Source organism: Callorhinchus milii, unplaced genomic scaffold (genome assembly GCF_018977255.1).
Source record: "Callorhinchus milii isolate IMCB2004 unplaced genomic scaffold, IMCB_Cmil_1.0 Scaffold5, whole genome shotgun sequence".
Lineage (NCBI taxonomy): Eukaryota > Metazoa > Chordata > Chondrichthyes > Chimaeriformes > Callorhinchidae > Callorhinchus > Callorhinchus milii.
This window is the reverse complement of record NW_024704746.1, coordinates 19,169,411-19,313,589: the sequence shown is the minus strand read 5'-3', so window position 1 is coordinate 19,313,589 and position 144,179 is coordinate 19,169,411. Positions and strand designations below refer to the sequence as shown.

At 39.7% G+C, this 144,179-nt stretch overlaps 4 protein-coding genes across 9 annotated transcripts; 1 reads left to right on the top strand and 3 right to left on the bottom strand.

Annotated features, from left to right (window-relative positions):
• Window positions 1-75,928: 75,928 nt before the first annotated feature.
• rwdd3 (RWD domain containing 3) lies at window positions 75,929-79,244 on the bottom strand. Its single transcript, XM_042334991.1, has 4 exons — window positions 79,091-79,244; window positions 76,833-77,296; window positions 76,397-76,512; window positions 75,929-76,288 (listed from the first exon to the last, which is right to left on the bottom strand). Exons 1-4 carry the CDS (start codon window positions 79,242-79,244, stop codon window positions 76,186-76,188), a joined length of 837 nt encoding a protein of 278 aa, XP_042190925.1. The 3' UTR covers window positions 75,929-76,185.
• Window positions 79,245-80,914: 1,670 nt separating this feature from the next.
• LOC103174637 (cytochrome c-type heme lyase) lies at window positions 80,915-86,101 on the bottom strand. Of its 5 annotated transcripts, none has more exons than XM_007887113.2 (7): window positions 86,025-86,101; window positions 84,445-84,596; window positions 83,941-84,104; window positions 83,466-83,614; window positions 82,932-83,051; window positions 82,539-82,625; window positions 80,915-81,996 (listed from the first exon to the last, which is right to left on the bottom strand). In XM_007887113.2, exons 2-7 carry the CDS (start codon window positions 84,557-84,559, stop codon window positions 81,795-81,797), a joined length of 837 nt encoding a protein of 278 aa, XP_007885304.1. In that variant the 5' UTR covers window positions 84,560-84,596; window positions 86,025-86,101; the 3' UTR covers window positions 80,915-81,794.
• A 989-nt stretch (window positions 86,102-87,090) lies between these two features.
• On the bottom strand, window positions 87,091-116,400 carry tlcd4a (TLC domain containing 4a). Of its 2 annotated transcripts, XM_007887115.2 has the most exons (8): window positions 115,759-116,400; window positions 115,551-115,640; window positions 103,974-104,149; window positions 102,570-102,659; window positions 102,226-102,284; window positions 100,846-100,940; window positions 93,213-93,286; window positions 87,091-91,221 (listed from the first exon to the last, which is right to left on the bottom strand). In XM_007887115.2, the coding sequence occupies exons 3-8, from the start codon at window positions 104,120-104,122 to the stop codon at window positions 90,915-90,917; spliced, it is 774 nt and encodes a 257-aa protein (XP_007885306.1). In that variant the 5' UTR covers window positions 104,123-104,149; window positions 115,551-115,640; window positions 115,759-116,400; the 3' UTR covers window positions 87,091-90,914. The 2 variants fall into 2 exon arrangements, with proteins under 2 accessions (XP_007885306.1, XP_007885305.1); XM_007887114.2 differs by lacking the exons at window positions 115,551-115,640; window positions 115,759-116,400 and adding an exon at window positions 113,748-113,924.
• A 1,660-nt stretch (window positions 116,401-118,060) lies between these two features.
• alg14 (ALG14 UDP-N-acetylglucosaminyltransferase subunit) lies at window positions 118,061-139,457 on the top strand. The gene is made up of 4 exons (XM_042335767.1): window positions 118,061-118,246; window positions 120,047-120,198; window positions 124,303-124,425; window positions 135,992-139,457. Exons 1-4 carry the CDS (start codon window positions 118,096-118,098, stop codon window positions 136,220-136,222), a joined length of 657 nt encoding a protein of 218 aa, XP_042191701.1. The 5' UTR covers window positions 118,061-118,095; the 3' UTR covers window positions 136,223-139,457.
• Window positions 139,458-144,179: the final 4,722 nt, after the last annotated feature.

The window sequence follows — 144,179 nt, the reverse complement described above, 5'->3', positions numbered from 1 at the left end:
CAATTCTAGTTTGATGTATATCTATTTTTCAGTGCTATCGAGAAACAATTGTGGATTTTCCTGAATATTTGCATAACCATTGCTATTCCTGATAACTATAATAAAGTCTCCTTCATTTACCTTTTTATTTTATTGTAGCTGTGCAGATTCCATTTCATTGAATAATTTGATCCTCAGTGAATCATTTTCAGCCATTTTGTACTTCTGTAGTGTTTAATAAATTTTGCGAGATGAATACCTGATTAGATCCATAATCAAATGTGACAGATTTTCATATTTCTGAATCTGTGTGCCATGATTTTTTGCAGTGGGCCTAAATAAATATACATAATCCAAGTTTGTTACTGTCACTTACAACTGAATAAGTATTGCAATTTAAGAGGGTCTGTATTTGCACCATACAAACGACCAAGGCTCTGTTTGCATACCAGGGAAATGTGTGGTGGTGCCTCAAGCTTCACAACAGGGATAAATTCAAAGTCAAACAGGAACATGATCCAATGTTTTGTCAGCTATTTAGTTCACATGCAACTTCTTTTAAAACACACAATCCACATAACTTGTGCTATAAACAACTTTAATGCTGCACAATGTTATCTCCCTTGTTATCTTGATTTGATGGGGCTTTTTGCCACAAACTGTATACATTATTATATCCTTTACATTTCATAGAATGCCTTTGAGATCAGGGGAGACATCTCAAAGTGCCTCACGGAATGTACTGTAAGGTGTTTTTAACTATGTATTTTGTAGCCAAACAAACTGTCAGCAATGCATTCAAGAAAATATACCAGAGAGAAAAAATACCAAACCCCCCCCCCCCCCCACACACACACACACGAGAAATGAAGTCTCTCTCAGTCTGGATGTAAAAAGGTAATCAAACAGACGAAGGGGAAAGAAGGAGAGGATATCCTGCTGTATGTTTTAAAGCCTACTTTCTGATCGACTGTCTGAGGGCACAGTCCTGCTGGAGACTCCACCACTCGGATTCCCCCAATTTTCACACTAAGGGTGACTGTAATTGTAAAACACAAGGCAAACAGCTCAGGCATAGGGAGCGGACAATGCACAAGTGGGAAGGATTCTAAGGTGGGTAATCAACTCAAGGGTTTTACATAATATAACGCACTATGAGAGTTGACAGTAAAGCGGGTTGTTAAAAATCACCTGTACATATTTTCATTTAAAATGAGTTTCACTGAAACCTCTGTGTCCAGCTGTTGAAACCCGGCACCAATCTAATAGATGTTGTACGAGGCAGAGTTCTCTTTACCCCCACTGATTTTTTCTGCTGCTGTGTTTGGGCGATAAGGTGATGTCATGATGCAGGGTCTCACCAAATGGCAGCTTCTTTCTGATGGCGGATTAGAGGTGAATGCCTGCCCTGCTATTCAATGCTAACTAACTGGTCGGTTTTGTAGCAATGCAGCAGCTTGGCAAAGAATAACCGTGGCCAGAGACAACAGACGGGAGCATCCAAATGAAGTATTCCAGATGAAGGTTGGCAGCTCACTTTAACAATGACATGTTCGTTTAGTAATAATATATTCAAACTTTTAAAAAAAAAGCAACGGATACAATCGTTTTTTGATGAAACGAATTGCCGTACGCAGCGCTAATCACATGTGGTCTGATTTAAGTATAATCAAATTTACATTGTGAACGTTGAATGATGTATAATTAGGGATTATTTTTAGACCTCAGAATGAAAAGAGGAAGAAATTCACGAATGTTGGTTCCACAGAGCTGCCACCCTGAGATTTGAATGAAGTAATTCTCAGTTGTATTCCAGTCTTGACCCTGTTGATTAGAATAAGAATTAGAGACAGGTGACATTTCATTTGATCTTTTCCCTTTTCTCCCTCTAGTTACTGGAGATGAGCCAGTTATAAACTACACACAGAAAGGCAGGGAAGTAAAAGTGCCACTGACATTTCAGTGATCATACAATGCTACAAAATCAGATCAGGTACTTTCACCCACACAGTAAAAGAAAATGTCCACATAATTACATCACTCTGCAGGGATTAGCTCAATGTGCTTGGACAAAGAGTCTACATTATTGAAGAGACTAACTGCAGCTCACCAAAGAAATAACAAAAAAAAATCACTTTCGCTCAAAAGCTTATGGAAAAAGAATTATGTGGCACAACACAAATGTGTCTAAAAGTGAAATTGTTTTGCATTATGTGACTTTAACATTAGATGTCTATGTGTGGGAGTGCAGTGTGCATTTTCATTTAAACCCGCTTAACTACAGCTGTGACCTTATCATTTTACCCAGGTCTGACAGTACATGTATTGCAAGTCAGGTTGAAAATCACGTACTGGTACAATCAGCTCCTGCTTTTCCAGAATAGTTTGTACATTTATCTGGTTGTCCACGTAAAGTAGTCAATAGAAATTAGAATGTGTGTCCACGTTTCGGAATTAAGTTATGAATAATTCTGTGAATCTTCCAATTTTTTTTCTTTCACATTTAATCGGTGGTGTAAATAAACTTGCCTTTTAAAGTGTTACCTTTTAGTCACCGTGGTATTAAGACGTTTAAAGCAGAGGTAAATTTCAGTCATGTGCGCTTTGTGTACTCACTGTGCTCTTTGACCGTTGGTTTCTCTTCTTTGTAGGAACCCAAAGGTGAACAGTAGAGGTCAGTGCTGTATGCACATAAACCACTCTGTCCTGAAATTGACCTCTACTGCTTTGTAAATTTGCATAGAGAACAATACCTTGAAGAACATCTTTCAAGAAGCTGCCTTCTGTTTTACTTAAATACAATTATCTGGGAACAACTATGGGTGGAGCTTTGATCTGAATCATTTCCAAAGATAGCTAAAGGCCTGGTCATCTCAGAAAGTTAACACGCACACAAGAAAGATTACAAGTTCAATCCCTGTTATTTACGATGATCTCAGCCAAGGCAGCATTGAAAAGGCCACAGTTATCCTCTGTGCCAAAGTGCTTGTTAAGGATCTTTCTCCTGAATGCTACCCAATAAATCTATGAAATGTGCACACCCATGGATTTCAGATGAACAGCAAAAGCTCAGTGTTGGTACCTGCCAGTGTCAAACAATCACTGTCTGCCCATTCACACATAAAAATCACCACCTCATTGTGTAAGTTTGCTTGTATTAAGGAGGAAGAAACCTTTACTATTCTGTAGGATTCATTTAACTTCATCGGCTAGAGAGAGTGCGAGAGAGAGAGAAAAGGAACTGGGGTTAAACTTCTCCAAAATGGGGAGGTTGGAAACCAAATGTAGAAGCCTCTAAAGAAGGAGTAGTGGGATTAGCAACACCAGAGCTCTGGAGTTTTTGCTGAAGAATCAAGGAAATTGGATGTGAAACAGTACTGATGGTGAACTGATGAGAGAAAGAGGGTGGCACGAGATGCTGAAGGAGTGGCGGAGGAGAATTAGTGGCAAAGGCTTGGAAAAGGAGTCAAAGGAGAGAGAAAACAAAGTCACAAGTAAAGGCTGGCAAAGAAATGGAGGAGTGGGGGGTTGGGGGGGTGAGCGGAGAATTAATTCTGTGCGTTTCTTTTTTGTAAAAAAAAAAGATACTATGACAAATCCTGGAATAATCCTATTACATACTTTTCAAAAATGCCTGTGGCAACAGCAAACCCAGTCTCATTCGAGAAAGTGCAAAGGTCAGACACAATACAGGCACATAGAGTCTGAGCCTCAAATCTAATTTGCAGGCGTCAGCACAGTCAGTGTAAGCGCAGGATTTTCGGTGGTTGATAATGCGAGTGCGTACTTTAAGTGTGATCCAAATTCAAAGGATAAACTTCCAGTGACACTTGAGAAACATGAACAAATCCCATTTTGATAATAAATTTAAATGTATACACACACAGGCACACTGTGGAATTGAACCCCCCCCGGTAGTTTAGGTGAATTGTTGCAATGATCAATCTCTAGTCAAATACTCTAATGACTGCAATCTATCTGCATTGTGGAACGAACCAGGTCCTATGCATTGAAAAAAAACATGCTTCTGGTTCTTGTTGCATTAAAGTGTGTAAATATTTCAGCATTGGACAGAGATTCTCTGTGAAATTCAGACCTCGCTTGCAAGAAGCCAAAACGTTTTCAATATCTAGTCGCTTCGAAGTTTTCAACCTTACTTTTTTAAAAAAAATCACATGCATCGGACACCTAGAGTTTTCCACCATAGACTATGTTTAGAGGAGGCTTCCGCTTTCATTTTATAACCCTGCAGCCCTTTCTCACTTATAGGTACGTTAATATACTCGGTTTGCTAACAGCTATTTATTTCATAAGTCTTGGAACTTTAACCTGTTTGCCCACAAAATATGCAGTCAATTCACTTTACAGTATATTCTCTGAAGCGCTTTGAGATGTCTCGAAGAAGTGATCAGGCGCTGTATCAAAGGATGATTATATTATATATTATATTCTCATTTAGGGTGCTACACTGATGCTTCTATTGTTGGAAAATTGCCAAGTACACAGTATATAGTATATAGATCACAAATAGCATCAATTAATCCGGCGATATTCTAAAATAGATTAAAGTGAATTTCAGATGAAGACCTTCGGATGACAGTGCAGGCATTGCGAAAGAGCATTTTACTGCAATTGTAAGAACTAGAATTGAAGATTCAATATTCTCAGTCTGTTCATCTGCCATTAGATGGAAGCGACTTGAGCTGCAATCCTGAGCTGCAATATACGGCTCTTGATTTAATTTTACTGACTGCTTTATCTGACAGAGAACTGATGTGCAGAGTTGCAGGGACAGCAGTTCTGCACTAACAACAATTCAGCTGTGGTTTACAACAGGATCCTTGGCACCCTCTGCGCATCCCTGGGTCTAACCTACAAGTTCCTCAATTCTTTGTACTGTTAATTTTGATGGACTTGGAATCTATTGCTCACAGTACTTTGTACTTATTGCATTCTAGTTGATTAAAATAACATAATAGATTTTATCGGACTTTTCCTTGAAAGATGAATACAGTCTGTCTAACCTATGTCTTTGGCAGAACATTAGTTTTGTCGTTGGAAGAGATTTCTGCAGCCACAGTTTACAAACTGTGAGTTTCCAGTGATCCGCAGTTTGAGCACCAATAACACTCAAACTTGCAAATTGCTGAAATTGAAATATTTCATATATTTATAGATTTTATATTTAAATTGTAAAATATTTGTTGCCACCCCAATGTGGTGATTAATCACTGAACTCGCTTTTTCGCAAAAGGTGCCACAAATCTGTAAATGTACGACAGCTGTAAAAATTACAATCCGCCTTCAGGAACCAGCTCATCGCTGCTGAGGTATTGGCAGGTTCCAAAAGACGGCAGCGAATGCCATTTGGTTTTGCCATATTACAGCATTCTGTGTAAACCGTTAATAGAGGCCTAGCAGTTAACAAGTTGAGGCTTTCTTTGAACAAATGGCGGTGTCTGTAGAACCTTTGTGCAAATTAGTCTCCTTTGAATGCGCAGCCAAACTCATTAAACTACTGCTGCTGCAGAAACACTTCAGGCAGAATAACTGGATGGCACTAACAGCTTAGCATCAATTATTATGGAATGTCGGAAGTATAATTTCCCCTGTGGTTTTGTTAGCCGAACAAAATTCATAATACTGATGTGTGGCAGGTACTTATTACTCAGCACAGGTGGGATATGCAAATATTATTCCAGCACTGCCAAGGAAAGGAGGGCCCAAGTTCCTCTGCTCGACAACAAAACACATATTCGTGCTTGGGACTCTCCCATGCATTTGCTGCCACGGGTGGTATCTGGAAGGGATTCAGCTTTGGAGCACTTCTTTTTTACAGCGTTGAGATATTGAAAGAAATATTCAATTTGCCCATTTACTAGGCGTTAATTTCCTCCCTTTCGCACAGCTGAATTCTGCCTGGCACCAGTCCGGTCCATACCTGCACACCTGATATACCTACCAACGCCACGTGTCCAGCATTACCCGTGGCTTCGTGAAGCACAGATGGATTTTTGGAAATACCGTTCCTCTGTCACCGCTTCTCCTCTAAGCCAAAATCTTCTATTAAAATAAAACATAAATAGGACAGGAAGTGGGCCAATTGAGGCAGAGAGACACAAGAGAGAGTGGGGAAATTAGTGGCCAAATAGTGCCTTTGGTTGTTTGCTGTTAATCTACAGTGGCAAAGAGTATTCAAACCAAGTTGCTTTGGCCAAATTCTTTAATCTGAATAGCTGCGGTTATACTGAGCCGCATAGCGCCAGCAGCCTGGGTTATACTGTCTCCTCCACATGACAGTTATTTAAACCTACAAAGAACAAACACTTTATTTTGTTGTCTGTATATTAGGACCTTAGACGTCTGGAGAGCTTTGAAACGAGAATGGGTAAACGAGCAGAGTGCAATTTGCATCCCACCGCGTTTATACCTGTTCTAGAAGTACATCGCACATGGGTACTTGGCTCCAAATGTAGATTGTATGGGAGGGGGGCAATCATTGGCCTGACATACTTCTGGATTCCTTAATTAACAAATTCCAATTGAAATTGCTGCATTTTCGAACTAAATACAATTTGAGTTTAAAAGTACAAGTTCCCAAAGCTTCAAAGGAGTTTTGTAATTATATTCTGGGTTGCCTGCAGTTCACACGATTCATAAATGGCTTAGAGGAGACTACTTGTAATATTTAAGATAGCACCTGATGGGCCAAATGAGTTTCCTCATTGCAATTTTTATTATTCCATTATTTCTCATTCTTTATTATCTCCTGGCCAGACAATAGATCATCACTCAGCTTTTCATTATAAATGGGCAATAAATTCACGTGCCGGAGGAGCTTTTCTGAAGCCATTCTTCACCATTCAGTCCGCTCAACACTCCCGTTCAAGAATGCAAAATGCAATGGAAACCATTCAATGAAAGTACATCTGAATGGATTTGTTGCTTTTAGTTTCCGTACAACCGAATTGCCGGTCGTTAGGTACAAAAGGATAGTGAGACCACTACTAGGGTAAAATGGATCCATGTATCTCCATAAACTACTACCAAGCTGGCGATTGGGCCATGGTGGCATTTCACCACGTTCACATTGGCAGAACTGTATGTCTTTTCAAATGTATTTTTCCTTGAAATACGTCAATAAGGATATAAATTAATGTACGAGTAGAATGCATACCAGCCACGTCAACAACAACTTGCATTTACATAGCGCATTTCACGCGGGGTAGCGTCCTGGAGCGCTTAAAGTGCCAGGAACATGTGGAGCCTTTGTCCACCTCCCAAACTTAGCCCACACTAAGATAAGCGTCCATATTTTCCTGTAGCTCGCAGAGAACAAAATAGGTTTCTCAGTGACCGATACAATAAATCCTTATGTTTTATGGTTAACCCGAGTGCATTAAAAATAAATATCTGAATTTGGATAACAAAGAACATATCTAATCTGGGAGCTGGGAATACTGATCTCCTTTAAGTTTCCAGGCTCTTTGTGCTTCGCTTGGTCTTATTTTTTTTTAGTGCTGTACAATATTGAACAGTGTTCTCAAGATGAATCCCACTTGTCCCCATGCTGTGGAAAGCACGCAGCCCTTTGCTATGTGCTAGCAGTTGCACATCACAATTCACTTCAAAGAGACAGTATTTTAATTCCAAATGTGTTCATCAATCATAAACCTGTCTCTGAAGAACTATCAGATCAAATATTTCCCATGTGTTACGCTGCTTTTTTTTTGTGTGCAACAGTGTTGGGTATTTCTGATATGAAAAGTTATTAATGCTGAAAATGTCCTCTAACCATCCCCGATGTCTCTGTGATAGAACAATGTAGGTTTTGTACATCTTTTCAAGATGGGTTTGTCTTGCAAGAGTAATTTTAAATTGAAAATGATCAGTGCCGGGGTTCTACGTTGTTTCATATCTTTTGGAAAGAATCAAAGCTAGGGAAATGATCAGAAAGTGGCTAATTAAAGCAAGTAATCTATTTTAATATGGGAAGAGCAGTCCCCTGCACTATTGCTGTGAAGGAATCAATGTTTCTCAGGTGCTAGAGAGAGAGCTATGCAGGATAATGCAACTGGCAACACCCCAGCCTCTGAAATATCTTATGCAACAACTGAACAAAGACTGGAAATTAATCATACACCATTCTCAAATGTGCTCTCCTCTCTCCAGATAGAAATACTTAAAGCAGTCTAAACCCTTCATTTAGGCTGAACTCACAGCCTGAGCAAGGTGTTGGTAGGAGCACTGCATTGTCGGAGATGGCCTTCAGATGAGACATTAATCCAAGGTCCCATCTGCCTGTTTAGGTGGACGTTAAAGATTTCATTACATTATTTAAAAAGAGAAGGGAATTTCTTCCAGTCTCCCAGCCAATAATCCCCAGATAAAAATTGCTTGTTTAGTTCACGGCTGCTTGTAGGCACATTGCTGTGCCCAAATTGTCTGCCGTGTTTTTGCCTACAAATACACATTCACTACACTTTATAGTAAATCTTGTGAAGCACTTTGAGATTTACGCTTGGTAAAAGGATTCTTTGACAACAAATAACACAAGGGTTTCTTTTGACTGCAATCGACTTCACGGAAGCCCAAAACGATTTGAATTCCAGCGTTTCATCACGAAGCACATCCGGTTATAGACACGACTTGCTAGTTGCCGATCGCTTTTCAAATCCCATAAATTGGACTTCATTGGCAGCACAACGACAAAACAATACACGGATTGCGGAGTTGGTTGCTACTGGAAACAGAAACCGTTCTATCTGATTTACTGAAATAAAAACGGTGATTGAAAATGATCTGCTGCTGAGGCAGAGAGGAAACAGGAACAGGAGCTGCAGAAGCAGAAAGGTTCAGAAGAGGTGAAGGCAAACATGGATATTAAAAATAAAAGCACATGTAATTATGGGGCTTACACGGTTAATCTTCTGATATATATATATATATAAGACTCTCTATTTCAGTGCTGCTGGCTAGGTGTGAAGATTGGACAAGGCTTTTCTTTCACAAGCTTAAAAGCTCATCGTGCACAAGGAATCACCCAGAGCTATCTTTCAAAGCAAAATATGAAATTCATAAATCATAATTGAATACTGTAATATCAAGGCTCACTCTTCACATATTCAATTTGCTATTTAAATGATGTTGCTTCTTAGTCAGAAGAGACACAGATGAATCTGCAGAGGTTGGTTAAAAATAGTTGGAAAAGTGACACAGGTAACAAACCTTTGAAGTGTCTTCACCTGTGAATGACTTCAAATCACAGTGTGGTATATTAATCGGGGATTAACGTGTGATGTTTTACAGCAGGTATTCTTTCAGCTCACACCACACTACTCTAGAAGGATATGCCACAGACACATATGCACATTCAAATATTACCTTGAGAGAGTGTTTGCAATTAATTATATGTAGTGGTTAAAACCGAATGCTTACGGTACTAACGTCATATTTACTGGTGGTGGGGGGAGTGGGGGTTGATTCTGAAGAAAAATCATCTCCATCAATAACAATCTCGATCAGTGCTAAGAAACTTCTGCCGAGGTGTAAAAATAAGAGATTCTAGAAACCTTTTAAGGGGAGTTTTTTTCTATCTTAATGCTTTTGTCATGTATATGAGGGCCATTATGTGGTTCAAATACACAAAGAACAGGGACCACAGATGTATAAATATTCAACAGCGTCAAGGATATTTCTCCAGAGGCCATTCTAGAGGCTATGCTACTATTACTGATGTTGCCCATTATCTTGTCCTGTACTTGATATTAAGACAATAAATGGAAAGAAATGGATTGTGTACTTATGTGCCAAAAGTGAAAGTAATTCTGCAAATAGGAAATGAACGAAGGCCGTCTTCTTTCATTTGGTGTTTGCTTATATAGCACAATTCACAAAGGCAATGACAGATTTTTTNAATAAAGATGTAACTGTATTTGGGGAGAGGTTAATTCATTAATTCAACCTATATTTTCCTTTGCTCAACCCTTCCGGTGTAAATGTCTTTTAAGAGTCTGCATCTTACAACAGGGATGAGCACAAATCCAGGCCAGAATCTGAGGCGACCACGAAACTATGGAGCTCTCTGCCTCAATCCCTCTGCCTTGCCCAGTCCTTCCACATTCTCAGATCGTGCCTGAAGAAGACCTTCCTCTTTGATAATGCTTGCGGTCACCTTCCCCCTCCCCTCGACTCAGGGTCAGGCTCCGCCACTGTTATGCGCTCCAAGAAACTACCCCATGTGAAGGAATGCTACATAAATAGTTGTTCTACCTGTTTTGTTACACCAGATGTACAACAGAACTAATAAACTCGGATGTTCGGCTGGAATCTCAGTTCATTCCTGGTCATGAAAAAGATACACCAAAAGAGCATTAAAATAATAAACCAGGGTTAGAAGGTCACATTTGAGACAGCTGTAACCTTGTGAGATATTAAATGCTTGTTGTCTCAGTAGAGCCTTGATGGAGAGTGTATCATACGCAGGGTTCTGTGCACTCGCAGGCCATCTCCCCTTAGCTCTCAAGAGCAAATGGTAAATCATTTCAGCCTAATCAGCCAATGACCTGCACTTTCCTAATCACAAAGTATCTTTTAAAATGCAGGAGAGTAATCAATGGCCACTTCCAGATTGCCTGACCTGGCTTGCACTCACTGCCCTATCCTTAATGATCTGCTATTGAGAATGAGGACAGAGAGAGGAAAAGACATTTGCAGTAACAATGGAAGAAAAATAATAATAATAATAATCCTTGCATTTGATATAGCGCCTTATCACATTTTCGAGATGTCTCAAAGCGCTTCACAGGATAAACTGTAAAGTGAATTGACTATGTATTTTGCAGGTTTAAACACGGCAGCCAATTGCGCACATCAGGACAACTGTATATGCACAAGCTGTCTTAAATTACAGTTAAAAAAAACATTTCTCAGCGTTTTCCATTGTCTAGATTTTTAAGAAAAGATGCAGAAATGAATTTTGATGCATTTAGAAACTACAGCTGCTTTCTGGCTGGTAATTATAGTGGCGGTATTCAGAATTCTATTGTGCTGAAGAGAACTGCTTGACTTTATCTTGCGGCTTTACAATAGAAGTTATCGCACCTCCAGTATAATCACCAGGGAGAAGCTACAAATCAAATTTAGAAACGTATAATAATCTCAATTACAAACGGTCATCTCCAGAAACCTTTCAAAATCAGATGTGTGTGGGGGGGAAAACTTCAATCCTACCGCTGGTTATCAAAGAAAATTAAAACTCCTACAACGTTTCTCCTCCTCGAGTGTCAGCCTGGCTCAGTTGGTAGCACTCTTGCCTCTGATTCAGAGGATTACTGGGTTCGAGCCCCATATTGTGAGTTCACAGTCTAGGCTGGCATTTCAGGCTGATTCTGGGGAAACAAGGCATTGTAGGAGATCATGTCTGGAGATTAATAAACTAAGGTCACATCTGCCTGTTCAGGTGAACAATCAATATTCCCACAGCACTACTCGAAAACAGAAGCAGATTCCTTTTGGCCTGGTCCACATCCTACAGCTTAAGTAGTCAGTTCTTGGCTGTTTGTGGATCCTTATTGCTGTGTTCGCCTACAGTCACTATACTTCACAGCCATTCTCTGTGAGTCACTATTGAATGATTTGATTTTTTAGGCCCTGTATCAAAAGTAAGTATTATTATTATCATGTCTTTTATTCCGTCCTGGTCTTTCTCAAAGTTACTATTCTTAGTGTTGCCTCACTTAAAACCACTACTTAGTTTAGTGGTTTAGTTCAATAGGCAGCATTGGATTATCATTTTATAGCATTATTTTCAATAACTGGAGGTCGCAAGTGAGGATAGAACATTGCTATTGAAATTTTGTAACTTTTCACCTCAATATGTGCGGTTCATTTTCCTTGGATCTTTAACCTCACTAGTCAGGTAAGTGAGCAGAACCATAGACTTCTCCAGGGAGGCTGTGTCAGGTCTGATTTGTTTATTTCAGCCTCAAACCTGACCTGGCCCAACCCAACTGATCGTCATAATCTTTGCGGCATTGTCTGACCTGCAATAATCCATCTGGAAAACTCGTGTCAGAACCAGACCGACATGAACGCAGAGGTGGTGGTGTTGGGGGTGAGGAGGGAGTAGGGGGGCGTTGGCACTGGGACAGTTCTGCAGTTGAAATATTGCCTACGTAAGATAAAAATGTTGTAATCTTATGTTTTGATATTATACAGTTAAATTAATTACTTCACACCTCTACAGTCTTAGGTTCAAGGCCTGATGGGAGTGACCGAATGTCCAATTTGTTTTCCCCAAGTCAGGAGTAGGCTGTTAAGGTCAGGAATTCTAACTCGAGAGCAACCTGACAGCTCTGTTTGTTTTGTTGAAACGGTGTTGCATTGACACACGCTCAGCTAAGGGACGCTGGCATGACAAAATAGCAAAGCTGGACTCGTGCCAGGTCATAGCTAGACTTGTTGCTGAGCTAACAATGTCATAACAGGTCATCCCCTGATGCTAAACTAATGAAGCCGCGAAGAGTCTCTCTGTTAATTTGTTCGGCTGCTGTTATCTTTGATGTATAGGCCAGCAAACTGGGATAAAGTAAACGTAAACACTTTGAAAATGAGAAGCCTCACTCACGGTCACAAACGCACAGCCAGACATTCAGGAGACATTCATAAACACTTTAAGGACTGCTGCAAATATGACCCCATATTTTTCATGTTGCTAATTTCCTAAGAGTTGGTCTCATTTACTCATAGTACTCATAGTACTTTTGAACAGCTTCATTTAAAAACAATCCAGCTGGTAGTTTGCGAATTATAGCATTTGATCCGCATTCAGGAGCTCTATAGATCTGCTAAATTATCATCTCTCTGAGGAAAAGGATTTGACCTGGAGAACGACCCTCCCAGAAATTCATTATTAACAGCGATATTTTATTCTGTGACACTTGCGCATTATTTTGGTCTGATAGGCCTATCCACTTTCAGCCGCATTTGTTTTGCAGCTGGAACCATTAATATGCATCTCAAAGAACTTTATAGATTATCACGATCAACTGGAACCTAACTATTTTGTAGGCAAATGACCAATTAATCTGGGCTATTGTTGGCCAGTATGCCGGGAGAAACTCCCTTTTTCAAGGAATGTAATGGTATTGTTATAAAAATCACTGAACATGCAGACAGGACCTTAGCTTAACATTTCATGTGAAAGACAGCTTCTCTGACAATGCACTCTTCTTATACTGTACTATGTAAATCAAGTCTGTGTTTTGAATGAAAAGGGTGAGGGCTGGGTGAAAACGTGAACAGAATTGAAGGCCATTATTATTAGACATAGATGATCAAACCCCCCGTGGGATACAATGGTCGCTATGCAGTTGAAACTATGAAAGTGTCATTTTTGGAGTGCAACTGATCATGGTTGAATAATGGAGGCTGTAATATGGGATTGATATCCTGGTGTTTCACTAGATTAGTCTAGCGGGGTCAGAAAGAAATTTACAGTGCTTTATCTTCTTAGAAGTTTTGCATGTGGTTTGTTACCTCCCTCAAGAGATTGAATAGATTAGGTAAAGTCCACGACAATGCAGACTGCACGTGACCTGTGGAAGGAATAGATTTCATGGTCAGGCTACGGCCTTTTCTAGCTCCATATTTTCTTAACTCTTGCTGAAGCGTTTGGAAAAGGAAACTGCTATTGAAGTCAATGACATCGCTTCCCAAATCCATTTTTTCCATTGTTGCCGTAAAAAAAAACCTTAAAAAGATAAACTGCATCTTTTTTTTAATTAAAAAAAATGGAATTGAATCCTTGTAAAGAATTCACGGTGGAATGGGGCAGTTGTGGGCTTCATTCACAGCTCTCTGATGCCAGGACGGATGCCAGTCACTTACTGAAAACACTGAGATAGATCAATCAGCGGGCAAGAAATAAGAATTACTTTTAAGATTAAGTCCATGGGGCAGCTCCAGGACGTCACTAATCAGATCTCCCGTAAGTCCACTGGAAGCCAATACTCAGCATGTAATCACAGCACCACTGTGTGGTCCTCAGGCTGACATTCCCCAGTTCCACAGCACCACCTTTCCTTTGGAGAATCGTATGAGTAATTAGTCTTTTCAAGTGCAGCAGTCAGATCACAGGTATCTATCTCATTATTATCAGAACCAATGAACAAAATTGCTATGTAAAAAAAATACTTGCAATGCATCAAACACAACTGACAATACCTCTTGCGATTTAAAAGTCTTTTTCGGACATAGTTTGCAAGGATATGGGGGTGGAGGAAGAGCTAAATGGAAATAAATCGATTGCTCGAGCCAACACAGACACGGCAGGATGAATAGCTTCCTCTTGTGCCGTGAATGTCTGTGCTTCTGTGGCTCAGGCCTCCAATCTCTTAACAGCAGATCGGAGTATGGAATTATTATGCTTTAGGAATACTTTTTTTTCAAATTCCCATAGATTTTTATTCCGAATGTTGCTGCAATCGGTACCACAAAACCAATTAAAAATCTTTCATCAGTGACTCAAAAATAATTGAAACTAGTACAATAGCGTTTTCTTCCACTTTCTCTTCAGAATCTGGCCTCTTTTATTCCATTATTACTAGCCTAAATACTGACACATTCAATAAAGTATTGTAAAATGTCGGACTGTTGGGAAAGCTTAAGCACTAGGGATCAATATCTATTGTAACTCTTCATTTAAGCTATTATTGTATCTCATCTTTTTTTTACAATATTAAGTTAAACACTGGAGATAGAATAAAAACTTGCAGGTCTGAATGAAGCCCCAGTGACACATAAAATACACTACTTTATTTCTGTGCACTACTGAAGAGCTGGGCTGCAGCTGTTCCCAGTGAATTGTTGTCTTTATTGCACTGTCCAAAACAACCAGAGACGTTCACAATCTGTCCTCCCATACACAATGATAAACCTGTTAGAGCAGAACTCACATTGATGTACTTCATCAATATCTGCTTTGCTTAATAGCAGGAGAACCCTGAAAATGAATATTGCTCCATTCAGCTAAATTAGCTCCTCGCCTGACATGTTTACAATCAGCGATGGGGAATCAGCGGATTTGCTCAACTTCAACCATCTTTGAACAGCAAAGAATTTTAGGTGCTCCGTCATTGCTAACATAGGAAAACTGGGGTCTCAACAATATTTGCATTACATTTGGGTACTAAATGATTAGCATTCTGCTACAGTGATATCTCAGCAGGATTTTATTCTTTCCAACATTGCAATTGTTGAAAGGCCCACCCGAATCAATATATTTCGCTTACTTTAGAATATGGACTAAAGTTCTTTAATAATGGTCTCATTATTTTGGATTGAAACATTGGCTTCGTAACCATTAAATGGGAGAAATAACACCATTGAAACCATTGTCAAATGTCATCATGTTATTTTTAGATCAAATCGCTTTGATTTCTATACACAATAAATTAAAAAAACTTCACAATGTATCAAATATAATTGACGTAACAATACCTCATCTGGTTTACCCTGTATTCTGTTTTGGACTCCCCACCCACCCCATCAAAGGAACCAACGTTGCTTTCTTACTAAAACAAACAAACACTAGGCTTCTAGCTTAGTATTTGGCAGTAATCCTGCAAAATGCAAGTACCACCAGCAAATTCTAATGTTGGACATTACTGGAGAAGACAATTTTAATAGGTGGTTCCTATTATTACTTCTCAGAAACAAAATATTTCCCCCCCACCCTCACCCCACTTCGCTCTACATCTCTGAATCCGTGCAGTTTTGAAATATCAAAACATGACAAATTAGTAGAAATGTTAGTCACACATCATGAAAACGATAGAGGAAATCAGTATTTGTAGGGTGTGGTCTTTTGCATGTATACTAGCCTAAATTAACACAGAAAGTCACAGCGATTTTTATTATTTTCTCAAAGGACATGTAAATATTGCAAGCCCAGGACTGAAAGCTAAGTTTTGCAGGCATTTTGTAGAGCAACATTTTACACAATAACCTAACCCTAATATGTGTCTCTTAAAAATAAAATCCCGAGAACCCGTTCAAAGGAGTATTTTAGTTGCAGTAAATTGTTCTATTAGATTTTGGTTGTATTTTGTTTGACTTCAAACCACGATTTTTATTTCAGTCTTATTGATGAATTTTGCCCTGGCTTCTCATTTCCCATCTCCAAACACATGCAAAGGGTGTCTTCAGAATAAGCCCCATTCAAAAATGAAAAATATATAGAGTTATCCATACATTTATAGGTTCATGGATTTCTCCTTCAAAGAGTCTTCTCCTGCGCTGTGTGCAAATGTCTATGTGAGTGTGAGTCAGTCCCATTGCTCACAAGCAAGAAGAGAGGGCAAGGAACAAATAATCAAATCAGTTGCGTCATTTCAGAATTGTATGTTTTGACTGAATTTATGTCACTGGTCATGCACTTGCAAAAAAAAGGTTGCCTAAAGGACAAAGGCCCTTTAATCCGTCCACCAATATGAGCAAATAAGTTTAAAAGCTCACAAACATTATGAATTTTTGACTTATATTGCAATTACAACAGCTGGTGACAGTTATAATTATCAATTAAGGCCTTATTGCCTTCCTTCACAGCACAACTTTATGTAAAGGCTTAAATAAATGCTTCCCAGATGATAAAATTGCATTGCTATTTGCATTAATTCACAGTAAATCAATTTATATGTACAACTACATTCTGCAAATGGTATAAGGCAAGTGAAAGATGACAAAAATACAGAAATGCAAGGTTTAAACATTACTTTACATCGAATGCAGCTGAGTATCCTAATAACAAGCTTAAGAGGTGCGATGAAGATATTAGAAATTCTTTGGAAAATTCTTTACTTTGAATCTGATTGTTGAGTCCTTTCAAAAAAGAAATCTGTAGACTTTAAATTTGCAACAGTCTACACAGTGTTGTGTCATGTTTCGAACATAAGTGCATTGTGGCTTCCCGCGAAAAAAAAAGTGTTTTCGTTTATTGACAGATGCTAAAAGGACTGAAGTATTGGATCTGGTCTTAACGTCTTATCGCACACCATCTTATAAATTCGATCTGAAGTAGACATTCACCTCCAAGAATCAGCTGTCAATTGTGTAGAAAATAGGAAATGACAGTGCAGTGGCTTCTGCATGGTGAATTAGATCGCTTTCCAACATCTTACAATGTCATTATTAGCACTCAAACACATTGTGTCAAAACATGTCTGTGTGGGCATATAGGCCAGAGAACATCAAATTTGTCACTCAGTCAATATGACATAATATGTTCAACGTGAGCTGTACTGAATACAGAAGACCGTCAGTGACTCTAATCAGCCTAAAACTGGTTGATATATTGAACTCAGTAGCTCTCTGCTGTACAATCAGATCGCTGGCCTGGAATCCAGTAGATGAAAATGTTTGCTATTAAAATTCTGGGGTCAGACAGTAGTGATGCGGCTAAGGTCATTATTGAAGAGATAGAAGGGTTTGGAAATGCTTTGATAATGTACAAAATGACTCTTCAGATCTGCATGCTTTGTCTCAGCTGCCTTCTGCATGTTATCGTTGAAAACTGTCAAAATCCTGCTGTAAACAGCCTAGGGTTAAAGTGCTACCCACCAGGGGCTAATGTAAGATTGATATTTAATCTTAGGAGGGAATTCTAGAAAAAAATGCCGCAGGCGTCATCAACCTATTAAAGTAAGAGTGTAGAGCCATTGATAAAATTAGATTGTAATTCTCTGTCAAGCGACAAAGGCAGACTTCACTGGCAAAGTTATGAGGACATAAAGCCACTGTTCTCAGAGTCTTAGAAAGCCATAAAAAAAAATTTATGTTGCAAACTGTTCTTCAAATTCAACTGATATGTTCTCCTTCATTTATACTTAAGGACCAATAAAGTCAGCATTAAAATTATTGGGGGTTTTTTGAAAAAATGTGCCTAAGAAATACCCGCTTTCTTTTTAGTGAAAGTCAGTCGATAAATATTTTTGTCCCCAATTTGACTCATATTAAAGACAAATACCACTATTCAAAAAGATGAGGGAGTTTCTCCTGGCCAACAATTTCCCAAATAAAACTGGTGATTCAATTCATGGCTGTTTATTTGCCATTGCTTTGCACAAATTTAGCTGCTGCATTTGACTACAGAACACACAGTAAATCCTGTGAAATGCTTTGAGATGTCCTCCCAACATAAAGTCACTATGTCAAATGCAAGGCTTATCCTCATCGTAATAATGACATTCACCCACAAAATATACAGTCAATTCACTTTACGGTATATTCTGTGAAGCGCTTTGAGACGTCTCAAAGATGTGATAAGGTGCAAATCAAATGCAAGGATTATTATTATTATTAAAGACATGATGGATCAAATGGAGGTTAAATGGAATCCTTCTGTATATACTCTCTGTGAATTTATAACGACTTAGTCGATCATCAATAGTGTCCTGGCTCACTGCAGACCTCCCTGACTCAGGTATTAAGTCATCCTATTTCATTTCTTCATCCATGATATCAACTATATGCCAAAATGCTTTGAAACTACTGATGGCAGATATTGTGTAGTTTCTGTCACATGGCCATTATACACATTTCCTAGTTATACAGTGCTATTATTGACACACTCCAGCAGATCCAGCTTTTTAGTTATTCATCCTTCCCGCAGTCCTCCCAAACCACGTCATTTCAAAGATATTACAGTAACCCCATGCCAGTCATTTTCATAATTCGTTTCACAAACGTACATGCAAGAATCATTCAGATTATACGAATGAAGGCAGCGTGCCTAATTCATCTCCATGGCACTATCCAATATTCACTCTCCAATAATCTCTCTTTAGTCTTCACTCTCCTTCTTGTCAGAAGTCTCCTGTCTTATTCCATGCAGTGAGGTGACATTACCTGAGAAGATGTACGTTTGGGGCCATCCACAATCTGCCTCTCTCATTATCATAACAAGTATGGCCACTCTAAAAACAAAGAGTGACAGCACAATCCCCATGGGAGACAGTTTTCTTCGATTCAAAACCTTCCTGAGTAGACTCTGTCAATGGGTAGACAATGCTGAATTCCCTTGTTCTTATAAATAATTAAATTCAAGGGTTTTTTCCTTCTGGGAACCTTATTGCTGCAAACTCAACTACTGTATATGTGTAGATATCAATCATGGATATTCAGAATAGATCAAATGATGACAACAGTCTTATTGATTTGTTGCTAGTCAATTTGATCAATACGTTTTTAACAGTAATAAGATTTCATCCTTTCCATTTGGTTCACTGTGAAGTGAAGCCAGTCTACACACATCAGCAGGTCTGTCTCCCTTCCCCCACCCTCTCAGCATTCGCTATAAAGAACAGCCAAGATCATGATGTGAACACATGTATCTAGTCGCTGCACTTTCACAATATACACATTCACAAATGTTTCCGATAGTGTATGCATTTAAGAATGGCTGTAAAAAAGAACTAGAAGGAAATGTGCTCACTCTGTTTTTCTTGAGGTTTCGTTAACAACTTGGAGACAAGCATGGAGCACACACACAAGGTACAAATGGCTACGGTTGGCAAAGGCAATGAGACTCCGCAAACATGTTAGGGGGTACAGAGCAGCAATGGGCTGGCCAAGACATGCCTACCTACCCACCCTGAATACCTATACCACTGAAATGCTGTTAAAAAGAAACATTTGACAAAAGTGAAGATTTCCAGTTGGCAAAATAAAAATTATTAATGCATCTGTCATGCAATTGCATTGAAAGCCAGATTCCTGGCACTGACCCACTCAAGTATTTAACTAGAATTTTAAACAAAGTTAATGGATGATCCAAACTCTTTCATACACTATTAATGCAGTTGGAGACAATAGCTGTATTAATGCTGTATATGATTATTGTTACTTTTATCAATGTAGCTTTGGGTGACTTAGTCTTTAACAAACAGTGGAGAGAAAATATTTTGGGGGGGTTTTATTTATGCTTCGGTTCAAAGAATTAAAGTTAAATTGTTCATCTATCACTTTGTTAAAAAGCAAACGAGACCTTACTTCCTCACTTTCTTATATTAGTGCTTCTGGATTTTATCATTTATACAATAAATTAGTAGCAGTTTGCTGAATACATTGAGTTTGAATTATGCCACAGTTCAATAATGTGAATTTTCCATATATTTTTCTCTATCTAATGTTTTTTTCTAACAACTACAGTCCAAATCTTGTTCAGGCAATGCCCAGTGTTATCCCTATGGCAATCTTAGCAATGATTTATATTGTAGTTATATGACCACATTGAAACAAATTGAACCTCTAATGACTGCCTATGGCAACATTTGCAAATCGACTTGAATGATTTAGTACATATATTCCAGTCTGTGAGAATGAACACCTTGCTCTTTTAAAAAATGTATAACATTCATTACACAACATAGCACATGGTTAAAAGAGATCAGCATGTAGACAGACTGGGCTATGTTATGTGCAATTACTGTATTACAATTTCAATTATAAAAAGCTTCTGTATAGCAAAGTGGAGCAGTATCAAGCCTTCATTTAATAGCTACTGCAATGTCGGGAAAAGGCAGCAAATAGACAAAGCCTCCTTTACAAAATACCTATAAACTATGCTGGTCGACTATCGATTGTGCCAGTGGCAGTGGCAGAATATTAGTGTAACAGATCCTGAAAAAAAATTACTACTAGAAAGCTAGCTCCCAGATAACACAGGGACTGGGAATCCACACACCCTGGTTGAGAAACACCAATTAATTAGAAAGGTGACACTTTCTTTTCAGAACAGCATCTCGACTCCCAGACCTCGTTTGGTGGGTGGCATGGCAGCTATAAAAGCGACTGCTGTTGAAAATTTTTGTAAGACACTTGCGCGTTTTCTGCTGAAAATCTATTCCCGAGGATGAAAGCCAGATAAAAACTCAGAACTGTAACAAATCTTGAAAGAGCGAGGAATCTTGAATGATCTTTACAGTTTAAGAAGCGATGCCAAACCAGGATGTGTAAAGAATTTGAGATTTTGTTGGGAGAAAATTGGACTTGTGTTAATACTCCTCCCATCACATGACCAAGTCCCTAATCTGAACATAATTGTATTCTTTGGAAGCTCTTGTGACAAAATGAGAAAATACATGCATCCTGAGACTTGGCAAAAGGCTTGAACCTAATACTATAAGCAGGATATCACAAGAGTAAAGCAATGAGGTTTATAAGTAGTCCGACAAGCCGTATGGCTTGAAGGGCGCTATACAAATGCAAGTTGTTGTTCTTGCAGTCGCTCCATTTCATAATTAATCCTGTGAAGCGCTTTGGGACATCCTCGCGGCGTGAAAGGCGCCATACCGAAAGCAAGAATTATAGTGGAGAAAGACCATGATGTACATGAGGCTAACACCACAAGCGAATATAACTTATTTGAGAGAGGGGGGGGGGGGACAAAACACACTTTGCAGACAAAACACAACCATTTCTGCAGCCTTCATGCGACTGAATGTAACAGTCTGAAAAATCGATAGCTGCTGCACAATTAGGAGACTTTGGCACTCTTTTTCCAGCCATTGATTTTTGCAAATATTACTTAATTATTTTAATGCACCGCTTTTAAAGCCCTGTTGCAGACACTGGGCATTGATTTCAGAAGAAAATCCTTCAGTTTTCAACAGTAAATGTTAACCCTGACTTCACTGCAACACTAACTTCCTAAGTGTGTGTAGGCTTTTTTTAACACATCAGGGCACATTGTAAACTGAAGGTTGATGAAGTTCGAAGATGGATTGCAATTAATGTATGCACAGAATATCTTGTTAATCATTGGTTGACTTTTCAAAACGTCCTTTAAAACAAGTTTTCATCCAAAGACATTCCTATAAATTAAAGTTGCCCCAAACCAAATGGAAGAAGTGAAAGGAAGGCGGGTAAGAAAATGGTTTGACATCAGAATTTTAGAAAATAAATGATAGAAATGTGATGTCAGCTTTTTTTTAAAAAAAATACACCAGAAAGAGAAAGGGTGAAAACCAGAGATTAGTAAGGTGAAAGGGGATAACAATGCAAGCAGGAATAATGTGTATTTATTTGTAAATGATTCAAAATTAAATTATTTCATTTTCAATTACTTTGAAATGCTATTGCAATATTTGGGGGAAATATAGAAATCTATCCCTGATATTTGGACAGCTTTCATATTGAAATATTAGTTTGTTTCAACATGAAGTGAAAAGTGTACAAAGCCAATGGATCCAGAATAGGAAATCCTGTGGACCTGGTTTCTAAGAGTTCAATATAATATTGTCGGTTCCTATTAAAGCTGAAACTAATGCCTTTCAATTCTTCATAAGGTAAAGCGCAATTAAATAAAATATTCAGTGCATTATTGTAGAATGCCTCAGGTTATTACTTTGAAAATGTTATAAAATGTGCAATATTGTACAGAAATTGCAGAATAATTATGTTTAGATTGACAGATGGTGACACTTGTGTTGATTTTTTTTGCTTTAAAAACATTTGCCTGCCCTATTTGGGTTAAGACCTTCTTAACTTGATGTATTCTTACATGACACATCAATTCATATATATATCAATTCAATGTAACTGAATTGCAGTGAAGACTTACCATTATCTGACTATCCAGAATATGTACAGGTCCAGACAAATGTAATAACATATGTTGCAATTGGATCCTTTCACATTGCTTCGAAATGTATAAACCTCTTTACAAAAACAATCTGAGTATAACTGTGGTTTCCAGAAAGGCAATTCTCAAATTAGTAGATCCACTTGATAACATATGTTTCATACACCAAAATGTGGAACTTGAGATATTACCTCCAGAAATAGACGATTACACAGCACTGTGAATGGACCTCACTGCCAACTATATTTCGATGATAAGTAAACCGTCAATTCTACAAGATGTTCCAGGTGCACCAGGTGCTGGAACAATAGTCACCAGCAAAGTCTCATTCACCTCAGACTCACTAAAGTGGGAAACTATCCATTCCTTGATTGCTAACATTGCTTCTGTGCACATCTTATCAGGAGACACTGAACCACAGCACTAAGAAATGTTCTTCCTCTGGAACAACATTAAAGATGGTCCCATATGGCTTTTACCCACGGACAGATTCTACTACTAGACCTTGTAATAATTCCATCTTAAAATAACTAGACATAGGCTATAAAACCTAAATGTATCTCTCTAACTCAAGAAAGAGAAAGTGTGAACAATCAAGAAACACGAGAAGAAAATTGTACAATCCTTGGTAGCTCAGCTTATGAATGCATCACCTAAATATACATTCTATTACAATGTAGGGAAAAAGAAACAACCTTGAACTTGACCGACTATGAAAGCTGCCTGTGACTTCATGTACCATATCTTGTACTGCCTCAAGTAGTTTGAGGATTATGGTTGTAAGTGCCAGCTTCTGTTAGAAATCCGGGCATAGGACGACAGCATGACCTAAACTGTAAGTTGCCTGAATGAATTTTACAGTGAAAACCATGGCTAATCCATGGTCAGCATTTCATCCCAGTGACTTTTTTGTAACAGTGATTAATGGACTTGACATCCTCTTCCCAAGCTTTTTTCTGGACCTCCGGCAATCATCCCAGCACTAAATACCACAGAGACCCTGGAAAAGTAAATTCATGTGACATTGGCCACTGCACAGTGTGCCTCCATCAGTAGCTTAATTAATGCAAAATAAATCACAACAGATGATGCAACTTCAAAGCCAGCATAGGTTTGGATTTGACAATTGTAGATCAAATATGAAAGTATGTGGACAAGTCGTTATTTCATTTAATAACGATGAGATATCAATAGAATAGGTTTAACGTATTTTGTATAACAACCTAAGGTCAGGACAGTACAGCAAATTGGAAAGTCAGTGAAGATACCAAACCATATTAATAAATCACATACAAAAAGGACTGTTTGCCAAGGTGAACCGATGAGGATTGAAATAAATGTATTTATTGATAAATAAATGTAAAGTCAATTCACTTTACAGTATATTCTGTGCAGCGCTTTGAGACATCTAGAAGACGTGATAAGGCGCTATATCAATGCAAGAATTATTATTATTTATTATTAAATGCATTAATATTTCAGTGTTGTCCAATTTTTGTATTGAAAATCTCCAAAATGGATTTTGAATAGCTGTGGTTAACCAACGAATGATAAACTGTGCTAGTTGTTGCTGAAATGTAATGCGGGTTATGGCATCTATATTCTATCTACAAGATTTGTAAATTGTAAACCTTGAGAAATGTAACTGATCTCCAAGACTCAAAGAATAAATGTCCCGCTTCTTGAATTCATTTCCGGATGCAAATAGTAGGACGTGCAGCAGGCCCAAGAATAGTAAAAATGTTTTAATATAAATGACACTATTGTGGTGTCATGGTCAAGAATCTTCCAGATAAATTGATCATTCACCTCCTAAACATTTGCGGCACTTCTTTGGTATTAATGGCTGCCACTTAGCCTACAAAAACAGTCACTACACTTGACAGCAATTACCCATGAAGTTCTTTGAGCCATTTCAATGTGATAGAAAAATAGAAAGTCCTCCTTCCTTAAATCAAAAGCAAAACTATCATGAAGAGCCTGCCTATCTCATGGCAGGAATGTGACCTCTTCTCGTCCCTCCGCAACATTTTGAACCAATGCTAGTGAAAACTGAAACAGATTTGCAGGTGAAGGGTGGAGATTGTAAACAGCATTATTGAGACGTTACCTTTTTATCATGTTAGGAAGCGCCTTGGCTCATGAGAAGCATTGTACGCTTTTGTCCTGAAGCAAAAGTGATTCTGGTGTTGTAGCTTCTACAAGGTAATCACGGGCACAAGTCAACACCATCTCGATTTCCCAGCAGCCCAGAACAAGTAACGCAGTAAGCTGAACAAGAGGAGATCCTACATCTTACCAGATGTCTATATGAAAAGGTACCCGCAGGAAGCGTTCATTGAAGGTGTACAGAACAAGGAGATAGACCACAGAGACAAATTCTTCCAACGTTAAATCATTCTGCGCTTTCACCCTATTCTATTGCATCTTGCTGAGCTCAAATAACTGGGAATGATTTATTCAGGCAGCAATTGACTGTTAAATTAAACTTACAGATAAATCATACGTTGATGAATTTGTCATTCTCGTAATTCAGGGCAGCAGAATCATGGCCATCATAGCGGAATAATAAATTTTATTGAATATTCACCAGTCTTGACAACAATCTCGAATAAATGAATTAATCACCGTGTAAAACGAGGAGTCATAGAAAACCTTTGCTACCCTTTTCGGGGAATTTGGGAACCGGTACGGGGCTAAAACTCACATGCAAATGATTCATACCTTGTGTTCTGAGCAAGAGGTAAGAGTGGCGGAAATGCAGATTTTGTAACTTTCCTGTCCTATTTGGCTCCCTTATCCACCGCCTTGTGTTTTCAGTTATTGAGGCAGTGTCTGCTCCATGTGACATCACAGCCTTTAAGAAATGTGTGCCTCAGCTCCAGCTGGCACAGCCCTATCACTGATCTGACATCTGTCCCTGTTCAGCAGGGCAGAGACACAGGACGATTGTTTTAGCTCACTGCTCCCGACTATGGTGATGACTGATATAAATGACAGACAGCACGTCAATAGAAAAAAGCCTGTTTGAGCTCAATGTTGTCTGGGTCTGTAAATCTCTGGGCCTTATCAGCAGTGTGCAAGTGGCTCATTAAGGGCAGATCAGCAACAGTCCATCTCCCGGTAGCCTCTTGTCAGTGACATCTTTCAGATGCCTTAGCGCATTGGCTTTAAAATGTCTCTAAACCCAATGTGAACAGAGATTAACCTATCAGATTGTGCAAGGCCGTGATTGAATGTCTACCCTGCAGGCAGTGGACAATGTTACCTCGGTTTAATTTATCCATAGCTGAGAAGAGCGCAGGGGGGGGGAGAAAAAATTAAATCCTTTTATCACAGCATCAGTTGGTAGAACTAATAGGAAGATCGCACTGAATAAAATGCTAATAATATGCATATATCATTTTAGTGGTTCTGCCGAACAGTAAGGGGCCTAGAGGATGCTCAAACTATGGTAATTAGATGGAGCTGTGTTTAGAAGCAGTATCAGAGGCTGACAATTCACAGTTACAGTTCAATAGGTAAGTTGTCACAATTGCTTGTTCATGGCAGACCTGGATGTCAATGCAAATAGTTAGTGTGGAGGCAGTAAAATAAATTGGTCTCCTGAGTAAATAAATTGCAAAAAGCTGCACACCAGTGAAGCAGATCGATAATAATATAAAGCATTTCTAATTATATCCTTATAGATCCTGATGTTTTTTTTGCTTCAAATCTTCAAGACAGACATTTGAGTTGGGTTGACTTGCTGCTCTGCAATTATATGCCAGTGGTTAATTTAAGAGCTATTTGCTCTCACCAAAACACATCTATCCCAAATAGTTTGACGTTTGTATCTTCGGTGTCATCATAAGTTTATGATCCACTGCAATCAAATAAGATAAGTTTAGGTCCCACTGCAATCAAATAAGATCTGTGTGTGTTTGTTAAAAAAAAAAATTCTAAATAAATCGTGAACTTGCTTTCAAAATGAATCTCTGTGTTGTCCTGGCCCAGATCCTTAAACTGCTGCAATCACTTTAAGGATAAGCAGTCATTGCACATTTAAGAGAACAAAATGAAGATGGGTGCACTGTGACTAATAGCTTTGTAAAATGCATCTCAGCCACAGGGATAGCTGGAACCTCATAACATTTCAAGAACTTATTGTGCGGTTGCACGCTGGAATATAGCGCCTTTGAGCATTATTGTCCAAAGGAATTCTGGCATTAACCTATCAACTGTACATCAAGATGACATCTAGATTCGCTCACAATCCATAAACCCACATTTTCACAAAAATGCAGAGAAATGTTCAACAGAATGCAGCTATGAATGTTATAATCAACATAAAGTTCATCTGAACATTACATAAAAAGCCTACAGCAATAGCTTTGCAATATGCACCGATGTACGATAAATTTGAAACTTCTCAAACCTATCTCTCTTACATATTTTATTGCTTGGGCTCTGAAGTCCTCCTCTGCGTCCGTTTCATCCTGAAAGCGTAAAGGCAGTGTCTCTAGGCCTATTTAACACTGATAACAAGCTTTGTAGATTGTCTGCTCAATAACAATCACAACCACAGATTCAGATTTTGATGAGTCACCATGAGAAGAGGGTTAGAATGCAGGTCTTTCTGCTTCTCTCTGTCTCACTTTGCCTTGCTGCTTCTCTTTCTTCCTCTTACTCCTTTCTTGTTCTCAGTTCTGGCTTTATAATTTGCGTAGATTCTGTAGAACACCCGTGGCTAAAGCAAGGGTTTCCATGAGACTTGCACACTCCTGATTTCAGCTGTGGGCGTAAGACATTTCTCTCCATTGGCTACACTCGAGGGAGGCAGTTTTGCTAAGCAATGCACGATTCTGCTTTGCATTGCGAATAAAAACATATAGTGAGTGCATAGGTACGTTTCTCAAAATCAAGTCTTTAAGTGACTGCTCAGCTCGAGCTGTTCGCTCGAGAAATGGTTTCAGATTTATTTCTTCCGGGTTCCTATTTATTTACTCTGCTCCTCTTTTTAGGATAAATTGCACTGTGATGGGCTGGATTCTGGATGGATAGGCAGGTGATCTGATCCCATCTGACTGCCAGGATGACTCTTAAGCATCCCCCGGCCCCACCCCATTAGGAAACACCTGTGGATTTTCTCTTCCTCTGATACCTCCATTGCACAGCTGCGTTTTACAACTCAGTATGTAGGGATCACCACATGACCCACATCCTATCCCTCTGTGCCATGCTGTGCCCCCGACACATTTGCAGTACTGGTGCGTCCTGGCGCTATCTTGATAATTTTTTAGTAACAACACATCAGTTAGATTCAAGAGGAAACGCTGAGCTGGAGCAACAGTCATCCGTGCTAAAGAAATGTAGAGCGCTGACTGTGTTAAACGCACCTGTGGTTTCCGCGCAGAGACTGAGTGATTTAGATATAGTGGATGAATAGCTGACCACAACCAGCGGAGCGATAGGTCTATGACAACACACCCTTTCGGTAATGTTCAACAGGGGTGAAAGTGATAGAGCAAGACCGAGCAAAGGGCAGCACGGCAATTCCAAACTCACCACCAACATTTAATACCTCTGCTGCACATCAATCACGTTTTTTTGTTTCTTTGGTCAGCCGACGAACAAAATGATCACCATCGATGTCACTTCCGGTGCACGGGAAGCACCGTGATGTCACTTCTTGCCCACTCTGCACTCACGCTATGTGCAGGAACGATCGCGAATGTCACTTCCTGCTCCTGGTACTTGTCCTAAGGAACTGATGTCAGCAGCGTTTCTTGTGCATAGTGCACATCATAGAAGAATTAATGTCAGTGTGACCTGGTGACCAAGAAGTCCACATTTTCTGAAACCTCGTTATCATATGGCCTCTGAAATAATGGACCCTATATGGCCACATTATATCGGGGTTGCCCTCTACATATTGTTTCCATCTATCTGATATGAATATTAATAAATATTAAATATTACTGCTATTGATTGGTGTATTACCAGTTTATAATAGACACAGAAATGTTTTGATGTGTTCCGCCAGCTGGTCCTATTATAACCCCATCTCCCTTGCTTATGATGCAAAACTGACCATCTTTCTCTAACATGACATATAGTCAGGCAGTAAAATAGGACAAACAAAATCACAGCAGTAAAAAAAAACACAACCTCCCAGCTCAGAGAAATCCGAACTGCACATTAATGCAACTAACAAACAGGAGAATGTAAAAAAGTCTCCGTATTCGGGAGACTGCATAAAGTATTGTAGCTTTGCACTCGACACATAATAAATCTCCACACATCCATCCTCATGCATAAACGTGTTTTTTTAAAGATATTTTCTCCTAGTCACTTCTTCAACCTATTAAAAAGAGCGAAAAAAAAATTCCCTTCACATTTGGTGACAGGAAGGACAAACTGTTTTGATAATGTTGCACGTTTATGTCTTACAGGAGACACAGTGGCGCAATCTGATTAGCTGGTGTTCCCACTTTGATTTATAATCTAATAGAACAGATTCTGTGCAGCATCACCCACCTGAATCCGTAGGGAACAGCTACTAGAACTAGAATCTGCCGGTAGCAGACTGAACGTTGAACTCGCAGCACAAACGACGGGACTAGTCGCAGATAATTTATGTCTTGAACATTGAATTCAGAGAATTGCGTAAATGTTGCCAGTGCGTTTGGATCACACAGAAGCATCTCAATCAAACTTTCTATGTGCTGCGACCAAAATGAAAGGGAATGGTAAACTGGAATCTCAAGCCACCAGTGGCTGTGTGAAAAAATAACTTGTGTAATGACAAACCAAAGCCTGAACATTAGCAGCGGATGAAATCTACTGTATATAGGAACACATATTGCACCATTTTGTCAAACATATAAAACCCATTTTTACAGTCCTTCTTAAGAACGTTGTTGATTTAATATTAGAATGGAGTGGTGTCAACTCACTGGCAAATTGCACTTTCGAGATCAGTTGGTGCTTAAATCGGTGTGGGGTGAGGGGAGATGGAGGAGGTCAAAGTTAGCTCATTAAAATCTCCATACATGGTATTTAAAGCTGCTTTCTACAGCGGTCAGTTAGGAGAGAGTCTTACCACCCTTCTTCCTCCACTAAACACAGATCTCCCCTCTTTAGAACATCATAACTATTGATTCCAAAGGTTACCAGAGCACCACGTTTAAAGTTTTTACTTGTCTGGTGATCTACAGCCCAATCTTTCTTTCGTAGCTGTATGACATTAGGGGAAATCTATCTCCCACGTACATGCCCAGGATTTTCATTGCTTTGTGAAGAGGATGTAGAGCTGAATGCCTCACTGCAAACTCAACTCAGTCAATGTTGCAGAATCTCATCATTTCTATCATTTCTTGAGTCAGCTGCTGTGAAATCTTACTACGCAAATGCAGTGCGCAATTACTGCCTCTAGTAAAGTCCCAGTGTCCCAAACAGTCACTCAGAGAATCCCCTTCATCCATGCATTCACTTTACTGCAACAGTACAGTGCACAGAATCAGCCATTTGCGCCACAAACACAATGATTTCTTCTTACCTCATGCAGGAATCTACTTCTCCGCTTAATAACAACTTGCATTTATATAGTAACCCTCACGTAGGGTAGCGTCCCAGAGCACTTACAGTGGTGGAGCACGACAACAAGCTTCTACCAGACAGGAGGAACAACGCTTGAACCCAATAAAGTGACAAAACAAACTTCAAATCCATTGCAACTCCAACTCTCCCTTTTGGAGAACGGAAATTGAAAGGCAGCTTAAAATTCATCTCAGTCACAAAATCATGACCATCAGACCACTCCTTCCTCAAGCAACCTGAATAAGTGCACATAGGAGGGCTGAGCAATGAGGCAGAACCAGGAATAAACAGCACAATGAACTCCTATCAAACCATTCAGCCAAGGGAGTGGGTTAATACAATACCATGTCATTTAAAATATAAAGAAAAGCAATAAAAGTACCATTTTATTAAGATAAACAAACTAAAGATTGGTCGGGAGGAGGTTCCAAGCAGGACTGAACTGGTCGGGTGGTTTAGAATGTAAACTAATGAGACAGAAAAGGTAAAGAAGAAACGTTCAGCTGAGGAAATCTGTGACGAGTTAATTGGACAATTAAATGGTCCAAATCAGAAACTTGTAAAATTCCTTTCTTCAATTGTTCACCATCTAATTTACATCAGCAAGCAACCATTTGGCTCCTGAACATTCGAACTAAAGTGCAAGCCATAAAAAATTGCACCCTTTAATGTCATCCGGAGATAGTCTCTTACTTGTTATCTAGTGTCTCTTTCAGGGGGTTACGTTAAGAACAAATTGATGCTTTGCTGCTCAGGCTCATCAAAACGAATAATGGACTAAACTAGAACACGAACATCAAAAGGAGGCATGACATTTTTCTTAAAAAATGTGCTCAAGAATCAAAACCGTTCAACACCAAATTCTTAAAGAAGCAACAACAACAACAAGATTCCATTTATAAAGCGCCTTTCACGTCAGGAGGACGTCCCAAGGCGCTGCACAGTTGGGTCAGGACCCGAGCAGGGGGGAAATGGTCAGGGGGAGGGAAGGGAGGGAGCGAGGAGGGGGGAAAATGGTCAGGGTGAGGGGAGGGAAGGGAGGGAGCGAGGAGAGGGAAGAGAGTCGAGAGGGGAGCTGAAGGCTCGGTCAAAGAGAAGCAACATCTCTCTGAGGAGTTTGCAGCCAGGTGTCATTCCAAGATGTTGCAAAACCTCAGTTGCCTCCCTATCCTCCATGTCCAATTGCAGAGTTAAACCATCACCTGAAAAATAGTGCATTTTTAATGTCACTAAAGAGCTTTTCGCTTAGATTAACAATCTGAAGGGCATTCCCCCTTTTTAAACTCGACTTTGTTTTGATACTCTCGCCCCTAACTTGTCAACCCAAGTCAACTATGGGGCTCAATTATATTGCATTGGTTTGATGTGTAAAGCTCGTTGAGTTGGTGTAATCTACAGAGTGACCAAAAACGCTATGATACCATTTATTTTAATAAAAATTACTACTAAAATAAACAAAAATATCATTATTTCTTTAAGACGTATTAGACATTGTAATGGTATCAACGACTTTTTGGTCACCCTGTCTATACTGTAGTCGAACCGGACTACAAGTGTGCAGTTTGCAACACTCGCTGAGTTTTATGACGTTTTGAAAGAGATTTTCCAGCAAAATCCACTGTGAACCATCAGCTGCTGCAAGTCACTGTGACACAGCCACTGTGGAAGGATGGAACCAATTTCCTGTGTTACCAGCACACCTGGCTTTGATAAATAGTTATAATCTTGGACGTCATCATAATGGAGCTGTAGGCATGGAGGCCTGATAAGCATCTTGCCCTACAGCACGGGGTAATGTACTGCTGGATATAACTGGACTAGATACACTAGCATCGCTCCCGCAGTATTGAATAGAGGCATCTGTAAGGCTCTGGCGATTGGCCCAGTTTGGACTCAGCCCAGGCTTATTGACCCGGCATGATATCTCTGTCTCGGTGGATAAAATTGACACTAAATACCTAAAGGGAAGAAGCCAGGGACTTATACTTTGCAATGCATAGGTTAAAAGGCAGGATACTGTCTGTTCGTAATAGTGATGGAGTTAAATGCAGGGTGATTAAGAGGTAAATGAATGGAAGGATGCACAGGGCTGTTTAAAAGATCCATGTCTGCAATGTATAATACTTGCATTTCTGTTCTCAAATGCAACATTCAGTATAAATTGAAATGGTGGGAGAGGAGCAGTTTGGAAATGTGGATTCCCTTTTTGAATTTCAACAGGGAAAGAAGCAATTTTATTTGTTGATGGTTTCATCTCTTCCAGTGATCCATTCAGCAATATCTCAAACGTTTGAAATTGCCACGACTAGTAAAATAGCTTTTTTTTATTTACTTACAGTTTATCTGCACTCAGTTTAGTGTTTAATGCTCGATTTACACAGTTGATTTAATGCAAACGGAACATTGAATCAATGCTGAAATCACTGTGTATGTCAGTATCACAGTCTGCAATCGAGAAGCCATTTGTGTTTGAGCACGACTGAAGAAAATCACCTGGAGCACATGGTTTCAGAAGAAAAGCAGAATCGCAGCTCTGCAGTACAAAGATCAGACTGTGCTTCATGCTTTATTCTCGTTCTTAGAACATATTCAGTGCATGGTCTGGTTTGGAGTTGCTGTCAGAACCACCCAGAATCCTTTCGAACTCTGAAATAGCTGCAGACATTGGAGTGATGCTGTTCCCTGCAGCTCATGCTTTAGTGGAGGTTTTACAGTCAACCTTTGCAGAAAGCAAGCCTTTGGCTGTATGAGACATGACAACGATTGTTATCTATTTTTAATTCAACAGCGTTTTGTTCAATATCTTGAGGACTGAAAGTAGAGACTGAGACACATAAATATTACCTAAGATTTAATTTTTTGGGGGGTGAGTGGAAAGTTAAAATATTAATAATAATAATCCTTGAATTTGGTATAGCGCCTTATCACGTCGTTGAGATGTCTCCAAGCGCTTCACAAGATATATTTTGATGTGGATTGACTGTGTATTTTGGGGGTGAAATTCTGCAGCCAATTGCGTGCAGCAGAATGACGAAATGTGAAATGAAATGTGGTTCTAAATGGGTCTCAAAACCACAATTTAACAATGTAGCAAATGAAAAATTTACACAAAGTGTTTTGGAAAATATTACGTCTGTAAAATATTCATTTGAGTCATTCATTTAAAAAAATAAATAGGAGTTAAGGAAGGTTTAAGACTTTGCTCATTTCCTGGAATCCTTGTGACAAAGTTATCTATTTGTTTCATTCCTTTTCATTCCTTACAATTTCTTTACATTATTTTTTGGGTAGCCTTCCTGCATCATTTAAATATCACAGGTTGGTAATTTTGTTAAAATGCCCAATAGATTGTACTTTCATGATCACTTTTACTGTTATTCACAGAATGCACTGTTGAATCTTTATTACAGTAAAACTCCATGAAGTCTTATCTTTATCAATCGTATAATCGCTTAAGTTGTACATGCACCAGTTCCATTCAGTTTCCTACCAAAACCCACTTAGATTTCTTTGTACTAGTCATATTTTATAAAGCAAATCACCTCCTATTGTGTAACTCCGCGAATGCACTTATGGGCTGCATTCAACAACAACAAAATTACATTTCGATAGCGCCTTTCACATCAGAAGGACGTCCCAAGCTGCTGGAAGTATACAAGCAGAGTGTAGATTATTGATTAATTCAGATTTTATATATTTATGCAAGTTTGCCTTTAACTTATACTTCAAATAAGTCATATTAAATGTTCTGGTCCCGACTGATACAACTTATGTGAGCTTTACCTTATAACCATACGGAGCTTTGAAGCCAGCTCTCCAAACAGAACTATTACCCACCTAATAGAATCCAAAGTCCATTCAATTTGAAATCAAATATAGAATTCTGGTGTTAAAAATGGGCCATTTGCACAGGAATTACATAAAATAGCATTAAAGAAATCTTGTGTCTTAACCAGACGAGATATGTTATTTGCTTTGCTCTCCTGCGCTGTTTGCTCAGTGTAATTTGATGAGATAAGAAAGATCACGATTGCTGAGGAGAAGATGAAACACACACAAATTCCGATCTTCCTTTAATGAAATAGGTGTTAGTGACAGTGCTGAGAACAATAGTGTAGTGTCACCTCTTCCTCGTGCTCAAGCGAGGAGTGGAGATGGAGGCTGCGTGAGATTAGTCCTGTGATTTTGTCTTTCTCCCACCAAGGCATAACTCAACACATTTGTACACCAACAGACTGTGTCTCTGTTGGGCAGGACACTGGATGAAACTCCCTTCTCTTTTGAATCGTCTCATGGGATCTCTAACCTACAAACTGATCAGGCAGACGGGACCTCTGTTTGACGCCTCACCCGAACGAGACACTTCCAACAACACAGCACTCCCCCAGTGCTGCACAGGAGGATCAGTCTGAACGATGAGCTCAAATCTCAATGTGGGCCGCAAAACCCACCACCTTCTGACCGATTGCATCCACAGAAAATTCCAAAGAATTTCAATGTTTAGTGTCCCTCTCAATGTAGATTCAATCAAAAGCCAACAAAATACATTCATTCTTCAAAAAACACTCAATTAGAACAATATCAATCACCTATTACAGAACGTTGCTCTATTCACACATGCTCTTATTAAGTACACACTTCAATCTAAATGAGGGTTTGCGTGATGCATTATTATACAGGTCACATCAGACTTTATCATTATCTATGTTCTACAGCTTGATAGCTCCCAGAAATCCTGTTAAGACTCCAGACTGACTGTGGCATGTAGATTTTAATGAACAATATTAAAAATGGAAACATCTGAAGGCAAGCTTGCTGGAGTGAAGCTTGTCAGGAGACTGACTGTGCCACCGTAATTACTGAACCAAGGGTCTGTGTCTTAAAAAGGATTTAAACAGAGGTAGCAGCCACTAGCAGGACATCATTTAATAGCGCACAAAAAATAAAGCTAATCAAAAGGAGCTTTCGGTGTTCATAGACACACAAATAACTCACCAAAGTAATCATTCTTACATTTGCAGTTTTAAGTGAAATAATAATCCTTGTGTTTGATTTATATGATTCAAGCCAACAATTTTAGGAAGCAAATTACAGTAAAAATTGAACAAGCGAAGCACTGTTATATTTTATATTCTACATACCTGGGAATACGATAGTAACTGCTAATGAATCTGGGTTTCATCAAAGGCAAAATAAGCAGTGGTGCGTTTGTTTGTTACAAAATAATAGGGGTAAGATATTGTAGCATTGTGCAGTAAGTAACTTTTTTTACAACCATCTGACAGTCATAAATTATTCATACACATACTGTAACTGACACAAAAACATTAAATGTGTTCCAGAGCAGTGTGTGTAGTATTGATTAGGTGGTTGTGGGTCTGAGTCCCAGTTGATGCAGGCAATCAAACACAGTAACATTACCCCAGGTATATTGCTCTGCAGAAGGGCTCTCATCGTACAGCCACGTTGAGGTCGCACTCATGACTTAAATTTAAGGCCATCTTCAGACTTGAGAAGAAATAGAGTCTGTATGTGTGTGTCACAGAAATCCTGCTCACTAATGCAGATACATCAATATTAAACATTAATCAATAAAACACTACTCTATTGGTGGGAAACAGTAAAGTGCTCTTACATCTGGTTAAATCCTGAAACATTCATTTGAGAGGTTTGTTCCTTCTGTTGAAGGAGCGTGGAGTATCAGCCATGAGTGAAGGCTAAAGCATTGATCCCCAAGAGAACACAGCTTTACACAGCATAGAAGCAGAGCTGGGAAACCAGAAGCATGATATCTGGGAAACATGGAATTTCAGTGGCAGTAACCTTCAAACATTCAGGAAGGTGCAGAGCATCTGTCAGGAAAGTCTCTTTACCTCTGGGGAAAATTAACCGAACCCATTGAATGTTCCTCAAGAGGAAGCTTGAAGTGAAAGCCTATCATGGAAGTTGCTGACGATGGGAAAACTTCATGGAAACTCTGGACAAACATTTGCTTATGCCCGCCAGGTTTTTTATGTTGGGTTCAGATTTAGTGTTATGCTCTTTGTCCTGCGTTAGGGTTGAGGTTTCAGTCTTCTGTATTCAGATCCTTTAGATATAAATAAGAATGGATGATTTAGATTTGAACCAATAATAACTTAACTACTAGAATCAAGCCACTTGCCCTATGGATAGACTTTGATTTCCCATTCGCCCTTGCCAAAAGGAGCAAAAATGACATTAAGTGACGAGTGTAGTGTGGAAACCTAAATGTTGTACTGCCACACTCAAAGTCCTCACTACACATTTTACAGAATATAGATTTATTTCTAATAGGAAAAGACAAACAACTAACATCCATCAACCTGGCTGGTGCACTGTAGCCAAAGCTGCAGCAAACATTCTAAATTCGCAACACATAGCGACTGCAAAAGGCACATCACTTACTTTGAAAGCTGACTTCAAACGTGGTGCAATTTTTAAAAATAGACTCGTTGCGAGCAAGTCAGATACGCAGGAGAAAAGAAACAAATCTTGATGTGGACAGAAGTATGGTCCAGTTTTTCCAACGTGTAGAATGCAGAGCTTGTTTATTATTTAATGACCTCTATAGTCACATGCGCAACTTATCATTTCCTATTGCATTCAAGTACACTGTAATATATGCTCCAACTCCTTAAAAATATCTTAAACCTACTTGGTACACACCCACTTGCTCCTTTAGAAGTTCAAAGTAGTCTTCTTTAGATTAATTTCATTGATCTTCAATTATGTATCATCCGACATGAATGAAGCAACAATTTACAATATGTCCAAAGATGCTTCATCACATTTTCATCTTTGAAGTGGGAATAATAGCAAAGTATTGTGGCCTCAGAAAAGAAGAAAGTCTCTGTTCCGTAAGAGGAGAATGGTGTAGGTGAAGGAGCCACAAAACCAGGTGGTGACCAATGGAGTTTGTGTGGGGAAATGATCTTTGCCTGGACGCTCAGGCAGTGGGAGGTATCATATCCTGCACACATCACAACATAGGTCCAAGCAAGAAAGAAGGAAACATTGATCCTTTGTCTCCACACCACAATCGAAAAACATTCAGGAGGGATATATCTAATCCATAGATTATGTGCAACCAGGGTTCAACCATGTGTATATGTCAAAAAACAATAGTAATATGCACAGGTATCTTTAAACATTGTCTCTTTGGTGGATGCATGGCCCCAGTACAGTGTACTACAACATTGCTCTTTCTGCGTGATACAGCCTAACGTATAACAAACACTACTAGCAATGTAATCCTATCACTGTGAGGACTGCAAGGTCATCTCCTCACAGAGGTAAGACAGAACAGTGCATTCCCATAAAAGGAGAGGGGGCCATCTTCAAAATAACCCAAACTATGAAATAAAACCCAGCAGGTGTTCTCAGGTCAAACTATAATGTGTTCCATCAATAAATCATGAAGCCTCCGGTGAAGTTTGCCTCTGATAAATATAAGCAAGGGAGATATTTTGTTAAGATTTGATAAAAAAAAGTCAGACTTTGTCACTCTGATCGAAAACCAGAGCAACAATCACTGGGTTTAAAAAATCTGTACAATAGTGGAATTCAGACCGTAAAACTACTTTATAGTTACTGTTCTGTGCAGGGTGGAGAGGATCGGGGATTGATTTTGGAGCCAAGAGTCAGGCTGCAACTGAGAAGAAAATGTAGTTGTCATTGGGAAAAGCAAATAGCTACAGACCTCTGTACAGTAACAGCATTGGCAGAGACAGGATTACAGTGAGCACATTCACACTGATTGAAGGCAAAGGACTTGGTTCAGTGAGTTAGTGAGGTTACATGTGTGATATCAAAAAGTTAATCACCTTCTTTCTGGCCCACGTGGTTTACAGTAGAATTTTGTTTTGTGAATTTTCGTTTTTTTTTAGTACACGTAAATTCACATCGAGCCTCACCTGTGACAGCAACAACAATAACTTGGGGTGACTCCTGTTATTGCTTAGCTGCAAAATACACAGTCACTACAAGTTCCAGTAAACCCTCTGAAGTGATTTTGAGATATTTTAGCAACGTGCTATATAAAGTGAAAGGATTATGACTATTATTGCTAATTTTATATCGAATGCCCAATTTATGTGGTTTGTTTTCCAAAAATGTTACAAAACTTTATGTTAAAAAATTCAGTTGCTACTTTGCAACGAGTGAATGATTTTTGCAATGTGATCAATCTTTTTGTTATGAAAATGGAGTGGAAATTCTATGCTGCAAAATAGAGTTCAATTAAAAACATGGCATTTTTAATCCAACTGCCTTAAAAGGAGAGCCTGGACATCACGATATATCAGCCTTTGCTGATATATTGTGATGATATATTGTGATGATATTATATACTGATTTCATCCCTCCAAAACAAAACAATAATAAATTGGTCACTCAATCCACGACTGTTTGTGGGACATTGCTGTGCGCAATTGGCTGCTGCGTTTCACCCACAAATATACAGTCAATTCACTTTACAGTCTATTCTGTGAAGCGCTTTGAGACATCGAGAAGACATGAAAAGCGCTATATCAAATGCAAGGATTATTATTATTTATTACTGTTCCTGAACAAGAAAATATGAATTTAAAGTTTCTGCTGGTAAAGTTTTAAAAGATTTCATTTGCATTCTTCTGCCAAATTCCATTATTTCAAAACACTTCAGGCAATGCAGCTGTAATAGGATTCAAACCCTCAATGAGTGTTGACAATGAGTTTATCACTACAATAGTTCAAGCTTTGGTTTTCTACACTGCAAGTTATCATCTTGTGAAAGATTTACTCGAGACTCAGGCATCACATTTCATTTTTTTCTCCCCATTTAATTTGCTCAACTCTTAGCAACTGGAAAAGCAGCCTGAAGCAGATTTAATATAAGTCAGCTTGGAACAGAAAAGGCGTGATTATTTAATTGTGAACGTTCAAATGTGTAACAACAGATATTAAGTACTTTCAGCTAAGAAAAAACAGAGACGTTAAAAACTTAAAATGCTGATTAATTTAATGAATGGAGGAAGTAAACGGTTTCTGTTCCCTGGGAAAGATTTGCATTATTTTAATTGAGACCCAGCAAAGACATTCTTGCGATTGGAATAAGGAGGTCAAACCTTTCTGTAATGAGTAGTTTAAGCAAGGACGTGACAGAATTCATGATTTTGACTTTGTATTCCGAAATGTAGAAGAGCAACCCCTCCTCTGGTAAAGGCAGAAATAAATCATAGGCTGAAGAGATAACATCACTTTTCAGAAGGTTTGACATAAAAATTAAACACCGTTATTTTTCCTGAGTATAAAAGACCAAGTTTATTAAATATGTATGAGTTTGGTACATAAATCAATCCTTCAGTTTTTCAATTTATATCAAGTTTAGCAGGTGGACGGTTGAGTTTGTTAAAATGAATAGCTATCACGAACTGCCTCTCCAAACAGCTCCAAACAGTCCTGGCATGTCGTATGATTGAAAGTGCTGTGTGACACTGTTACCTTGACAGATCTCAAAATACTTTGGATGAAATACAAACCATTACGTTGGAAGAGTGTGTGTGTGTGTGGACAAAAAATAATAATTTACATATGGATAATATGTAACCAAAAAATTCACAGCATGGATTGGGAAAGAATTATCAAGCAGAGCCATGGCTTGCTTGACTGTTCCTGTTGAAATGTACAAGATGCTCAGCAACGTGAAACTATCAATGGTGAATGTTATAACTAAAATGTATTTAACATAGATTAGCTCTCCAAAAATAATATACATTTTCAAAATGTTTTTTAAAAAAAAACTGTGGCATTTGCTGTTGTTTTATTTTAAAGGGCCATTGATAAGGAACAATCAAACTTTCAGGTTTAGGTGCAAGAACCTTTTCACTAATTTCATTTTCAAAGTGTTTGCACAATCTGACTTTGCTATAGAAACTTGTATTTCAACATTGAATTGAGAAATGGTGATTGTAATGTTGCTACTGGAAACAGTTTAAACTACGCTCTCTGAAGTTATGAGAATTGTTCTCTTCACTCAGTCAGGCCCTTGCTCAATGCAAAGTGTTTTTTTTTGATTTTCTGAGCAAGAAGGAATACATGCTTGATAGCACTGCTATAGCCTACGTTGTTGACTTAATGTACATGATAATAATATAATAATCCTTGCATTTGACATAGCGCCTTATCATGTCGTTAAGATGTCTCAAAGCGCTTTGCAGAATATATTGTAAAGGTGATTAAATGTATTAAATAAGCATAATGCTGGATTCCAGATATTCAGTAAAGATCTGTTTCATTTCGTATTAAATATAGTACGGAAGCCATACCACATGCAGCATTTGTCGTGAGTTAGAATGGGCATTCAGTGAAATACAAAACCTTTCTGTTCAGTTTGGCCATTTTTTATATCACCTTGTTGAGACTTCCTATTGGGACCCGTTAAAGATATAAATGGATCTATTCCCCAGCACGACTCACAAAACTCCCCACATTCAGGGAAAACTGATTTATCGGATCAATGTAAGTCAAGAACTAAATAGTTCATCATTTTTAACAGATGAATTTTCGGAGTCAGTGAAAAAAGGCCACTGACAGGTAGAAAAAGATTAGAATTTGTATAGGAGTCTTTTCCCTGTAGAGTAAACTTTCTGCTTTCTTTAAAAGTTTCCTTACCTTTCTGTTGCTACATTTATTGGTGAAAAATATAATTATCTTCATCTTAAAAATAATATGTTATTGAAGTAAAAATATGGATGGACAAAGGGCACGATTCTCAAAAAATTACAAATCAAATGAAATCCAAGGTGTTCACTTTATAAGCATTGTCTTAACTCCAAAATTCCTGAACTTGTTCACTGCTACCCTCATTAACTTTCTGTAAATTAATTCCCTACTTATACATGTTACTGAGAAGCTCCCACTCTTACCAATGCTTCTACTGCATTTATGTTACATTCTATGAAATATTCCGGATTTGCAAATCGTTGCTACTCTGTTAAAAAGAGCCATTTTGTAAAAGAGCCATTTTAGTTCTGACACATTTATATTTTACTTTATTCCGGATGATTTGGAAGTATATATATATATACTATACGTATGTTACATATATGCAACTAGTTTATACATTATGTATACAAAAAGTGCTAACTGTGAAATGGCATATCTTGGGATGTATTTCATACATTTTATAATCATGTTGGGAAAAACTATGAGCTTCCGACACTGCAAAAGTGGTAGTTCTATTAAGCCATCCTGTTGGGAGCTTGACAGAAATGGTCCCTCAGCGTTTTGTGTGTGTGTGTGTGTGTGTGGAAGGTACTGAATCTGTGTCACAATAAACTATTTAGCGCTGTAGACACTGTTGCAAATTTTACACCACAGTAAAAATCGCCCTGCAAAGAGTCAATGTGGATTTGCTCACATGAAATCTTATGGCAAGAATCTATTTATCGTGCAGCAACACTAAATAAATGTGTCTGCTTCCACCCTTAGCTAATTATATTTAATGGCACAGCAAGAATGAACTGATTCTCTTCTCATCCATTAACAGCAGTGGAGGATTTTAGTGCTCCATCTCTGGGGAGAAGGAGCAAAAATTTGAAATTGTACAGGATGTCCAAATCTACTGGAGAAATTCTATTTGCAACCTTCTGTGTTGTGTGCGCTTTGATCCAGGGATACTGAACAAAAATCGCCTTAGCAATGGCACAGCTCCACCGTTTTTCCAATTGTCGCTTAAAGTACTGGATTTCACGTCGAGGAGCCCGTGAAATTGAAGGCTTTTGTAGAAAGTCGTCATGCTCCAAATGGTGGAATGTTAGCCTTTCAGCATCGAGAGCATTTCTCAGTGTTGAGAGTGTTGCCATTTTTCCCCAGTGTGGCAAAAAAAGAGATGTGCTGTTTAAGTGCCTGATGTGCTGTTCATGTGCTTATGTGCCTGATAGCAGTAAAACACCAGGGTATAAAGCATGCTGTGCTGCATAACAGAAGGCATTTAGGAGGTCATGGTGCACAAAACCGCGATTGGCATTGGAGAATAATGATTACTGAATTCTGTCCTTACATGGATGGACGAAAACCATTACACGCCACACTTTCACTGCTGATAATAACTGTAGCAAGCCGCTAAATGCTTCAGTTTGACTCCACTGAAAATGCCTCAAGATAAATAGTGGCTTATATTTCTCTTAATGTAACATGTCCATTTCATCCACGCCCATGTGATATTTCACAGGAGCCATTGGCTGCAATTACAGGCATTGTCAGGCAGACTAGATCACTGTGTGATCCTCCATAGAAAGTACCCAAACAGCGGAGACGAGATCAGAACTGACAGACACTCAAGGTTCCTCTGCTTCACTTCTTTTCTCCCCATGAACAGCCAGTATATGAAGAGGGTGAAACTGAGCAGATTTATTCAGACCCCAGTTAATATGAATCCTGATTAAAATTTCCCAACATGTAAATATGGTTTCTGAGTCTATTACCAGCCACAGTAATTCCAGATGCAGTGTGCATATGTTCTGCCCCTCTGTGTATGCCAAGCTCGGTCTGAATCCGTCAATAGATGAATGTTTTCAAAACTGTTTCTGGGAACATTTCCCACAGTAGTTTTGAGTTAAGAATGATCTAAATTGCTTTTCCCAGTGCAGAGCAGAACTAATTCAGATACAGCCAGGGCAGTGCTCTCAAATGCTGTGAAAAGCATTCATCAATCATAATACAATTCCCAACTAATCACACCAGTGCATTCACTGCTTGAGAAAATAACTTAGTTTGTCAAGGGTTCTCCGGGAAAATATCTTGGCTGATTTCTAAACAGGGACTCCATGGGCAATGTTTCTTTTAAAAAAAATCATATAACACAATCATATAACACAATCAAGTTTCTACATTTTTTTAAAAAAACAAAAGAACTAAAACAGAATTTGAAAGATGATGGTTCGATTTTTAAAGCGAATTTATTTTTTTTAACTTGAATAAGATTTTAAAAATGAAATAAGCATTGAATAGGAACCTCCACTTAAACGTTCTCCGAAGATTTAGAAAATGCAATATTTAAGTTACAATTCTTTTCAAATGTACATTATACAAAATATATATAAATACAGATATACACTTGGAGCTAAATCTGGAGAGTCATTCACACTATGATATCAGAGTGAGTTAGTGATGACACAACCTAAACAGCAGTAAAAGGATGAAAGAAATCCAAATGCAGGAATAACAATAATCATAATAACCCTTGTATTTGATATTATGCCTTATCGTGTCTTCGAGACGTCTCAAAGAATTTCACAGACTATATTGTAAAGTACCTTTTGAAATGCGTCAGCCAATTGCACACAGCAGTGCGAATCCTCCTAACTGAGAACGTTAAGTGGATATCAAATCTGACACTCTGGCTGATTGCTATCTATATAATATATAAAACACCTTTATAATAAATACCCAGGAGAAGAACTTGTGGTCAGATCAGAGAGGATAAGTGCCCAGAGCTTTGTTGATTGCACCACTGTGGAGTGGTGTCATTACCACTACAGAGTGATCTGTTATTAAGGTACAAAAAGATGCTCAGAAATCAAATGAGTGCATAAGCCAATTTGCAGCAGATACCTACTTGGCATTTGCCAAACAGACAAAGACACAGATAATACTTTGCAACAAAGTTATTCCAAATACAGTCACCAACACAATATCGTCATAATGGGATCACTAAAATTGGGATTAAGATCTGCCACTGATTTCAGTGCCAGTGTTTAGGGATCACAACTAGAGAACTCCAGTCTTTCCCACAGCTTCAAGCATCTGTATTTATAAAACTACAAACTAATGTTTACAATTTGTCCGTTGAACATGGTCAGGTTGCAAACATCAGGCCAGAATTAACCCTGGGGTGCACTTCCTCCCATGGCATCATGACATCTCTGTTTCAGGACAAGAATGGCAATACAACCTGAATTCATCCTCAGGAGTGTGATTTGTGCCACTGGTGGTTTTCCGTCTGTTATACACTAGGACTAATTTTCAGTTGATGGTAATATTCCAGGTATTCACTCCAAACAAAGAGTTGACAATGGGAAAGAAAAGTATGGTCAAAAGAGGCATTATTTGGTACAAAAAAGGAATGCTACCAAGGAGAAAACCTAGGTGAATTTGGAAATGTAATCACTCCAGGTGGGATCGAGGAAATAGCAAACCAATATTTTTTTGTATATAGAAAAAGATTAGGAATGAAGCCCGCACGCTAAAGTGACCTAGTTACTATAATAATTATGGTAGTTATTGGTAACACTTGCAGAACCTATCTGTTAGATATCATGAGAATTAATTAGAGTAATTAAATTATTAAAGACTTCAGTTGTAACTTTTCGTATGAATTTCCTTCATAATAGAATTTAAACCAAAACAAATAGCTTCCACATGACTCGTTTGAACATTTTGATAAACTACCTTTTTAATGATATTTTAATTTATTATCTGCACAATATAAACTAATACATCCTCCCCCATCCCCCTCCCTTTATCTTATGACTATGTTTGTAGGGGGAATGGGCTCTGTGAACATTTCAAAACTAATAACAAATGTACAAGCAATTTAAAATTCTATTCAGGTTAAAAAGAAACTTACAACAACAAAACAAAATTCACTTTTCTTCCTTAAAGCCCGAGTAAAACAGCAGATTTTTTACTAACTTATTCCTTGGAGAAAGCACCACCAACATATGCATTTAGTCTTTTATTTTAACAGAGGGATTAGACTCCACCGAATTTCAACATTTCTTACTGTGAACTGGCCTCATTAAAAGCCTCCCGTACATAACCAATTGAACACACTGCAAAAACCCATCTACCTTACACCCACTCTCTACAATAAAACCTTAAATCCTAACACTGCCATTCAACATCAAACAGAAAGGTCAGTCCAATTAAGAAGAAGGCCATGTTTCATAGTGATTAAACTGAATCCACCAAAGTAACTTTTTCTCACTATTTTGTTAATTGAATATTTTAGGATGTTACCAATGAGTCAGGAACTCCAGTTTCTCTGTAACAAAACTAACTAGGTTGGCTCTGTGATGTAGTGCTTTGCCCAATAGCCCAATGTTTCACAAAGCAAAGTCGCCAGTCCTGATCAATCATTATCGGCTATGGGCAGTGTGGGCAATGGGCAGTAACACAGTGAAGCCTCTAGTTAATCAATCTGTCTGTAAAGTTTTTTTTAAATGTTCCTTTTTGGGCAGAGATTAACGTGGGTGGGAGCAGTTGGATAACGCAGAATGCAGCCGAAGGATGTGAAGCCTGGTCGAGAGAGAGCTGCAGCTAACCCCGCAAGCATATTCCCTGGGTTCCAACGGTAAATCTGGGTACCAGACTCGCAAGACCCTTTCCTTTGCATGGTTGCTGAGTGTGGCTCCTTTGTGGAGCTCCCAAATTAGCTAATCAGAGAGCCTGGCTATGACCCATTGCAAATCTCCTCACTTGCAGGTCAGCGCTATAGGTAGTGAGCACTGGCCCAGGGAACAAATCTACAAGACTGAACTGGAGCAAAAACTCATACTGTCCTTTGACATTTTAACTGTTTTTTGTTCATTTCTCACCGTTCTGTTGATTCTCCAATGTGGTATCAGGCTGTAGGATCCTGTATTTTACTGTGACTGGCACTCAACAGCCATCATTAAATCGATGCTATGGAAACCCACTGGGTTTCAGAGCTAATAATGGTCCTTGCATTTGATATAGCACCTTATCACGTTATCTAGATGTCTCAAAGTGCTTCACAGACTATAGCGTAAAGTGAATTGACTGTATATTAGTAAAAAAAATGCGGCAGCTAATTGCGCACGGCAGTGTCCCACAAACGGTCGTGGATTGAGTGACCAAATTATTATATTATTATATACTGAAAAGTGATCTGCTAATCGACTAACAATCAGGTGCCTACTTACTGCTAGGTAAACAGAGACGTGAGGAAACTTGCCCAACGTTTCGCCTTGCAGGGAATCGAACCCAGGCCCTCGAGCTTGCGAGACGAGTGCTCTCACCACTAAGTTACAGGATTCCACAAACCTGTCTTTATTTCCTACCTGCAACCAAAATATCTTTAGTTACATTATGTGCAGTAATTATTTATTATGTTTTCTTCCAACCCCTTACCAATGAGCAGAACACATTAGGAAGTAAAATTCTTTGAGGATCCCATGCTTCAGCAAAATCTAGGATGAATGAAGAATGAATACTCCACCATAACTATAAACATGGCCACAAACTCTGCGCATTTAATGACTAGCTAAGAATCTTTCCACAGAACTCTGAACCTGCTCTAATGGTAACACTTGTTTCTGCAATGAGATATACTCATTTCTTATAAAACACAAGCAAGTTTTTCTTAAATTATTCACCCCGGCCAAAGAAAATGGATAGGATTAGGTGCTGCTTTGTACCGTGGTCTGTACTGTCAGAGTCGAATGCGCAAGTTGCATTTAGATTGATTTATATATTTGAAATGAACTTGGAGCAAGTCAAAATGTGCAGTAAGAATAACAAAGCTAATACAGCAACGTGTCTGGCAATGAAAAATATATAATTTATTCAAGAGCTTGTCACCCACACATAAATCAGTTCGGCCTTTAATATCTCATTTCTTTTTCCAATCTCTGCTGTTCTTAAAAATAACACAAGGCAATTGCTTTGAGGGTGAAAGGGTTAGTTTAAATCGACACAGAAATGTCTGTTGTAGTCTTCCTCGTGAAAGTAGATATTTTAAATTGAATACCAAAGACTCTTCGGTTTAACAGAATTAAAACGGTGAGTAGTAAGATTTGAGGATTACTGATGAAGCTCAAATTGTGCAGGGCATATGGGTTTCGTTTGCTGCATTTCTGAGTATTTACTTTGAATGGTCCAAGTTGGGGTTGATATTAATAGTACATACAGAATGATTAAATGGATTCAGAATGACAGGAGTTCCTGCTGTTGCTAATAACGTGCACTTTACTTGTCACAAACCCCATTCACGCAGCGTTTACTCTACTTAACCGATAACCTGGATCAAACAGTAATTTAGCCTGAGGGCATCAAAGAAGCAATTTCCAATGTGATGCAAAGGTTTGTGAGAACATCGGACAACTGTCAGTCAAATTAACAGAGGCACAGAAATCTGTGGAACACACCTGTCAAATGTAACCAAGGTTTAAAGATTGTGATGTGAATCGATCATTTTAATTATACTTCGTTTAACCCAACAGATTAACGGATTCCGAAAACCCTGTACTCATGTACGATCATCTTACATACAAACAAATTGCTAACACAGTGATAGGTAGCAGGTAAATGCCAGGATTCAACATGGTTTTGCCTGTCGACGTGAATTGTGTCCAAACAATTACACTGGAGGATAATCTTGCAGGATTCTAAAACAATTTGCAACAGTGAATCTGGCATGTACCAACAACAACAACAACTTGCATTTACATAGTTCCCCTCATGCGGGTCAGCGTCCCAGAGCACTTGACTGTAGGCGCAATCTGAAGGAAGGGCCAAGAATGTGTCTTGCATCAGCCCACTGGAACTCAGCCGGAGACCTATCCAGACACACGTAGGAATGGTTATTGGCAAGTCCTTTTCTACATCTCACAAATTGCCCTGCAACGTGAATCAAACAGCTGCAGTGAAAGAGTATCATCGAACAGCACGTGAACATCACACGGTGAGCGACAATGCACAACCACAACAACATCTACATGAGCGCTCAATTACCACCGACTCCGCACCTCTTCAGTTGGGGACAGGTACATACGCTAATGCATTAGTGTGAAGTTTTCTTTGCTCCTGGCCCATAAGTGACAGTGAGTCACAGTTCCATCCCTCATCGAGTGCAAGAAAGAGACACAGTCCCACAACATTAGTAAGCATTCGGAAAGCAGTTCCACATCAGGCACGTAGGCAGGAGACATGTTCCATCCACACACTCAGTTTTCACTACTTTCAAGTGAAGGAAAATGAGATGACAATATAATTTTAACATAAATACAAACCTTCTGCAAACTAAGTCAGAAAACCGTAATCATATCAGTGAGTTTTAAGTGCCTGATGTCTTAAATTTGTCTTTTAAGAAGGTAATTAATCAGTTAGACCTCCTCCAGCACTTGCTAAAGTAGAAAGTCCTCAGTCAGTCTGAAGCCTTCATGTGGCTTGGGTGCACTTGTTTCTACTTGTATTCACAGTGGGTGTTGTTGAGCCCAGTTTTTCCGGTTTTAATAAGACCATTGATTTTTGCTCATTTGTTGGAGGATAATTTCATATGAAGTGTAATTAAGATCATTACACCCCATAATTACACTTACGTTTGGTCCAAATAAGCTGTGACGGATGTTTTGCTGATGGGAGGCACAGTGTTAAACATCATGCTAAATATAGATCAGTAAAGAGTTTTGCAAATATAACTTTCAAGGCCAAGATTGAAGCAACGCAAAGCATACTATTAGCACCAAAATCCCATGTTGTACAATGATGTAACCTTGCCTGGAATCAAATGCTCAGAGCAATGTAATGTACTGGAAATCACAGGGGATGAAAAAATGAACTGTTCCTGAGATAAATTTCACTGTACCATCACAATGTATGTTTACAAGATTTGTCAGATGACTTTATTCCCCTTTAAATTTAAAGTACAGTAATTGAAGATTAAAGTACTAGGCTGTATCAGTTATCATTTGTCAAATGAAACCTGCCTCTTTCTTCATTAATACACTGTGCTGAATGAAAGGATGAATATTAAGGCAAACATGTCTATTAACAAAAACTGGATTGGATCCAGTTTGGCACAGAGCCACTCAGCACATCCAATAAGCAGGTATCTTTGATGGTTAGTGACGCATATGTGTTCTGTGGAGATGGAAATGTTAGTGAAATCGGTCCGAACATAGAATTAGAGGTTGTCAAACTTAACTGCTTCTTAATTGGTACTGGGAGAAAGGCACAAATCTAAATATAGTCACACTCCAACCAACAGAAAGTTCAGATAGATAGTTGCAGCTTCACTTCCTTATAATAACTCATGACAGGTAATTGATATTGATCTGTCTCTGGTTTCATTGCATCTGGATAATCAAAAACCTTTCTTTGATGCATTTTTTTTCACAGACTGGCTCCAGCCTAAAACTAGTTACACTTTATTCCAACAAATTTTAATGGTTTAACCCTTTTGGGGGATTTTAATTCTGAGAACTGAAGTGCTCTTGTAGTCTCCGGGAGATGTGAAGGTTTTCCAGCAAGTTTTTCTTTGAACAAAATGTTTTGCCTCAAAACCTAGTCCTGGTTATTAATGAATATAATGCATTTCAAAGGAAGGCAGTGGCAGAATCAATGGCATCACCAAAGCACCAACACTGGTATTGTAAATTCAGGCAGTGAATTATACAAACAACTGTGAGGGATGGGGGGAAAGCAAATATTATACCTTATTCAAAAAAAAGTAAGAGATAAAGAGGGGAGACTTGAGGTCAATTAGCCTTACTTGAGAAATGGGTAATCACTGGACTGGGAGACTAATATACGATAGAATATATTATCTGTTCTAAAAGACTATTCTACAATATGTTCAGATCAGTTTTTGCAACAAGCATTGTGCTGGCCTCGGACACAAAACATATGCAAACCTTCTTGTGCTGTTATTCCTACACTGTTTGTAAGTGAAAGATTCATTTTAATCCTTTGGGATGTTCCCATTTGCTCTGCGATTTCTTGACAGCCAGGATGAACACATGAGAGTTGTTGCTTACACCGATAATGGAAGCCACTGACAGATCATCATCTTGAACACTTCAGTTACCCGATCATTCCCTTCCCATCCAGTCAAATTTATTTGTATTTAAGAGAAGACTTGATGAATACATAAGGGTAAACAGAATAGAAGGATATAGGAGAGGGGAATAGGAATGATGGAGTATAAACATCCACAAGATCACAAAATTACAAGATCAGTCCAGATGAAGAAGGTCCTTCGGCCTGGCTGAGGTCATCCTTCCAACATACCCACCCCATCCTTCTCCCAGCACAGCATCGAGCTGTTTGTAAATTAGTCCAGTGTACTGAACTCCCGACCTCAACCACCCTTCGTGATAACCTGTTCCAGTCGTTCGTTATCCTTTGGGTAAGGAAAGATTACCGGGTAACTGTTCTGAAATTGCCCTTTGCTACCCTATGGTGCATGTCCTCTTCTATTGTCTTGGTGCATTTTGATGGATTTATTTGTTATGAAATATACTTATTCAATTACAAAGATACCCTGAAACATACTGAAATACTAGTGCAATGTGTTGAAGACCAACGTGTATGTAATATTTGCAAGAGTGGGCTGTGTCTGCCCATTCAGGTGAACATTAAAGATCCCATGGCACTATTTGAAAAGAGAAGGTGGGGTTTCACTTGCTTTTATGGTCCAGATAAAATTGTTCACTTCATACATGGCTGTTTGTGGGACATTGTTGTCATGTTTGCCCTGTTCGCTTAGAAACAGTCACTACATTTTAGAAAACTTTGTGAAGTGCTTTGAAATGTTGTTGATTTTATAGGTGCAATATCAAATGCAGGACTATTATTATCTCAATGACAACTGCGAGATGTGCATTAGGACATTAGGAACAAAAGCAATTGCAGGACAATACATGTGATTAAATTGTAAAGGAATTGTTAATGTTGCAGACAACAGAGTACATGTATAGCTTTGCAGCCTCAATCTGTCATTAGAACTACCACAAATACCACAATCCTGAATGTAGAAATTAACAGTTACACTTGTACTGTGTCTGCAAAACTGCATACACATCAGGCGTATTATGTAGTGTGATGTGCATGTTAAACCTCGTCACTTTCGTAACACATCCAATTTCAGAGGCTGCTAACTAAATATGACAGCAACATATGGCGATGCATCAGTATAAATAATTATTTTTTGAAAAATATAGCAGTTTGTCAAAAGTGTACATACAGAGGAATTCCTATAAAGCAACATCCTCTGAAGCAGTTAACTACATCTGTGAAAGGCACAGAACAGCATTGATTGCTTGAATTAACAGTGTCGGATGATATACTTACGTTCAACATTCAAGGTCATCCTCCTCTGGCCAGTATGAAGTACATGTATGTGCCAGTTATGTATGTGCATATCATCACCTGATATTCTCAGCAAGAAGGTGGAATAATTGCTTGTGTTCTACACATCTGCACAGGCTCTGCACCCATTACCTTCCGTAATCACCACCTTTAAAAATAACCTTTCACCTGTCTTTTCTCTCTTTGTCTCTCTCTCTCTCTCTCTCTCTTGAGTTCTTATCGATGCTGGAAACATTGCGAGGTTGCTGAATTATACTGTTCTGCTGACCTGCTTCGAGACTCCTAACAGTATAGAAACTTCCTAGTACAGTAATGTCCTCATTGATCAACGTTCGGCTTGGACTTTGCTTAATAGTTGAAATGATTAAAGCGACATGAGCATGAGGTGGCTCTGTAGCTCGGGTTCAGCAGATGGCAATTTCTTTCACTCAAAATTCTCGAGCTCTTCTTGAACCTCTCAGTTGTGCTCATTGTCCAGATGATTGGTGTAGCACAAAGCAAAGCACATCCTCATAACCCTGCCACATGAAATAGTCATCTTATGTGACTACGGTTCAAGTTTGGATTTGCAAAATTTATTGCTGCATGTAATCCACAATATGGTGTGTCCTTGTGCTCTATTTATGCCACTGGGAGGAGCAGAGTAGAATGATATGAAGAGGGAAGCTAGATTTGTAGGCTTGATTCATAGACTTCCTCCTCAAAATGGGTTTGGGCGCCATTGAAAAGCTAAGGAGAAGAAGAAGAATCCTGGCGTTTGATATAGGCCTTTTTTCATGTCAAATACTTCAAAGCCTTTCATTGAGTTAACCTGTAAAGTGCAGCGACTGTATTTTATAGTCCAACGCAGCACCCAATTTGTACACAGAAACGTCCCACAACCAGCCATGAGGTGAAAGATCAATCTTTCTATCTGTTTTATCTGACTATGGTCCGGACACCGGAAGAAACTCCCTTCTCTGGTCAAATAGTATCATGGAAATCAACCATCTGAACAGGAAGACAGGACTTCATTTTAACATCTCATCTGAAGGACGGCATCTCCAACAATGTGCTACCCCAACACTACATTGACTGGACAATACCTGATTTCAGCATTCCGTTCATTTTCATTCAATACTGTAAATGTGTGGCAAGTTTACCTGTGGGAAAAAATACTCAGTATGACTCCCTTTCTCTCTTGAGGAGTCACACTGGCAGATTGGAATGGGCGGGTAAAAGAGCAGTTTATGGCAGGACAAGATTAACAGTAAATTAAATGATTTCAGGAAGTGCGTGTGTTTTGCCGAGGGAGGAAGGTAATGTTTATTATAGGAAACGATCGGGGCAGGGAAATAGAAATGGGAAATTTGAGAGTATAAATGCTTCTAACAGCTTGATTGAGGAACACTGTGAAAGATGTGCACTGCATATAAAATTACAGATCACTGGAAGCATCATTTTAAATGAAATTGAGGTGCAGTATATTCCATTAGAAAGCGCTTAGTGTTGGGCTGTTTTTAAAATCTTTTCTGCAAACCTCACTCACTCACGATTAATACAGTTTTGTCAAGACTACACTGCTGAACATTATTAGCGTTTGCCTTTTCTCATATGAATTCAAGCAGAAATGCATAAATCTTTATTTAAATCTGCAAACATTTAATGCTCCAATGAAAAAAGACCAGAACCTTTTGCTTAGCCTTGGTTTATGATACTTTATGTGGAGTCCTGTAGCTCAGTGGTTAGAGCACTCGCTTTGCAAGCGAGAGACCTGAGTTCAATTCCAGGCAGAGGGCGAAACTTTGGGCAAGTTTCCTTACTCCACACGCCTAATAATAATCCCTCCAAAAACCAAAAACAATAATAAATTGGTCATTTTCAATCTACGACTGTTTGTGGGACATTGCTGTGCGCAATTGGCTGCCGCGTTCGCCCACAAATATACAGTCAATTCACTTTACAGTATATTCTGTGAAGCGCTTTGGGACGTCCTCCCGACGTGAAAAGCGCTATATCAAATGCAAGGATTATTATTATTATTATTATTATTATTTATTCAATCCCATTGACAACACTGAACAGTGTGTATCAGATCATCCAATAAAAGAACTAGTAGGTTCTAGTTGGGAATTTTTGTTGGATAATTGAGGTTCTATTGGATTTATAAATAAGTTCTACTGAAATACTTAGAGCAAAGAAGAAGAAAATTACAAAATACAAAATTATCGTTATTAAAAGCACAAAAATAAAGTCAAAGCTAAAAAAAATCAGTTTTAAAAAAAAAGGAAAAATACCAAATGTTAACTTAAGTAATAAACATGACCTGGAACATTTGTAAAAATGCTTTTTTTTCTTATAAACTACCAAAAATATTCCACAACAAATTGCAGAACGTTCAATAAAACGGAAAGAGACGAACCACTTGATGGTGAGAAAGCGCTATCAGCAATGAAACACCATCACAGCGGAGACTTTTTAGTCTCAGAAACTTCTATCACAACAGAATTTATATTTCACTCGTCTCACAATGGTAAGCTTTATTTCTACAAGGCTGATTCCAGGTCACCATCTGTTCAGCCAATATTTATACTATCTCCAAGAAAACCTGCTTCGAAGCAACTTTTCTGGATTGAGGACAGATTGTCCCAATTACCCATCTGCTTGTGTAACAGGTAACAATGTTCATTCAAACACACAGCAGTAAGAGAGATGTAGTATTTATGACAATCTGTTGTAAATAGGATGTACTGGAATCTAACTTGTATTGTTAAATTTCAATTGACTGAAATTAAATGAGTCTGCTCTGTAAGAAGACAAAGAACAAATCTGTACCAAATGGAAACAGTATTTATTTTAGAAAGTTATTTTTTAATCATCCTTTCATTACTGGGAGGCACTGCAGGGCTTCATAAAGCTTATTCTAAAACAGTTTACGTGAGTAACAAGTTTTTTTTAATTTCATTTTTCTGACATCTCAAAGAACCTTGTGACATTTTATTCCACCGTATCACAATGGTAAATTGTAAACTGCGTGTGGTTGGATTATAGTTATCAGTATACAATGCCAAATGTAATCTATCACCACATTTTTAAATGGTTGGAAATTCAACTATACAGCAGCTTTTTTTTAATGATACATATGACTTTTTTTGAAAAGACTAACACGCAGAGATTGTACACCGCACACAGTACAAACTGAAAGGGTTACAATCTCCTTAATATGTCTCAACAGAACAATACATAAAAGAGCTTTGAAGAGCTGCCAGCTGGTAGCAAGACTCATCAATGTATCTTGTATCAGAATAATTGGCTCTCTCTGATTGCCAAAAGGGAATACAACTGGCTTGCGATGGCCTGTAAATGCACTAATGGGAAATGATCATTTTATCTTCATGAACAGATCAGCTTCTGGTCAGAACGTACTCATTAAGGAACATGGCCAGCAGCTTTTAGTTTTTTTCACCCTTTGCACCTATGGATTTCAAGCGTTTCCCAGCTCTGAAGATTTTCACATATAACCTGGTTTTCCTTAGGACAAAAATGTAAAGGAAGGACGACTTGATTAAACTCTGTCTATTCGAATCTCAGTGCTTTTCTTTTTATTGTCCTTTTTCGCTGTTATCCGATGTTTTACTTTGATTTAAAGATTTTCTAAACTCCTGCTGTACCTCGCCTTTGGACTTGTTGCATTTTACCCTGAGAAAATACGTTCAAATCAATAACTTTTCTACAATGGTGCTTGTTCCAAATATATTGTGATTCAGGCACATCACAATTTGTTATTCTTGCAATCAGGAATCATTTGGATAATTGGACTTTAATAATAATAATCCTTGATTTGATATAGTGCTTTATCACGCCGTTAAGACATCTTCACAGAATTTGCTGTAAAGTGGATTGACTGTGCATGATAATAATAATAATCCTTGCATTTGATATAGCGCCTTATCACGTCTTTGAGACATCTCAACGTGCTTCACATAATATACTGTCAAGTGATACTGACTGCATATCTTGTGGGCGAAACAAAATGATAATGATAAATGATATAAAATTGTGGGTGAAACTCAGATATAAATATATGCAGGTATGAAGGGATGTAAATGAATATATTTCTATGTGGTGTAACTGCCAAGAACTGCCTGTCTCGTTTTGACTTTGACACAATGGATAGAATTCCTTCTAGGATTGAAATGCACCAGTGCACAGTAGCCACTTTAGCATCAGTGAGCTTCAATGTTCTGCAGGAAGACATGAAGACTGTTGGGGGGAAGGGAGGGAGTGGGGGATGGAAACGGTTCACGTATCGCGCAGCAGCACAGAATCATTCCCGTAAAAGTCAAAAACGGATACAAACCAATGATTCCAAAAGCGAAAAAAACAAACTGCGATGCTATGACTATTTGCTCTGTTAATTCCCAGCGTAGAACGTTAACATTCAGCTGTACGTTGCTTCCAAGTGATACTTGGCTAATTCATCAGGGCAACCATCTGTCTGCCACACATCCACAGGTATGGTTCTGCACCAGCACAAATTTGCTGGGACTAAACTAACCTAGCTGGAGGAACTATTACTCACTATAAACATTGTATCTGCACCTGCCAAATGCTGTATTATACTGAAACAAAAATAAGTAAATATCATTAAATCAACTTTTTAAAAAAATATTCGACAACTTTTTAACTCCATGGCTTGTTTTTCAAGAACAGTCCATGATTACTATTTGCTCTACCCTGTGAATCTAGTCATTAACCGCTTGGCAGAGGTCCTATTGGAAATGACGGAGACAAACCTTTGGCATCGTGCTACAAGGGTTAACGTAAAAGGTTTTACATCTCTTCACTCTGGTTATACAGCATTACCAGTGAGCTTCGCACTCGACCCACCCCTCCCACCACGATTCCTTGATTCAGGAACTTCATCCACTGCCATCCAAAGTACCTCATCACCGGATCAGCTGTAAAGCTTCAATTATCCCCCACTTATTGCATCCATTAATGCTGATCTGCAGCACCAGCCACCCTCTTCACCGGCAAGGGATAGTTGCATTTAGGTCCATGCATTACCATGGATTAATTGACATACACTGTATATTTTTCCATTTGAGATTAACACTGAAGTTTGCTGATTAATCTGGTGCTATTCTAAAGGTCAGTCTTTCAATGGCCTGCCCCTGACAATCCAGCTACTACTGTTCTGATTTATAAACAGATTCCAGCATGTTTTGGCTACAGCAGTTAAATAAATAGCAGGATATAATGTAAAATAGCTAAATTGTTATTTTTGTTAACAGAGCACGCTATTAATACTCAGCCTGTAATGATTCACTGATGCAAGCTTTCCCTCAGCCTGTGCAACACTGACACCTATAACAGCTGGACATTATTATTTACATAGAAATTGGTGAATTTCTAGATCAATTTCTGTTTGAATAACCAAGTTCATAATACAGAAATTGCTATCAATGAAGGGAACCAACACACAACATTAACATTCTTAGAGGATTCTTCCTCTACTAAATCAGAGGCCCTTTTATATCATGAGCTTAGCAACACAGGATGACCTGCTGCTTATCATAATACCATCAGTTGCAAGTAATAAAAAATGGTCACGCATTCCATGGCTGTTTGCGGGACATTGCCGTGCACACCTGGCTGCCGTGTTTAATACACACTTTACAGCAGATCCTGTGATGCGCCTTGAGACGTCTCAAAGACGTGATAAGACGTTGCATCAAATGCAAGGATTATTATTATATTATATAAGATCCAACTAGCAAGATCTGAAATATTTGGCTTAGAACTGAATGTACAAGGTGCTCCCTCCCCATCCCGTGTAATAAAACCTCCAACAATACAGAGATACCGACATTTAACAATCAGACCTGCTTGCTCTTGGACTATTGAAGATCTTTGGCTGTAATAGTGTTCTGATTAGTCTTCTATTTCACAGTGTTACAGCAACCTCTAGTGGAGAAGCTGGGGCTGAAAAGCTTCCAGATTTTGCTAGAAAAAAACTTATTGTTGTAGCTAAGCTAAAAATGTCATTTTTATTACAGGGGCATCAAGCATAAAATAGGTCTAATCTTTGGGCACGTGCATATGAATCCAAATGAACTGATGCTTATAATTGGCAGTATTAAGAAACCAACCTCTCCAGCACGTACTGAAACGCACTAATATGTTAATATCATGTTAATTACCATAGAAGTTACAGATTGTAAATTTTAAGACCATGCTTAATTTGAGCAGGAGACTGCAGTAGCGTTCAAGCACAATATTCCGCAATAATGTGTAGCTTTTCATTCTGTATCATTATCTTAATATATAGGTGTTTTTGTGGCTCCATCATTGTATACTTTCACTGGCAGAACGCTGTGTTGGGTTTGAACCAACCACATTGCAGCCGGGCGTAAACTAGCCTTGAGTTTGCACTTCTGTCTCTATTTGTTATATGAAACTAGCATTCTACAATAATGTGGCCTTCAGTGATTGAAATACAGTGAAGCCAATGAAAATGGATGGAAATTTTAGTGAAATTGGAAAATAATGAGTATTGAAAACTACTGGGATAAAATGCGATGCTTCACAACAAATTTGATGTTATCAAACGTGGTACAGCAACTTTTAAGAAACATTACATTTTTCCATCTATTACTAAAGATTGGCCATGGTTGGGAAGCCACCTTTAATGGGTGCAAAGCCTATTCCTAGATTTTCAATGCCATCATTTTCGTTTCTCGCAATTGTTGTCATCAACTCTGCGGCTAGCATTCAAGTTGGAGAACACCTTAATTGGTCCTGAGTTAACCCGATCTGTTGAGCTAATCAGATATCCCTTGAAGCAGTGATCTGTGATCATTAAAAATATTCTAATGGCAATGCTAACATTTTGGGTCCAATTTCAAGCCTAACCTTGTGAAGGTTCACACTAGTGCAGAGCGAAGAATCAGCTTCTGACATTGGGGTTAAGACACATTGTTTGGGGCACGGTTGAGGGAGCTATGTTCTGGCTGCAATACTTTTGAACTGGGAATGCTTCGCACTGACCCGACCTTGTGTGGGAAAAAATAGAAATATTTTCTTCACTAATATCCCTCACTACAAAAAGCAAAGATTATACTAAAGTGTGATGTTTTAAAAAAAACATTGGTCCATGAGATTGCGAGCATTATGATGGATTCCTATATTCAGCGAAGCAGAGGAATAGAATCTGAATTTCAATATCATTGCACCAGAAAATGCATCTGTGCCAATATGTATCTAGCCACTTTTATGAGCCTTCTCTTTAACTCTAATGCATTTAAATTCATCCCAAAGCCAGCTGTTTACCTTCCAATGGACAAAAATGATAAGATCCAGAGATAAGGCAAGAGATGAGAGTTCTATACGTAATCTAGTCCAGATAAATGAATACCCGATTCAAGCATTATACTGATTTCATCAGGTATAAAATCACTTCACAGTCACTGCCAATAACCAGAATTCTGCATCTAAAGAAAACAAATCCTAATCCAATAAAAGGCCTGGGATTTTGTTCAGCCTGCTTTAATATAATAAACTCACTAGCAAAGGTCAACTACAGACACCAGCACGTTTTAGACCGTTCTGTGCAGAATCAATATGTGTAGACTCAATTGTGTATAAAATACATGTTTTTTGTGTATTTTACTTTTCTTCAGTTTGATTATAACTACGGTACAAAGATTTCTATTAATTCTTTCATAAAACTCATGGTTAGAGATTAATCCTGATTAAAATAACATTTTCGTGCCCAATTAGTCATGTTTAGCAGGATTCAACTACATACCATCAAATGCAATATGTAACATTGGTTTTAAAACATTGTAGTTCATTTGCCATGAACACAATTTCTTTCATTAATCTGTTCCGTTTCCTGACATGTAGTGCACAATCTTGGCATCAGATTCAAACCTTAGCTTTCTTTCCTGACTCAGAACCAGTCCCTTTACCAAGACTTTTTCTGCATGTTCACCGCTTTGCCCGGCTCCATCCCCACCTCACACCTGATGTTGCCAAAACCCTCATTCGTACATTTCATGCATTTCAAATCCTCTCCTTCCTGGAATCGCAAGAGGCACTATCCACAAATTCCAGCTCATTCAAAATTCCACCTCTCACTCCCACTCTATTGGGCTTCAAAAGCCACTTAAAGACCTACAACTATTCAACAATGCCCACATACACTTCCCCCTTCCCTCTCCTCCCTCTCAGTGCCTATTACAGTCTCGCTCACGTTCTCCGAGATGTTACTCTATGTGAAGGGTATTATATAAATGCAAGTTGTTGTAATATATCCTCACAGCACTTCATCAGTGTTGTCAGAGTAGATTTCCTCCGATTACCGGACTGAGCCTCACTGATAACAGAAAGTGGTACCAAAATCAATGGACTGCTATCAGCACAACTCCCAGCTATGGAGTTGACTTCGCTAATTGGATGACACATGCCTTGAGAAGGTCAGATGTACATGGAATAATCGTGTTCTGTGTGGGGTCACCAGTTGAAGAATTCATTCAGAACATAAGCACGTGAAAGCTGCAAGTGGTTTGAAGTTGGCTTTGATTGTTGTCGACTACTTTGGGCTGGGAAGGAGGTCGGAAACACTGCTGCTTCTCTTCAGCAGAACTTCTCAAACATGCGAAGTAAAAGGCCAATCCAATACTTCTAACTTCAAGATTCTTTTCAGACTCGTTCGTCGGTTTCTAAACGAATGATTATTTTAATACTCAATATTTTCCTAGGGTGGTCAAATTGGATTGTAAATGGATTGTCGCTCATTACCAGGTAGAAATCAATAAATATCAGCTTACAGCTCAAAACCTTGAGATCTTTAACGATAATAATCCTTGCACTTGATGTAGCGCCTTATCATATCTTCAAAATATCTCAAAAGCACTTTATAGTATTTTGCAGACAAAAGTGGCAGTTAATTTGGGATAATGCACAAACAGTCTTGAGGTGAAGGACCAATTTTATCGGAGGAATTGCTTGCCAGGACACTAGGAAAAACTCCCTTCTCGTTTTTGAGTAGTGCCATGGGATCTTTAACGTCCACCTGAACAGGCAAGCGGAACCAAGCTTTGACATAAAAATGAAGGGCTCTTTAAAATATTAAGTGTAACTGGAACATTGAGACACATTTGACACACGACTGGTTATCTTTCACGACTGTGCCCTTCGCCAAGTGACCAGGTTTCACATTGCTACTATTGCAATCCTCCAGGCACATTTTGGTTTAAAAAAAACAATGAAATCCATTGAACGACAAAGCATAACTATCTCATAACTCGAACAAACTAGCAAATATTTTAGAAAAAAAAACTTTCAGAAATGAAAATTAATAAAAACAAAATGCCACATTCAGACGCAGCAGCATTGTTCCCTTTCACCAACCAGTGATATCTAACTACCGTTGCCATAACAACCATATCACCTAATAACCACAACATAAAAAAATATACGAATCAGCTAAAAAAAAATCAAGCACAAAAAATTCAAGCACAAATCCATACAGGGTGGCCCTGACACCAACACTGTATAATCCAGTTTTCCATCATAATATTGCCTCGAAACATAAGTATTTTTTAATTTTCTTCATTTATACAGATTTTGTTTTCAAAATTCAACAAAGAACATTAGTAGACCATCATACACATAGATCATCATAGGGGACCCAGTGTGATAGAACAGTTAAACAACTTATAGACACAAGCTAATGGCTTTATTCTTTGTGTATTATGCAGGAAATCCCATTTGCCTTAGAAGCACAGGAATGTGCAGGACACATAAAGTCAATGATCATCACCCCTGAATCAGCTTTTCTCAAATATAAATATTTCCAGTTTCTGGAATCTCTCCTCAAAGCTCAGGTGCCCAATTTACTGTATTAATTAAGTCTGTTACATTGGAACACGGAAAAGAGATACAAGAGCCCAGTTCATCGAATGTGTTCCACCAATTTGTTAGCTCTTGGAAGATTTGTTAACCACGATGCCTCACAGTTTTACTGTAACCCTTATAACATTTACTTCCTGAGTATCTGCCTAACTCTTTTTAAAAAATATTTCTATTTAAGCGGTCCAAGATGTTAAGGAAGGGTGTTATATAAATGCAAGTTGTTGTATTTATCCATTCATTCAGAACTTTCTGAGAAAGAGCATTGCACAGCTTCATGACCCTCTGTTTGAAGAAATACTTGCACTGAAAATATAGCACCATTCACAGCAAGAGGAAGTGTCAAATCACTTCACAGGGTTTACAATAGTTATCGGGACCGTATTTTGTAGGCGAATGCGACAGCCAATTTGTGCATAGCAACGTCCCACAAACAGCCTCAAAGTGAAATGCCTCCTTACCTCAGTTTCAACCATCTTTGATCTGATGTTAAGGCTATACCCCCTTGTAGCAGAACCCTCTTCCAAAGGGAAGAGTAGTCCACTATCTAACACTGAAAACCTATAACCAATGCAAGCACAGAATTTTAATATACAAGTGCTTCGTGCATTCCCACCAAGTGCCTGACTTCAGCACACACTCAAATATAAAATTTTGATACAAGCAGAACAGCTTTGATCACCAGGCAGATTAAATAGTAAGTGCACTGTCAAATGTGCCATTGAGATACAGTAGTAAAGTGGCACAACTATCTAATTGGTTTTATGCACGATATATATTTCTGCTAAATATATATTTAGTATATTTTTTTCATTTTTACATTTGGAACAAATAAGCGGGAAAGGCAGGAAAGGCTAGACCAACAACACCAAAACCATAAAATTAAATTTATAGAGCACCTTTCATGTGGGGAGGACGTCCCAAGGCGCTGAACACGTGTAAGAAAGAGTTTTATGCAGTAATGCAGGAAAGGTGAGTATTCTGTACGGATGAGATCAAATGGACCAAAGGGCATTCTCCATCCAAACGTGTGATCTTGTGACATGAAAGAACAAGACAGGGTTAGGAAATAAAACATGTATTTGGTTTTACTTTAACAGAAAGGTGGACTATTTGCCAAGAGATGATTAAAATGAACGAGTTTCTGGTTCCAATCCTTTGTTAATGATGTCGAGGGAGATGAATTGCAGTCTCCAGCTCTCCACCACCCTTAAATACAAGCGGAAAACATACAGGAGTTTGTTGTCGTCCTCAAATTATTAGTCTTATTGTCGCCAAACCAGCAACAAAATAACATTCAATTCCAGGAAGATGATTTGCATCAAGAGGGAAGCTTCTCTTTCCAGTTAAATCACTGCTGTTTTGAGGAGGTTTCACTTATTTTCCCATTTGTACAGAGCTGCAAACATTAACCTTGGGGTGTTGCGATGGGAAGTGTAAGTGGAATGAAGTCTCTTTGTAAAGTGAGTGGCGAAAGAGAATCGACAAGAAAAGCTGGTATTATCAAGGGCAAAGGAAACAAATGAGGTTGAATTGAAAAGAATTGGGACAACAGAAAAGTGTCAAAAATGAAAAGTGGCAATGAAAGAGAAGCCACCGTTGGAGTTAAATCCAGTACTGAAACGCAGTAATTACCCTACAGATGTCAGATCTTGAGCAGTCTATTATTATGGCCTTTTGGTAGCAGAAGAGAAATGTCATTTGAAATAATTAAATGAATTGTGATGAATCTTTTCTCCAGCCAGATATTGCAGGAATTTTCACTGCTGTATTTTCAATGGAATTTCAGACAGTTTGAGCTGCAATGAACTGAAGTATGCTAAAGCTATTGTGAGGGAATAGCAGTATCCATCATTTGAAAGGAGTAAAACATAAAACCATGTTGTCAGTTGATAGTTCTGTACTGTTAGAATAAAACGATGCTTGCTATCCCCTAGTGGTTCACCACAATATCTCTTTCCAAGCTCCAGTTTCTGTAGTCTCACGTTTCCCGACCGCAGATATTTTTCCACGATCAACAAAATGGTTGCCTTCAAGAAGGCGATGTCCCTTTAAAGTGAACCACCTCCTTACCAGATAAACTTGTCAGTGTGTCTCCTCAGTAACAATTCAAAGCAAAATATTTTCCACTAAGAATTTTCCATTCGGTAAGGTCTTGCAATTTATGAGAGTCCTGTGGTTCTGCACAAAAAGAACATAAGGGAACAATGTATTCACTCAATAGGATTTAAGAGTAAAATCAGGAAAACATATAATAGCCCATTGTGAAAATTCTAAAGCATCTCTTTTTTTATTCATACTTCACCCACAAAATACACAGTCATCCAGTTTGCAGTGTAGCCTGTGAAGTATCTTGAGATGCCTCAACGATGTGATAAGAAAATACATCAAATGCATGGATTATTATTTTATTATTATTTTACACCTTTATATATGCACACCTTTTCCTACTGTTCATATTTCCAGCAAATTACTTCGTCCTGAAACACACGGCATAAGATCTGCCTCTTCAATGGTCCTCATCTCGTCCTCTCTTCAAACCCATGACTATGATGTGCTTGAAAACCTAATCCAACGTGAAGCGGCTGTATAAAAGCAAGCTGTTAATTCGGGTTGTGGAGACATTTTGTTCCTACTGAACAGAATGCAAATCTTCAATCAAAGAAACATCCCCAAGCAAAGTAAATTTGTTACTGGTGAAAAAATTAAAATAACAGTTTTAGAAACCACAGAAAGAACTATGTTGCATGGACAGGTCAAATTAGCTGCTAATATCTGTTCACTAGAAGCGAAGGTGTTCATATTGAATAAGAAATTAGTACCTTTTAAAGATAACCCTCTGTCTAAGTCCTCCAAAACACTTGTAACAATTTATAGCCCAAATAGGGCATCCGTCTCACTTGGCCCCTGCAAGCCAAAGCCCTAGCTGGATAAGCAGCAGGAAGTTTGCCAGAGAATGTTTACAGTTTTTGCTGCTTAAACTCCATCACTTCCCCAACATACCACACTGGGGCCCCAAAGCTTTAGCTCTTGTCTAGTTATGCCGATTACTTTCCAGAGTTAGGTCAGAAGATTTGGAAAAAGTACACGCTCAGTCCAGACATTTTCCAAGCACAGATGTGCACGTATGGAACTCAGTACGATGTGGACACACTTAAAATGGTGATGAGTTTCCTGTGTGTGTCAGAGACACAGCAAACCAAAATATGTATTGGTGACTTAAATGGTAGCGACAAGTTAAGCCAGGGTCGAATTATCAGGAGTTGACTGCAACACCAATAGCATGGGGACAGATAATAGATGAGAGGGAGACTGTTGAAATCTAGACTTAAAAAACAACCGTCAATAGGCTTTAGTTTATTTTCACCGCATGGTAGATGCTGCTGAACATCTGGTATGAGCTGCATGTGACGTCTATACCAGATGTACACCAAATTGTACAGAACAATCATACCAATAGAAGTATATCTAGGCATTGTAACCAGATGCCAGCTTTTAATATGCTTCACATTTCTCCAAGTCGCTCTGATTTTGTACCACCAGAGCAACATCTTTGTTGTCACGCACATAAAAAGGGCTGGGTCAGCAGAAGTGTAAACATCTGGTATCTTAAGATAGATGGGTGCAAAGAAAATAAGTGTAAATTCATCACATATTTACAATGAAAAGACTTTTCTTGAAGTTCCAGATTGTTAATGTTTTACCTTCCCATATTGAGAGGTCACAAGTATGGAATTAGAGTATCTGCACAAAAAGAGTTCTGTGCCCAAGGGATCTAGACATGAAGAATACCCTTGGGTCCATTTATTCAGTATATCTTACTTTACCATTGCAGCATCTAATGCTTTCTTAAACGTGTCCATTGTCATAGAGTGACTGATATTAACAGTGGGAATAAAGAATGGGTCCAGTATTCCATTACTCTAATAATACACTTTACTTCCCAAACCCAGAAGAGTACCTCCTATAAATACTGCATTTCTAAGCTTTAACAATAGCCATTCTCTTCTGGCCTCTGAGTGAGAGTGTGCCAAGTTACCGCTAGCATGTGCTGAATTATAATAAATTTGTGTTCAATCCATAGGCTAAGACTGGCCAAACCATTTCACAAAAGAAATTCAGAGCCAGTGGAGAGAGGTGTTAATCCAATAAGTGGCAGCTAAATTCGAAACCAGAACCCAATGGTGAGCTGATTGCAGTGTTCACCATCCATTTCCCCTCAGCCTCGGGATCAAAAGACACTTACAAAACATGTAAACTGAGACACAGTCAGGTTCAGAATCTCTCCTTCTTTGTCTGAGGCTCAGTCGATTGATTTTCTGCAAAATGAAAGTTTGGGTACATAGATTGTTCAAAAAGTGTTTTTTTTAATAAAACTGTTTCTTTTGATTTGCCAACTGAATGGACTGAAAACACTTATCTTAGAGCTAAACCTAAATGCAGGTACTTTTTTGAAATAAATATCTACACATGGAAAGAAACGTATACTTAGTCTATAATCGACATGTGCATTGTTGTGAATCACATAGTGAGGGTTTTGATTCAGTATCTAATGTAAGTTTTTTTGGTAGCATTTACTTTTCCATGGGTTTAATTTATATGTCGTTAAGCCAATTATGATTATTCATGAGCACCACTTACAAAAAACAACAGTTCCTGCCTAAATAATTTATAGATATCAGGAGCACACACACAAACTTCATCAACATCACAGAGTAATTCATCCATTCCTATGTGTAACTGTGGCGAGGGAGGACACTTTAAATTTTATGTTCAATTTCATGTCAAGTTCAATATTCTAATAAGTTTATTCCTTTTTCTCATCTCAAATAAATTCCTAAAAGAAAACAAATCGTAGAATGTACGTGTTTGTCAAAAAATCTCCAACACATTTAAAAAAAACAAGGGTTATTCACTTCATGGCTGTTAATGGGACATTGCTGTGCACAAATTAGCTGCCACATTCACCTAAAGACAAGGTCACTACACTTAACAGAAAAACTCTATGAAGTGCTTTGAGACCGTTTCAAATGATAAAGCACTTCACAGTATTCAAACATTATGTGATAATGGTGTTACATTACTTATGGTAAAGAGAATTGAGCAAATCTAGGCATTACCCTCAGCAAGAACTATTTGTTCATTGGTTATGGGATGGTGTTTAAATTTATATGGAAAACTTGCAGACATTAAATTTTAGAAAGGATTTTAGTTTGTCAGGTGTCGTCATTTATTGCTCATAAAATAATTTAATATTTGTTTTCTCCTTTGTCATTCGAAAAAGATACTTTTTCCAATCATCTCCAAACATTGTTTTCTATAAATTTTAAATACCAGTTAAAGCAAACTTGAACAAATGCTCAGAACAAACCATTTTAGGCACAGTTTGAGAAATAAAATATACTAATTTTGCATATAGATTCCAGCTGACATTTTTGGGGTATGAGAGTGCCCAATTTCATCATAATAAAACAGTTCGGTGGCGTGGAGGCTAGAATCTAAATGCTGCATCCTATACTTAATACTCTACTTTCAAATGAATAATCTTAAATATTTGTGGCCACAAGAATGGCTATTGTGAAAGTTCAGAAATGGCGCTGCAAATGTTAAGAATGGCTTTAATGATACAAAATATTTACCATTGGTGACAAAGATTAAGTGTGCAAAATAAACTGATAAGAGCTAGACCTAAGAAATTACACATTTTGTTAAATGTGTTCATTATGAAGTACACAATACTTCAGTGTACGCAGGTTCAGGTGAATGTTGTTGCAATTAAAATCATCCAGGGCTGTGTCACAGTTGCATCTTAAATCCTCATTAACATTATTACAATATTTTTCCCCTTTCCCTTTTATATTTTCTATCCAATGCCCTGCTTGTCGGCTTTCCCAACTATTCCCTCCACAAGCTGCAGATCATCCAGAACTTTGCAGCTCGTGTCCTCTCCCGCACCAGGCTCCGTGACCCGATCAAACCCACCCTCCACTGGCTCCCCATCGCTCAGAGGATCGAGTTCAAAATTCTTGTCTTCACCTTCAAGGTCTTCCATGGCCTTGCAGCCTCCTACCTCTCCAACCTGCTAACCCCTTATCAACCCATCCACTCTCTCCGCTCAGCAGGTTCTGGCCTACTCCTTGTCCCCCACCTGGCCTGCCCCACCATCGTCGGTTGGGTATTCAACCTCTCTGGCCCCATCCTCCATTCCACGTTCGCTTCACCTTGCTCCCTCCCCTGCCTCCTTTAAGGCATGCCTCAAGACTCTCGTCTTCGACATTGGCATTGGCCACTATCCTACCCCCACCCTCCCCACCCTGATCCCGACCCCCTCACCCCACCCACCCCCTCCCCGGGTCCTAATCCCTGACTCTACAGCGCCTTGGGACGTCCTCCCAACTTGAAAGGCGCTTTACAGATATAATTTTGTGTTGTATTGTATTTCAGCAAAGGGTTGATTTATGGACCCCGACAACTGCGATATGAATATATTTTCTGATTTAAATTAACAACCTGCATAAAATCCTGATAGCAGACAAGAGTTTCCATGGCTGTCATGACCCATTTCACTGCACTAAACTGACAGTAAATAAATCATGTTTTGTCAGCACATGCCCATGTTTCTCCAGTGCCCCCACTCTTATTAAATATAACATTATAAGTCTAGTTATGTGTTCGGTCAAAGAGGAAATTCATACTGGCTGCAACTCAGGCACAGATTGTTCTTCTAATATGTGCAGACAGACGTCCATTATATATTTTTAACAGACAATAAATGACAATACTGGAAAGCAGAAGGCTGACAGGATGAAAATAAAAGTCATCCATCATTGGGAGCCTGCTATGAAAAACACACAAAATAACAAGGTAAATCAGTCAGAGTGAAAGAAACGGTGTTTGTTCTAAGTGCACTATATTCTTAACAGTCAGTGATAAAATGACAACTAAATCAATGACTGCTCACTTTCTGGGTTGATAGATATCTAGGTTTTCTGGGCTGAATTAATGAATGTCATTCTTTAAATAGAAAGAACACAATAAACAGAGTTCTCTCCTCAGCCGTAGCTCTACGGCATTTCACTGGTTAAGATTAAGCTTGTTTTTTGGACTGGACTTGATTATTAAAAAGATTCTCCTTACTATATCCTTCCTAACCCAACAGCTACCATGAAAGTATAACTACGATGATTATTTTTTTAAACCCACTTAAAAAAAACTTTACTACAGATGTATTCTGATAACTAAAATTTCTGCTTTTTCACCAGATAGAACATTCTAGGTTGAGACCATGTTATTTAAAGAGTCTCTAATACTTGAATGAATAGAAATGGTCCTGGTTAGTACAGATTTCCCTTTGTGCTGCATTGTTAAGGTACATTACATGTGCTTAGTATTGCTAATAAATGTAGGTTAGCTTTTAGTGAGGGACGCATTAATAATAATAATAATAATCCTTGCATTTGATATAGCGCTTTTCACGTCGGGAGGACGTCCCAAAGCGCTTCACAGAACACACTGTAAAGTGAATTGACTGTATATTTGTGGGCGAACGCGGCAGCCAATTGCGCACAGCAATGTCCCACAAACAGTCGTAGATTGAAAATGAAAATTTATTATTGTTTTTGGTTTTGGAGGGATTATTATTAGGCTCTGTGTGGAGTAAGGAAACTTGCCCAAGGTTTCGCCCTGTGCCTGGAATTGAACTCAGGTCTCTCACTTGCAAAGCGAGTGCTCTAACCACTGAGCTACAGGACTCCACATTAACAATATGTCTCACATCACAGGTGTGGCAGATCCCTCTTTGTTATAAAGAAGGTAATCCATTATGTGTAATTCACAGCTAAAAACAGATTACTTATCATCAGCTTTGCTTGAATACTTGCATAGTACTTTGCTAAACTTGATTGAACCTCAGAGTGTCTGTAAAGAAACCAGCCAACTTATTGGGTAAGGCAGTAGACCAGATGGAACGGTTATCGTTTAGTACTTTTTTGGTCAATATACCACTGGTATTTGTTCCCTGAAGAGTGAAGCTTGTAAAAAAAATAAGGCTCACATCAGCAGTGATCACTGTCTGCACACATCACTGATTCACAACCACAAAGTACCAAAAGCTATCAAAAATGCTGTCCGAAAAGGAGTCACTCATTACTGACCTCAACACCTGTCATTAACAGTCGTAGGCCTTGAAGGTGCAAAGGGTTTCTGTGGACATCAAGACGTCTTGTGCCAAAGCAGTTACATGATGTCTTTGTTGAGCCTAGGAGAGATGTTGATTTGCAGACAGCTATCTACTTTTGTTTAGAAAGTTTCTAGAAAGCTGATTTTGTACCAAAGGTACAAATGACAGATTAAGTCAATAAAAGCTCCTGCTCTCGAGTCATTCCCGAGCTTCGTATTCCCTGTAATGTATTTAGTAAAACAAATAATTACAGCATCGCATATAGAATTATATTACATTTCTTTCCCATTCACACCCGTTGTACAGAATTCTGGGTTATTAAACCTTTAATCTGGTTGTACAGAATTCCAATTTACAAGTTCACTGCTCAATCAGTCTTATGATGCAGAATTTCTGATCTATGCCCAACCCTTAAATAAAAACTCCAGATCCAAGAATAAACTGTTACCTAATTACCCGACTTTTAACGTTCAGCTCACTAACTACAAATCACTCCCTGGCCAATTTCACCCAGGGACAGCAGCACTTTCTAGAGCAACACTTTCTAATTGCTTCTTTGTAAATCATATAATGCTAATCCTTGCATATGCATTTTTGCAAGTGTTTTGATCTTGTTTCAATTGTGTTGCTGAGCAACTGATTCAATCAGCTCCAATATTTTCATCCAAACACAATGTCTCAGAAAACTTTTTATATGGTGATGGTTCAACTATTTAAAACATGACTCCCAAAGTCATTTTTTATAAAATGTGTTAATATTATTTTGCAGAAAATGTAAATTCTCTCTGGCTCCTGATTAGGGAACTGAAAGACTTCAGAAGTCACACTAACCTCTGCAAGCCAACTGATGTTACACCATCCGTTATTACATTTTTATGAGTTTGTATGCTTTTATAGATTAATTGAAGTATTCAAAGTTACTGAATGTACTGTTACAAAGCCAACTTCAAATAATGGTTTGCGTTTATTGTATCGATCAAAAATGTGAGTTCGATTGTTACATTCTGTCCACATAGGTTGTCTAGCGCATAAGATTTCAATTAAATCAGGTTTTAGATAGGTGTAGCAAAAGCATGTGGGTATGATTTGTGAGACTAAATCCTACCTTAAGGCCTAAAAGCAATACTCTGTCCTTATCTCAATGGGTCTGCAATAGGATTACTGCAGCTATGATCCCTGTAGAAAAAGAGTGCATTTCATAATCTTGGACATGTTCGAGTAAAGATTTTGTTAAATCCCTTGTCAGATTGCTACACAGCTATGGAGCTAGATTCTTTCCCCACCACTTCTCCTCCACCATCAGCTACAAGCCATGTAGCGTGTTTGCCTGCAGGATACGGTTACCGTCCATGTGAATTTACGTCTAATAATCTCCCTATTCTCTGAAAGCATTCTTCAGAGGCCTCGGAAATATATTTTTAACTTTATTATTATATAAGATCTTCCATTTCTATTTAGAATAAGCACTGTGTCAAATTAAAACACAAAGTAGTTCAAACTTTCTGGCTTCTGGATTCTGAAGTCGGATTCTGGCTTATTCCCAAGGATCCAAATTGAGATCATTTGCTAGCACCCGTCGCCTACTGTTTATTAGTTCCTTCTGTCGTGCCAGCTGGTGGGTAGGTGGTTGGCACCTGTGGCTGGTGCTGGAAAACCAAAAGGTTGGATTTACAAGAGCGAGAGAAAAATAATGTTTTATAGTCCCATTTAGGGTGGGGGTTGTTTACTGATCCTTGAGTTTCTAAGCTCTGTTTTCGTGAAAGAGAAGGAATCAAACATATTCTGCTTCTTTTCAATTATGCTCCCTGTGTGTCAAAATCCAATAGAGTTATAAATCAATGGTTTGATGGAATGGAATGAGTAACCATCTTTTTCGGAGAATGACGACTGGCCCAGCTGTGCATGATTGGAAGTATTTTGAAGCCTGTGCAAATGGGAAGTCACAAATGCAAGGATTATGATTGTGATAGTTAGTGCCCGTTTGCACTGTATAGCCAGGGACAGCACCACTCACTGGCTCAGCTGATGCAGTGCAAACTCACCTCTCCCATCAGCTGTTCAAAGAAACATTATCCTGCTAATTCTCTCCCCTCCAGCATTGTCTGGGGATCAAACCCGGGACCTACCTCAGCAACTATTGACTTGGCATTCATTTAACATTTTCTAGCCTCTAGTGGCGCATATTAAGACTGTTTAGTTCAAGAGTCAGAAGGAAATTGTGAATATTTTCCAAGGAGGAACAAGCAACCACTTCCACTGCAATACAATTAGTTTGTAGTTTGCAGAAACTGCTACTGCAGTTGTGGAAACTTCATTTAGCATGTGCTTGCACACGGTGTGACAAGAAAGCGGTAATAAAATTGATGGGTGGATATAAAAATGTGTAATAAGTGGCAATAAATGTGACAATGGCAGATCTGAAATGAATGAATATGTAGTGGAAATACCTAGGACTCTTGAAAATAGTGGCATTATGTGGAATGTGGTAATAAAAAGAGATGGATTCCACTAAGCTGTAATTTTTGATAGTTTTTAAATTACAACATCAACTGGAAATATGCTGTAAAAATTGTGTTATCAAGTATGTCCTGGAGAGAGACAAAACTTACAGTAACCGAAAAATGGCTCAATCATAATTTACATGTATACTTACACCACAGCTCCTCATTTACCTACCACAGCATTACTTAAATTTAATGAGCTCACCATTTTTGCTTTGCCTTGCAGACCCGTTATTCTGCACAATTCACACAAAAACAGAAATAATGAAGAAATATTCTCTTGCCAACAACTACATTCACATTGCAATTTTATAAAAAAAGACGGTTGATTTGTTTAATTCTCATTTTTCCTCTCGATTTCAACTTCTTCACATTGAACCTCTTTGTGAACTTCACGGATTACAGCTAACCAGATCATACCAATGGAAGCTGTTTGCTAACAGTTTTTTTCCCTCACTCCTGGAATGAAAAGTTTACTTAGAATTAGTTAGATCGCAATGTCACTGTAAAGCGAGCGGTAGAGCCACACAAGAAACAGACATTGATTGCAGCTAAACACTTTCGAAATACACTTCAAGAGTTAATACAAGAACATAGGTTCAGAATGAGAAAAGGACACTGGTACACCAAGCCTGTTCGGACCAACAGACTGTGTCCAATTTTCATTATAGTGAATTTGATAATCACAGGCACAATAATATAAAACTCTGGAATGTCTCCCCAAGTTCTTAAAGTTAACTGCAAATATTGCAAGATATAAATTTTATATTTTATATTATTTTATCATTCAACTCTGGCTACTTGACTTCACAGACGACATTCTATGATTAGGTTTGGAGCCGGTGCTCAACAGAGTTTTAGATATTTTAAGTGCATCTACGCTGATCCTCATTGAATTCTGCTTGCATTCACGCTCTCGTTATGCTGTCAAAGGTTAAATAGCCTCCTTACATTAGCCGCACCGTTAAAATTCTGAATTATATCCTAGACCCTATCAAGGCTCAAATTATAGAAGTGTGAACTGCTTAGTTTTTACTAAATAAACCCAAATATGTAACCAGATGGTGCATTCACTGCAAGCATTGAAGAACAGCATTACTGCAGATCACCAGAGGCAACCAATAGAAGGCCTGAAATTAACTTTCCTTCCTCAGTATGGAACGCACTGTACAGTATACAGTTTATAGGCATTTACTTTACTGAAAAAAACGTGACCAGTGTTTAACGGCATGCTTCTCCACGGGAACATTTTTTTACAGTTTATATTATAATTAAGTCATCATTGCTTCCTGCGAGGAAAACGAATCCCTTTGTATCCGATTATCTGGATTCCAGAATAACATGTGCTCTTATTGCATATATACTTATTACCCATCATATCTGCAGTTCTTTATTAAACTGGTTCAGTATTACCACCACAGAGTCTCAACCCTTCTTATAACATGTTTCTAATAATTTATTTTACTGTGCATCAGTGTCATATATTTCACATAAAGTGATGTTAAGCTGTCATCAAGAATATACATTTGAAGATTTAATCACACTGAGTATTGTTCAGACCATCCTTAAATCAATACCTCCAGCATGGGAATCTCCATACAACAGCATCAATTGGTAAGCACCAATCATTTTCCAAAGATGAAAAAATATATATTTTTAAAATAGCAAAACTTCAGAAAAGATTGTATGAACATTCATCTTTTATTTTCCAACCATCTATATGTACAAATCTTAAAAGTTTTACATCAACACCCCAAAAATGGAAAGAAAATATTTTACCTGAATAAATCTCAAATGTTCACAGAATCAGAGGTACTCAATTTATTTTTTTTAAAATAATTAAAGTCATGATTCTCTTCACCAAGATTAAACATGCAGCTGTACAAGATCAGTGTTTTGGTGTTCGACAGGTGTTTCTTAAAAAATTCTGCTCCTCAAACAATATTGTTGATTAGTTGAAAAGAATATCTGGTAGAAATTAAATACTACCGCCACCTTAACCTTTAGCCGAGAATCGTGACTGTGACGAAGGTCTTAGACATTTACACATTTTCAGTTGGAGTTTTCTGAAAAAAATAGTTTTAGACTTGACCAGTGCTCAACAGAGTACAATTAGCTCTTAAGAAATCAGTTTTCATGAAATATAATTAGCATTTTAAATATATATATAAATTTTAAGCAAAAAATTCAAAGGTTGAACACCAATGAAGCAAGCTGATCTCATTCCACGTTTCAACTATTTTGGTAAAAGGGAGCCTGAAGTTTTGGGCAATAGTATCTATATTACTGACACCATATAATGAACTCTGACAACAAAATGTTTCTTGTTATTGGGTCAACCTGGTTTGTACCCAGGACTGCTTATGGCTGCCTGCTTCAGAGAACTAATCAGTTCCCAGCCTGACGAACAAGTCTTGTACCATGTAAAAACAAGGTGTCCCCTTGAAGAAAGCGGGAATAACATGGAACAGTTGCAGTACAATCAACCTATCAACCTATTACTGTATAAATATTTTAGAAGCATAAAATCAGTAATTGTTCTCCCAAATCTCCAAGACATTTCCAACATCTCCAAAATAAAGCAACCATGCTAATTATTCAGAATATGAATTAATTTCTATGAAGATACACATCTCGTGGAATCAATAGCAACAACAAATGGAATATTCAGGCTGTTAATCACTCAGGATGAACCTTTTTTGTTCCAGTATTGGTGCAAATGGACAAAGACGTTTACTAATGGCAAACAGATATGTTTTTATGTTCTGCAATCACATCCATAGTTTATAAATTAAGAGAACATGCCTTATTATGAGGTTGCGGTTTGCAGTATAATGTATATATCGTGATTCTTGCGCAAAATAATCGGAAAGGTAAGTTTTGTGGTCAAGCGATGCAGTTAATTGCTTATATAAGAATGTAAAGAACACCACGAACAACCACGTCCTTCCTGAACTATGAAAGACCTCATTGTGCTACTTTCATATGCAAATTCATGCCTGCAGCTGGGTTCCACTTCACATGAAACAGGGACAAGCACTAGTTCTAATAATGATCAATTATTTTGTTGGCTACCTGCCAAGTGGTTGCTAAGCAGCCACATTCTCTTCTGACTGTGTCTGTTAAGATTTCCTCAGTTCTCTGCTTGTCTTCACCAGAACTTCCAAAACCTGCACTGCCTAATCGCTTCCAAGTCTTTGAAAAAGCACAGCCATGAGTTTCCTTATTTTGTTGTAATCAGAAAAACAAGAGATGAGGGTTCAAATTACATAAGTCATTTGATTTAGTGAGGGTGGTTGAAGAACCAGGCCCCCAATCAGTGTACTCCTCCATCCGTTTTCTAATAAAACACTGTATTGCCTTTCGTGCAATAATAATTATTTCGTGCACTTAATAAAAAGCCTTTCCCCATCCAGAAAAATAATTTTTCGAAAACTGCTTTATTTTTGTGTTGGACACTGTGTTCATCACATGGCTGCTGTAATTTCAACTAATTGCAGCACAATGTTCTCTGTTCCCACACACTCCTCCCAATATTAATGAACAGGCACTTCCATTTATCAGATCAAAACCAACCTTGCATCCTGTATTTTACTGAAATGTTGGCATATCCTTTGTTACCTCGGCACTCCCTCAATCTCATGGTTTTCTTTACTTCAAACATTTCTTTCTTCCCAAAAAGCACATATTATACCGTGTGTTACACTGTTCCTCACTCTCCTTCCCCAGTCCCTCAAATTATTAAACTAGGTGTAAGAGTGCACAGCTGCATACTGCCACTTAACTGAAGCCATGTCTCTATGACACCACACCATTCAGTTTCATTGAAATAGCACTTATATGTAATATATATTTTTTAAAAACTATACAACCCTTGAATTTGATATTGTGTCTTATCACATCCTTTAGATGTCTTGAAGCACTTTACTGTAAAGCGTAGTGACTGTGTAACTTGGAGGTGAACATGGCAGTCAATTTTCCCACATCCATGAAGTAATTGATCAATTTTATCTGGGGATTGATCGTTGGTCAGGATACCAGGAGAAACTAGCTTCTCTTTTTGAATAGTACAGTGGGATATTCGACATGATGTACTTTACTGTGTATGATATTCTGTAAAGCTTTATCTGCACCAAAGCTTCAGGATTTTCAAATGTCCTCAGTCAATTAAAGTAATGGTTAAATGAAGTGAAGAGAAGTCACAGTTCCTAATATTTCACAGAAGTAGTTGTTTGGTATTCTTCCATTGAAAGCTGGCAAGATGATCTTTTCAAACACAATACTGTGCCTCATTGTTGCAGTGCAGGTATAAATCTGGACAGCCCCATCATTTCAAATTCTTGATGCAACTCATCCACTGATACAAAGTATTGCACTGCAAAGCTTGTAAGCCTAATAAGTAAATTGTTAAAAAGGTTAATACAAAAATGCACATTATACAGAATTCACCAAATAATCTAGCCAAAGGCAGGTTAAAGTACAAAGTGACCCATTTTATACCTTTGCTGTTCTGGTTGAAGTTTTTCTTCACGGAGAACACTTATCATCCTTTCTTTGCATTTCTTTCCACTGGAATCCACATCCACCTTACAAGTTTTCTGAAGAACTAAATAGTTCTTTCGTAATGGCATTTTAATAACAAAAAAGCAAAATTTATAAAGATTTAGAATACATTATATTTTAAGTAAATAAAAGTTCCTGTATTGATTTTCTTAACTCCTTGTTTTTACTCTAGCAAAAGCACTATATGAAATTGAAAAGAGCCACTGAAACAGCGTGAAATCGTCTGTACATTTAAAGCTCTGTGCTCCCTCATCTTTAGTAGCACTACAATCGCTGAACTCAAAACATTTTACACAAGAGTACATTGCAGCAAAAAAGGAAAATTAAATCCATGAAGAGTATTAATGAAATTTGTTTCAAAAAATGCAGATACCTTAATATCATCTCTCTCTCCTTGCAGAAGAATGAATATGAGCTTGTCCATGAAGATCAGCCTTCCAGTAAGTCCTAAATCTGAAGTCCACTTTTCTATACTTTTGATGTACTTTACTTTTGCCCTCATATGATCCAACTGCAGCAGTGATGTCCACACTCCACAAGAATTGTTACTTTCAGCAGCCTTGTCGACTGTCGATTGATCCATATAATTCTGAAAGTTGTGTTGGAGCCACATCATTAATTCATAGATCATAGGCTGAGAAAGAAGAGTCTCGCCATACCTCATCAAGCCTCCCTTCATATCTGAACACTGTTTTCGGGTAAGATGATCGGAGCAGATGGAGATATGAGGGAGACATAATGGATATTCAGGAGATAACTGAAAGGTGATCTTTAACAGAAATTTCTTTCCAAGATGGTCACAGATGGTCTGGATTAGGAATGCAATCCCTTCGGAATCTGTAGTATATTGGAAGAAATTCAACGTTGTAAAGTTATAATTACTTTCTCAATCTTTTTCACATCACCAAGCTCATAAGTTCACTGCGTGAACCTAATGGATTCATGGATTGGATAATGGATTCATGGATTGGATAAATTTTTGTAACAGTCCACTGTAACAAACATGCAGGATAGCTAGTGCTTGCCCAACAGTTTTTCCACACAATTCTATAATTGCATACTTGATGACATTATATCTGTGAAGAATGATTAATGTACTTTTAGGGGGTTAAAAGGTGCCACTTTTAAACCAATTCTGAAAGTGAAGTCAACTGTAGTACATCCTTAACCCAGTCGATCACTCCCCCCACTTCTTTAAAAACAAAAGTGAGCAACATATTGATTGAAGAGTCGCACGGTGCATTACTGGAGGCTGCAAAATACGTCGTATTTTTTTAAAGCGTTGTTTTAAGTGGTAGATTGATGGTAGAATTGGATCTCTCCCCTGTCATTTATTTGGAGTAAGACACATTTGTTCTTTTGGTTTCAGAATGTAACCTAATATTACTCCAGCACGTCAGTCTCACAAATAAGCAAACTGGGTTTTTACAGCCCGTCCACATTTGCTGACATAAATGTAATATTTCCCTGAAAATGGCTCGATCTCAGACCCGACCACTGCCTCTCGTTGGGAGCGACAAGACGTTCCTTGTCGGGTGTTTTTTTTTTAAAAAAAAAAACCCAAAATGTCCTGTTTTGACAGATGTCGCTCCAATCGGAAAGAGGGCAGAGGGAAAGGGAGCCGGTGTCGAGCGCAATTTGGAGCGCGCGCGCCTCGCAAGCGAGAGGACCTGGGTTCGATTCCCGGGCTGGGCTGGGCGAAACGTCCCGACTCCGCACGCCTACGTTTACCCGGCAAGTGAGCAGGAACCCACCCGGCTGTTTGGGGGGGGGGGTTAATCGCGTTTCCCGGGGATAATAACCCCCTCCCCCCCCCCTTTCCATTTAAAAATGGAAAAAAGGTGGAGTCCTGTAGCTCAGTGGTTAGAGCACTCGCTTTGCAAGCGCGAGACCTGAGTTCAATTCCAGGCAGAGGGCGAAACCTTGGGCAAGTTTCCTTACTCCACACAGAGCCTAATAATAATCCCTCCAAAACCAAAAACAATAATAAATTGGTCATTTTCAATCTACGACTGTTTGTGGGACATTGCTGCGCGCAATTGGCTGCCGCGTTCGCCCACAAACATACAGTCAATTCACTTTACAGTGTGTTCTGTGAAGCGCTTTGGGACGTCCTCCCGACGTGAAAAGCGCTATATCAAATGCGAGGATTATTATTATTATAATTATTATAATAAAAAAAAACTGGGTCACTTCAATCCAGGACTGCTCGCGGGCAGGCGGGCGGGCGGGCGGAGGGGGGGGACGGAGGCCACCCCGGCGGGCGATGGGCCGCCGCCGCGTTCCCGCCCGCACAACACACGCGCTCACTACGCGCCATCACGCAGCGCGGTCCGCGGAAGCGCTTTTCGAGACGTCTGGAAGACGTGACGCGGCGCGACGTCGAAAGGCAAAGATTACTATTATGATGATGATGATGATGATGATCATTCAAATTATTATTAGAGGGCGTGTGTTTTGCAGTCGCTGACACTCCCTGACACGTCCCCGTTACTAACACCTCTCTCTCTCTCTCTCTCCGACCCTGAGGCCTAGGCCTCGGCCTCTCACTCCCCACCCGCCGCCCCCCGGGGGTTTAACAGCCCTCCCCGCCCCCCACACCCCCCCCCAATCCCGGCCGCCCCCCTTCACCTGACCGCGAGAGGAGCTGGAACTCTCCGCTGCCGCAGTAAATGGCTCTGAGGGCGGCCACTTCCTCCTCCTCCTCCTCCTCCAGCAGCGCCGCCGCCGTTGCCATGGCCACCAGACGCCGCTCGTGACGCGGGACTTGGGGTCCGTCACACATACCGATCCCCCCCCCCCCCCTCTCTCTCTCACACACACACCACGCACTGGTCCGTCACACATCCGGCTCCGCCGCTGCCGTCGCCGCCAGGGAGAGTTCCGGGGTCCTCCTCAGTCAGTCAGTCAGTCAGAGTCAGTCAACAGTCAAGTTGCTGACTTCAGGTCCTGGTTGGGGGGGGACAGAGAGAGAGAGAGAGAGAGAGAGGATGGAGGGGTTGGGGATGAAGAGAGAGGAATTGGACACAGATCCCCCAGCAATGTTTACAAACAAACAGGACAAAAACAACCATCCATAACCCTACCCTAAGCCTTGTTGTGTTGACGGGCAACTCGACGTTGCGGGCTCACGTTTTAACGATAGGGATTTCATTTTGAAATGCTGCCCTCTTGTTTTGGCATCATGGCCGAATGCTATTTGATTGAACCCCTGTGGAGTCCTGTAGCTCAGTGGTTGGAGCGCTCGCCTCCCAAGCGAGAGACCTGGGTTCGCTTCCCGGCAGGGAGAAACCTTGGGCAAGTTCCCTCGCTCCACACGCCGGATAATAATCCCTCAAGAAAAAAAACCAGTAAGAATTTGGTCACTCAATCCATGACGGTTTGCGGGACGCTGCTGTGCGCAATTGGCTGCCGCGTTTTGCCTACAAAATATACAGTCAATTCACTTCACAGCATATTCTGTGAAGCGCTTTGAGACGGCGAGAAGACATGAAAAGTGCTATACCAATTGCAAGGATTATTATTATTGTTATTATCTGCACCCCGCTGCAGGGCATCTCAAGATTTCAGATCAAGAAGCACAAGGCTCAATGAACGAACGACTCTGCCGAACATCCTTTCAACACTGGTGATCCCCAAACGTCAGGTATGCCCATCGATCAAGGGGAGAAGCAAGTCAAAGTATTTCTTTCACCAGAATAAGATCTAAAAATTAGACGCAAGGAAGACTGCTCTGAAAAGATTCTTTGCAGTACTATTATTTAAATTAAAATAATAATATGATAGTACAGATGCAAATGAAACAATTGCACACACCCAGTCACTACTATATCGTCTACAACCTGCAAAAATACCAATTTCACATAGAAAAAACGGTTGGACTGCCACCCAGAGGAGGCTTGTTGTTTATTCATCTGAGACTAAAGACTTGGCCTTCTCAAATATTACTGGGATGGTCCCCTATACGAGTTTAAAAAGATTTAAGTTTCCAAGTTTTCAGCGGTCAACAATGGAGGAGGTTGCAAGACCCTATCCATTCTCACTAGCCGAGCAAGATCGACAGATCGGACATCAACTGGGGTCGATTGTTTCATAGATCTTACTCAACAGTCGGCTCTTTCTGCTCTGGTGTTTGAAGAGAACCTAAAAAAAACTCAAGGCAGGCTGAAGACACGTCAGGAGGTAACCCAGATTAAATATAAGGCTACGTTCAAAAGAAAAAGTCCTGGTATTGCTTAAAGTAAGTATTTTACTTACAAAACTAGGATGCTGTTGCCTTCCACCATAATATCAATCAATATATTTTTTAAATTACAAGTAATTTTTTTTTTAAAAAATGCTGAAAAAAATAAAACTGTCCTTTGGTCAGAAAGGAATCTCACGAGGTGGTTGTTTGGGTAAAAATGGTTACTATCTTTTCAGTTTTCATGGCTGTAAATACTTATGACAATTTCATTTTTTTTAAAAAAAGAAACAATTTTATTGCAGCTGTGCAAGTTTGTTTATGCCACAAAATATTTTGGTTTACAATATTGAGAGAAAGAGTATTATGTACATAATTCAGTTGCCATGTTCTCACAATCAAAACTTGCTTAACAGTGTTAGAACACGAGAAACATCAGAAATGTTAAAATTCCAGACATTTCTATAATGAAATCTTATTCCTATAGAGAAATTACACCAAGCTCTCAAACATCTCAACATAAGTTATCTACAACACTACAGCAGCAGTGTCATTAAAATACATTTAGAACGTAACAAATAAAGTCAAGCCTGGCGCACAACACAATAAATGTTCCAATTAGAAAAAAAAATTGAATTAAAACTGAATTAGAGGTGAGGATGAGAAAGTATGGTACCATGACTGTTTAACTTGGGCAAGATTTTAGAACTGAGTAGGATGAAGACTGACAAAACTGAAAGACTGACTTGGATTTTTTCACCTGACAAACTGGAGGCAAAAAGGTAACATTCACAAAATAGTTCCCTGGACCACAATGTTTTCCTTAAGTATCTTCACAATAAAATGGAAGATGCCAAATTCCAATACCTACACATCCAATTTATTATAGCGAGGATTATTAATGTCAAATGTAATCTTCCAGCATAAATTATACATATCACATGGTCATATGGACTGTACATCTTTTTTTACTGTAAATCATTTTAATTATTGTCAGCATTATACTTTGAGCACATGATATCTGGACATTCAAATGTAGTTCATATAGCTTTTCTGGTCGCTATACAGTTCAGCTTTAAAAAGTAACCCTTTAACAAGATATTCACAGGATATTATGTATAATAAATACTATTGCTCAAAATACAATGATTCTTATGAAGTCCAACGCCACCACGCCACTTTCATTCTGTCCCAAACTGCAGTGAGAGAATCGAAAGCCGGACGTACATCTAGAATTGTGAACTTGTATGTCGTCTTGTCAACTTCACCTCCATCATAATAGTCAATCACATATCGTACCTCTTTTCCACAACGGTTCACAATCCAGTCATGTCGATCAAATGGCAGCTCATAACTGCGAGAATATTTTAAAATTATATTAGAACAGATGAACCAAGATTTAATTTTAAAAAAAGCATGTTACTGTCAGGTTTAACTAAAGCTATGGTCTCGTGCTGCAGTCCAAGCATCAGAAAGCAATTTTTTTTCAAAAAGAATATTCCAAAATCCTACTTATGATGAAACAAAAATGTATTTCAAACTAACGTCGTTTCAAATCTACATTTATACTTAAAAGATTTCTAAAGTTTTTAAAATTTCTGGATGTCAAAACAGGTTTTTTAAAAAAAATCTTTTAGAAAATATATCCAATAATATTTAGAAAATTATTCAGACTCCCTGTGGGCCGAGTGGTTAAAGGCACAAGATTGGTTACTTGTTGCACAATCATAACGTTCAAATAGAATATTTTAAAATACGTTTGTACCTTCAAACAAATACTTAAGCTTATGATCTTCTGTCATAATATTTTAAAAATTAAATGTTAACCAAAGCAAAACAAAATGTCTTACATTATGTGGAGAAAATTACATCAGATAGCTTAATTTCATTCCATACCCCATCCAAGAACGAATCCGGGCTCTTGGTGAATATTCTTTAGCCTTTCCTCCAAAACGAATAAGTGCAGGTCCACAAGGGCATTCTCTGAAATACAACCAACGTTTGGCATTTAAATAAACTTAACATTTTTTTCTTAACATGTACTTAATCTCATTATTTTGTTGAATCGCATTGGAACATGGAAATACTATGTTCAGATTACATATTAAAATTTTAATTGTAGTGGCCTTTTGCTTTCAGGTCATTTCTTAGCCTGGGAAAAGTGCATAAAATTCGAGAAAAGGCCAGAAAACAAGTCACCAGCCAGAAGGCAACTTTGCCAGCATTCAGGATCATAAATCCGACAAATGTGTTAGCGTACGATAATTCAGCATCAAAAACTGGACTAACTTGGCATGGAGAGCTTCCCACTTGAGAATTTCTTGCCATGCTTGTTCATTGTTGCTATTGTGGATGTTAATAATGTTGGTCATATCTTTAGATGAAATGTCTTCATTACGCCAGCGCCATCTGCAAACAAGTAGAGAAAGTTTAAATTGTATTTCATGGAAACTAATGTTCTCACTTGCTTTGACAGGTGATTCAGTTTCTTGAGTGAAACATGTAAGCAATCATACAAAGTGAATTTAATGCCAAGTTCCAGAATACCAACTGTAGCCTTTTTAATACTTCACATATCAATGCAATATAGTATTGAACAAATGGTGAATTGCAGGCACTCTGTCTGTCACCCTCAAGTGCTGGATGAGCTTCAGATGAATACTGCATTCATCTTTGAGGCATTAACCTATGTGAAAAGTGCTATATAAGTGCATGTTTGTTTAGGTAAGAACAATATGGAAACTGGTGTATTAGGCAACCAAGTTACATGGTCCCTCTACAAAGAAATATCCATTTAAATGCATTTCTTATCCATTCACTCACCCTTTCCGAAGCATTGCATTCCAAAACATTTGCTCAGATGGATATACCCAATATTTCTCTGAATTAGCCATAGGAATATGAGACTCCTCTCTGTTAACAGAAAGTGGAAATGGCTGGTCTGGTGCTGGCTGTTGATTAGGTGGCGGCATCTATAAAACAAAGTTTGTAAAAATATCTAATTTTGTGTGTGCAATGTGCAAGGTGTGCAATTTTATTTTTAAAACAGAATATGAGCACATCCACAATTGTTCTGCGTTCAGTGTAATCTCAAACTTTTAATGAAATAATTTTTAAAAATGACCAGCATTGAATACCTTACATAAGTGCTTTGTCACTGAAGAAATCATAGATGTCTTTCATGAAGGACAGTGGGAAGTTCCAATAATTTCCAGTTTACTATACTCACTAAATTAATATGTGGAAAATAAGATTACCATTAACAGCTCGATACATAAGTAAATTCTGTTCTGCTTACCATATTACTGGGGTCAATATCATCTTCAGTTTTTGAGTTTGTTCCTCCTTTCATGGGACACTGCACATATTCATATGCCCTTTCTTGATGTTTGGGCAAGGAAGAAGACGCTGATGTAGGTGATGCAGCCGCCTGATGCATTGGACAGTCTGACGGAGGAGAAGCTGCTAAAAGGATAAACATTCCACGTAAAATAAATTCTCAACAAACATTAGACGATTAAAATAATTACTTTAAAATATATCCTCACAAAGAATGCAATCGAGCAAAATATATCAGTGGTTTGGCCACCAATATCAATACTTCTGAAGTACAATTGTGTTTTCTTCTCCTTCCAAAAGGCATCTTGAACTTCTCAACTTTGGTGAAATAATTTCTTCTTCTCCTCTCCACCCCAGTTAAAAACAAAGTTACAATGCAGTAATTCTTTCAAGTAAGCGAATATTATTCAACGTTCAACAATTCAATATTTTGCAATAGATGTTTTAAAATGATTAGATATACCTTCCTTCTTGGCTTGATGCATGGGGCATTCCAACGGTGGGGATGCTGCCTCTGGTGCAGCAGTGGCAGAAGCTGCCTGTACGCTCTCAGGTAATTTTGATGTTGATGCTCCCATGCCCGATGACTTAAGGCTGCTTATCTAGTATAAAATACTGTGAATGAAACCATTTAACATTTATCAAAAACAAAGCATTCTTATTTCACGTAAAGGTCACAAGAAAATGATAGGAGTCCAAACAAGCTGAATGCATTGCAAATTGTGGGGAGAAAGTAAAGGAAGTGTAGAAGAAGGATATGATGAAACTAGAGGATCCCAGGACGACAGAATTTCAGCCATACCTGGTCGATAACACTTAAAGTTTCAACTATGGTGTCCTGATCAAGGGGAAGGCAGAAAGAGGAGACAATTGCTGTTCAATGTCTGTCAGAGGAGATCCTTGTGCCTCAAATTGACAAGGCAAACCGCAATGTCAATGAGCAAAACCCTCGATGACAATGTCAATGGGCAAAACCCTCTATGACAATGTCAATGAGCAAAACCCTCTATGACAATGTCAATGAGCAAAACCCTCTATGACAATGTCTATGGGCAAATCCGTCTATGACAATGTCAATGAGCAAAACCCTCTATGACAACGTCAATAGGCAAACGAGAGCACAGGTCATAACTTTACAAGACGGGTTCTCCAGCGGGAGACCAGAACCAGAGATCATAAAATTATACAGTAGGGGAGGCCATTCGGCTCATCGTGCCATGCCCGGCTCTTTGAAAGAGCTGTCCAAATCAATCCCACTCCCCCACCGCCCCCGCTCTCTACCCATCGCCTTGCAAATTTGCCTTCCCCAAATATCCACCCACTTCTACCTATCTATGTACTTTGAAAGAGCTGTATCCATCCATCCTTCCATCCATCCCTCCATACAGCTCTTTCAAAGCACGTGTGTGCGTACGTACGCACATAGTTCTGACGAAGGGTCGTGGACCCGAAACGTTGACTCGCTTTCCTCTCTCCACAGATGCTGCCTGACCTGCTGAGTGTTCCCGGCTCTCTCTGGTTTTGTTTCAGATTTCCAGCATCTGCAGTATTTTGTACATACAGAGAGTCTGGCACCAGCCAACAACAACAACAACAACAACTGCCCCCTCACTCCCCCTCCACCCACCCACCCACCATGTCATTCAGGAAGCTACAGGAAGCTCCAGCAGCGGCGCTGGGGAGTGGGGGAGCCGGGGGTGGGGGGAGTGGGGGAGCCGGGGGTGGGGGGAGTGGGGGAGCCGGGGGTGGGGGGAGTGGGGGAGCCGGGGGTGGGGGGAGTGGGGGAGCCGGGGGTGGGGGGGAGTGGGGGAGCCGGGGGTGGGGGGGGGTGTCGCCGGGGAGAGAGACATACCCGTGAGAGTCACTTTCACCCGCGCCTGACGCCTTTCATCCGACACCAGGCCCCGAGCCCCGGCCTCGCGCAGCACAAGGAGTTCCCTCACCGCCGGGTCTCCCCCTCATACCGCACCCGCCTCACACTGCGCCGCTCGCTCGCTCGGGACGGCAGGACAGCCCCGGGGCGCCGCGCCAACCGCCACTTACCCGCTTCGCGCCGCCGCCCCCCCACTCCTCCTCGAACACGCCAAGGTCGGGTCACGACCTCTCCCACAAGCCACCGCTCGCCCGACGCGCTGACTTCATAGACCGCTTTCTGGCTTGCGTCACTTCCGGAACTGGCGGCCGGAAGCGGGGTCCCGGACGGTGCGAGTCCGTCGGTCTCCCGTTCCACCTCATTTCACCAAAACGTCGGCCTCGTCGGCCGTTTCCAAAGCACTCACCAAGACAGGGCCCCTCACCGGCCCCGCCGGGACCCTCACCGGCCCCGCCGGGACCCTCACCGGCCCCGCCGGGACCCTCACCGGCCCCCGCCGGGCCCCTCACCGGCCCCCTCACCGGCCCCCGCCGGGACCCTCACCGGCCCCTCACCGGCCCCGCCGGGACCCTCACCGGCCCCGCCGGGACCTTCGTGTCCTGTTTTTTTTAAAAGAATTATATGATAATAGCCCTCGCATTGGCTCACGTCTTCGAGGCGTCTCGAAGCGCTTCACCGGACACGCTGTAAAGTGAATGGACTGTATGTTTCGTGGGCGGGAACATTTATTCAATAAAAATAGCAGCAGAAAGTCTTTTTTTATATATATATATGTGTGTGTATCCTGGCACTTGCTGCTGCTTTTCATTATATATATATGTAAAAATACACAATGGCGTATCCGCAACGTGTCACTGTTCAGGATCATTGGGACCACTGCTGGTAAGAAGGCGGCGCGATTCCTCTCGGTGATCCGTCGTGCACCTCTCCTGCTCCCGTTGCGCTCCAAACCTTCTCGTCTTCCCGCTCCCACGTTCCTAGCAAACGGACGCCAAAGGAACACCCGACTCTACGCGGACGCAGCAGCTGCAGCGCAAGGCTGCTCGCGTGGTGCTGAACTCTGAGCGCTTGTCACGTCTCCTCCGATCTCCAGTACACCCATCGAGTCAAAGGAGTTGTGTACGATTGCGTACTACGCTTCTGATACGTGCACGAGACCTAACAATATCAATCCGCTATGATAACTGATACGTGGAACAGTTATGGTAATGTCAAGAAGCACAAAACACGTCGAGCTCGGTGTGCATGCTTTATTGCCATTGAGTGGTTGTGAGGAAATTACTATGTTAAATCATTTTATTCCAAAAGCTTTTTCATGGCTGTGAACAGTGGACGATGTATTTAATTAGAAACAAAATACAGCAAATGTATTATCTGACACAGCATCAAACGCTTTCAAAGAAAACTTAGGGAGGCATCAATTTCAGTAGAATTGAGTTTAAAAAGCCACACATCTTGCAAATAAAGACAAACATTTGATTCATCAGAGTTGAACTGGTTTCATAATGGTAAACGTTATCAGGCTAGTAAATTATGTGGAGCATGCAGTTTTCTACAGTAGGTTGGGAAAAGTTTTATAAAATTGTGTTCTCACAAATAATTGAATAATACAAGTTTATGCATGGGTTTAAAATACCACATATTAATGTAGAAAAATAAGTTACTATTATTTCCTACTGCATTACTTTCGGAACCTGTAAAATATTATGAAAGCTAATAACTGAAAATGCATGACCGTACATACACAGCAGGTAGATTTCACATTAACTTTCCTTAGGACCCTCACTTAAATACACTTATGCCATTTGTTTTTAACTCGAATAATAATTTTTAAAAAGCTTAACAGGAATGGCTTTATGCAAAACCTTAACATTCTTTTTTAAACATTACATATTAAACAGAAAAAGTGTAAAGCTACATTTTACCGTTAATGGGTGGGTGACAACATATTAACTCCAAAATAAATGTTTCACAACCAAACATGTAAAAAAATAAGTAACAAGTAAACATTCAAGGTAATGCACAATTACACCTACAACACTCCATACTGTAACAACAATATAACATTTTAATCCTTATGCATTACCATTTTTGTTACTTTTCAAGGCTCATGTTTCAAAAATGCAAAGACAAATGAAAATTACATTTATGAACAAAATTATATATTGCTTACGTATCAGACTTCTGATTATACATAAAGTAACATAGAGTGAATATAGTATGAAGAGCAGGCAAACATTTACTCAACACATGGGGATCGAAATCGAGTATGGAACTTCAAAATATTCCAAACTGCTGGAGTTTTAAAAGATTTTTCTTAAAAAAAAACAATTAATGTAGCTAATGTGCAAGGCCATTCTCCTGGTCATTTCTCCTGGCTTAATCTATTCCAATTCCGTTCTTCACTAAATATCCACCATTAAAAAAAACACAAAACAGTGGAGCCAACAATTATGGCTCTGCATAAAACTGAAAGCTGTTCAAATCCTTTGCATCATCTTTTCAAATTCCAAAATCTCCTTTTGCTTCATAACGTTTTACAGTTACCAGAAAAATACATATATATATACACACATACACACGAAGGAACCGATTTAAATAATCTACTGTAAAATAGAATATCAACATAGTATTCAATATTTCTCTACAGGACTGGCAGATAATTAAAGCAACTTGTATGCTTAATATAGAAAAGTTTTCCGCTAGAATATACTTCAATCTTTAGTATCACAAACAGATTAGTTAATTATAGTTTTCAAACTCAGTTAACTGTCTATTAACCACCTAAGCAGCTGCAACAGAAACAAATAAAATAAGAATTTAAACAGTTGAATAAATAGCGTGTTTTGTTTGACTTATTTCTCAAATATCCATTTTGCCAACTAAAGTATGAACAGTATAACGGTGGGAAGTTCAAAGTTTACACAATATTGTATACTGTACAATTGGCAGCAAATCGCTAACATAATCTCTTCAATTATCCACCAAGTGTGCAGCAGAAATACAACATAAATTTCTGGGATCTAATCTCTGGATAAAATACCTAAAAAGGATAGTCTCATCAGAAAACTCTGCCTTGTATAAAACATTTAACGGCTTTGAAATCCTAAAGTTACTAACCACTGCTTTGAAATTGCTCTGCAAGTTGTGAAAGAGCTTTGCTTAGAACATTGACAGTAGGCAGACTGACAATCAACCTAAAGCATTCAGGCATTAGATGAACACCAATCAAGATTAACACATTAAAAAATGTCAACAAATTAACAAATAAAAAAGGTCCAAATGAACAACTCCATAAACATTGCCAACTTGCTTTGTCAGGGGATGATTTGGCTCAGCCATTAAATAAGAATATTGGGGGGTAATAATCATTCAACTACTTTTTGTATAATTCTGTTCACTAAACGTTTTTACTGTATTTTTAAAAGTATTATATATAACTTTACAGAATATTTTCACCCAATAATATTTCCTGATATTTTTAAACTAACCTGCTCCTCAAAACTAATTAAACAAGCAAGTCCATCTAGTAGGGTTTACCTATGTGATATCAATAAAACAGCTACTAAATTAACAGAACTTTATTTTTAAGTCATCTAAACTACTGTTGTAGAGATAGTTCAACCAATCACGAAATCCCAAGTTCCTGGGAATGGAACAATCATCACAAAAAAACATTCAGAAGAAACTCATTTCACTCAGATAACTTCAAAGAAAACAAATAAACAAAGGACATTTCACTATTTGCAACCCAACTTCAATCCTAGCAATGTTTTGGAGGATCTAAACACTAAACAAAGTCACCACACAGCTAGTAAAAGTCAGCACACCCATGTTCCACGTTACTTCTATATTGACAGTATCATAGGAACAAGTAGTCTTAAGCAATTACCCAATTTATTTCTAAATGGATTAAGAGCTTAAAAAGCCTTATTACTTAGCCTTACATGATACCTAACTCATAGGTTTATCTGATTTAATCATGTATCTCTTCTGTAAGTACAATTTCAATCTGAATGTTCCTCAAAAACAAATTGAAGCTTGGATTACTGTACAAGGTTTAATCATAGAAATCATATATAGCATTGATTACTTACTGGCTGCCAGTGAACCTAGCGGATCTAATCTGTAATTATGCCTTTATACTTGTTTTATTCCACAAAACACAATTTCCTATTATTACCCGACAATCTAGGAGACTACTGCTGCTAGCTCAAAGACAGTTGAAGTCAGGAAAGCTTTGGAGGCAATATTTCCTCTTTCCATCAAGTACAGCAACTTTGTCCATGTGCGTTATATAATAGGGAAAATCCCAATAGAAGTGGTCATTGTCAAAGTAGCAACCATCTGGAATATCTCTCCAGTGTTCAGTTAATTACATTGGTGTTACTCACAATTAAAATTGCTTAATTTTATTAATTCTGAACATATTATTGAATGGAGTTATTAAAATTCAGCTACACATTGTTAATAGGGGTTCCATCTATACATATAGATGTGGCCCAATTGATCCTCATTGCCTCTCGCAACAGGATCACCTGCAATGAAGAATTTCTTCAGTGCACTTAGAGTGATATGTTTTTCGGCTCTCCTTGCAAGAATCACAGTGACTTTTAGGTAATAGGTCTTGATGTAGGTGACATTTAGAAAGCACAGCAATTGGCCCGGTTGGTGCTGAAAGCACTTCTGGAGTTTACACAACATTTTCTAATAAAATAATTGGTCCAAACCTAAAACTGCTCATTAAGAATGGTGGACGATATACTCTTTTGGGTACAACCACGAGCCTATTTTAAAAAATTTAAATCAAGCTGTATTCAGTTTGTTTAATCTTTTTCATTTCCTAATCTAACCTTCGAGTGCATGGTAAACATGTAACCCTAAAAATACTGTGGCCACCTGCATTCGCATAACTAACTGCCTCCTGGAATGATACAATACAGTGTTGCTCTACACTAACCAAATAGAAAACTCTAAAATCATGCATAAGTGAGTGAGGAGGGGGGGGGGGGGAACGTTATCATATAAAAAAAATCACTTCAAAGCAATTGGAAGTTAGTTTACTTTAGTTTTCCATTTTCTTGGCAGGCCAGCTTCCTGGCTAGCAAAACCTTATGGCACCCCCTTGCAATCTTATACATCCACATAACATTCATGATATCTAAACAAATGCTGGAGGCAATCCAAACAAACTGGGCTCTCTGTCCAAGCTTGGAGAAGGCCTCTGTTCCAAATGTGGAGATCATTTTGCCATAATATAAAGGCATGACGGCGATTCTCACCGTGAAGAACACCACTACCATCAGAATCCCATTAGTTAGGTTTACCCTGGAAGTTTTGGGATAACCTAGCACTTCAAAAAACCATCTGAAAGACATAAGGCAGCAATAAGAAACATTTCTGAAATGAAGACAGGAATCATGAAGATTACGCATGCATCATAAAACTATTCAACAGAATGGAGAATGGAAATGGTCCATGTAGGTTCAATTTTTATTCCCACCCCACTCCATTGCAGTCGACTCCTTTCTCCTTCTCAGGATATTAGAACCTAGAATTTGACCTACAAAATTGTGTAGAGAAAATACTGTAAGCAGACTGCTCATAAATTGTGCCCTAGTTGGTTTGCAGCAACACAGTAATACTAAATCATAATTGGAAACTCAGATTTTTCCTCTAAATTACTGCATGTTCCAGAAAGTGATGAAAAATTCTGCATTTGCACGTCTACATATAACAATATAACGTCTACATATAACAATATAACAGTATAATATATGATACATATATCATTTCTGACACCACGACAATTCTCAGCAAATGTTTCACTGGCCAAGACATTAGGGTTTCAAAGTTTAATCTCATGTTCCATCCAGATATTATGATTAATACAAGTGCGAAAGTCCAACTGTAAGAGCTCTGTATTTCTGACATAACAGTCCTGCCAGGATCATGTGAGAGGCTATTAGCTCAGGCAGATCTCCTGACCTTTTAAGAGGATGAACTTCAGCATGTTACTGGGGCCACTTAGTGCTGGCCCTTCTTGAGGATTTTATTCTTGCGTCAGAGGTTGTAGCCTTCATTCTTTCGTGCCACTTTATATCAGACGTAAGTGGAAGCAAGGTTTGAGATTAAAGAGAGACTTTATATACTGGAGTTGGGCAAGCAACATCGTGATCAGTCTTTGATACCCAATGACACAGTCTTTATCAGTCCTGAAGAAAACATGCCAATTGTTGCTCATCTTTCAGATGAAAAATTAACCACTCTGTAGAGCACACTCATCATTAAAATTAATATTGCTTTTTAGGACATAATCCAGGTCATTGATGAAAATGAGAAATAGAATTGTGCCCAGTACGATTCTCCAAGAAATCCTTCTGTATGTGCGTGTGCTGTAATAAGACTATGAGTGTCCATTTATCATGTTGTTCTTCATTCTTAGTCTGCAATTGTTCCTGACCAGATAACTTACCAAGTTCATTTTTGAATGAGTTAAATGATCATTGTTGGGAGGCTCTTTCACAACCACAGCGCTGCGAAAATAATTCTTTCTAATATAAGCACATAAATTGCTGGGATCACACAGCAGGTCAGGCAGCATCCAAGGAGAGAGGAAATGAGTTAACATTTCAGATCTATGACCTTTCGCCAGAACTGATAATCTTTCTAATGTTTAGTTCCACCGAGACTTTTTAATCCTTCAGCGCATCAATTCTGCGTTCATCTGATCCACTTGTCTCAATATTTTCAAGTTCAAGAGCTTGTTCTCTGTCAATCTTCTGCTCTCCAAAGAAAATCAAGCTTAGTTCTGCAAGCCTCTCCTTGTCAAGTAAAGTTCAAGTCTTGGAATCCAATACAATACATAAATACAATTTTAAAGGTGCCCCAAAACTGCACAGAATATTTAAAATTCAGTCTCGTCAGCAAAGTTACTATAACTTTTGTTTGGTTTGTAGTCCATTCTATGACTAATCCTGGACTACACTGTAGATCTGCAAGTTAAAGTTGCACAAATAGGCACAATAGCTAACAAAAAAAGAGTAAACATTCAGAAAAAAGGCAAAGAATGAGTAAATGTGAAAAGAAAGATTGAATAAATTCAGTCTTTCCACAGAAACCTGCATTTTCACCCATCACGGCAAGTCCCAGTGAATCAAAAAAGCCTAAGGAATTTGACCTAAATGGTAGACTGGTAGGGTCTAAATAAGTGATAGATTGGTTTAAATTGCAACAAGTTCCAAAAAACAAAATGAGAAAAAAGTGAAATAAATAGGAATTATTGTTCCTGTAAAAGATTTTGAATCTCTGAAGACGACCATGAACACATTGCAAGGTACAAACACTAATGTACCTACCGCTGGTTAACAAAAGGAGTTGAAAATTCTGCAATCAGACGGAAGTTAGCAAAATAAGGCAGCAATCCCTGGCCCTAGAAGAGCAAGTTGAAAATTCAAGGTTTACCTGAAATTCATGTTAAGAACAAACACATCTCTAAAAGAGAACAGAACAAATACTGTAGCATGGTTGCCTAAAGGAGCATTCAGTAAACATTGTTATAGTCAATCATAAAAGAATTTGGTCCTTTATGCCCACAGAAAATTAAATAAAAAGCATGCTCTGGGGCATAAACAGGATGAAATGCAGATGGTACGTTGTGTAACTGTACTGATATGCCTTTGTCTGTAAGTATGAAGTTAATTTTTTTTGCAATAAGCAACACAGCTAATAAACTTAGATTCTTTTGATCAGTGAGTCAGTAACAAGAGCGCATAAACTGAACAATTTTAGCAGGCGAAAAAAAAGGGTTGGATTAGAAGAATTAATTAGAAGAAACAAAGGATTGTTAGAACTCAGAATGCCTATCCCGTAAACTGCTGTTTAAGCTAAGTGCGTAACAGTATTTAAAAGGGAATTGGATAATTTCTTGCAGAAAATGCTAACATAAGGGGTATGGGAAAGAGCAGGAAAATGGGGCGGACAGTATCAGCACCAACATGATGGGCCAAATGGTTGCCTTCTATGCTGTTATCAAAGTCTCTATGATCAATTAAGTTTGAATATTTGCAATTACACTAATTATCAACCAGGTTGGATTGAGAAGGCAGTCTGGTTGTCGGTCAGACAGATTTTACCTCTACAAGCAAAGACACTATTGTTTGAAAATACAGTTCTACATTTAACTTTATGCCATCAAATGTACTTGGGGGGAGAATTCAGATTACACGTGCTGTAAGATCTCTCCAGCCACATCAAACACATCTAATTCTTGGGTGTGAGACCTATTATTATTACAATTCTTAGCATTTTAAATGGGTCTTTTGTGGAGATCCTTGAAAGATATGGGAAGTTATCAAATTCTCGTGGCCATGTGACTAGGTTCTCTTGGCAATTGTACATGTTGAGTATACTACAACACATCAGCAGAAACAACAGCGTTTGCTTTTACAAAGAAAGTGGATACGACTTACCAAACCTACTGCATATGCTACACATGGAATTTTACTAACACTTTGACTGTTCAAAGACAAATACCAATAGTTCCAGGAGTTTGAGACCCCAACGCACAAATAAGACAATTACTTGAATTCTTTTTTAAAAGATTATTCTCTGGGTTAATGTTGGCTTCACAACCTCACAGCTCAGTAAAGAAACTAATCTTATAAATAGCAGTATATACTTCCACTGTATATGCCCCATTGTAGGAGTTCCTGTGAGGAACAAGCTCTCTATGTACAATAGAACTACCTGGATAATGGATTTTAATCTAAACATCAGGCTTTGTGGGTGTGAGATGTACACTGACCACTGTACACTTCTGTAATAGACTATACTGGAACTCAAGGATTGAGTTATAATAAATATAATGTTTTTCACATCCTCCAGATGTCTCAAAGCACTTCACAGAATATAAAGTGAATTGACTGCATATTTGTGGGAAAAATGCAGCAGCCGAATTGCTCACAGCAGTGCCCCACAAACAGTCGTGGATTGAGTAACCAAATTATTTTTTTCTTTAGGGATTATTTATCAGGCGTGTGGAGTAAGGAAATTTGCCCAAGGTTTCACCCTGCTGGGAATCGAACTCAGGTCTCTCATTTGTGAGGCAAGTGCTCTAACCACTGAGCTACAGGACTCCAGTTCATTGGGAACAGCTCAAAGACATACAGATTCATTGATTCAGGGAGCCACTGCAAGCTTGGAAGTCGTTAAATACTTTCTGCTTCCATCTGCTTCCTCTCCTCAAGGCACAGATTTGTACCGAGGTCTGGTTGCAGAGGAGCCAATCTCTCTCTCCTGTGCCTTTGAGGAGCATCCAATCCTGTGCGCACCTGACTATTTCCTGTCTAGCCCAGGAGCAGTTCAGTTAATTATAGAAACCCTGCTAAGAAAAGTCAAAAGTCTTGAATCATCTTATCACAATGTCAAGCTAGTTGCAGCCTTCTGCATTGAATTTGATTCCAAATCTACCTCCTGTAATTTGGACTGTATCGACAACAACTTGCACGTATATGGCACCCTTCATGCAAGGTACTGGCTCGGAAAGCTTACCAGCGGTGGGGTCTGACACTGAGCTGGAAAGGGAAGGGGAGGTAACCGAAAGCACAGTCCAAGAGGAAAGTCTTCAAGTGTGATTTGAAGACGGGTAAATAGGGGGCCAAGATGGAGGGGAGGGATTGAGGCAAGGAGCACCTCCTTTAACCATGAAATATAGGAAAATAATCTTCGGTTATATTGGTTCCTAAAAACGTGGTGTTAAAACTGATGTCAGTACAAAATGCAAGTCACATTTGAAGAGTGCACAGACATGTTCCCTGCCCTACTGGCAAACAGCAGAAGGCAGAGACCGAGGACTGCTTCAAATCACACGGGTCCCTGATGTGTTCTATTCAATAAGTCACTTTCAGTCTACCAGCTATCGCCAATTGGACAGTGAGACAGTCACATGTGCTGGGTGAACAGGGTAGGCAGGAGTGAAGAGGCATCTATCTTCCTGGAGAGAATTGGACATGGTGGAGATTGGAGTAACTGTGTGCCAGAAAGAATCTACTGAGAAACAAAGAAAATTATCAGAAAAACGGAGAGTAAGTAACCTAAGCAGCGACATTAAATTAATGAGAAAGAAAAATCAAGAACTGAAAGAAAAGAAGTGATAGAACTAACCTGGTCAATGAAAGAAACATAATTGAATGAAGAAGTGAAAATAAAAGTGAAAACTTAGCACAAGGAGAAGAATAAAGAGAAAGGGACGGACTGAGTCAGAAAGAAAGCAAATAGATTTTGTTAAAGAAAAATAAGAGCGAATAGGTTGAATGAATGCTGCCTTAGTATTCACTGAACCTATCCTTTATTATTTGTACAGCATTATGAAAATGGTGTGCTTCGGTTTACCATTGTTATGTATCCTCTTACTTCTCTTTGACTGTTTCAGCTCCTTTGAATCCAGAATGGAACACGCCTGGAAATCAAGCTTACATGTTCATTACCCCCATGAAACCAGTGATATTTTCAAATGTACACCTGTGGTGTGCACCGTGTGATTTAATTGGGATAATCAGCTTTTTTCAACGATTAACATATTAGTTACAACAATGCTCTACCACTGTAGCTATCAGGCCAGATGCATTATTGGTGGTTTGCGTTTTTAGAATCAGTAAAGTTTGAACTGAATGATTTGACACAACATTTGAAATGTAAACGTAAAACCTCATGTAAATAACTGAATACTTTAAGTGCTATGTTCTCATCAAAAGGACATAGTACTTGAAATATGCAGTAATTTCCATATGCAATACATTTACGATTGGACACATATCATAAGTTTGTAGGAGAAGTATTAAAAAGACCTTGTCAGGGCGAACTGGCAATTCCTTGCTGAACTATGGGTTAATTGTATTTTCTCCAGAATTTCTTAAGAGGCACTGAAAAATCACTGAACTATACCTTCGCAAACAGGATTTTGGCACATTCTCAAATACAAGATTAAGTTTTAAGATGATTTTCTGTAAAAAGAACTACAGCAAAACCATTTCAAAGACCAAGTTCAACAATTTGCCAAATCCTGGGCGCCCTTGAAAGCTACCTATAATCGAGTAAATATGGAACCGGGCGAAAGCTTTACCTACAATAGGGTGTACATTCCTCATCATTCACAGTTTTATGTATGCTCTTTCTACTGCTCTTTGCAACTTAAGAATGGCACTTGCTCATTGAACAGAGACACATTCAAGGCCGTATGTTAAGTATGTTATGTAATAATCTTACCAATTAGTTACACTGATAGAATGATTAAAAACATACTTACAGCATCAGGTATGCATAAACTCGTATGAAATGTACAATGGCAAAGAAAAAAGCCCATACAAAACCTAGGTCAAAAGCATTATATGCTAATACCACTACATACTGGTAAGTCCATATTATTATTAAGCAATGCAATTGCTCAGTATATATAAGCAATAGCATTGAACTACAGACAAGACAGGAACAAAAGCTCACCAGGTAAATTGATTCTCTCATCATTTTGTAAATTTGCATTTTCACATTATAGTTTGGACTAAGAAGGAGTGGGATTTCAGTATATAATTAAGCAAAAGTTAGGAGAAAGGACACAGTTAAGACAATTATAGCACCTAATACAGTTGCAACTACAACTAGCAGCAGCGAGGAGAAACAAAAACACATGCAGTTTAGGACTGTGAAAAAAGAAAGACAACATGTTAGATACCGGGCTGTAATACTGTATTATACAATCTTCAGACAATCCATAAAGACAAAAGATGCTGACCGTTCTGTGGATAGGTGTTGGAAAAAAAAATAGTCCACAAAGTCTACACTGGAAATGTGGTTTCTGAAATTTCATTTTCAATTAGGGTATTTATTACATTCAACCGAGCAAACCTTCCCGTGTCGAACCACATTCAGCTCACTAGGGAATACAAAGCACAGGAGTAGTTCATATCCCCCTTTCCTACCAGCCCATTAAAAGCAGTATTCAAGAAATTTACTTGCATCAATTGACACATTAGAAATTATTTAAACAAAATCTATTTCATGTTCAATGCCTACTTTTGTTTATAAGAGCCTTTGGACATCATCCTGAAATGAAAGGCGCTATACAAATGTAATTTGTTGTTGTAAATTTACCACTTATTGTGCAAACATTTGTCACAATAGATCAATGTTCACAGGTAGAAAGAAGTGTGTATTGCTCTAGAACAGAAAAATGGTGAGTTTCCCCAGTTCAATGAATCTTAGTGAGCTAAGGGCAGTTTGCACTGTTGGACAACCTTTTGTTTTTTAAATAGAAGCATCTGACATTTCAGTTTGACCACAACCTAAACAAGCTAACACAAACAGACACAAGCACACACTGCACAATGCAACACAGCAAATCCAGGCAGGAAGGCTCATTCCAATATTTTAAAAACTCTAACAGGATAGCTAGAGATCACTGCATGCTGAATTAAGACATCGCAATGAATAATTGCGATTCATTCATGCCAAATATTGCCAATAACTTGGTGTTATCAGTTTAGATTTGAATTAGAACAAGGAGCTGTGACACAGTTATGGAAATATTATTAAATGTGCTCCAAAATTACAAGCTGACAAATGAGACAGCATTTAGTTTAACCAATAGAATGGTTCATCTGGAATTTTTAATGGCGTGTTTGTTTTGGTGGTTGCTCTTGTATAAAAATGATTCTTCAATGAATTCGACAGAAGGTCATCGACTTGAAACAATACCTCACTTTCCTCTCTCCATAGATGCTGACTGATCTGCTGAGTGTTCCCAGCGATTTCTGAGTTTTGTGTGTGAGATCTTAAATGAAGCAGGCACAAAAAGCACCGTACACATAACAAGGCCATTAAAGTAGGGTAGCTTCATCAGTGAATGTACCACATGGTGCAGCAGACATTCAGACCAGGAAAAGTCAGCTATTTCACCTGAGTCAATCTTAGGGATATTAGGGATGATTGGGTTGGGGTGGAAAAAGGATAGGAGGAATACTATTCCTATTCAGTGATCTTTGCGAGTGTGTACAGTTGAGCAGTTAGTGAGGACAAGGTGAGCCTTGTCTCTGATGATCGCTACAGTTGAATGGCCTACCTGAACTGAATGTCCAGTATTACATATATAGAATGGGCACTGATGTGAAGTACTGGAATGTATCATCAACTGTGGAATTATACTTCAACGCAAGTCACCATCAAAGGTAGGACAAAAGGAGCAAAACAGTGTGTATATGTGCGTGTGGGGGGAGAGAGGCACTCAAACGGGACTTTTAAAACATCAAGGGAGGGAAGGACAGAAAGTATACTTGGGTTCAATATAATTCGACGACCACAGTAGTTTATTTAAGACGCTGCTGGCAGGAAACTGGAACGCCAGGCCGAGCCAATAATGAAGACACAATGCAAAGGGGTGCAAACAACAAGCGCAAACAGCTGACGCAAGAAAAAGAGGAAGAAGAAAGTAAATTGATATCCCACTTATAAATTGGTGAATATTCAGCAATACATGCAAAAATACCAAATGAGAAAAATCAGTTAACCCAGTGATGCAAATCTCCCAGATCTTTGGACCAAGGCTCAGCAGCCAAAGAAAATCCTACATCCACAGTGACTTCTACCATGCGAGGTGTTAAGCGGTTAGAATATTAAACGGCCAAATCCATCCAGTTCTGTAAATTGTCTCAACTACCGTAAAAGATGCAGTATTTAATTAAGACAGTAATTTTTAAAATCAAGTGTACCGGCATTATTATTAATGAGGAAATTGAGGAAATATTGTAGATTTTGACCTGAATACATAAGTGTGTATCTTCAAAGTTATTGCCAAAGTGGCATTATGCCCAGGGCTCTCCCCTCAGCCTTTTCCACTGATGGCAAGGGTTGAATCTTGGTGCCAATCCTTGTTCTAAACTGTTCGTAATATCATGCACCAATCAACACACACAATGAAAAATGGGTCAATGAAAAGTTCAAAGCTCTGACCTTCCCAAACATTTAGTAAGGAATTGATTTACACTCTTTTTTTAAAAAAAATTTTTTTTTAGTGGTCACAGCTTTGCTAAATTTAGAACCACAGAAATTTACAGCACAGGTGGCAGCCATTCGGCCCATTGTGTCTGTGACGGCTCTTGGAAAGAGCGATCCATTTAATCCCATTCACCTGCTTTCCCCCCNTACTCCTGCAGATTATTCCTTTCTAGATTTCGATTGAAAGGCGATATGGATTCTACCTTGACCAACTTTATTGCACTAAAGTATTCCATATCCTAACAACTATCTGCATAAAAGAAAATTTCTCCTAATCTTCCCTTTGCTCCCTTGCTAACTATCTTAAACTGATGCTCTGTATTGTAAAACTTAATTTGTGACACTTTAAGATGGCAATTAATATAAATCTGAAACATCAGAAAGTGTTTGACTTTTCAGTGTGGTTTCCAGTCAAATTATCACAATTTCACATACTGTCACTGGCATAATTTGAAAGAGAGTATATTGGCATTCAAATTTACCTGCCTCATCGCTGAAGTTTCAGCAGATTTTCATTGATGTTATTAAAAAGCCGGTCACATTCTCAGCTGTTTAGTAACATCAAAGAATATATCTAATATTGGAGATCTCTCCTCGGTGATTGCTAATTGTTTTAATACTGGATAAGGTATGGCTTCACTTCCAGCACTATAAGCAGTGCTTGGGTCAATGATTTCTGTTAATAGAATCATAAAAGGTGCCCACTTGATAAGGCAAGTTTCAATTCCATTAGAGGAATACGTCACCATGATTTGTCATTTTGTGCACTCAATTCTCCTGCAAGTGCTCATTCTCCACAACAATCAGTAATTTGCTTCATTAATTTGAACTTAGAAACTGCTGAGGAAGTCTGTTGGCTGAAGCACAAGTTCTTTGCTGTTTCCCCTTGGTCCAAGGTTTCCCATCTTGCCCACAGTTACTGCTATTGTCTAATATGGCACTCACCAGTACATAGTAGTAAGCACACAACGCTGTCAAATGGTGGATTACAAAGTATTTGTCTCCAATTGCTTTCCAATACCACAAAATGAGTAGCAAATCTGGAAAAGCAGAACAAAACCAAGAACAATTAAAGGAAATAATGTGTAGAGCAGAGGAGTTTCTCTTTATTCTTTAAATAGTACGGTTTTCACAACAATCAAACTGAATTATCCACATACTATCAACTGAGCAATTACAAAACTTCACCGCTTTAAATTTAAAAAAATTAAGATAGCATTTCATATTATGGTAATGGCATCACATTGAAGGACTTTAATGTGCAACAATATTAATTTTCCCCCTCTATTCCAGAGAGCTGTCCATTGGGTGCGCAAGTTTCTATTCTTCACACGTGAACCTAACAGCTATTCACTGAGAGAACATGACAGCAGGGTTTTACAGGGTTAAATGTTGCTGCATTTATACCATTTAGACTGGACATTGAAATCTTTAATAGTATTTTTTTTGTGATAAAAACAAAATTTGAGCTATAACCTAAGCACATGATTGCCCTCCTAAGGTTATAAAGCCACAATAGGCACCAGCTTCTCCACATAAGCTAGGAAAGCCTGATGATTTCTTGGGATACTTCACTTCCAACTTTTTAAGCAGACAACAACAGCAGACAGGATCATTCCTTCCATACAGAACACTAACTAACAAAAGGGCTCAATTTTTTTTAATCTCAACTCATTCAGTTGAAGGCCACTCACAAGAACACTTGTTTCAACAACTTGCAAGCAAAAAAATTGTTGGAAATGGGACAAATAGAATGTTCCCTATACAAGGAACTGAAAGCAATACTCAAGATAACAATCCAATCAAACATTGCCCTAGAGACAACTCTTAATATTTAACATTGCAATTTCACAGAAGCATCCACTACAAGAATAATAATCCTTGCAATTGCCCATCACCTCAGGAAGCAATTAGTTTTTCGGGGCTTACTGTCAAGTGTAGTGACTGTGTATTTTGTAGACAACTCCGAAGCATTCAAGGTTTGCATTTTGCAAGTTGCAAGGGAGAATGGCACAATTCAGCCACAGGGTTTGCATAACCAAAACCGCTTGACTATTTATAACTGGCTATTTAAAGGGAATTGTAATAAAGCAAGACTAAAGAGTGCCTGTTCTCTATCCCCCTCCAATTATAATTCTCCACTTTTGCAAGAAATACCATGAAGCAGCCTGGACAAGAACAGACAAACTTCACTACAATAATGACAGGTCACCAAAGCCTGAAACCCCCATCCATCTACAAACTAGTCAAATTCTAACATTGCTGGGTTTTGGGGAAACTAAACACTCTGCAGTCAAATAAGAAAAAACAAAAAGAGATACTCACCTGAAATGAGGTAGCCTGCAGTTAGACCAACATTTAATTTCACCAAGGAAGGGTCGCCCCTGTAACGAAGAGAAACGGTAGTTTCAATTTGTATAGTGATTTCGTATTTTGTAGAACACGGCAGCCAATTTCACACAACAATAGTCTTCAGATAGCCAATAAAGTGGATCGCCTGCCACGGTAATCAGGCAAGATTCCAGTCGTTCTATCAGTGTGCTTTCCTTTAAAAAACGAGGCTATCTTGTGGAACACTTACATCTTTAGGTCGTCAGAAATAATTACCCCAAAACCTTGAGAAACCAGGCTAAATGGTAACTACAGAATAGTGAGGTTATGTTTCTTACCAGACAGGGTCTGCATTGACAGCATCATCAACCCACAGTAAGTACAGACACAATATTCCAACCACTAGAGCATGGAATGTGGACACTATCCTGAGAAGCAAAGATGAAAAGAAAAGCAGCAGGTTGTCACCAGCATATTCTGCTCCACAACACATTCAAAAGATAACACGTACCCCGTGCTTACATTTATAAATCCAATGCCATGCAATGTAAAATAGTGCTCATTCCCCTCAGCAAAATATACTGAATGGAATGTAGATTCACTTAATTCTGATGCCATGTTGGAAATATTTTTATTTCAAGAACAGTAACAGAAATCTCCCCCCAGAGTAGCTGAAACATAGAGAGCAGCCAAATCCTAGGCTTTTATTCTTCATCTGTATTGAGTTAGTGTTTCACCCGTGTTGAGAGCCGCCACGTGGGCATTGTACGAGAACTAGATTAGGCTCGGCTGTGCTTTTCTTGGCCTGCCAACACTCAGTTTTTAATCTCATTCATGAATAATGGACACTTCTGCAGTAAGTAGTCGTGAAACTGTATCCTCAGCAGAAGCAGGGCAGGGGGAAGAAATAATGGAAAAAAANCACTCGACCACAAAATATGTCCTTGCAAGCAAAATGCTTACTACCAAGAGTAACACAACTCAGTAAATAAGATCAGTGCTTGTGAGGAGTAAGGCACACTAACATACTGACTCTACCAGAGAAGCAGAGTTCAACTTTCATTTCTAAACAGTGCCAGAAAATAATACATCACCACTGTCTCTGTTTCTAGTTTACGCATAAACTTTTGTAAACTTTATCTTATGCATTCCAAAACTTCAACAAGCTACGCTGTTTAGAAACAACGAGTCTCAGTTTACACACTGTTAATTCTAAAGTATTTGGTTTTGTTTATGTTGCATAGTTTGACCAAATATGCAGAAGTTCTTTGAACTGCTACATTCCCAACAGTTTCTTCACTGCTTCTTAAACCTCAAGAATATTTTCTAAACAATTTTGCTCAAATCAAAACAAACTTGCTTTTTATATCATGTTCACAGTGGATACTAGGCTTTGTATGTTTCCTCACAGTAAGAAAGTAAATTATTAAGATCTTATTTGGCCTTCATTATAACCTGAGCAGAATACTGAACTAGTGTCTGTAAAGTCTTCAGACGTGCAAACTTTCAAGAGGCACTCATAACCCTCCCCTGTTGTGGGCTAAGAGGCCGAAGATCAAGTGAGTGACCTTACAGATAATCTGCGAAGAGAACAGTCAAATAGAATAAGAATAATAATCCTTGCATTTGATATAGTGCCGGTTTTGATTGTAAACTAATAGCCACAACTCTAGGCAGTATTTGCCAAATATATTTCCATTAAAATCTGCCCGGCTACTTCTGCGATTGACCCTAGAGCGTACCTGGAATTCCACTCAGTCTTCTGAAGGTCAGTTAATGTCCTGAAGCCCTTGCAGCACAACATAGAAATCCTTGCACTTAAAAAATGGAACAGACCTTGAAAGACGATGAAACTGAACACCATGACGAAAGGCCATCCAAGTGAAGCCATGGCAACGGGGCCTCTGGAAGATAAAACCTGGTAAGAAAACAGATCAATAAAAATGAGACGACCATTTGTTCAAAACAGGACTAAATGACTCTTTAGTTCACATTTATTTTTGCCGTTCAAAAGTCAAAGCCAGACTAAATGAGTCACCTCACATTTTCACTTTGCATCAAATCTACTAAGTTTTACTCGTTTTTCGTGGATCTCAAGTAAAACTCTTGCAACCAGAGCTTTCCTTAATACGTTCTTATACAATCCTTCCTCAACCTCTGATGTCTCTATTCCTCCAACCAATTCTGCTCAGAATCTCATCAGAATCTTTGGGACATATGTCATGCGACCACCAGGAAGGTGGAAGGCAAACTAGACATTCCTTGTTTTTTTTTCGACTAGCATTTCTTGTGTTCTTACCTCAACACTCTTTCTTCTTCCTAATTATTGCTATCCAAACAAAGTCCAAAGCTTTGAAGCCTCAGAAAGAGAAAGGAAGGGAACTTGTGACAACTCTACTACTAAGATAAACTTATGTATTTGTAGTTCGTCCACTAAATTTTACAATTTTATGATCTGTATCCATACATTTTAGAGGAGAACATTCCTACATTCCAAACTTCCCAAACTCCCAATGCACAATTCTCCCGAGGGACAAGAAAAATAGTTAGCTACTACTTTTAAACTTGGTGTTTTCAGGATGTGTTTGCAGGTAGCACTGTCCTATTGTGAAACAGAACACATTATGTGGTTACTTAGAAACTGCCCAAACAAAAACTGAACGCAACTTTAGTACACTATAACTATAGCTTCACTTTATTAACATTTAATAGCTTGCGTAATCAGAACAGGTTTTGCCTTGTGAAAAGGTGTTTGAAGATGTAATAATGTGTAGAGCAAAATAGATTATCCATTCCCAATATATGACTTTTTTGACATATATGATCTAATATTCTTTTTTCACACAATTCATTGCAACTCACCACACAACAAAGTAAGTATACAGTGTATAATGCTTCAAAAATGTCCTACCGAACGCAATTTCCAAAAGCAAGACTGAAGAGATAGCCAACAAATCCACACTTCATTTTACTAATGCAGCCACAAAATTCTCAGGGTATTTAAAAACACCAGCAAGAACTTGTCTATATTTTAGGATTGATAGAACCAATACATTAAGATTGCTGGCTAGCAAAACCTGCTGCGCGAATTCATTCACTTCAATCAGAATGCATCTTAATTTAAGGAAAGATTCCTGAAGTTATACTGCACACAGCGTAGGAAGTACCTGCTCCCTAATTCCCTACTGCAAGACTTATACACCCAAAGAAATTTCAGATAACCCAATTCTATTTCACGAGCATCATTTTATTGGCTAATGAACTCCGTCAGTGATTCATAAGTTTAAGTTTTACAAAGCACAGAAGCATGCCAACTGTGGAACGTCCGGATAAAGTTTCCAAAGTTAAGTTGCTGTAAAAACTTTCTAGTTACTTTGTAAAAATTGTAAATCCTGTGCCATAAAACGTGCAAACAGGAAAAAAAGAAAGTTGAAATATATTCTGGCTTCGGGCCAGCCTGGCATGGAGACACAGTCTCGCTCCCCCTCAGCTCTGCTGCCTGCAGGCACTTGAGACCCACCTCACTTTAGCCTGTAAAAGATTAGTCTAAAAAAAGTTAAAGATTGTGGAAAATTCTTGAATTCAGTCCTGAAAAAAAAACGGCTTCTTATTCAGGACCGAATTTTTAAAAAAATCCCAAATTCTGCACAGCCTTGAATTCTAAGACAAAATTTTCTTGCAGGTTGAGTCCAAATAGAAACTTTGTCTTGCTGTACACAAGCGAGGAATGATTGGCAAGAGAGAGTTTGTGTTTGGCAGTCAGCTGAAGGATGACAATAGATGATAATACTCTATCTTCCCAGTCAGACATACTTGCTTCATTTCAGTAAGATCTGGGGGAGGGAGGAGAAGAGATTTCATTCTCTCTTTAAAAATAAGAGGCAATAATTTACATTGTGTGTAAAAAAAATTGAGATTTCAAAGCTTACCTACAGAAGTTATCAAATATACAACTGTGCAATATACTGCACTAAAAACATCCTCGATCTGACACAGTCCTTTTTGGGTAACAAACACAAGACAATTCTCATCTTATTACCTACTAGCAAATGCACAAAAGCCAGATCTTCACCGGGGTTTGGACATGAAGGATTTAAAGAGACAGAAATTATTCTGTATACATAGAAAACTGAAAGTTGATTTAGCAGGACCATTTATTTGCAAGCAATTAGGAAGTTAGCAGTGTGGCAAGTCATTGTTTATTTAACTGAGTTAGATCTAACATCCTGTGTTATGGTGTTTGTTATTATTTATTTTATTGGCCTGTTGGAATTCAGAAACACAAACTGCACTCTTCTCTCATATCAAGGACCCAAACTTCTATCGAAGAGCAATACAATTCTCGGAAAATAAAATGTTCCTGTATGAAAGTAAACAAATAAAACTTACATATGGGATTTTAAAATCAAGAAAACGTGGCTTGAAAAGTTTAAGAACTTTCCACCACCCATTGATTTCTGCCAAAATACAACTGTACAAGAATTATATTTCTAACCAAGCTTCTGAAATCACTGAAAAAATAAAGCCATGGTCATTATTCATTTCACTTTATCAACACGCTTGTTGTAGTAGCTGCTGTACCAAACACCCACTTAATGTTATTTTACAGCCGGAGAACCCACTGTGGGTCTCAGTGGAATCAGCACAATCAAACCTACATTATATTGGTTCCTACTGAGATTCCCCACATTATTTTTACACGACTACATTCCCCAAAGCAATACATCTCTTATCACCACTTTGTTATGCATTTTGAAGTATCTGTACTGTGGAGTCAAGAACAAGAATGAATATTATTTTTAAGTCAATAGTTTAATACACCAGTTACAAAACAGGAAATACCTGACATTACCTGAACTGACACCATACGAAAGGCAGTTCTAACGAATAAGCTGTCTACTAAGATGAAGCATCAACCATTTTTTTTATTCCATAGCTTCCCCTGTCCACAAAGATAAGACAAAGATCCATGGAGTTCGGTAATGCAGGGATGCAATTATTTCCTTTCCTAAGTCTTCTGAATTTTATAAGGTTATAATAGGTCTGATAGGTAACAGCCGTACGATGGCAGCAGGACTCTTAACAGTGTGGAAATTTGAAACAGACCTTCAATAAAATATTAAATAACAACGGCACCATCCTAATATAGAGATAACAAAGAGGTGTCAGTTATCATCAAATAGTCTCTTACCTGCACACCAGGGATTCCTAAAGAAAGGTATTTAGTAGAACATGCTGTGGATATTAAAAGCTGATGAATTCTCTCAAGGGAAATTATTTTCAATGTAAAATACCTCAGCCTTTACATTTCAGCAGGCACTGCTGGTGAAACCCTCCGAGCTATGGAAAGTAAAATTAACCAAATTAAGATATCAACATTACTTTCTGCACAAGTTTATTTAGCTATCTAATAATAACCTTCTGCTTTAAATCGCCATAAAGAATGTAAAATGTTGCAGCTATTCTCATCGAGACAAGGTGATGTTTGCAGGGCAGACTTTCCCGAAAGGGAATTACTGACTTCCTGAGATGCACTTCCTGCAATCTCGTGAGTCAAATTGGGTCACTTGCTTATCCTGCCAGGAAAATCCATCTCACGTAAAAAAAAAACACTTCTCAGTTGTTTGGGCTGGTGTTCGAATATCATAGAGGAGCCACTCTCACTTAAAAACTAAAGCGTTCCATTTTTCAAACAGAGTCTTTGTATCTTCACATCCATCCATTCTCTGGCACCTCTTTATCTCCCTGACTTTCTCCTACCCTACTCCTCCGCTCGCCTCCTCCGCTCAGCTAGCTTGTATTCCCTCTGGAACCATTGATTGTTATACTCAAACAGACCAGTGGGCACTAATGTCGAGATGCTTCGTCGAGACAAACTGAAACAAATAGGACAAAACACTCCAACTGTAGCATAACCAAGGTCTTGTACAAGTTGAACACCATCTCCTGGTTCACAACAGTGAACAACAAAGATACTGGCCGATACCCAATGCCACCAAACACTGTACAGTGGAGATGTTCTTGAATCTTTTTCCAGCTGCAATTTACCGAACAAAAGCTTTTCTTTGAAATCCTACCTTTGAAGTAGTTCTTCAAAGAATTTACAGAAAGCAAGCTTCAAAACTGAGGGTGCGTCTAAGAACACATTCTGTGTGCACCAAAATGTTACGTTAATAGAGTAAATCTAGACCCAAGTGGATTTTTCTCCCCACACGTTTGCTAAAATAGAGAAGTACTTTTTTGTACAATGTTTTCCCTACTGGATGGCAGCAACAGATAGATGATAATGGAGTGGAGAGGGCAGGGGACATGCAAGGGGAGGGAGTTTTAAGACGTCTTGAAGATTTGATGAGGCGCTATGGGTCATCTTGAAGACGTGATATCAAAGGCAAGGATTATTATTATTATATGTGGCTCGGCACTGGGACAATTGGAGTGAAACCAAAAATGTACAGGGCCATAGAAGTGAATCAGGAAGGAGAAATGATGGAGGATGGAGCAGACAACAGTGCCAAAAGTACAAAGGGTTACTGGTTACAGACAAAGCAAACATTGTTTGTGACTTTGACCAGGGCTGCCTCAGTCCTGTGGGCAGGGCGGTTGCAGATTGGAGATACTCATACAGGGAATGAATCAGGAAATAAAGAATAGAGATGGGAAGTGACAACTGGTTCCAGCACCTTGGAGAGGAAGGGCATATTGGAGATGGAGCGAGAGTTAGAGATAGCTGGGGTCAGTTAAATTTGTAATTCTGTATTCTCCATTAAACCCACATTGCACCTCGGATACCTCGTTTTTAATAATAATAATAATCCTGGCATTTTGATATAGCGCCTTATCACGTCTTCTAGATGTCTCAAAGCGCTTCACAGAATATACTGTAAAGTGAATTGACTGTATATTTTGTGGGTGAAACGGGGCAGCCAATTGCGCACAGCAGGGATACAAGTCAAGATCATGCCTTAGTAAACTGGTCATACTGTACACTCTGGAGTGAAGTTAACATTGTTAGCCTCAAAACAACAAAATGTACCTCCTAGTTTTATTAGCACAGCGATGCCTGTCTCGAGTCAACAGCGAGCCAATTTGCTCATCCTTGCACATGCCCAAGGGATCCAGATTTGTGTGGTAACTCGATTTCTATATTGGCATCCATGTGTATTCATTTGAATGGTTAATGATCTGAAGGAATTTAAATACACTCGCAAACTAATACTGGGAATGTGTCTGCTGTCAGTCAAATGCATGATGTGGGAAAATCCTAATGTCTGCACTATGACAGTCATTCAGTTAGAATAAACCACAACAGAACATCAACGCAGAAGGTCTTCCCAAGTTGATTCTGTTTACATTTGCCGTGACTATGTAATGTACAGTATGTCAGATATACACATAATGTATATCTTCAATTGCATTTTGAAGTGAGGATCAATGATGTTTACCAGAGTACTTAATGACAGGAAGTGTTATCCCAATGTTTGAACAAAGGAGGAGGGTATAAACCTGGAAATGAAAGGCTAGTTGTGGTAGGGAAATTGCTAAAGAGCATTATACGAGACACAATTAATACCTTTCTCCATCAATTCAAAGAGGAAGATGCATCTTTCTATCACGGCATTAAGTGGTTTCTTAAATGAGGGCTCTGAGCTCAAGTATTTTCCCTGAAAAATTCACTGACTGCTTTCTATGTAGGCAAATGCTTCTTTGTACCTGTCCTACACTCCTACACTTGACCGTTTACAAACCTCTTATCTGTGCCTATTTGTCCTGCTCCCACCATGCGGTGGGATATGCATCTGACAGTAATTTTCCAGGCTTACTTTCTCTCCACGACTAACCAGGTTACACACCTCTGTAAGTTCTGCTCAGAAAGATCTCTTTTCAAGGCCGAAGCTTATCTTATCTGGTGATGACTCACAGTTAATCTTTCCGACAATGAGGGTCCTATTCCCTGTACTATGTCTTGTTTTAAACAGAAATGTATAGTTCGACTTTGTTTGGCTTCAACAGAACATTTCTAAGGATTTGAAATCATCCATATTTGTCCGTAACAGAGTTATTTGCCTGTGGTCTGTGACAGTTCCTTATAACACACTTTTTATAACAACAACAACAACAAGATTCCATTTATAGAGCGCCTTTCACGTCGGGAGGACGTCCCAAAGCGCTGGACAGTTGGGTCAGGACCCGAGCAGGTGGAGAAATGGTCAGGGTGAGGGGAGGGAAGGGAGGGAGCGAGGAGGGGGGGAAATGGTCAGGGTGAGGGGAGACTTGCGGATGGCCTCCTGGAGCGCTTTCGCACAGAACACACCTGAACGGCGTGGACCCCTTTAACTGCAGTCGGCCCACTCGCTTCCCGCACCTCAGCTGGCTCTCAAGCCAAAATGGCAGACTCCTGGGTCATTAATTCACCACCAATTAATTGTGCAGGAAATGGCTCCAGCAGCAACCTGATGACCACCCCCTCCAAAAGTCGAGCTCCTTTTTTTTTTTGAGCGTGGAAACCAGACGGCACATGGGGAGTGAACCTGCCAGCTGCACCCCCCTGTTATAGCCTGGACAGGAATTTTAGGGATCCCAACCATCACGATATAACAGGGCTGGACTGCATGGATCATGTTGAGCTTTTTTTGTGCCACGAGATCTTGTTGCCTCCTCCAACTTCAAAACCTCACCTGCTTGGCATCATTTAACTTCGTTACACCACGTCCGACAATCCAGGTTATTTGCGTGTACAAGATACAGGAAGGGTTAAATCAGCCGAAGGACCCAACCGACAGTTCAATCATTTGTTTTGGGGGCTTGTCCTTCACACCCTGAAACTCTCCCCCACCCCCCCCCCCCACTCAGCGCCATTGATCTCTGCCCTCGCCACCTACCTCTCTGTCAACCTACCATCCTTTCTCCCGACACACGCACACACACACACACACACACACACACAACAAAAAATACCAACTCTCCGAAGCCTAAGTTGTTGGAGGAAGTAAAGTCCACAGTTCACCAATTTTTGGATCATTTCATTTCACGCTTTTTTACAGATAGTCATTTCGTTCAGGATTTAGTTCTGAAAAGTCCCAGAGAGTGATATTCATGCAAGATACAAAGAGTGGGGCTTGGGGGGAGGGGGGGGTGAGGGGGGGGCTAAGGTGAAGGGGGTTAGAGAGAGATGAGGGAATAATAATAATAATAATCATAATAATAATAATCCTTGCCTTTGATAAGAGCTTTTATCGTGTCATTGAGACGTCTCAAAGCGCTTCACAGGATATACTGTAAAGGGGGTTGACTGTGTAAGGTAAGAGGGTACAGAGAGGAACCTAAAGAGAGGGACAGAGGGAGGAGAGAGCAAAGGGGGTGGGGGTAGAGATAGAGAGGAAGAGGTAAAGGTAGGGAGGGAGAAGGGGGCGAAGAGGAAGGCGAAGGTGGAAGAGGGGAAGAAAGTAAAGGTAGAGAGGAGGGAGGGTGGGTGGTAAAGAGCAGAGGAGGGTGGAGGTAAGGGAGGGAGGGAGGGGAGGAGGTAAAAAGGAGGAGGGAGGGAGGGAAAGAGCAGAGAAAGATAGAGGAAGAGAAGGAGGGAGGGAGGAAGGTAGAGGAAGAGAAGGAGGGAGGGAGATAAAGAGCAGAGGAAGGTAGAGGAAGAGGAGGGAGAGAGGAAGGTAGAGGAAGAGAAGGAGGGAGAGAGGAAGGTAGAGGAAGAGAAGGAGGGAGGGAGGGAGGTAGAGGAAGAGAAGGAGGGAGGGAGGGAGGTAGAGGAGGAGGAGGGAGGGAGGGAGGTAGAGAGGACGGAGGGAGGTAGAGAGGGAGAGGAGGGCGGGAGGGAGGTAGAGAGGAGAGAGGGAGGTAGAGAGAAGAGAGGGAGGTAGAGAGGAGAGGAGGTAGAGAGGAGAGGAGAGAGGGAGGTAGAGAGGAGGGAGGGAGGTAGAGAGGAGGGAGGGAGGTAGAGAGGGAGAGGAGGGCGGGAGGGAGGTAGAGAGGAGAGGAGAGAGGGAGGTAGAGAGGGAGGTAGAGAGGAGAGAGGGAGGTAGAGAGGAGAGAGGGAGGTAGAGAGGAGAGGAGGTGGAGAGGAGAGGAGAGAGGGAGGTAGAGAGGAGAGGAGGGAGGGAGGAAGAGGAGAGGAAGGAGGGAGGTAGAGAGGAGAGGAGGTAGAGAGGAGAGGAGAGAGGGAGGGAGAGAGGAGAGGAGGTAGAGAGGAGAGGAGAGAGGGAGGTAGAGAGGAGAGGAGAGAGGGAGGTAGAGAGGAGAGGAGAGAGGGAGGTGGAGAGGGAGAGGAGAGGAGGGCGGCGGTTGGTCTGTGGCTGATGACCTGCTCTGGAGGTCGGTTTGGTTGATAGGGGACTCAGGTTGTGAGGCTGATCCGCGGCCTCAGCCTCCGGGTCACCAGCGCTCGCGGTGGGTGGGGTGAGGTGAGGGGGGTGTCAGCCCCCACTGACAACAAACATGGCGGGAGGGGAGGGGGAGAGAGAGGGAGACAGAGAGAGAGAGATGGAGAGGAAGAGGAGAAGATGTCCAACAGGAGCAGCGCCACATTACACTCTCTCTCTCTCACTCACTCACTCACTCACTGACTCACGGGGAGGTTTACAAAGAGCAACAACAACAACAACAACAACAAAATGTCAATTAAAATAAAATGCACAGACTTGAAGCCTCAGTCAGTGTTGTTGTTTGTTGTTGTCGGCTCTCCCCCCCCCCTCATCTCTCTCCTCTCTCTCTCTCTCTTTCTATCAAAGAAAAGCAGTAAAATTTCTGCAAACTTTCCCTCCTCCTCAAAAAAAGGGGTCAGTCAGTCAGTCAGTCCCTGGGCTGACCTTCAGCTACAATTTCTCTCTGGGTGTCTGTCTGTGTCTGTGTGTGTGTGTGTGTGTGTCTGTGTGTGTGTGTCTGTGTGTGTGTGTGTGTGTCTGTGTGTGTGTGTGTGTGTCTGTGTGTGTGTGTCTGTGTGTGTGGATGTATGTGTCTGTCTGTGTGTGTCTGTGTGTGTGGATGTATGTGTCTGTCTGTGTGTGTGTCTGTGTGTGTGGATGTATGTGTCTGTGTGTCTATGTGTGTCTGTCTCTCTGTGTGTGGATGTATGTGTCTGTCTGTGTGTGTGTGTGTGTGTCTGTGTGTGTGGATGTATGTGTCTGTGTGTCTATGTGTGTCTGTCTCTCTGTGTGTGGATGTATGTGTCTGTCTGTGTGTGTGTGTGTGTGTCTGTGTGTGTGGATGTATGTGTCTGTCTGTGTGTGTGTGTGTGTGTCTCTGTGTGTGTGGATGTATGTGTCTGTGTGTCTATGTGTGTCTGTGTGTCTGTCTGTGTGTGTGTGTGTGTGTGTCTCTGTGTGTGTGGATGTATGTGTCTGTGTGTCTATGTGTGTCTGTCTCTCTGTGTGTGTGGATGTATGTGTGTGTGTGTGTGTGTCTGTGAAAAAAATACAACTACAAGGTTGAAATCAATCAGCCCCTCTTTGCTTGGAGAATAACTCCCTCTCTACACCCCCCCTCCCACTACAACCCCCCCCCCCTTTACATACCTCTCACCATGTATCCTCCTGCACCATGTGCTGTGGTGTGGTGGTCCTTCTCAACATGGCTTTTCTCTCTCTCTCACACTCACTCACTCACTCCACTCCTCCCTTTCAGGGTCAACGTCATTCAGTTCCTTGTAAGTAGGAGCTGATACCCTGGTCCAACTCTCCCAGCCCTTGTTTGGGGTCTGTGTGGGAGGGTGGGGTGAGTGTCTGTGGGGTGGGGGGNTGTGTGTCTGTGGTGGGGGTGTTGTTGCAATAACTTATTTAGCTTTCTTTCTGAGCATTTCACTTTTACTTTCACATTTAAAACCTTTCCGGCTCCAGAAAAGATCTAAGTTACCTCTGGTTTCTCCTCCCCCATCCCCCACCCCCACCCCCACTTCCTGGATACCCAATTACTCTTAATTTCATTTATTTCACTGCTGTGCTGTACAGTACTGTGCTGAGGTCCCCCCCCAAAAAAATCCACAGACTGATTGATCATCCGCAATCTGGCGATTAATCTCTCACCCCCGCAGAGCACGCCGAGATGCCGTCCGGCCTGAAGGGCGCTACATAAATGCAAGTTGTTGTTGTTGTTGATTTTGCTTTAAATGCGTGTTTATGTCTTGGAAATGTAAAACTCCAAAAATGTAAAAAAAAAAGGGGGTTCTTTCGCTGATTTAAAAAAAGAACACAGGTGAGGGATTGATGATTCCACTTAATACATACGCAGCCCCTTAATTAAGGTGACCATATTTTGCAAATCAAAATTCAGGGGCCCGTATAAACAAAATTGAATTCACCACAATTCCTGTTCAGCGTCTCGGGACATCCTCCCGACGTGAAAGGGGCTATACAAATGTAATTTTTGTTGTTGTTGATGCTGGCGGTACAGGAGAAGCATGTTGGATTAATGGCTGTATTTATCTGCTTCAGTTTGTTGCTGAATTCAAGACAGGACAAATTTGGCCAGTGATACAATATCTCATCCGGAGACGGTCCACGGAAATTGGGGACATAGATGATCACCTTAACTTAGTGCACAAATTCCTGACTGAATTCCTCAAGTCTAAGTGAAGCATCAATATTCTGCTGCTGTTTGAAACTGCACATCATGGAAAATTAACTCACTCGTAAATGTTGGTGCTGTGACAGCAACATTTGTAAGTGAGGGAGACGTCTGGTCTGTGTATCATCCGCAAGTCTTCATTTCTTTTTAATCCCCAAAACATGTGGTCACTCAATCCACGACTGTCTGAGGGACACTGCTGTGCGCAATTGGCTGCCGCGTTTCCCCACAACATACAATTCACTCTACAGTATATTCTGTATATTCTGTGAAGCGCTTTGAGACTTCTTGAAGACATGACATGGCGCCACATCAAATGCAAGTATTATTATTATTTATTATCATTAATCAGTTGGTATAAATGGAGGATGGAAAGAGGAGTTGTGGGATATTGGCCAAGTTCCTTTTAGAACTTTGGTGTTTAGGGATTATCTGCTCCGTGGACTCATAGGTTTCAACTGCATCTTGTGTATTCCACTGCGCTGCCTATTGAAGCCCCCCAAAAAGGGCATGGATTTCATTGTGATGGAAAAAGATCCATGGCAGCTTTGCATCTGCCCAGTGGATTTTGTTGGATCAAGAAGCTTATCAATCAGCTTGGAAGCCAAGCCAAATCTGTACTGAGTTCTCTTTGGGAAATTCATTCTGGTTGTTTGTAATCATTGAATGTCAACACATGGAAGTACATACTGTTTACAGTACCAGTGTGATATTGGAGTTATTTGAGCCATAAATACATAAATAAATTAACTTACCAGAGTGAGCCCAAACTCTGCCCTGGATTTTGCACGCACACTGAGCGCTCCAGCTTCTCTGCAGCTCAGGAACCAGAACGTACACAGAACCTGCGATCATACAAAACCAAGTAGATGAAAATGTAGAAGCATTGTTTAATTATTCAATGGTGACTTGTTGTATCAGACTGGAAGTTACTCCGTTCGCCTGTGCAATTTGTAAACCTACCAGTGGAACTAAAGTTGCAAATTGGTCTCATCTTTCAAGAACAAAAATACATGTTCTGTTCCAGTTATGTTGTCGATCCTCACTCCCAAGGCCTCTGTTGTACAAGGAATATTTATGAAATATTTATGGATGTTTTGGCAGGATGATCTAGAATATATATCCTCATGAATCAGTGAAGTATTACGAACTGACCAGCCTGACTAGATTTGCTTGTGTCATCTCCTAAAAGCAGCTGCCAAGATCACATTACAGCTGCTTAAGCAGGTTTGAGAGCTGGTAGCAGCTCATTCAGTACATTGTTGCCTATACGTGAAATTTGTCTTTCCTTACCTTGAAGCTTAATGTGGAACACCTACTTTTCCTCAGGAGAAAGAAGCAGCTGTGTCCAGGAGTATTGAGTATTACTTGAATGTCGAACAGCACCTAAATTCCTTTTACTGAGGCTCTATCCTGAGAAATAATTTTAGTACAAAAGCTCTGCACCCAAACCGAATGCACCAGCAGCAATAAATAAACACCCTTGACAGCTCCAGTGACAAGCAGGAACTCCTCATATTAAAAAAAACGAAAAGCTGTAAACAAGCCCGAATACAGAGATAACCCTGAGGAGAGAGCACGAGGTATTACTGGAAGATATTTGAAGGATTACTTCATTCATTAAACCGGTAATGGCACATGCAGGTATCGTCATTTTTATTTCCTTCGCTTTTAAATAGGCCAGAAGACAGGCCACTGTTTACAGGGAGAATCGGTTTGTAATCGGGCAAAGAGGAGGAGCAGTACAGTCAGGGATCGTGGGAGCAACACAATAGTGTATTTGAAATAGAGGTTCATGGTGGCTTCAATTACTTTCAGCATTATCCTGTGAAGCGCTTTGAGATGTCTCGACCGATGTGATCAGGCATCATACCAACTGCAAGGATTATCTATATATCTATCGATCGATCGATCAATTGATCGAAAGGGCAGCCAAAGCTTGTGGAACCTCACCTCAGCTAAAGAATTTGTACCTTTAGAAGAGAAGGAAAAAATACATGATGGATCGCAAGGATGAAACGTAAATGTAGCTTTAAGGGAGAAGGAAAGATGGTCATAGGTGCGTTCAAAGAGGTAGGTATCAAGGAAGGACTTAGAGGTAGAGAGAGATGAAGCTAGACAGAGGGGTAGAGTGAGGAAGATCTAGAGGTTAGCAGTATAGGAACTGAAGGCTCAGTCGGCAATGGTGAGCAACACTGATAACATCGTGAAGTCCTTTTGAATACAACAACCTAAAGAAACGCTGGAAGCTATAAACAAGTCAACCAAAGTACAGGTACTTACTACAAGAGAAAACTAAATTCAAAATTAAAATGCAGTAAAGCAACCGTTGTAGCAACGATTGTTTTAATTGCACTATTTTAAAACAACAATTAAGAGAAATGAATAAATCGGTCACTTCAATCCGTGGCTGTTTGTGGGAGGGAGCGAGAGAGAGAGCGAGAGAGCGAGAGAGAGAGCGCGAGAGAGAGAGAGAGAGAGCGAGAGAGAGCGAGAGAGCGAGAGAGAGAGAGAGCGAGCGAGAGCGAGAGAGAGAGAGAGAGAGCGAGCGAGAGAGAGAGAGAGAGAGCGAGAGAGAGCGAGAGAGCGAGCGAGAGCGAGAGAGAGCGAGCGAGCGAGAGAGAGAGAGAGCGAGCGAGAGCGAGAGAGAGAGAGCGAGCGAGAGAGAGAGCGAGAGAGAGCGAGAGAGCGAGCGAGAGAGAGCGAGAGAGCGAGCGAGAGCGAGAGAGAGCGAGAGAGCAACGCTGCCGCGTTTCACCGCAAAACATACAGTCGGTTCGCGTTACGGAGGGTCCTGCGAAGCGCTTCGAGGCGACTCGGCAGCCGTGACGCGGCGCTTTCTACGCAGCCCATTCACTTGACAAGCGTGTCCTGGGAAGCGCTTTGGGACGTCCTCCCGACGTGAAAAGCCCTATATCAAATGCGAGGATTATTATTATTATTATTATTATTATTATTTACCCCCTCTGGTCTGGGCTGGTCCACACTTGCTATTTTGAATTGCTCCAGACATGACCGCGGGCCGCTGGGGGGCGGGGCCGGAGGGGGAGGGGCCGAGCTGAGCCACCGTAGTGCGGGGCCTGGCAGACCATGGGCTGGGGGCGGGGCCGGAGGGGCTGGGGGGCGGGGCCGGGGGGGCGGGGCCGGGGGCCGGGGGGCGGGGCCGGGGGGGAGGGGCCGAGCTGAGCCACCGTAGTGCGGGGCCTGGCAGACCATGGGCTGGGGGCGGGGCCGGGGGCTGGGGGGCGGGGCCGGGGGAGGGGCCGAGCTGAGCCACCGTAGTGCGGGGCCTGGCAGACCATGGGTTGGGGGCCCGGGGCCGGGGTTGGGGTCCTGGCGTTGGCCGCCGCCGCCTGTCTCGCCCTCAGGCTGTTTGTGACCGTCAGGAACCACAAGCGGCGCGTGGCCGGGGAGCGGCGCCCGGTCCGTCTGCTGCTGGTGCTCGGCTCCGGTCAGTGGCTGACGGCGGGGAACCCCCCCCCTCCCCCCCCCCCTCCCCCACCCGGGGGGCAAACACTCAAACCGCGCGTGAGCGAAACCGGCGCCTGGTCCTGAGCTGAAACTGAGGGGATATGGGGGAATGGGGGGGGAGGGAGGAGGGGAGAGAGCGAGGTGGGGAGTGGGAGAGTGGGGGGAGGGGAGAGAGCGAGGGGGGGAGGGGAGAGTGGGGGGAGGGGAGAGAGATGGGGGGAGAGGGGGGGAGGGGAGAGAGATGGGGGGAGAGGGGGGGAGGGGAGAGAGATGGAGGAGGGGAGAGGGGGGGAGGGGAGAGAGATGGAGGAGGGGAGAGGGGGGGAGGGGAGAGAGATGGAGGAGGGGAGAGGGGGGAGGGGAGAGAGATGGAGGAGGGGAGAGGGGGGAGGGGAGACAGATGGGGGGGAGAGTGATGGGGGAGGGAGGGAGGGAGGAGGGGAGGGATGGGGGAGAGAGAGGGAGGGAGGAGGGGAGAGAGCGAGGGAGGAGGGGAGAGAGCGAGGGAGGAGGGGAGAGTGGGGGAGAGAGGGAGGGAGGGAGGAGGGGAGAGAGGGAGGGAGGAGGGGAGAGAGCGAGGGAGGAGGGGAGAGTGGGGGAGAGAGGGAGGGAGGGGGTGGGGTGAAGAGGCTGCTTCCCCTATTACAACAACAACATTACATTTATAAAGTGCCTTTCACGTCGGGAGGACCTCCCAAGGCGCTGGACAGACAGAGCTACCGACCGGAGCTGGGGGTCGGGGTGGGGGAGGGGAAGCAGGGAGATCGAAAGCCAAAAGCACAGGAGGGTCTTGAGGTGGGTCTTGAAGGTCACTGCGGGATGGAGTTCCAGAGGGTGGGGGCAGAGTGGCGGCAGGCGCGCCCGCCAATAGGACGAGCGAGGCGGGGGACGTGAAGCTGAGCGGAGGGAGCGAACAGGTTGGGAGGGGGTTAGGAGGTCGGAGCGGTCGGGGGGAGCAAGACCATGGAGGGCTTTGAAGGTGAAGTCCAGGGTCTTGAACTGTATCCTCTGTGTGATGGGAAGCCAGGGGAGTCGGGCGCGGATGGGGGGTGATAGGGTCACAGAGTTTGGTGCGGGAGAGGACACGGGCGGCAGAGTTCTGGATGATCCGCAGCCGGTGGAGAGAGGAGTTGGGGAGGCCGACACGCAGTGAGTTTGCATAGTCGAGCCTGGATGTAATGAAGGCGTGTGTGAGGGGTTCAGGGGCCCGCGGTGTGAGACCGCAGCGGAGATGGCCGAGTGGGTCATGGCACAGATGTGTTACTTTCCCTAACATGCACTCTAACCCTATAATACCAGCCTAGAGGCTGAGCTTATGCACCAGAATCTATGTATCTACAGGTTCAGCGTAATTAAGAGCACGTTCCTTTTGAATTGACCAGTAATAAAGAATACATCAGGAGTATTTAAAATCATGTGTTCAAAGAGATGAATATGAGTTTGAACTTCATAGATTCTCTTCTCTTCCTATGTCGAACTAGATGGTTGTTAACCATTCTTGTACCAGAGTCATTGGTACAAGTGTTACCTAGAAGATTTAACCAGGAACTACAGAAGATTTGACAAAAATACTATAACAGCTTTTAAGAGAGAACTGGATAGATATCTGGAGAAGACAGGTTTGCAGGGTTATGGGGAGAAAGATGGTGAGTGGGGTTAATAAAAGTCAGTTGCTCTGTCAAAGAGACGGCACAGACTCGATGGGCCGAATGGCCTCCTTCTGTGCTGTAACATTCTATGATTCTATGATCACCCACTTAAAGTTCATTTTCTATTTTAGGGGGTCACACTACAGAGATGCTGAGGCTGGTGAACAGCCTTTCCCCATTATATGCTCCAAGACATTATGTCATTGCTAATACAGACAAGATGAGTGAAGAGAAAGTCCGCATCATTGAAGCAGCTAAAAATGAAAAAGATACTGAACCTCAGGTGGGTATTGGTAAGAATTGAAGGGGTATATACCTTCAACCTTTTTGTCTATCTATAATTTCCTGCAGTATTTTGTTATAATAACTAATCATTCTAGCTTATAATCTTGATTTCTTAAAATGTATTTTTATCCATTGTCGCAAAGTTATCTCCCTACTATAAGAGCCTTGTCTTACCAGTACCATTCACTTTTAAGAGCATAAGAATTTGCTAGGCGAAAGAACAAGGTCCATCTAGTTCACCTTCCACCATCCTGGCAGTCGCTTGATATGTCGTGTCCCGAACTATATACTACAGTCAACTTTTCTTGACTGAGACTCCTGGAGGAATCTTACATCCAAGCTGCAGTCTCTGTAACTAAATAAAACACTTTAGTTACTGTAAAAATTGTAAGTGAAACACTGGAGGCAAACCTGAGAGTACAAATATTCCATTGGACCAGGTTAATATTTAAAAGGGAAACCATGGCTAAACTCAGGTATATACCATGCTTCATTAATTATGAAAAACGTGGAATTGTGGAAAAATGTATCGGAGCATCAGATTGATGTGCGTGGAGTGAGGAGATAGAGCCTCATAGCCTGATAGTATTGCTCCGAGTTTAAAACTGAATAGCAGAAAATGAGAGCTGTCATTTGTGAACGGTCCAGACCAGTATTGATGGAAATGAGCAGGTTCAGAATTACGGTCGGAGTAACACGGGATGTGTGGCCTGAGACACTGAGGCAACACAGTGAGATGTCATACCTTTGAAAGAATGATTGCAGAGGAAAATAAGTTATGTCCAATCCTGCAGATGGCACCAGAGTCTACGAAAGCAGCAGACATTTCAGGGAGTTTGTTTTGTCCTGACTTCCTGAATTTGTTGTCTGCTTCATTGATTTCTTTGAGCGCTGCATAAATAGGACTCCAGTCTGTAATTCACAGACGAAGAGTTTGCAGTGGCAACCCAGCAACGCTGCAATGAAAGAGGCTGCGTAACAATAACATGCATCTGAATGTAAGATAGTTGAGATTCATGTAAAGTAGCAAAGTAAACTTAAATGCATTTAATAGCACACAGTGCATGTCACATTGTTATCAATTCCTAAATATCAGATCATTCACGCCGTTCAATGTTGCTGTTAAGGTAAAGGTTACACTGCAGTTGTTGGGGTGGAGGGAGTTTCAATGCAGAGGACTTTCTGTCACAACCTTCAACAGTCTGTTATTATCAGCACCCTACCACACTCCAGAGGAGGCCAATGTTGATATGTCTGTTGAGCTGATGCCAGCTTCTGCATTGTCACTGAATCTCCCCACTAACGTAGTCATGTTATATCCTATATTAAAAGAAACAAGATCCCGTGTGATCAAGCTATAAATCATGCAACGGTCAACAGAAGTACTATTGCTGTAACAGGAGGACAGTAGGGTAAATGAGGATCAAAATGAGCAGATGTGAACTGTTTGTATCTGGCACAAGTACAAAGGAAGAAGGAACCTACATTTTTCTGGTAACTTAGCACACCAAAATGTCTCAGAAGAGCTTAACAGTAATTACTGTTCAGTGTGGTCACCATTTTCAGTAACACCGTTAATGCTGTTGTCTTACCAAGGTGGGTACTACAAAACCAGCACCTGAGCTTAGGGAGGAGTTGAACGTTGCCTCCGCTCGACTAGCTCCGGCCTCCTCCTTGTCCACCGGACCCTCCGTCTCACCATCGGCGGCCGTGCTTTCAGCCACTACGCCCCAAAGCTGTGGAACTTTCCTCCCCAATCCCTGCGAGTTGCCCCCTCTCTCCCCATTTTCAGGTCGCACTTGAAGACCTTCCTCTTTGACCATGCCTACAGTCTTCTTCCCCCTCCCCCTAGCTTAGTATCAGGCTCTGCTCTGCCACTGTTAAGCCCTCCGAGATGCTGCCCGTCGTGAAGGGAGCTATATAATTACAAGCTATTATTGATGTTTGTGATCAACACCCAGTTAACACTCAATTCCTCCTTCCTAGACACATAGGTCTAGTTATGCCCCCTACCAGATTTATTATTTGAACCCACACCCTGACACCACCATTGCCCCTGCCATGAGTATCTTTCTTCTTGGCCCGATCTGCAAAAAAAGAGAACCATATACACAATGAACAAGTAGGGTCGGGAGCCTAGCTATCAATTCATTTGCTGTATTTTTGAGCCCAGGAAATGTTTTCTACAGTTAATGTATGTGATGTGGTCGTTGCTTAGCTTCAATGACTCCAATGAAATCATATTTATTTAAAAGTCAGGTGAACATGCAGCAAGCAGTTTATTTTATATGAGGATCAGTGTGCACTGCGGGGCGGTGGGGGCTGAATTCGAAATCTGCCCTCTGTGTATCCTTGGCTACAAATTTACCTCCATAATCGTACATGTGGAGCACGCAATGGAAGTTATGCTCAAAGTGGTCCTCTTAAAGGGTCTCCTAATCAAAAACCTTGTTCCTGTAAAGTTGAGATTTTTATTTGATAATGATAAGCATCATTGATTGATTTAGGATTACAATCAAGGAGGGTCTCTATTACTTTAAACTCTTAAAAAGAAATTGCAACGCAGCCTGTTTTTTTTTTGCTGATGCGTAAATTAAAGGAGTTTTTTTTATTAAACAACTTATGAAGCACAAAATGTGCTGTCCTACAGTTTACAAGAAACAGTGCCAAATCTGTCTGTTAAAATGAATTAAATTGTGCTGGTGAGATTAAAGTGGACTGATTTATGCTGCACAGAATAAATTTTATAAGTTTTGAAATGTTCTATTCCACAAATGAAAGTACAATATCTCTTACATGTGAATTTGGTACCTTCAGCTACTGCTTCTGCACTGAGGAAGGTATAGATCATACGAAATGAACCACCAATGCTATATAAAAGATGGCCAGTAAATGCAGTGCGTTAGAGTCTCACTGCTCAGTGATTCTCTACTTTTTAAGTGTGGTAAATAGTTTTACAATTACAGTAAGGTTTTACTTTTGACACATTAGAGTCATATGCTGCTGTAAATGCTGAGTCAGATCATGGAGCAGCGAGACATTTTATTGTGGCTTTGAGGAATATTTAGGCTAGGATTTCAGATCTGGCAAGCAGCCTGTTGCTCACTCAGATATGATTTTTTTCTCCGACACTCTGCTTTTCACCCCGTTTCCCTCTTCCTTTGCTCACCAAGATTCTTGATTCAGCCGCAAATTGTTACACTGTAATGTCATAAATCACCCTGCCATAGCATCTGCTTTCTTCAATTGTGGGAAATATTTTCCTGCATTCTCTTTGCAGGTCTAGGCTGACACTCTGCTGCATACTGAGAAGCACTACTTTGACTGAGGTGCTGTCCTCTAGATCAGAGGAGGTCTAAAATGAAGGTCTGCCTGTTCAGGTGGATGTTAAAGTTCCCAAGGCACTATTCGAAAAGAGAAAAAGAAAGGAGTTCCTTTCGTTATCCTGGCCAAAAATCCCCCAAATAAAAAAAAAAAGAGATCTTTCACTTCATGTCTGTTTGTGGCACATTGCTGTGTCCAAATTAGCAGCCCCGTTCACCTACAAATCCAGTCATTACACCAGAGAAAAGCTCTTGGAAGTGCTTTGAGATGTTTCGACCTGATAAGGTCTTGTATCAAATCCGAGGATTATAGATTATTTTAAATCTGATAGAAGTAAGAGGTTTTTACTACTCTGCCAAAATATGACTAACCTCAAACTTGAACTAGATAGGGAGCTGTTGGGTTAGAGAGTTTCCTGGCTCTTGCTGGTTCTGGCCCTTCACATTCTTGACTTATTTAGTGGAGCTTTAATCATGTTTGCATGACTAGCCAAGAACAGAAAAACAGCGGGGAGCAGGGACTCAGAAAGATGAAACATTGAATGTTTCAAATTGGTCTGGAAAGACACCACTTCCAAAATGGTGTCAAATAAATGTGGAATGTTTCCAAACTGGTGTGAATAGGACTTTATGGAACAAAGCGCATCAGAAAATAGTGCCACGAATCCATGACAAACCTTGTTCCTCGCGCACATGGTGACAGTATGCAGTTCAGCAACTATTTGCAGTATTAAAAATCATTGTTGCCGTTACTTCCTCTCGACTTTTATTTTTTACAGTACACCATTCATCGGATTCCTCGCAGTCGTGAAGTTAGACAATCCTGGATTTCTTCAGTGGTCACCACTGTGTACTCAATCCTCTATTCCATCCCATTAGTATTCCAACTGAAACCAGACATGGTATGTATAGCCAAGGCAACTGTCCAGTTGTTTCTATGAGAGAATATTTTGAGTCTTTTTTCATTTGTCCTTTTGTAAGCTTCAATCGTTCTAGATTGAAAACCCAGCTCAAGCAGTTGGGGCAGTGTACCAGTATATTGATAAATTGTACACTTGTGACTGTAATGTCTGGCTCTGGCATTCCGCTGACTTGAATTAAACCACAGCAGTATGTGAACTGTAATAAACCCAACCCTTCATTTTGCATGGGTGACTCTTTAAGTTTTTTTTAATGTTTTCAGATTCCATCGTTGCATATAAAAAAAAGTAATACATGTGTGAACCGGCTGCTTAACTGTGCAGGCGCAGAATGCTCTTACTGTTTATGTTGCAAGATTGCAGTTATTCCAGGTCATAAGTCTCACTTTTTTAAACCTGTTCAAGTGATGATAGTCTTGTAAGTTATGATTATCTGATTGCTTGAATACATGACTGCCTTGTAATCACTAAGTTCCTCCTTCAATATCCCTCCTGATGGAATTTTTAAATTTATATTAATGCCGTAAACTTAGTGAGCCCACTGAGAAATGGGATGACCTGCAGATGAGCAAAGGCACATAGCAAAGTCCAGGTCGAATAATGTTCCCTGGTAGCACAGTAAAATGATACTCTTTGATTTATTTTTTCTCAAAATTGACTTATGTTTTCTTTAAAAGAAGGAATTAGAACATTAGCATTTCTGCTGTTACTGGTAATAGTTGCAGGAGCACCAATTAGTGCCATGAGATTCAGATTGATTGAATGTGATTCTTGTTGCACAACTTTAAACCTACAACAAAAATGCCTATTACCTCAGATTTCTGATTGCAGTAATTCCACTTCTTTATCTCGATGATGCAAATTGTGCTGTATTCCCATTGCAAATATACAGCAGATCTGTAGTCCTGTGTAAGCAGCTGTTTTTTTACACTCACATATTGGGGTAGATAAGTTAACAAAAGCAGGGAAGCTGTTGAAAATAAACTAGGTCTGTGTAAAATGAGAGAAACTAGCATTTTTTTGGAGGGATAGTGTTAACACTTTGGGCAAGGACTCAGACAGAAAGCAGAACCATCTGTCACCAAATATGAAAAACAGAAAGTAAACAGTGAGTCATGTGTAGAGATCAGCAGGGGAGAAGGGATTTAATTCTGATGACTGAAGGATGCCAACAGAATATAACTAACTGCCCTGGAGGAAAATCTATTAGAGAAACGTTAGATTTACCAGAGAAGCGTTAGAGAAATGATGATTCTGAAAAAACCTTAAATCAAAAGATTACCATGGAATAGCAACAATCAAGAAAAAACAAAATACAAGAGGAGGTGGAACAATAAAGATACTACAGAAAATAAGAGAGACAAATAAGGAACTCAATGACATGAAAAATACTGAACATAATAGCTACAGGGTATAAGAATAAGTTGTATAATTGGTAATCTTTTTGTATGTGAAGCCATAAACAGTATTGATGACAACCAATTGTTAAAGGAACAATATAGCTCAGGCAGGATTTTTGGCAATATAAATGAGTTGTAATATGACTGCTGCTGGCAACCTGTCAGCAAACTATGAATTTTTAACGTTTCTATTATTTAAAAATCATAGTAATTGAAGCAGCCAGTGCTCCTGTTACTCTGCTGATGCCAGTATTTATCCTGCAGGCTTTCAGACTGGTCCTGCTTCAGGGCAGTGCTTGGTAGGGTGACAGATGCCTGGAGACTCTTTAAAGACAAAATTGTCTCAGCTAAAAGAATGCTGCCTTTATTAAAAATAATTTTAAAACAAAAAGTATTTTTAGAGGAATGATGGTAAGTAACCTTTCATGTTAAAATAAAAAAAGTAATTCCATTTCATCCATTGCTGGTCCTTTATTTGAAGGCCAATACTGTCTGTGCATTGATGCAGAAGTTCCTCAGTACATTACCAAGAGGAGCTCAGAATCCTGCAATTTTGTGCATTAAATTGCAGGATTAAACTATAATTTTCTATAGAACCAGTGAAGTAATGTTGAAGATGTCTTTGTTCACAGTGAAAACTAAACGTTAATCCCTGAGCGTGTGCAGATTTTTGTGTGCCCACACTTGTTGCTCACACTAGAATTTACTCACTTCCATGACATTATTTGGAATTGCTCCATGCAGCTGATTTATTGGTACTGTTTGCAACTGCTGTTGTGAATGCATAGGGTTTGTTCATTAAACACTGCACTGAGAAAATCCAAGTGCTAAACTAGTTGCTGCAGGGTCACTTGCTTACCACATGAACAACATTCACACACTTTGATGCCTCGACAAATGTAATCAGTGTTCAGGAAAGCTACACAGACCTGGAGTGTCCCAGGTTTGATCCCAGTTCTGTGCTGATTCAGTTTGTCTTAGCTGGAGTAGAAGGGTAATGTAATTGGCTCAAGAGTGAAGGGTTTCACTCCTGATCATTATCCACAGTGACCCCCGAGGGGAGGTACATCGGTGAGCTGAAATTCCCTTTGGTGTCACTGGTTGTGGCTTTGGCCATGTCAGCTGCTAATGGAATTTCCCCCATTATTATCATACATCGCCGAAAGTGCTGTAACTCTCACCTGAATTTCAATCAGTCGTTGAGGGTAGGATTGTCTAAGCTGTATTATCATGGTGTATACAGCCTGGTGCCCGTACGACCATAAAGAAAAAGTTAAATGCTTTTAGTGAGGAGCGAAAGGGATTAAAGTTGTCTGGACAAAAGGGTAAGTCGCAGAAATGCATGAAAAAGGTCATCGCTCTAGAAAGTATAAAGTAGAAATAAATAAAGATCAGGTGTACTCACCACAGATGGAATTGATGGAACACCTCGCAAAGTCATGATGTCAAAAAATAGGAAATTGTTTCTGTGTAGGAAAAATATTATTCGGAACCAGTTTACTGCAGCATCCGAACCAGTTAATGCAAAATAACCTCTTGAACTCCTCGCAAAGTGCAGGATCCACAATCTGTTGTATGCTTGACCTTCGTTTCAAAGTAACAATTGCAATGATGAGAACACTTCATTAAAGGGGAGGAAATGTCCGGGGGAGTATATCTGAAAAAAGTACTGATTCTATTTGTAAGGAAACAAAAAAAAAACTTATCTCTGCGAGCAGATTATTCTCTTAATCTGCGTGATGTTATAGTCCATCTCGCTTTTCTTCAGTCTCAGGATGTGCCCCTGAGCTGCCAGTTGCTTCCTAGTGTATGTGCCAGGGAGGAGTTGGGTACATTGTGTAGTGGTTCCCCGTAACTTCCTGACCTCAGAAAAACACAGTACTGCCCGGATATTTGCTGCACACTGTTAATTATAAACCGAGCTACAAGTTGATGTATGTTAAAATGACCATTTAATACACATTTGATTGTGATGTATTGTTTTTCTGTTTGAATTAATAAAAAACTCTTTTTTGAAAAGCAGATGTATTTAAAGAATAATCTACAATTACAAATGCGGTATGCAAAATTATTAGAAATCTAAGAACAGGAGGAGGTAGGCAATTTGTTCCCATTTATTAGTTAATGGTAGCACTTTACCTTTGCAATCCTATTTTGTTGCCTTTGCCCCATAACCATTGGTTCCCAAGTATTTTATATTATAATCTCCCTTTTAAGAAACTCAATTAATTCTGCATCCAGCATTTACCTTCCTTATAAATTCTTCTGGGGTTTTTTTTTAACAACATGCCTTGAATAAGATTTATGGACCAGAGACTGACTGTAATGCGTTTCTTTTTTCGCATCCTGGTATTTCCTCGAATTCCTCCTCCCGGAGTTTGAGAAACACATGTGAAGAGCCAAGTCTCAATAGATATTGATCAACTCTGGTACTTTTTCCAGTTCTTCATGAATAATAATAATAATCCTTGTATTTAATGTAGTGCTTTATCATGTCTTCGAGGTACCTCAAAGAGCTCCACAGAATGTACGGTAAAGTGAATTGACTGTGTAATAATAATAATAATCCTTGCATTTGATATAGCGCTTTTCACGTCGGGAGGACGTCCCAAAGCGCTTCACAGAACACACTGTAAAGTGAATTGACTGTATATTTGTGGGCGAAGCGCGGCAGCTATTTGCGCACAGCAGTGTCCCACAAACAGTTGTGGATTGAGTGACCAATTTACTATTATTTTTTAAAGAATTATTACCCCCAGAAAAGTGATCCGTCAATCGGCTAACAACCGGGTTCCTACTGCTAGGTAAACAGAAGCGTGTGGAGTAAGGCAACTTGCCCAACGTTTCACCCTGCCTGGAATCGAACCCAGGTCTCGCTTATGAAGCGAGTGCTCTAACCACTGAGCTACAGGACTCCATCTTAACAGTGAGTGCCTGGCGACTATTCAACCATGGTGGGCATCACAGCCAAGCCACCCGATGCTCACACACAAGCTTGAAATAATCGTTCGAAAGAATTATGTCATTCATGAATTTCATCTATCCCTGAGGGGCATTACCTTGTGTTCCAAGTTTCCAGAGTTCAACGTTCCATTTAAATTAGTCACTTATTTTCAAACGTCTTGACATTCGTGTATTTGGACAAGATGTGTTTCTATGCAATAGGACACATGGAACATTTTGCTCATGCATGTGCTCAGTGAGCTCGCTGTGCATTACAGCTACTGTTCAGCTACATATTTGTGAACATTCAGGGAAGGACTTTCAATAGTTTGTGATTTTGAAAAAAAAAGGGACGCATCATTCTTAAAACCTGATTAATGGGTGAATCCATTTAAAATAATAGTTTTTATAGTCTGGCGTTGTGATAGATAACTAATCAACAGTATTCTGTCGAGCTTTCATTCTCTGTCAATTACTCTGTTTTACAATGATTGAGAAACCATTACGTTACCCAGAAAGTAAAACACTGAGAGTACGAGTGATACTGTAGTAAATAATAATCCCTCCAAAACCCAAAACAATAATAAAATTGGTCATTTTCAATCTACGACTGTTTGTGGGACATTGCTGTGCGCAATTGGCTGCCGCGTTCGCCCACAAATATACAGTCAATTCACTTTACAGTGTGTTCTGTGAAGCGCTTTGGGACGTCCTCCCGACGTGAAAAGCGCTATATCAAATGCAAGGATTATTATTATTATAAATGTGATGTAAGAACAATCTCAGGATTTAGATGAGAAATATGAGTGTCAGGACTACTGTGCTACTAGCTGTGCTACTGTGTGAGTAAATCATACTGGATACAAGTCTTGAATGTTTAGATGCAGTATTCATTTTGTAAGCAAATTTGTTTAGAGTTGTTAACTTTTGGTTTGTGCGGTCCTATTCACCATTTCAAAGAGAGTTCAGTGGAGTGTCACACTCCACGAGCCGAGCAAATTAGTACAAGGTAATGGCTAATGGTTAACTCCCCCCTCCCCCCCACCATTGCTATGCTATTTCAAGATATAATGCTACAAAAAAAACTCAAATTGTAAGATGAATCAACTGAAGCAACATCCTACAAAGTCAGCGGTTCTGTATGGTTTTGTTGTTAGCAGCAAGCATGCATATGGAATATTGATTAAACATGGGTACTGTACCTGAAATAGAAAATCTGCTCAGGCAGTCGCATACAATATGTCTTTAGCGTCTACCAATCGATATCTTGTTGCTGTACTCAATAATTGGGAATCTATCAGAGATTAAAATAATTAAGCCAAGCCCTGTTGCTGCTTGTATCAAAACAGCAGCTTTACAATTCTTTGATATATATGTATTTAAAGAGAAGCAATGCATATTTAATTAAATAATTCTTATTTTACTCCTTTGTATGAAATAATATTGGGTTTCACTCAGTCAGAATTAGAGCTTCTCCTGATTTAATTTGTTTTGGCTTCAATGCGTAGTTAACATTTGACGAGAATGACAAAGTAAAACATGTCCAGTTAAACTTAAGTTAAGTTACCCCCCACCCCCCCATTCTATTTCCTTAACTTGTACACCAATTGTAAAGTACAGTGTCTGTAGAAATGTTCTGAGCAGATCTTTCAAATGATTGCTCTCTGTATGACTGCCCTGAATCTGGTTCAACAGCAGATGAAGTGTCAGTGGGAGATTAGAAAGATGCTGGTGTACAGCCTTGTATTCTACAGCCCTGACAGCACATTAGGACCGTAGGGTTTATGTCTGATCCCCAGTGATGCTCACATATTTTGCCAGAACAGAAGAGCTGTGTTCACAGGCTACATCCACGGCACTTGGCCACCCGCCAGTCTCTAGTCTGAAAGCTTCAACGAAATGGGATCAAGTTTCCCTCTCTGTGGGAGGATGAGAGGCTAAGTCGAGAGGCTGAATTCAGGATTCCATTTTTCTAATCTGCAGCCATTTCTGTGTTGCCGACTGCAAAACACAGGAACGCAGTTTCAGTGCCTCTTAATATGTGGATAATATCTTCTACGCAGTTCTATCATTAAAGCATTCGACCGTGAAAAGACTTGTGGGAGAGGCTCTCCAGAGCACTGTACCCTTCTAATGAGACCACGTACAAGACAGAAGGTTAAATGTATTTTAATAGCTGTAAAATTAACCAGTTTGCAATTCGGTTTTTCAAACCTCTTATAAAGAACCAGACATATTTTTCTTCTCATTTCCTGTGAAGTATTTTCACTGTGACAGAGAAAGGGATCAAAAGAGAGGCACCAGTGGTCTGTGGGAGTGTTCTATCTGGCTAGGAAACCCAGATGATGAATTTACAGCATAATAAACCAAATAATTCTGTGCTGTTGCATGCAAGAAGACACTGCTCCTTTTGGTGTAAGCCTAGCTGAGTTTACTAATGAGGTATTGGACGGCAAAACCACATTTCATTTCAGACAGTTTCCTTTCTCTCTAATTGTGCTTTGTGCATAATGTACAACTCTTTTGTGACAAATTGTTTTTTTCCAAAAGATTTTCTTCTAAAAATCTACAGGTTAAAATATTAACAGATTTCTGCTGCTACATGTTGCCATGATTGTTTGCACAACCGAAAGAACTTGTGCCTTATCATGGAATGTCTCAGAGCACTTTACAGTAAGTACTGTTACGTGTAGTTACTGTTTTCCAGGCAATTGCACAACCATTTTGTGTGCAGTAAACAACCTTGAGGTGATCCTTTTTATTTATATATACATATATATATGCCCCCACAACATATACTGTCAATTCACTTTACAGAATATTCTGTGAAGCGCTTTGAGACGCCTCGAAGACGTGATAAGGCGCTATATCAAACGCAAGGAGTATTATTACTATTTATTAACTGGAGAATTATTGGTCAGACTGCCAGGAGAAACTTTTTGAATAGTGCTATGGGATTTTTAATATTTATCTGAAGAAACAGACAAAACCTCAGAGTAAAATCTCATCTGAAAGATTACTCCCAATACAGAATTCCCCCAGTAACACTGTTGTGTCAGCCTGGACTAGGATTTCAATCCCGTAGGCTATCGAAGTCCAGGAGTCCAGGCTGGCACATGAGAAATCCACAACCTTGTGTCGAGTACTAGCAGCTGAGGCTGTTCTGGCACAACACTTGTATCTCACATTTGCAAGACTTCTAATGCAAGACTTACTCATGTATGACTTTAATGCAAGGCTTACGTCACTGACTCATGATAGAGTACAGTTTCCCAGGTACAGCTCTTCTCTACTGGCAAACTATTTCTGTGTTCTCATTTTAGAGAACAGGTTTTGTTTGATAATTTAACATTATTGCATTCAGAAAGTGCCTTGGATATTTTTAAAGGTGTATTCTTTGCTGTTTGGGCTTACTTCTAGATAACAATATCTAAAATCTCAATACTCTTTTAAGATCACAAGACAATACATGTAAACATCCTCAGAAAGGTCATGCTGGAAACGCAGAAAGTTCAGTTCAACAAACTGGAAGTGCATGCAATTTGGTGACAATTGTTCTCATTCCTCTTCAGGCATAATACTTTGTTTGTTTATTGGGTGTTGTTATAAAGACAGTATCCTTAGTTGCCCGATGAGGTTGCATCTATCCATGTGTTTCCCCTCTGCTTAGATGTATTGGAGGGTTTTAATGTTGGGCTGTTAATGGATATTTTATAGGCTCCAGCAGTTGCATTCTGTTCCAAGGAACACAAAAATATAGTCCTCCCTTTGTTTTGTCATCAAACTTTTTATTGTTTGAAGTGGAAAATTACAGCATCTCAACCTTTGTAACTTCGGTGCTGCCTGAGAAGATTGCATAGTTGCACATAGCAATGTCTCTTTAGGAGCATCACCCCTAACGGCTTCTGGGCTAGTGATGATGAAAATGACTTTTGACAGTCTCACTGTGATTCAGAAGATGGTGCTTTAATCACATCCTCTTAAATTTGAGCAAAATCACTCCCTTTTTCGTAAAGAAATGGGATTGCTTTCAGAAAAATAATCCATTCTGTATTTGGTGCCAGGGCAGTACTCAGGGTCACATTCTCGCCTATTCTGTAACTAAAAAGAAACTGGCCCTGGGTAAGTAGGACAGGGTTGAAGACAAAACAGAAGATAATCTAAATGCTCATATTTCCAATCAATTGGAAGCTCGACTCCCATGTACAAGACAACAGTACGAAGGACATCAGATTAATCAGAACATGTTTAGAAATATTTGTTTATGTAAATGGAGAAAAAACAACTTTGACTCATCTGCTGAGACACCAAAGATATTGTTGCAGGAGCCCACAAGGAGACCAGCGAAACCTTTGGCCGATTACATTATTGTTCTATGGTTCTACCCAAACTCCATACACTGTGAACAATGCGCAGTATGGGTGGATTAGATTGATGATTCCACAAGGCTTTGAGGAGGTTTGAGCTGCCATTGTACTCTTAATATGCTGCAGTAGACAAAGTCTCCCTCAAGGACAATATCACTGTGTCTATTCAAGAAAAGCAATGTTTGACCTTTTTGCTCAGCACCACACAGCCATCTAACGGCTAGACTACCAGCAAGACTTAGTTGCTATAACTGGAGATTCTTATATGCTTAACCAGTGTCAGTGGCACAGTGAAGTCAACCAAACATTCCCGTACATTAATTTGCATCTGATTGGCGGATTTGCGCTCAAATTTAGAATGTTTGCAAATATTCTAAATACCAGATGGCTCACCTCATTTATGAACCATAATAATTTACGGTTCTGACACTTCTTGCCTGACGAGAGGGATATTCACTTTCATGTTAGGATTACCAAGCACCCTTGGAAACCATCTTGCTTCCTATGTAATGGCTCTTATATCTATTAGATAGCTGAACGGTTTGCTGGAGTCTGGCTACGTGCTGCCCTTTTATCCTTCAAACACCAGCTGGAGCCGAACCACAATTTATCAATTGATATAAAGAAATTACATCTGGAAATTGTGAATCATGGTTTTCAGAGTTGAACTGAAAAATTGAGTGGGAGGAGGTTTGACAATTGGCCAACTCTCTTCCTCAGCAACAAAGAATAAAGAGACAACCAACTTTTTATTTTGTGCCAGTCTGATATGAATATGTCACCTCGAGAGCCAGAGCATGCAGTGTGATGGAGTTGTAAGATGTGGATTCCAATACTGATTTAAAAGAAAATTCTTGAATTGAATTTATCTTATGTGTATCCTATAATCCTATCATTTGTGTTAGTTTTATAATCCTGTAATCAGTGTCTTTATCTTGTAATTTTGTTCTTTGGTTCCTATCGTAGATTAGTACAAAATACATCCTTACATCATATTCCCTTCATTGTTTAAAACGTCTTAAACAAGGAAATAGTCTTTGGAGTCCAAATTATATTTGTAATTAATTTTTAAATTCAAATAAGTATTAACTTTGTGAAATTACTGTCAGACTGTTTTTAAACATTTTTTGTGATCTTTCTTGTTCTCTATTGTTATTATGAACTGCATTTTCTTTATTTCTCCTGTTCTTCCCCTTCTGGATCCAAAAATCCATTTTGGGGAGTGACCTTTGACTGAAAATCAGCTGCAAAGAATGTTTTTTTTCAGCCTATCGAAGCCCGGAACTCTGAAGATTGATGTGGTCTTTGCATAAATGTGACCAGAGTAGCTTTGTATGATCAAACAGGTATCTGCCACCACTGAATGACTTAGTGGTGCTACTAAGATTCCTTCATGCTTCATGTTAACTCGCCTTATTGAGTAGGTGCGTTTACAACACGTAGCAATACATTCAGAGAAAAATTAAATATGCCTCTCATTTGTCTTCCTCCAGAAATCATTTTTTTTGCTGTTGATCATTGCATAGAGAAACCTGGAGATACTGTCAGTTTGATTCAAAGTGACTCTGTGTATTGGTTGTATATCCTGTCAGTGTAAACAATTACTTTGGAAAAGCAGTCTTGTTAATTACAGCTGTTCTCATATCTGTGTATTCAGTCCTCTAATGAAGGTGGTTTGGGAGAAGGTTAATAGTTTCCATTTAGTGGCTTCCTGCCATTAATACCACTTGTGGAAAGAATATACAAATAGAAGTGAAGCTGAGATACCATTTTACTGCATTTAAAATAAATTATATGAAACATATTCCATCATTGCTATGATGTGAGCAGTCGGCTCTATATGAAGATAAACGTGGCTGCAGTATTTTGCCTAGTGATACTTAGTATTGCTCGCTGGAGCATGTTACTAATGGAACTGGCCAGTTGGATTGCAGCCAATGCTTACTTGCTGTGTTAAAGAGCTCAAGGAGACGGGCAGTTTTGGGTTGTATTAAAACGCCGCTTCCAAACTCATGCTCGGAAGTGAACTCACCCAAACTTGTGAAGGTGAAATGCACACAGACATGTTGCTGACTCCTCCTCTCTAATTTAGTGTTTCATCTTTGTTATCTAGCATTCTCCATTAACAAGAGCTGGCTCAGCCTGTTCGTGGGAGCAGTCAGAATTTCCAAATGTTAAAACACACATGTGTATCCTAACTAATTGGAATTTTTGGCCCCATTTATTTTCCTATCGGGCCCCACAGCTACTTTCTGTCGGCACATTCCCTCAGTGTGACAGTTGATCCTCCACTTACTCAATGCCGTTTTATTATTGGTCAGTGGGTCACACAAGCATCGTCATGATTGAGATTAACAATAATCCACAAAGAATTGAAGTCCATTGTTGACGGCTGCAGTGTATTATCCAGTGTTTCAGCTACACAAGTTAACTGCCACACAAACTAGAATAGAAGTGCAGTTGTTTTCACATTACTACTCTGTAAGGACGTGAAACTATTTTTGAGCAAAATGGTCGTATAGGCAATTAATCAATAATCTATTCAGCCATGGGATGGGGGGGTTGACCTGATTGTGTCCCCATCTGATTTATAGACACATTCTTTCCAGCAGAAGTACTAAATAGTGATCAAGAGTAGGATGGTTTTCTTGGTTTCCCAGCCCAGGGATACTGATGCCACATAACCATCAGGTTTTAGACAAAGGTTGAAACATGGGACCATCCAGTGCTGTGTCAGCTCGACAATGAATTTGTGCACAATTCCAGTAGGCTGCATTAAAATCTCAGCTATGGAAATTCTTGTATACTGTATAAATAATCCTGTTTGTTTCTCTGCAGGTGATGTGCAATGGACCAGGGACGTGTGTGCCACTCTGTCTATCCGCTTTGTTGCTTGGAATATTCGGAATAAAGAAAGTGCTGATTATATACGTGGAGAGCATCTGCCGAGTGGAAACGTTGTCACTTTCGGGGAAGATACTGTACTATTTGTCAGATTACTTTTTTGTCCAGTGGTCGACTTTAAAGGAGAAATATCCCAAATCGATTTACCTTGGAAGAATAGTCTGAACTACAAGATAAAGACTGAGAAGATTGGGGAGGTAACATTTCTGAGGGCGTCAGGAACCAACAACTGTGCACAATGTACATTCCAGAGCACAAATATTTGACCTGATCTCTTTAGAAGAAAAAAAAGGAACTGATAGGAAAATTGCACAAAACACGTACAATGTCTGTGGGAAGGAACGCATTGAAGAATGTAGTCTCCAGACTCCCTAACACCAATAGAATAAAATGTTAGTCAAATACATCCATGGAGTGTGAGGGAGTCGATTCACTTTAAGTGATTTTGTAAAAAAAAGTCACTGTTAGCTGTTTAATCTACTTAGATTTCACAGTCTCCCCCACTGCAAACGACTAGTGATGACTTAAAAACAAATATTTGTCTTCACTGCTCCTCTCTCTCCCTAATACAAGATTTGTTTCCCTTCTCATTTTTCTTGCCTGTAATTAAGCAGCAAAATATGAAGTTTCTTCCATGGCGGTCTGCACGTTTATTTGATGGAAACTGTTGGTTCAAGTGCTTGTCTTTCGATCTCTCTCGCGCATTGCTCCTGATTACATAGGAGTGCCAGCAGAAATATTATCTTTTTGTATGTTTTAATTCTATATTCGTGTATTTCAGACTTCAATAACATGCTGTTACCTGATCTCAGCTAAGGCGCTACAATTAATTTCAGCACTCTGGGTGAATGAGGAGGAAAACAGCCAAGGTTCCCAGACTTGTACTCTAAATATTTATAACTTGCTGTTTATTCTCACACAAGTTATCCTAGCCTCTGCTTCATGTGCTGTATTTCTGAATCTATTTTTCCTCTTTGTATGTTTTCTTTCTCTCTGTTAATCCTCTGGTTCTAATTTGCTAATCCTGTATTGTTTTTCCCTCCACTGTTTTTACATTGGTTTTCCTCCTCCTGTTCTATGGTTTCTCTTTACTCCTCCCACTTCCTCTCACCGAGTTCTTTTACCTTTGATTCTTTTTAGTCACCGTTGCTATGAATCCAGCAACAACAAAATATCAGCCTAGATTTGTGCAGCTCTAATGGGTGCTGGAAACCCTATAGAGCGAATAACCCCAAGAATCCCTCCCCGTATCCACCTTGGCCCAGGAATCCTGATTAAAATAACAGAATTCAGTGGATTGTTGAGACCATGATGTAAAAGTTGTTATTCAGTATTGTGTGATAGGAAAAACAGCTTACCCTCTCTCAGGTTTCATTTCTGTGCTCCAGACTATTGTCCCCTTTAGACTGGAGAAAGATCTATGGTGGTGAGTTGACTTGCAAGGAAAGTTTTTTCTTGAGGGGAAAAAATGAAAGAGCAAAGACTCGTATTTATGTTGAGTTTAGGTATTGTATAAATACTGGTTTGGAAGTCGGTTCTGAACTGGGCAGTGTATCAAGCTCCAAGGAATGAATTTGAACAGAATGCAACAATAATTCACGTTCAGCGGCCAGCTTCCTTCCTTTCATATAGTGTTCCCCAGCCATTGTAATCGTAACTTAAATATATAGTGTGCAGATTCCTACCATGACCCCGATGTATCACACTTTGGAATTTAAACTCTACCAAAAACATTCATCTGAATTCTGAATTGACACCACCACAAGTTAAAATTTTAAAAAGCTTCAGCAACGAAAGCAGATTTCCTTTGCTAAAAGTGATTGATACCTTCAGCAGGAGCCGTCTGCAATCCATTCTGGAACTTAAAAGACAATATATTTATCTTTTATGGCAGTGTACTTGTGAATGTACAAATAATGAACACGGTTGGAATTCATTTTCAAAACAGTTTCTAAACTGCCTCGTTCTAAATCATGGCAAAAAAATGTCTCCTTTGATAACGTTTCTGACAAGCTGCTGGAAGCAGAAAAGCTCTGTAACTACTGCACAATTAAAAATTAACGCATCTGAGCTTTAAATGTAATAAATTAATTATGTCAACTAATATAATGAAATTATTATTGGCTATAAATTATGCCTGAAATCCATCATTCTATGAAGTCAAATGATGGATTTCAGATCTTCCCTGGCCCACACATGCATGTTCCAGTGACAATTCTGCATTTGGTAATATGGGCACGAAATGGCCTGGGAGATTCAAAAGGTAATTATTGTCATAAATTATTTTATGTCTCTAAACTCTCTTTACAATTATCACAATGGTGTACGATAATTTGGCAGCACGACGTTTAATCCCCCGAGAATGCAAATAATGAGAGTTTTTATTTCTGGTGATGGTTTGATTGTGAATGTTAACTCATCATCCTTTCCCAAGATTCGTTAAGAGAATACTATTTAGTATTTCTTTTAAGAATAGATGAGCTCCATATCATCCATGAGGGAACTTTGCATTTAATAATTTTTACTTTTAAACAAAAGTTGCAATTCAGCAACCTCTTAGTATAATTGGATTATTTTAAGATTATTCCCAAAGTGTTTCCTTGCAGCAAATAATTTTGGTAAATGTTCCTGACTTTTTAGTTTGTTGTGATTTGCAACACTGGATCTAAATTTGTTAACCCTCAAACTGCTACTTCTGCATTTCCGCTATGTCCTGTTATAGATCTCAATGTTCAGTGTGTTCTTGGAGAAGAGTTCATGGCACCTCCAAGGGTGAGAGAAGGGAGAGTGTGTTTGAATGGCTCTAAATGTGAGAAGAACGGGAATGGCTCTGAGTGCAAGAGGGTTCTGTGTAAAACAGAATTAATGTAATGAGCAAGAGCAAGTGTGACAAACGAGAGCAGATATGTGGAACAAGGGCAATGTGAGCAGCTCTTTGTGCGAGAGAAGTGAGAGTATGAACGAATCATTGTGCCATTACCTTCCTGATCAACGAGACCAACCACCCACTATTGAGAGTACCAACAGCACAAGGCCATCTGGGATGCATCTCTACATGAATTACGCTTTATAAATCTAAGTTGTTATTAAGATGGAAATGTGCAAGCGAGTGTCATGGACAGTATTGAAAAGATATACAGAGAAGGGATATTGAGGGTACAGAGACGTTAAGTGGGGGAGAGAAAACCACAATGACACAGACAAACAGAAAATCATTCACAAAATATACCTGCGCTCGCTACCAACAGAATTCATTTCCAGATAAGCATCTTCCCTATTGTCTGTCCTGGGATAAAATATTTTACTGTATATAAATAAGAAGGTGCTGATTTGATGTTAATAGTTTTAATACATGTAGATCATTGAAATGGTTCAACAATAAAGACCTTGAATTATTGGACGTATTGAAATTACATTCTTTCCACAAGCTTCTAAAGTTTCTTTTATATTGAACTCTTTATGATGATCTTCATCTCTGGCTGTTTCAGACCTGCAATGAGATACGTTTACTCAGAAGACTACTGTACATATTTTATCATATTCTGATAAAGAAATAGACAGAATCAGTATTTCTGAAGATTTCCAGCTGTTTAAATGCACTCTGTGTTAGTGTTGGCAGCTCTGTAAAATACCTACAGACATTCCAAGGTTATTGGAGCTGTTATATGTGCTTTTATGGTAATTAAACACAGCTGAGTAGGAAGAAGCATTCTTGACTTTGATCTAGCTAAACACCAGACTGAGGTAAGGCACTAATAAGGCTTATAAGGGATGCATATACATTTGATAAACTCTAACTTCAGAAAAAAAGGCTATAAATTAATTTAAAGAATGCAACAATCATGAAATACTATAAATAATGGTCTTTAATTTACATTGAGTACATCTAAAATACACCTGATAGAAATTACTTGTTTTTGTAACTTGTTTTCATATTTAAGAATCTTGTTCTAGTACATTCTCATACACTTACAAATTATATTGAAAACAATTGAGACTTTTGCTTAACACGATTATTTGAAGTCATTTCAATCAAATATACAGTATGTTGACACAGGATTAGGAATTCTACTTTGCACCACAAGACAGGGGACACATGTCACTTATTCTGATTCACAGTAGGAAAAATATAGCACAGTTTACAATCCCAATTCTATACTATGAAGAATATATGTGTTTCCTCAAATAACTTATTACAATTATATTTACTGCCAATTGGTTATAACACTTTCTGATAGTAGGATACATGCTGTCTACAATCCATCAAAATTGCTCAATGCCTGTTAAGTTGCATGCTAATACATTCTGAATTATACACTGAAATACCTCTTACTGCTTTCAAATAATCAGTATTTCCCTAATACAGGACCTTCCCACAAAGTATTGTTCCAAACGGTCCAATAGTGATTTCCCAGATCATTCTATTTAACCTCATATTGACAACATTTATCACATTGTTACACACACATATCAGCATCTGGACTTAGTTAGCTATTTGCCTCAAAAGAAAACTCATTGTTTTACTGATTTTCCAGTCCACAAATATGCATCCTAAAAATATGTTACGTGTTATGAAAAAAACTATTCTTCTCTGACCAGCAACAGATTTTAAACCCTTTCACAAATACTTGTTTGGGTGGATGTATTAGTTAGTTTGGATTGAGGTTGAAGATAGTAAAGGAAAGAATTAACAATTGTTCCAGATCTTCTAGACAGGACGAGAGAGAGAAAGAGCAAAGAGTATAGTTTTGGCAGCTGAGAGTAGCCTGAAGGCTCTATGGTGCATTATTGGTACCAAAATCTACAGTGCAAAATTGAGTAGTATTTACGGAACCATTCTAAGACAAAACCTATTAAAGGGCAACAAAGGCCAATGTGCCCAAATCATGGAAGGAATCTGTGTGTGGAGGAGGGGAAAGACTAGGCACTTTAACAGAAAAATAATGTTTAAAAAAGATATGCCAAAAATGATGAATTTTAGATTGTAGACTTCTCAATCAACAATAAATTATTTTTCATATATTGTATATGCACACAGTGAAGTCTGCCGATTCTGGCTCACAATGTGTTTCTGTTCTTAGCCAGGACACTTGAGAAAAGACAGGGAAAATCAGTGGATGAGTCAACCCTTGCTATTCTCATATGGCTTTAGTGGGCAGGTCAAGGGTGCCTTTGAAAGCAATCTAGAACTCTGTCTACCTTGTCTTACAATCAAAGAATGACGAGCAGTAAACTAACCATAAACAGATTTACTGTTCTTTATTCCAATCTAATAAGCCTACACATATTTTTACTCAGTGCAAATAGTTTCCATGCACGATACAGTTTGTGCTTTTAGCTTTCCTCCTTACTAGAGGATCACTGCCAGTGTTTTCCTGAGATGGAAATATGGCATTGTTGGAAATGGAAACTTCACTATCAATGCTGCTCCTTAATCTGCCAATACGTGATACAATTCAATCGAAACAAGCTCAGCAACGCCAATGTTTTCTCTATCAACTCCAAAGATGAAACAATCATCATTCTGTGTGCCACTCCATCTAGTGAGCTGACTAAAGCCAACAAAGATTCCTTTAACTAAGGCATAGTTATCGGCAGTTATAATCGGTAATCCACAATGTGAAGAGGTGTGTGGCTGCATTTGGCACCACTATACTATGTGGTGGATATGAATACTGTACTATCAAAGTTAACTTTTGTTTTTCACTTCCCAGTCAAGTACTGTGTAACCCTTGTGTAATGATTGCTGCAAGGGTCATCATATGAAGTACTAGGTGACTGAGTTACCCAACATTGGCAGAGAGCACAAAAAGACTATTTCCCACAGCTGAAGTTAATAAGTATTTTCAAAATGAATAATGAGCGAAGCACTCAGTTTACAGAAAATGACTAAGCACTTTGTAACTGGAAGACTGTTTATTAAAAAAACTTGCGTAAAGTTATGATAACCTGGAAACAGATTTGATTCGTTTGTTAGTGTACTGGTAACGTTTAAACAGTGAAATTTGATGTTATCATTGATGCTACATGGCTGGGTGGATTTACCCATTCTGACACTGAAAAGGTGAATTGGAATACAAAGGGGAAGAAATGATGCTTCAGCTGTACAGTGCATTAGTCAGACCCCATCTGGAGTACTGTGTTCAGTTTTGGACACCACACCTAGGAAAGATATATTGGCCCTGGAGGGGGTGCAGCGCAGGTTCACCAGAATATTACCAAACCTGAAGGAAAGGCTGCGTAAACTTGGATTGTATTCCCTTGAGTTTAGAAGGTTGAGGGGTGATTTGATTGAGATATTTAAGACGATAAAGGGATTCGATAGGGTAGATACAGAGAAGATATTTTGGGGGAATCCAAAACAAGGAGGCATAGTCTTAAAATTAGAACCAGGCCATTTAAGAGTAAATCAGGAAACATTCTTTCACTCAAAGGGTGGGAGAAATCTGGAATTCTCCCCCAGAAGGCTGTGGCTGTTGGATCCATCCACATCTTCAAGTATGAGGTAGATATATTTTTGGTAGGTCAGGATATTAAGGGATATGGAGAGAAAGCGGGAAATTGGAATTGAAAGGATTAGTTGAGGTACAGAGCAGCCATGATCTAATCAAATGGCAGAACAGGCGCGAAGGACTGAATGGCCTACTTCTGTTTCTGTGTTCCTAACATTAATTGGTATTAGACTTAATTTTCAGCTGTGTGTATTTTGATTCTCTTCCCTTCAGTAACTCTTTTAAACCAATGAAAACAATAATCATTCCTCCAATGATTACAGCATTCAGTGTTTAAGAAAATACTCAAAAGGATTTTAATTTTGAATGCGTGATTTTTAGAACGAGTCTTAATGGTGAATTACCCTCTTTTACAAACATGTTGCATATCAGCGCCTTAAGGGTATGTTTCCATACATAGGGTCTTTACGGTTTTGACTGTTTTACGGCATTCTTAGCTTGATAAAGTGTGTCAAGCATGCTTTTAGGTTGATGGTTTGTTTGCTTGTCACTAATGTAAGAAGGGTTTGGAGTGGATTGTAAGCTTCAAATGATTCTACAAAGAGTAGGGAAAAATGTAGAATATGTGTGCTCTTTGGTCATTTCAACCTGCAATTCTCCGTCTAGGTATAAGCAGCAATCCTTGGGTGAATCAGAAATGCCAGTCTCAACTAGGTGTAAATATTGACCATTTGTAAAATGTAGGGAGGTCATTGCACTTTGTGCCCAGCAATGAAAAGCCCAAAAAGATAGCAGACTGTACAGTGCATGGAAAACTCAGATCCTGGTACAAGGTGTTTGAAACGTAATACAATTTCAACGTGATTTATAGTTCAAACGAGGGCATTCGAATCTGAAATGCCAAGGAGAGAAAAGAGAAAAACACACCGCGGCACGCAATCATTAAAAACACTGAGGCCAAAGGTCCAGCAGCAGTGAAGTTTCCAAATAGTGTGTGTGTAAAAAAACAATTCTAGGAGAGTCCTGAAAACAGACCGTTATCCCCGTGGGAGGGGGGGAAGGAATGAATGAAGGAAGAGAGGAGTCTTTGTCCCTAACCAAGGCATTGACGGCTCGACCCGGCCCTTTGGGGGGAGAGGAGGGGGCCTGGGCTGCTCACACTGTGGGGTGGGGGTCAGTGGTGTGGAGGTGCTGCTGATTGGAAGTGATGATGGTAGTGGGGTAGGGGGAGCTCTGTGTGTGTGAGGGGGTGGGGAAGCAGTGTGTGGCGGGTGAGGTGTGTGTGGTCATGATTGTAGTGGGGGTAAAGCTGTGTGTGATGGTGTGTTGGGGAAGGTTGTGTGTATGGTGGGGGGAGCAGTGAGTGAGTGTGAGGTGGGGAGCAGTGAGTGAGTGTGTGAGGGGGGGGCAGTGAGAGAGTGTGTGAGGGGCGGGGCAGTGAGGGGGGGCAGTGAGAGAGTGTGTGAGGCGGGGGCAGTGAGGGGGGGGCAGTGAGAGAGTGTGTGAGGGGGGGTAGTGAGGGGGGGGCAGTGAGGGGGGGTAGTGTGTGGGGGGGGAGCAGTGTTGGGGGGGGGCAGTGAGGGGGGGGGTGTAGTGTGTGGGGGGGGAGCATGTGGGGGGGGCAGTGAGGGGGGGGTAGTGTGTGGGGGGGCAGTGTGGGGGGGCAGTGA

Excerpts from the sequence above, each read along its gene's own strand:
- rwdd3 (XM_042334991.1), bottom strand. The coding sequence starts at position 79,244 with ATGTGTGACGGACCCCAAGTCCCGCGTCACGAGCGGCGTCTGGTGGCC. Across the intron at positions 77,297-79,090 it reads CCAGCTCCTCTCGCGGTCAG|ATTCCGAAGGGATTGCATTC; the intron begins GTGAAGGGGGGC and ends AATATACTACAG. Across the intron at positions 76,289-76,396 it reads CTTCAACCAGAACAGCAAAG|GCTTACAAGCTTTGCAGTGC; the intron begins GTATAAAATGGG and ends TTTACTTATTAG.
- LOC103174637 (XM_007887111.2), bottom strand. The coding sequence starts at position 84,559 with ATGGGAGCATCAACATCAAAATTACCTGAGAGCGTACAGGCAGCTTCT. Across the intron at positions 83,615-83,940 it reads ATATTGACCCCAGTAATATG|ATGCCGCCACCTAATCAACA; the intron begins GTAAGCAGAACA and ends TTTGTTTTATAG. Across the intron at positions 83,052-83,465 it reads AATGCAATGCTTCGGAAAGG|ATGGCGCTGGCGTAATGAAG; the intron begins GTGAGTGAATGG and ends ACTTGTTTGCAG.
- tlcd4a (XM_007887115.2), bottom strand. The coding sequence starts at position 104,122 with ATGGCTTCACTTGGATGGCCTTTCGTCATGGTGTTCAGTTTCATCGTC. Across the intron at positions 102,285-102,569 it reads GTCAATGCAGACCCTGTCTG|GGGCGACCCTTCCTTGGTGA; the intron begins GTAAGAAACATA and ends TCTTCGTTACAG. Across the intron at positions 91,222-93,212 it reads ACTCCTTTTGTTAACCAGCG|ATGGTTTTTTGAAGTGCTAG; the intron begins GTAGGTACATTA and ends TATGTCTTTCAG.
- alg14 (XM_042335767.1), top strand. The coding sequence starts at position 118,096 with ATGGGTTGGGGGCCCGGGGCCGGGGTTGGGGTCCTGGCGTTGGCCGCC. Across the intron at positions 120,199-124,302 it reads AAAAAGATACTGAACCTCAG|TACACCATTCATCGGATTCC; the intron begins GTGGGTATTGGT and ends TATTTTTTACAG. Across the intron at positions 124,426-135,991 it reads TCCAACTGAAACCAGACATG|GTGATGTGCAATGGACCAGG; the intron begins GTATGTATAGCC and ends GTTTCTCTGCAG.